Source organism: Colias croceus, chromosome 4 (genome assembly GCF_905220415.1).
Source record: "Colias croceus chromosome 4, ilColCroc2.1".
Taxonomy (NCBI): Eukaryota; Metazoa; Arthropoda; class Insecta; order Lepidoptera; family Pieridae; genus Colias; species Colias croceus.
In genome coordinates, this window is record NC_059540.1 from 6,892,678 (window position 1) to 7,016,602 (window position 123,925).

A 123,925-nucleotide genomic window follows, 5' to 3' on the forward strand; every position below is an offset into this window, starting at 1 on the left:
GACACAAAAATTAAACATAGAACCACTCATACTGTTTTATGGCTCCAAATACACAGTGCAGTTACATTGGCAAATATGTATCGATTGCACAAAAAGTAACCGGATTGCGTTATGTCGTGGGTTGAGTCCTCGGTCCTCACAGAGCGACGGCCGCGTGGGTCGCAGCAGATTATAGAGCGCCAACAGCCAATATCACCAGCTGACATACAAATGAGGTAGCAGTGTAGGCGGGAAAAAGAAACTCAAAGATACATTGCTCATTGACAAATAATTGAAAGTGAACATTGTTGGCTTTACAAACTGTACTGTTATTCTCATTGAATTTATAGAAGATTATTGTCGCTTAACAACCACAAGACCCAGTTGAAGGATGGTGACATTATGATTTTTAAAGAGCAAGTTGTTTACTGAGTTGTTTGTTTGCTCTTCTCTGTAGAATCTACTTACCGACATGGTGGTAAATAATTTTCATGTTTTTCATTACATATTTGTTTTTTTTTTTTTTTTTTTTAACAAGAAATATAATTTCATAATAATCGAAATGCATGTGTAATTATTAATTTTATTTACCTACAAATATATGATACAGTAAAATTTTAAAACAACTTTTCCAATTGCACCATTGGATTTCAATATAAAAAATTACTAGGTAGTTAGTTCCTTTTACTTTTGTTCAATTTTCTATTCTTGTTATGAATGAACGTATTTTTTAAATAACTTATATACATTATATATTGAAAAAAACCGACGTAAAAGTATTTCAATGATTATACCGCTACTTACATAACTCGCGTCATATTGTAGGACAGTACTTATCGCATGCCAATGACATCATGACGACCACGTACTGTTACCTAGACAGAAGAACGTGATTTAAATTTTAAAATATTTAGTGCCATAACAAATGCGCCATGCTGATTACCAAATTCACAGTTACTTTAATGTAGCCTGGGGAAAGTTAAAGACCAATAATTTTGAGAATCAAATATTCTGCGCGTGTTTAAAAAATAAGAATATTTTCTCAAAGAGAGAGTTATATTGAAAAGCTTTTGTTATCTTCTCATTACTACACTGTACATATTCAAACAACGTCCACAAATACGCTCTCCCAATTGTTTTAATGAGCTGTCGGCGAACAATCCAATCGGCTTCAGCATTTTGCAATTTTTCATGCTTAACGCATTGTTTCTTTCCCCACCAACCATGCAGGATTTCACTTACATGAGCAGGATTCAGACATATAGCGAACGGTGACACAGCGCTAAAAATAGAGGCCGTGCTCAGGGCCAGGCGATACGATGTAGCCGGTCCTATCCCGTCCACCCCCGTCCCTCAAACGAGTCCCCGGTCCTTCTGCGCCATCTTGTTTATCTGTGGAACGTTGTGGACTTAACGTTTTCTTAAATTGCGATCATTGTAAAAAAAATTAAGTATACAAAAAGCTCCGTAAATATCTTATATTTCTATCTGCACTCCGTGGCAAATTACAACCGGGAAAATCAATGTAGAAGTTATTAGACTTAGCCGAACTGAATATGGACGTCGCACGTAAAAGGTTAACCTAACCCCATAAAACGTGGAGCTATCTGAAATTTAAGACCTTATTCACAAAATTATATTTTTGTCGTGTTTCTTTTATCGTACCATTTTGAATGGTTTTTTACCGCAGAGGTAGAACCAATAATACCATCCAATTTAGATGATGAACTTTCTTGGAAATAATCTTTCCTGTTCCATGTGATTATTTTCATCTACATTATTTTGTAAAAGCAATTTTATTGTTATTTGAATTTAGTAAATAATCGGTTTATTTTCGTTGATATATATTATTAGATATGTTACTTGTTGTTGCTGCTGCTTGCTGTTGTGTCTTCAATCGATAATTTTTATGAAGGCAATATAAAATCATTATTTGTCAACAAATTGAAAGAAAGAAAGAAAGATCATTTATTTGACTCCACAATAATAACAAACACAATTGACACAGAATTCAATAATTAAAATTATTAAAGCAACACAACATGAAACAAAAAAATACAAGTACAATAAATGAAAGAGTAAAATAAAATAAAATGAAGCCGAAAAGTGGAGCCAATGCCAATAAAATGGATGCTAATACTTATCTACTATTAATTAACTACAATGCTTTTTTCGTTATTTTCTACCGTATAACTTATTGATCAAATTATTTATTTGTTCTAGTGCTAATCACGAGTTATCAATTTATAAGGACCATATCCTTATAAATTCACCGATGAATATTAGTTAAGTTAATGAAATACGTGAAAATTTTAATATTATGTCTGAAGTGTTTGCGGTATAGTCATAATGTGCAGAAAGAGAGCACGTAATATAGAGCCTTAGGCTTCAACTGACTATTACGTGCCGTAACTCTTTGTCCCAATTTAACATAAACATTGTAAAAATGTCCTGTCAGAGATCATTATCAAAGCTTAGAGAGAGCATTGGGTTTGTACGATATCTCCTGCGACTTGATTTAAACTATAATTAACTATAAGGTCCACAACACTTTTTATTATATTTTATTGTTTAAAAATTGATGTTTTTTTATCAATAGCACCAGGCTATGCATTTTAAGTTGAATGAAATAAAAACGTATTGTGTTGTAGCGTTTCATCTTTTCAGACTCTACCACACAATAAAACTCAACCAAGATAATTGCATCGAGATAAAAGAATGTCGCGCTGGTTTTTAATTATATTTGCGAATAATTAGAAGTATGTAACTAAATATTTAAGAGTAATTCTATTAAGGATTTTGCTGAGGTTAATAATAATTCATAGAATGTAGTAGTGATTTGCTCTCATTCCTTTTCGTAAAAGTTCTTAAACTCCGATTTTTTGTGTCTATAAATAATTTACTGTGTTAAACAATTAAACAAAACGGTCTAGGATTCTATAAATAACGTGTACTAAAACTGAAGACATAAGTAATTATTTTGAAAACATGAGAGTTATGAAACTTTAATGTGAAAATAAAATTTTATGTTCGAAAAGCTATCGGTTACGGGTTAATGTATCGATATCAAACTACAACCAATAGTTATATATTTATATGTAACTAAAACTAAAACGAACTTGTCTTCAAATATTACGTTCATAATATTAACGACTATTGGCTGCACAGGAAGATGATGTCATGGATTCAACTGGTTTTGCTTAATATTCGACGAGAGTTTTTCAGAACCGAATACATTATGCAGCGACTTTGTTATATGAACATATAGCTTTAAATATCGGCATTTTTTTAACTGATTACATTACGATTTTACGATAACTTTTTAACTTTTTGCATGATTTATTTCACATTCAGATATCTTTGCTTAAGGTTCTAAAAACCGGCTCTGGCGTGTCAGTAGGTGCACTCAAAGGTATCTTTGGTTTGTATAATATACGTATGTTATACGCGGGAAGCGAGTGCATTTCACATTCAATTTAATTCCACTGTCAGAACTCAGAACACATCGGCATCGAAGGCTGACTATTGTAAAGAACAAAGTAACATTCCTGGGCTTTAATTTCAATGAATGCATTCAATTCGTATCGCAACTCTGCAATTCTACCTCCAGCTAAATAAAACGTTATAATTATTTTATTTTTATCTTGCAACTTCATGAGAATATTCAGTTACCTAAGTGGCTGTGGTTCTTTGCTGCTGCAATTAAACATTTTATAATGCAATTTGTTTCTGCGTTATATTTTTGTAGGTGGTAGGTACGTTTTTAAAGTGAAACTTATTTATCGGGGTTGTAAAAAATTTAGTATAACATGTTTTCGTTACGCGTGACATTTTTCCGTTACGCGCCATCTTTTTCTTATCCCTACCTCGCGTGATTCCGACGCATCTCTCTACAGTTGCATATAGTTAATTATTTTTTGAAAAATAAGGTCATAAAGAAGTTTTACTTCTACCGTGTGTACACTAGTACACGCACATATTTTTTTTATACCTTACATATTTTTTTACATATTTTTTACATATTTTTTTTATACCTATATTTTCTGAACTATTTTAAAAATTAATAAAATGTTCTTTTGTTCTTACTTTTATCGATGGATAATGGACTTATAATGAACGTAGATTTGGAGAATTGTAATGGTCCTTTAGTATGCATATACAGTCCCCGTCAAAAAATCTATTGCATAACGTTAGTTTCAACAGATCTACAAACGGATACGGCACGGGGCCACTCTTTCTTGCCCACGCCTACAATGCTCACAGAACATTGCATGTTAGTGCTAAACTTTTAAACAAACTAACTATGGACATAAACTGATAAAGTTATTCCAATACAAATGGTATAGGTTTACAAGGGATGAAAGTTTACCACAATAATATCATGAAATTGAATTTAAATTTATATTTTTGTATATCCTGCGTACAAGTCAGACTTAGATATATAAATAGTTATTTCAGAGTTTAACGTCCATCAATCAATAATTTTGATTAATATTAAATAACTTGTAGATGATGCAACTTTGAATGTAATCGTGTATATTTGAGCTAGAATAGAAAGCAGAAAGTCGTAATTTTTTTCTTCAAATCTTCAATTCTTGGTCTGTTTTCAAAATAATACTCGAGCAAGACTTCAGTTTGTTCAACAAAAGAGGGTGCCAGAGGATTTAAATAATACAAATTCATCTTCGTGATTTTAAAACGATTACTTACTTAACACATGTATTTATTATATACTATAATCTATATATTAGGAGAAGGTGTTTGCTAAAAGCTATGATTGAATCACGAAGATTGTGTCATCCTGCGAGGCCTTTTGGTGATGTCATTCTTTCGCAGTCTTATTTAGTATAAATTTCGCATTTTAATTAATCGAAATACATGTTGTCTGATTAATGATCGAAATTAATTGAGTAAGCATTTTTTTACGTATGTTATTTATTCATATATCACACAGCTATATAAAAAGTCACTTGTCTTTAACAATTACCTATCACAAATAACTTCTAAGTGACAATTCATTTATTCGTGTTAAGGCTGAAATCGCAAGTAATTTCAAGGCTGTCACCCAAGAGACAAAGTAAATTCTGACATCATATTAAAAACAAAGATCGTGTAAAACCCACACGCAATGAGTATATCTACTTAAGTATTCACAACTAGATATATAACTACATTTTTGTGTTCATTGAAATCGAAATTCCATGTAGGTAGGTACCTAAACTATTTAAAAACCAAGTTATCATGGTTAAATTTCATAAGAACTAACAATGAGAAATACTCCTTCGATCTCGTATTAATAAAATGGAAGATTTATAAAAGTGAACAAAGGACAACTTCCAATCACGGCATCTATGATTAATTGATGTCGAGGCTTTAAAGGAAGTTTAATTAGTCAATTACTTAATCAGAGGTGCGTTACCAATCTTTAATTTGGTCTCAGCAATCTCTTTGAAATATGTAGAATAATAGGAAAAATATTTTAGTTGTCATACCAAAAATGAGTCTACCAAAAAAATGCCTATCTTTGAAAAATAATAAATACTTTGACTATAGGTACTAATTATATGATCTTATAATAGTATAATATGTTTACAGGTACCTATCGAAAAATATTACTCATCGGATGTTAATTCTCTTAAAATTTTTATAAAAAGTGCTAAGGATGATATAAAATAATAATTTGGAACTAATAGCTGTTTGATCGCTAGCAGTTTCTGGCATCGGGTTGGACCATTAGGCAAAAAACAAATCAAGACCTATTTTTTTAGAGGTACAAAATTTTTTGAGGCAAATAACGACGTTAAATTAACGATACTCAACAAAGTAAGAGCAAACATTGTGATACTTTTATAAAATATTATCAAATCACATATCACCTACATCTTATGCATGGGAATAACGCGCCAAGGTTTAACTAATTTACACGTTGTTTGCATTAAGTAGATAATTTTAAAATAGAATTCATTCCACTTTAATTGCAATTATTATAGAATAACAGCACCTACTGCTTTAATTCATGACATCAGCAACCTTGACGAAAGTCAGGAAAAAACATCCAGCCGTGGATCATTATGAGGTGGTTAAGTCATCTGAATTATAATTAAATTTATTATAAGTGTAAGAATATAACCAGGATGTTGTGCAAGAATATGAATACTTTGCATTATAGGTAAGTTACATCACTAGCTGTGGGCATCTTACCTGTTCTGTGGAAGATAATATTGTCATGCAACACGCAAACATTGACCGGACAACCTCGACATTGTTCCATTCAATAAACAGGCATAATGATGAAGACGATGGGTACATGCATCCGCCAATTCGGAAGATAGATAATTAGAAACAATAGTTTGCTTTTAAGAATAACGATCACAACTAGTGAACCTTCATTATTAATAATAACATACATAACAACATAGCTGTTTAACAATGAAAAGAAACAAATCAATCGTTAATTCGGGATACTTTCAAATTTTTCAAACATTGCACACTAGGGTGAAAATCCTAGTAATTACAAAAGATTTACTTTGGTAAGACTTATTTTAAGCGGCATTTGATATTCCTTTTCTTAAGATCATCTCAAAACATAAATAATAATAAAAAATCAAATAAAACGTGACCAATAAGTACTTAAAATTATATCTATCTCATGAAAAAATAATCATATTCAAGTACTTATGTATGACCACATTTAATATATTCCTTTAAGTATTAAAATGCAATTGCAAAACTGGTTGCTTATATCATTATAAAAATAATATCGTGAATATTCTTATGCAGATGACACATAATGTGAGCAACATCATGACCTTACTTAGAAACCAGTGGTCAAACAACATTAGACAACGATTCTGAATACGTGGATAATATGTGCTTTGAGGACGATGACATCACTGTCGCGCTGGTGCCCGCGGCGCTAATCTGTTGCCAAGAAGGTTACGCACGTTACAATCGTTATTGTTAACACATTATCGTTAAATTTTACATTGTACTGAAATAGCTACACTGATAAAAAAGCCATTTAGACTCAACTTGCACTTCTTTGATAGTTTCTAAAACACCTTGTAATACATAATAATTATTAACCTAATATACATGTTCAAAACTTTATAAATTTAATATTCGTCAGCTTTACATGTACTAAACTTGAAACGTAGACGCTCTCATTAATTTTCATGCAGCCTGCATCTAGCGGCTTCCTGTTACCTTCATCAGATCTCCTGACCATCATACAAAATTTGTATTAAATATTTTTATTATTCTTGTACAGAGACTGTTAATGTAATGTTTAGAAGTCAAATATCTGCTTGATCATTTTTGATTTTGCATCGAGAAGAAGAATCAGATTACGATCAATTTATTCCAATCATTAAAAATACCGACATAATATTGGAATTCCGAAAGGTCATTTTAAGATGCCAAGGTACAAATATGACAGATATCCTATTAATCTAGTCAAATTCAAATCTATTTGTGACAGAAAATTGTTCCCTGCTTACGTTTCTATATTATAATTTTAGGTTGATTTTCAATACGATGTACCTCATTTACAACAGTATGTCTGGCTACTTTGATGGGAAGTCGTGACCAATGTTCCAACTGTTGACAATTTGTCGACACATCAAAGGATCGTGGCACCAATGCGCCACTACCGTTCACACGATAGCCTCAATGACCCGTTGTGATTGACCGTCGCATCGGGCCCTTAATGTTCATAATAACAATAAATATAATATACATGTATGTATGTATTACTCAGACAGAAATATAATTTAAAATATTGTGTCTTTAGTTGTTTAACATATATCAGAACCTAATATCCTTCGCCTCAGCAAGGCGAAAGACGCGCCTCGTGATTGAAACTTATTTTAATTCATTCATTTTCCTATTTTCTGATTTAATTTAAATAATATTTTTTTCTGTTCTATCTTAAACAACTAAAGACATTATTATTACCTACATTAAACCACCCTAAACAGTGAATTTAGGATAATAGGTAGGTATGTAATTGTTTTAGCAAACCATTCCAAGTAAACGATGTATGTATCCTGACAGATCCTGTGTTATAAATTTCTAAGGATTTTTAAAGTGAAACTTTTATTACATCGTCTCAAACTTTTTGGTCTGTGTAGCGCATTTCGCGTGACGCACGATACGTACGATATTTATCGTACAAATACGATAATTTTTAGTTAAATGTCTATAGTGTGAAAAAAAGTTTCACTTTTACCGTGGTTTCATAAAACCACACAACATTTTTTTTTTTTCATTTTAAATGTATCTAAGAAGATACGCTTTATTGAATAGAGCGGTCAGAACAAATATTTTATCCAAAGGGATAGAGATCAAAATGTGACTAGTCATTATCTTGAGATGTTTGTTATTAATTATGTATCTTGTATCAACGGCAAGATAAAAGGTATCTCGATGAGATCCAATCTTAGAGTCGTTTTTTTTAACTCTGGAATAAGAATCCGAGGGTCCATGCACCTTCTTCATATTGCAAAAGTGTAGGTATTAATAAAAACAAAAATGTTATTATGTACCGCTACAAAGCTCTAAATTTCAATGTCATATAAACAGTTGTGCCTAAAAATAACAGTTGGGTGACGTTATGCTTACCTGCTACGTAGGTTAAGGACCTCTGTGCCTAAAAAATGTTATGGCACAAACAATACAATTACATTTATTACAAGGATAATTAACTTAAAGTGCGATTAATCCTATCATAAGTGCATTTAAAAAGATTGGTGTTGAATACACATATTATTGAAATTACTATCTAATAATTATATTGACAGTATCATTTTTCCGCTGTAACCTGTCTATCTTGTCATTTTTACAGTAGGTACCATATTTATGCGTCTTTATAAAATGTTCCTAATTTCATACAGATCTTACAGCGTCTGTAGTTACTGTGAGAATACATGCATAATAAATAATAACTCTTAATTAATTAACCTATTTCCTCAAACCAGAAATTACAGATATCCTTGAGATAGGAATCTCCGCTAAAAACGCCAGCTACAAATTTAATTTATTCCACGTGAAAAAAACAAATTAAAAGAATACAAAGTAACGCTATTATTGCGCAAGTAGGTTATCTTTGGTGACTTTAAATGGTCATTGTTCTTACAATTCATGGCTCTGTACAGTGTACAGTGTAGGGAGGTCACGATTCTTATTTGGCGGCAACTCTTACCAATCTACGTAATCCATTATAATAAATCTTGATTTATTATTTTAATACAGAAATTATACCTATTATTGACCATGAGGACCGAGAAAATAATTTTATAATCTGTAAAAAACAGTTTACGTTTATGTTTTTTAGTTTTACGTAATTTTTGCTCTTTGTTACAGTAACTGCGGGAATTGCTTAATTTTATATTTTGAGAGATAATAAATTTATATGACTGCAGTTTATCTATTAGTTTATCTATTAATGTGTATGGGATAATCCCATAACTCCTTCACCACCACCGAAAGAGATGGCACTAAAGCGGTGCTTACTTTATGTTTATTTCTGGGGACATTGTTGAATATTAATTTAACATAATTTATAATTTATATATAGGTACATCTTAACTAATAATCAATTGTGAGTGTAAGAATATCTGTGTAAATTATACCTAAGTACTTCGATGAAGTTATGTTTAAATTGAAATGATATTATTTCGTGCCTCGAAAAGACATCAACGACCCTATGCGTCCAGCATTTTATGGGGTCGTTGATATCTTTTATAAGCCGTGGAATAACTGTGGAAGTTTTTTTGGGAACATTCCTTTTATAATCCTCGATATTAATTTCTTAAACCTCTAAAATATTTTTATTACTACTTATTCAAAAAATAAAATACATATAACTATTAGAAACATTAGGAGTACTTTAATTAAAGTAAAAAGACGATTGACCTCCTTAATAATTGAACAATCAATTTAACTGTCATTAAATACTTGTTTGAATTGAATTAAGTTAAAGAATAACGAATAACAACTCGTTAAATGAATCGTCGAACATAACTGAATCATTTTAAGTCATATCTAAATAATTACGGCCATTACACACACACATCGCTTAGGCGACACATGAGCTCTCTTTTATTAACGACATTTTTTCCGAGGTGTTGAATTGGACGATAATTTAATAACTGTACGATCAAATAACAACCCATCTGTAAACAAAACTGGCCATATGATTACTTTACTTACAGGAAACAATAAAAGCGGATAAATATTTTTCATACTCATAAAACTGTATTTCTGAAGTAAAAACTGTGAGGTATATAATACCCACACTGAATTTTTCGCAAATAAGTATTTATGATCTTTTTGTTAAACTTTTTGTACGTAGTATCATCCTTTACACTCGACTATGTTTTTATGTCTAATAGCAATAAGGTATTGTAATTACGCAATATGAATATTTAGCCAGAGGTCAGAGTGCTCAGTGACCGTGGCGGAGAGGGTACAGAGGAGTAAAGAGGAGGGGGACAGATAAATGAAGCACTCTACAGCATATCTCATTGAGAGTACCATTTTCTACAATGATTCGCAGATTGATATATTATTAGTATCTATTATATTTATCAGTTACATTTAAGATTAGTACACAAATCTTAATATATATAAATCTCGTGTCACAATGTTTGTCCTCAATGGACTCCTAAACCACTTAACCGATTATAATAAAATTCGCACACCATGTGCAGTTCGATCCAACTTGAGAGATAGGATAGTTTAAACATGTAGGTACCACGGGCGAAGCCGGGGCGAACCACTAGTTTAAAATAAGAAAATGTAAGGAAATAAAAATACACTGAACTGCAATCTTGCAATCGAAGTTCTTGTAGAATATGTAATTACTTAGAAGCATCTTAGTTCCGTGTACGACTAGAATATTTAATTATTGCTCAAGTAAATTGCTAGATACGTATGAAAATGGACATTGTAACTTTTCGTTTTAAACGAATATAAGATGGCAAGAAGTATAATATAAATTTACCATATTGAAAAACAAACTGAAAACAGTTAAATTAAAATCTATCGCCGTGTTGTCTTAAAAAAGTTCTGACCAGTATAAGAATGAAAGTATAATAAAATGGCAATTCCCACCGGCCACCAGTACCAAAAGATGGAATCGTGACTTTCAAATGTCATTATTTCCAACGCCTGTAATAATACTAATTATAAAAGGTAGCCACAATTTAAGGTCTACCTAACCGCAGGGACCTATTACGGTTATGATATATTTATTATGCGAACGGTCTTGGCTTTCGTGGACGGCCAGGATATGGCTACTTCCGTTCCGGTGCCCGTGAGGTAACTACGAATGTAACGGTCATAGCCAGCTTGGCATATATCTGCAAATTAGCAGAAAAACTATGCTATCTATTGGTTCTACACAGATATACCAGAAGCAAAAGAAGCATTTAAGTCACCTTAAGCCATTTAACATGAAAACATAACTATAAATTGCCCTTATTTTGGCAATGTGGGCGAAAAGGAAGTAAGAGATGTTGCTTGTGTGTATTTATTGATTCAAATATTCAAATTAGCATTTGCAAACAAGCATACCTGTTTATAAAAAATAGCATAGCTAATAATATGCGGAGCCAAGCCGTTGCCCTCGATGTGATACACAGTAGCGAATAATAAACTGCACGCATCGATATAGGTTCATTAATGAATTATTATGGTAGGTATTCTATGCTCTAATGTATAGTTTAAAGATTTCCGTTTCAACTTTTAATTATATTAATAATTCAAAATGTAACATTGTTCTTCTCGTATGGTTATTAGTTAATACTTATTACTTTTTACATACCCATCTACATACCTATAACAATAATTATTGGAATATAACAAGTACCTACATATTAATGATATTTTTACTCGTTATTCACTATTACTATAGTGTCAATATATGTATAGTAACGAAAACAAAATAATCACGACACACTATTCAGACAAAATAATAATAATTATTGGATTTTCATAAGCTATTAAACTTTTAAAGTAGATTAATGAACAAACTATTTCTTTTTTAAGATTTTAGGCTCTGCTATAGGAAGCAATTAAAATTAATTAACATACCTACTTTACTACCAACTTAGTATATTAATAATTTTTTATTTAAATTCTATAATTATGTTCTACATCTTTCATATTGAACAGAGAGGGCCTTGAAACAACATCGTAACAAACAAAGTAGAGATAACTGTGAACACTACTGTTTTCAAATAAAAGTCCATTATATTTTTTTAAGTAGATGTTTATTTTCTCGTCGCAATACAAACTTTGACAACATAAAAAAATATTCTATATCGAATCTGTACTGAGAAAAAATGTGAACCATTAAGAGGGCTACATCGCAGAGCATTATAGAAAAATAAATTCCCTAGAGAATGCAGTGCAATTTGTCCGCAAGAGAAACGGGATCTCGGTGCTGCAGTTAAGGTCAATGTGTGCGTGAAATATTCCATAATACTATGATGATGGCTCTCTTCACAATTTTTTGCCATCGTTGTCTACATTGCAAGGACGACTGGTGCGGAGTGGTAACGTACGAGGTACTTTAAGTACAACAAATGCCTCATTATTTCTAACAAAGATAAAAATACTTTTTACAATTTACAACCACGAGAAAACTTTAAATACCTATATGGTCATGTTTATAGCTGCTCCTCTATCGTAAGAATTTTACATATAGGTATGTATATTTATCATTTATCTTGTGTAAATAAAGATATTTACTATTGATGTACTATCGATATAATAAAAATCTAAAAATTAAATAAATAGAAACAACACGTCTACATGGCACCCTATGAAGTATGATTATTGTAACAATCGATAAGTGAGCATTGTAGTTTTCGCTGATAAAAGATAAAGGGCCGAAAGGGATCATGGTCGTGAGCTCGAGCGCGGCGAAGTAGCACAGGAGGGGTGAGGTGTGGGGGGAGGCTCCGTGGATCCCGCGGATGTTCGGGTTCAATACCCGCAAACGTACCATCGCACAGCCTTTGCTGGGAATCGTATTCGTATAACGTATTTTACGCAGTAAATCACAAGTATAGAATTCTTACTTCAATCGGTAATAAATAAGATTACTTTTGTGAATATAACTTTATAGGTACTAAAACATATAGACAAAAAAAGTTTACAATACTATTCCTGCTTGTTACATTCAGTAAGTTCAAATAATGTACACACGGCAAGGTGGATACTATGATTACAAACTGCTATCGTGGATTAAACAATGGCCAATAAGGAATTTAAAAATTGTCCTATACCTAGTTAGGGACGTAGAAGTAAGACTAACTATTAGTACTAACTACTATTATTATCTATTCTGTGCTATTTGTACTAGGTAGTGAGTTCCTACATTCGAGTCAAATAAGACTTTATTATTTTTATATTGTTGGAAAATTTACATTAGTACTATAAGAAATACTCGTGATTCTTAAAATAATGAAATGTTATACCAGACAATAAAAATATTCAGTGTAGAAGACATGCTAACTCTATAAAATACATCTAGGTATTCATAATTTTGCACATATGTTTAAAAGTCCTAACTAGAAAATATTTTAATGTGTCTCAGTTATATTAGTCACAAAAATGTGAAATTTATGAAAGTCTGAAAATTTGGAGTTACCTAGATAATAATGTACCCAAGACTTTATTAAAGCGATCGCCGGTTGTTTATACAAGTGTAGGTAATATTCAACTGTTTTAATAAGATTTCGAAAAGCGTGAAATATTATGAACAAAGTTACAAAAACAGTTATTTGCTTACAATATATAACCCTTATTTCAATACAACTGGATATACGACAAAAGTTGCTTAATTTTATATAACCTTATTCACCTTATGATGTCTGGTGACCGTATAAAGTTAAAACAATGAGAATATAGCGTAACTACATAGGGTCAGTGTACCACTAGCTGACCAAGCGCCAATACATGACCGAAATTCAAATATACGCGCCAATTAAGAAAATACGGCAGCCCCAGATGATAGTTTATTGTTTTTTCTGTATAGCAACATCATCTATTAAAAGAAACAAACCTTGCTGCCATTGGTCAGAAATATTGACATTTTTTTAACACGAAGATGTCGCCCTGTAAGTAATCACATTTTTTACTAAGAGCTTTTTATCGGGAGTTGATTGGGAAATCTTAATTAATCTTGAATGAAATCGATTACTTTTTATATCTCTTGTTATAGGTATAATGTTGAACCATTCTGTTATAGACTTTCTGCTTCATTTTTGGCATGAACAGTTTTTCATGATTTTTAGCGGCCTGGTTATCTTTTGGAGCAACGAAAACAATTTTTCGCCTATTGTTGACCAGTATGGTCAGCTCTTGGTTCTTTATATTTTGCTAAGAAAGACTTGCTTTGTTTTGTGCTTATACCTAATTTCTTCCTAATTTAACAAACCATATAAGCCGTCTAAGTCCTATTCCAACACCAACAATGCATCTCGAATCAACATCAACTTCAGTCAGCCATTTCCTTGAACCTCCTTCGCCCAAATTTAATTACTAAAAAGCAACAGCAAATAAGCCCAGCTTTTGGCAAACACTGGCAAAACATATGGCCTTCTGATTCTCCGTTAAAAAAGAAGATGACTGAACGCTTGCCCTTTACTACAACTTCCAAGAAATGGCAAGAATACTGGGTGTCGAAGGAAAAAGAGAAAGAAGAAAAGATTGCATGGTACGTAGGTATAGTCATTAAGGATTAATAACAGTATTGTAAGAATGATTTATAACATTAATTAATGAAAAAAACTTCAATTTAAATACAGACTTTTTTTATTTATTAAACAAAACTAATGTTCGAAGAAGGACATTTTGTCAATTTTGAAAATGGTCAACTTTTAGAGTAATGATGGTCAGATATTGGTGATAAGTGGTCGGGTAATGGTATTTTTAGCAGAAGTAACTTTCAGAGTAGTTTTCATAAACCTTGAAAGGTTATCAAATTGCTACTAAGAATAATAATTGCAGTGAATATTCAATTATCTGTGTCCCAAAAATAACATTGAACGTATAACAAATAACCCGTTTTTTATATATAGCTAAATCAACTAGTGGTACATCCACCCTACTGTGCTTTACGCACTGATTTTGTCCAAAGGTTAATAGGAAAATAATTAATAGGTAATATATAATAATAAATATAACTTAGACAACGTATGTTTGAAGCGATACTATTGAATATTTACAAACACATTCCTCCATACACATCCTCGCACATTATATTTGGTATGAAAATATACAGTGTTTCAAATAGAAGACACAAAAGTTTTTATGAACCTCCATTGCGCAATAACCCTGCAAGCGGAGAAAAAGGCAGAAAGTTATATTGCAGATACCCAATATAAGTTTCCGTCATATTCGCAACTTACCGCTTACGGAGATAATGTCAAGTGTCGTTGACGTCCCACCTATTGTTGGGAAACCATTATTTTAAATATTATTTAGTATAGCCCGTGGGCGCCTAAGGTCAGCCTTGCACCCACACGTGCCATATAAGTATCACAGCTTAGCACTAAACAGCGAGTCACGACATTTTTGAAATGACATATCTAACAAAAATAGCATAGAAAAAATAACTCTTAATTTGATATCGATAGAGATTATATCTATCTGTAACGTTTTGTAGTCATAGATCATTTATCTTTTGCAAATACTTCTTGCAACATTCACCTTTACCTAATCCGGCATACGGATTTTAGAACGGCACTAGTGGGCGAGATGTAAGTGAAGGAAAATATGTAATCATTGATGAATTTCAGACTTTTTAAATCTTAACCAAAAATATATGCAAATTTTATAGCAATTGTTGTTTGGTCATTAAGTTACCAGAGTGTAATTATAAAAATTTGTCTGCCTTCTAATCTTAATATTAGGTACCTAAGTATGTTCAACTAGCCAAACATCAAAGTACAAAGTTTTAGACCCTTAGAATTAATAAATAATAGTTAACACCCTAGTTTAAACCATCGATATTCTTTTCTCATATTCAAATTAATTTAAACGCTTAGTCATAAATTAAAATTACCTCCGTTAAAATTTCTAGACAACCATAACACCAAATAAGTAAACCATAAATTCAAAAAAAGGATAATGGCTCCATTAAAATGTCTTTTAAACCCGAAATTGGATTCATAATATAATGTTGATTAGTGTTTATTTATAGCATTTCATATCCGTTTCTGGGACAAAAAAATACTTGCGTCAATACAATCTACATTGCTAATTCTACAGGGCAGGCGCCGGAAAATCGGAAGTCCGACACCAAAAACTTAACTTTCTCTTTCATAAAAAAGTACGAATACCTCCTTATTTTACTTACAGATAAGGTTAATGTTATAAGGTTAACTTACTTATCTTTACTTTAATAATACAAACTATATTTAATTTTTTAAATGGTTGCGTATAGAGATAATCTCGAGAAAAGAAATAAGCTATCTACCTGTCTGAATTGAAAAAAAATGTTTGTCTAGAAAAATCATTTATCGATACACTAGGTACATCTTAAAGTAGGATAGCATGAATAGAAAATTCATAAAATAGGAAGAAATACCTTTGAAGAGCAAACGAAACGGCCGCGGCGTATCACAGCTATTTCTTCATAGATGAAGAACTTAGCCAAACTTAGATGATTTCAATTTTTTTATTGCTTCACAAATCTGATTCTTTTTCACACTTAAATAAATAAAAACATTTTCATTATTTACTTCGAAAAAAAAATTTCTTATCTATATAGGTACTTTGCTAAATACAACGCTGCAAAAAATTATAAAGTGCTTACAAATTATTACTGTTGCAGATGACTTTCCAGTCCAATTCGAGATTCTGAATTAAAAGCAACCTTCTTCACCAGGTAGATTTCATTATCGATACCAAAAGATAAATTTGAACCTAAAAACATAAATCCAGGTCTAATAGTTGAAGTTTGTACTTAGTTATTATATAATAGTAGGTATATTTTTATCGTTGTCATGCTATTTTATTAGGTAAAAGGTAAACTACCTTTTTCCGAGTTTCTCTAAACTATGTCCTAAAAACATGCTAGTAAAGTAAGTTTTGGCAATAGATAGACAGAAATCATACAAAAAAAAATTAAATTGGAGGTAATTAACAATTTTTCATAAATTGTTAATTACCACAAGTTATGAAAAATTGTTAATTACCTCTTTTCACAGCACAAGTTTTTGCATAAATTAATGTTGAGAACATGGGCGTAGCCACGGTGGGGCAGGGTGGGGCGTTTGCCCCACTCTAGCTTTGACCTGGAAGGTAGGTAGATAACTAACCAAATCTAAAAATTGAAGTACCTACTAACTACTAAGCTTAATATCCGTAAGAAAATTCACACTCGATTCTCGAAAGTCGACAGGCGACACAGAAAATGCGACCTTTATAATTAGTATTATTTACCTCTAAATTGACTGACTATAACAACTAACAAGTGTCATACGCCCAGCGACCAAACGGCTGAAGATTTTTGGATCTATTTCGTGGTGTGGTAGGTGAACAACAAGGTGTTTTGAATAAGAATACCTAATTCGAATTACGAATTACACACGAAAAAATGCCTTCGCGAATGCGTTCGCAAATGCCTTTGCGAATGCCATCGCAAATGCCTTCGCGAATGCCTTCGCAAATGTCTTCGCAAATGCCTTCGCGAGTGCCTTCGCGAATGCCTTCGCGAATGCCTTCGCGAATTCCATCGCGAATGCCTTCACAAATGCCTTCGCAAATGCCTTCGCGAGTGCCTTCGCGAATGCCTTCGCGAATGCCTTCGCGAATTCCATCGCGAATGCCTTCACAAATTGCGGCGGTACGGCCGCCGGCATTTGAAGACCTGGATATAACTTTGGGTACATACTTGGTAGGTAGGTACATAAAGTTGCTAGTTACATATTATTTTTTATTGTTGCCCCACCTTGAGCCCATGGCTAGCTACGCCCATGATTGAGAAGGTTATTGTAAAATTAATATTGTAGTTATAGAGCTAGGTAGAGTTCGTTAAATTAAAAGTTCATACCAAAAGTTTTCAATCGACCGCCCCATTTTTATTGGCTCTTCGTTAACTTCTAAGTTCTATCTCGTGAATTCGTGATCATGTGAATCCCTGTGTCCTTTTGCGGGGTATGGGGCAGATGGATTTCATTACCTACATTTCATGAATCAATTTTCTTTAAGCAAGTAGGAATAGGTAGGTTCGCGTTTCTAGTCGTTTTATCAGAGTATTCTCCACAAGACTTCGAACCCATGCCGTAAGGTTTAACCATAATACATAATTTGGGATGAATCAACTTTATTGTGTTTTTATTTTTGTTTTAGAATGTTTATAACTGAGACTACTGAACATACTTACATAATGCATATATAAAGATAATTATGTTAGGAAACTGTTAATATTATAGTGTACGAAATATGGATTGTCAGTTTTAAGATTTTTTAAAGTCCTTTTCACCTAGATGATTCCTGTGACACTTCATTGTGTTCCGAATTACGTATTTTATGTTTAAAAAGCAAAAATAACAGGATTTTTTAAAGATCTGAGTAATTAGGAGTGACATAGCAATCAAATTTCTGACGCCAAAAAAATTGGCACCAAATTGTACAATTAGTACCTACCTACCCGAAAACCGTGCCCGGAAAAGCTTGTGATTCAGCCTGTGACGATTTGGTGACGATATTCGGAACTAAAACCGTCATCTTGAAAAAAACGTTGAAAAACGTCATTAATTAATGACAGATCGTTGAGTGTGTTGCCTAATGGTGTAATAATTTTTCCACTTTTGGTATACTACCTGATACTACCTAAAACAAAAAAATAATGTGTGCGTGTACTAGTGTACACACGTAAGAGCGTATTCATAAAGAAAGCTTGAAACTTATAATCGCTTATCGGCGCTTGTCAACGCTGGTTCGATGTCCGATAAGCGCTTATAAGTTTCAAGCTTTCTTTCTGAATACCCACGCCCTAAGAACTAAGAAGTGAAACTTCTTTATGACCTTTTTTTTTAAAAAAAAACGCGTGGTAGGGATAAGAAAAAGATAGCGCGTAACGGAAAAATGTCACGCGTAACGAAAAAATGTTACACTAAATTTTTTTCCAACCCCGATAAAGAAGTTTCACTTCAAAAAGATTTTTGCGTCGGCAAACCCTTCTTTACACCACCTGACAAGTCAGTATCATACAAACTTCCAAAAGCCAAAAGAAGAAAAAAGTATTACTATAAAGATAGCCATTGCAAAGAAAATTTATAATTCACAATTTTACACGCTGATATTAGTTGTAGTTTTTTTTTTCTCTAGTAAATGGGTTAATGACACTGGGGCTCGTTCCTAAAGTTTATCTGTACGGCATATGTATTTTCAATCTATGGTTAGCTCTATAATCTATATTTTTTGCACTTTACTCAAACATGGCGGGTGATGAAACTGACAGGTTGGTAAATAGTGAGAAGTTGGAAATATTTTTTCAGTTTTTGGGACTTAATTAAATTTATAAAATTTTGTACTCTTTTGTGTGGCTACCTTAATTTTTCGGCAATGATTTCATAAACGTGTAATGGTATTTAACTTTTTAGCGATCTCAAACCATCTAGCGTTGCTATAATAAGGGAAGTTTATGACAGTGAAAATGCTCACATTAAATTTGAATTGGAATTGGAAAGAGCACTGGAGGCTGGAGTCAGTATCATAGTTATTGAACCAGAAGCTCTAGGAGAAGACACAGCGCGATGGATCTATGTTGGGAACCTATTACATAAAGTGTCACTCTACAGTGGAATAGGCAGCATCGCATCAGGTACCTATCTGAATTATTAAGAAACTTGTAAAGACAAGTATTTGTTACTGTACCGTATTCTGGCCTTATATTAAAAGGATCGAATTTAAATCAATTTTATGTAAAATTTAATTGTTTAAATTTGTAAACAAAGGCATTGAAAACAATCAGTAAATCATATAAATTAAGAATTCTAAATATGTATACCTAAATAAATGAATTTGATACTCCACAATAGGATTTATCAAAAGATCTTTACGCTTGGGGTTTGGGCAATGCATGCTTGTGTTTGAATCATCGGGATAATATTATAATGAATATATAGATTTTAAAATCTGTTAAAATCTTCAATTTCTAAATGATGACATTTTATAGTAAGTAGGTATATATGTACTAGGTATAAAATTCTCGTGTTATGGTGTTCGAAGTTAAATTCCTCCGAAATGGCTTGACCAATTCTCATGAGTCTGAGATGCAAACAACATCTATATTACCCATACCCACAGGCAGACAATGTTTATTGGGATATCTAGTAGTAAATAAATTATGTAAACTTTGTATTTGTATTGTTGTAATTAAAGTAACATGATAAATCACTGTGTTAACAAAGAGAAATACACTTTGTTCTCAAATTATTTTAATACAGATTAACTAATGGTGTTACACATGAGATTAAATTACCAATATCCTTTATAGGCAGTGTTTTGTCTAAATGCTTGATGCTTTCCATCCTCATGAAGCTCCTTTGTTATACAGTTTCATTAATTATATCAAAATCATTTATTACAGGTTTAACTTGGAGTTCCTTAGCATGCACACCTTTTGGGATTATATCTGTACTTTGTGCTGGCTGTTACACTTTGTCTTGGCAATGGGATCCTTGTTGTAAGTATCAAGTGGAGAAAAATCGTCACCGCTTATCAACTTTACCAATGTTGAGTGACCTTACATCTGCTACCCCAGTAGTACTTGTACGCACAGATAATAAACAAAAAATTATACTACATAGCACAGTATCTATAGCTGCAGCTGCAATTTGTTTATGGAGACTATATAACACATTTAAATAAAAAATATTTTAATATTGTTAATTAAAGGCTTACATTAAGTTTATTTTAATTGTATGATAGGCAAATAATATGTCTCTAGTGTCATTGTCTCAATCTAGATAATATGTTGTAAAAACTGTATAATATTGTTATTTTTATGGATAAAATATATTATGTATTATGTAGATCTAGATTAATACTGTACAAAAATATATTTTGTTGAAATGTAAAATGCTTTTTAGTGAATTAAAGAGGTTGTTGATTCTTTTGTCATGTTATAGGGTTAGTTGCCAGCTGTAGTAGAACATGTTCTAATAAAAAAAAATTTAATTTATCACATTTTATTTTTTTAAGCCCCATTTATTTAAACTACTTTAACCCGTTTTATCATTACTCTGTATATTTTTAGTTTGTGTCATGTCAATGTTATTTAAACAAAGCAATAAAAATATATTACTTGACATCATCTCATGTTTTAATGGCTCTTTTAGCCATAATCCAGAAGTATAAGGATGGTATGGCATGTCTTAAAAATATTGCTAGTCTTGGCAAGAACTGGCTGACTATTGTTTCATTATCATTATTTATTATCATATCCACAGTCTTCAAAGCAACATATTCTGCCTCAAAACCATTAGCAGTACTTTTGTCCATAACTAAAAAAGAAAAAGAAATTAAGCTTAAATGCTCTCTAAATACTAGTACTAAATAAATTGCTCTTAACAAAACCAATTAAATTTGTTTGAATTACAAAATTCTTAAAAATTTCATCTGTGTTTTGCATTATATTATATTGGATTGAATGCCGGCAACATATTATGTTTAAGTTCTTTTTAAGAAAGACAATTTAATAAAATAAATTTCTCAGATCCTTAATCTGGTTAATTGAACAATATCACTTACCGCCATGTGCATCTCCACTTCCAGTAAGTGCATTTAAGGAAACTGCTGTTTTTACATAGCCTGGACTTAATATAGAAACATTAATATTGTGTTGGTGCATTTCAGCACGTAATGAATCACCAAATGCTTGCACTGCATGCTTGGATGCAGCATATGCTGAACGGTCTGGTATAGCAATGAGTCCTTGAACCGAACTCACAAACACAATGTGACCACTTTTTCTTTCCATCATTTTTGGTAATGCAGCTGAAATTAAAGTATCCACCTTATTCAAGTACCTATGTGAATATTATTAACTTTCCTCTTGCAACACAAGTAACATAACACATTTTTTTTTTATTGATTAAACAATAAGCAGATTGATGGATCATAAGAAATCTTACCTAATGTGAGTCCAACTGCACCAAAGTAATTAATGTCCATAATTTTATGATACACATCCATTTTTGTATAAATAACAGATCCCCTATGGGAAATACCACCATTATTTATCAATATGTCAATTCTTCCACAAACTTCATGAACTTTTCCTATGAAGGGTTCTAACTGAGCCATATCAGCCAAGTCTAATTCAATGACAACAGGTTCTTGCTTTGGACCTACCTGAAATTTAGACAGAGATATAATAGTCTTATTTAGCTAATAATAATATTCTGCTATATAAATTTATAAAGAATAGAAAAAATTCGATCACAAGGCGAGACTCGAACCCGCATCCTTCGCGCCATCCCGCGTGATCGAATTTTTTCTATTCTTTATAAATTTATATTTATAAAGCACTAGTGGTCCGCCCCGGCTTCGCCCATGGTACATATTTCGCAATAAAAGGTAGCCTATGTCCTTTCTCGGGTATCAAAATATCTCCATACCAAATTTCATGCAAATCGGTTCAGTAGTTTAGGCGTGATTAAGTAACAGACAGACGGAAGACAGAGTTACTTTCGCATTTATAATATTAAGTATGGATTTGAATGCCATAAAACCTAAAATATAAATTCAATATTCTGCTATTTCAGTTTTGATTTAAAATGATAATTCATTATAGTATATGAATATACGAAGTTCAAGTATTAATAATAAGTACAAAAGTTAAATACCAATTGGGGAGAGGTTTAGCAAAATTAAAGAAATTTGAATTGAAAATTCTAAGTATTACAAGAAATAAGGGTGTGAATCAATCATTACAAAATATATTCTTCTGTGCCTACCTTATCCATGCAAACAAAACTCATATTTGGCCTTAAAACTTAATAACAATGTAAAAAATTTATAATAAAATCAATAAATATAAACTTACAACTTTATTTGCAATTAAATCCTGTTTAACTCGTTCCAATTCTGATTTTCTCCTTGAAGCTAAAACTACTTTACAGCCATAATTATAAAATGAATGTGCAAGAGCCTCTCCAATGCCAGAGCTAGCTCCAGTTATAACAACAACCTGTAAGATATAATTTTCATAATAAGAAAAGATCAATAATGTTGAGTGACCAAATTAATTAATAAAAAGTACCTTGCCCTGTAATGCAGCTTGTCTTTTTTGTTCTGTAAATCTATTAAATAGACGAAACATGGCAAAACCAACCGACACCGGTATGCCTATGTATTGAATATACCAAGAAAAAGGTCCTGGCGACTTCATTTTATGTATCTATATATACCCAATGAAGTGTGTAGCGAAGGTCAAATGCGCACTTCGAACGTGTATAGAATAAGTAAATGCAATTATAGAGTAAAGTACCTTGTACTTTACACAACAGGACAATTTATATGTATTTACAGTTAATAATATTAAAATGCAGATTAATATTAGATAAAATTGTTAAAATTAGTATTCACAATCTAAGTTATTATATCAAACGTACAAAACAACATAAATTAAAACCGCAATTTGTATAATACAACAAAACAATTCATTAATTTATGCCATACATATGCAATAAAAAAACGAATAACGTTTACAGGCTTTGAAGCTTCGAAAGTTGGAAATCTCAGTTATACATCCTTCCTCTATGGTTGGAAACTTGGAACCATAGACTATATACTTATTAACGGAGACTTGGAACATCAATGAGTTGGGAATGTCATAATATTTGATAATTCATAGGTATGTCAAAATTTTATGTTATAGATCAAAAATGTTTGAAGAAAAAGTAAATTTTATTTATGTTTGTATTATTTTTAAAATAATATTGTAATTTTATTATAATAATTTACTGTTAAAGTGAAACTTTTATTACATCGTCCTAAACTTTTTGGTCTGTGTAGCGCATGTCGCGTGTATCGCGGCTGCCGAGTAGGTATACCTACTCGGCAGCCGACCGACACGCGACATGCGCTACACAAAGCAGTGTTCGGAACCGTTCGAACAGTTTCACTTTTACCGTGGTTTCATAAAACCACACAACATTTTTTTTTTTTATAAATAAAATATATTTCATGGTCTTATACCACAGGAGTCAATGAATAGTACAGCATTTTGGTAGGTGAATCTTATATTTTTTTTAGTATCATTCCTTTAACCCCTCTATCCCAGAAGCTTATATCTAATACCAAGAAGCTTATATCTAATACACTGGAGATTGCACTATGACCATTAACTTGTAACAAGAAAATATGACCTTGAATGACGTCAGTGTTGTTTTTTGTCTCTTTCTGTGGAGTGACCACGCTGGTTTGTATATTGAGGATTTTTCGAAATAGAAAAAACTAAAAATCATGGTCTATAAATTAATATAATAACGACATATATTTTTAACAGTATTTATATTATAATATTACTGGTCATACTTTATAGTTACATACAAATATATAGCATTAACATCCTTTGTAAATAGAGGAAAGTTGTGTTTTGCATCAGATGCTGTTTACCAAATTGTAAGCTACCCAGATCTTCTTTTTAAACGCATTGCTTCGACGGGTCAATTTCAAGCCAAAATCATCAAAGAAAAACTGTTTATAACAGCCTTGCACAAATTTCAGCTAACTTTGCAAAGATTATTTTTCAAAAGATATTTTTTTCTGTGTTGTAATCCTCAGTAATTTTACCCTTGATGGGCACATATATTTCTTCTTATTTTACTTTTTGGAAAGCTGAAATACGTAAAACAAAAAAATATGAGGTAAGTTAAAAAAGTATAAATTACAATGTAAAAACGAACAATCTTATAACTACATGTGAGTGCAATACCGATGTCGTGTGTTGTTTCATTACTAGTAAAAATCTTAAAATGGTGTTCTAAATTTTCTTTCTAACGTCTTTGGTTGAAATACACATACTGAAAATTATTTTTTGTGTGAATTTTTGAAGTAAAACTTCTTTATGCGAGATGAGAGTAAAATTTCAAGGTCGCGTCATGGTAATACCGTCAGCGTCAGACCGTCAGATCATGGAGTATGGCGACGATTTTAGTGTCTTTCACTTTGAATCTTGTCAACGAAGTTTCACTTCTGACACGTGTGACACACGCTCTTTTTTTAAATAAAAGCAAGTGCATTACATGCTTTTTATTTTGGACATTTAAAACAAACTCAAATTGGTTATTCAATTATTATACTTCTAATAAAAGCACTTTTGAATCGTCATAACATATTTTTAACATTTACCATACCACTGATTCGGAAAGCAGTACAAACAGCATTACAAAGTACTATCTGAACGTAGGTATAGGTATATTTTTTGTGTTAGTTTCTGTGTTTTATCAGAATGTACCTAATCAGCCAACTAAAGCACAATATGTACGTAGTATATATCTGTCAACTGTGACTAAAGGGTGTCCTAACAAGAACGCAAGATTTAAATTTGGCGCCATTCGAAGTGTCATTGTTTGACATATCAACAAGTGTAATTTTTTTTTAGTAGAAGATATAAGGTTAGTAAAAATGGAACGCTAAACGAAAGATCAACGCATTCTCATTGCAAAATTTGTTTTACCAAAATAGTGAAAGTTTTGCGGCTACAGTACGCAAATTGCGATCAAAGAAATTGCGATCAGTAAAAAGAGATTAATGGAAAAATTTGCTGAAACTGGGTCTGTTAGTAATGTAAAAACAACAACGCGCTTTCGACCGATCAACCGAAAATATCGCAGCAGTACGTGATGATATCGCTCAAACTCCATCCATCTCAATTCAACACCGAGCTCCAAAATTTGGTGCTTCCGAATCCACTATGCAGCGAATTTTGACGAAAGATTTGCGTCTTGCATGCTGGAGGGGATGTGGTTTCAACAAGACGGCGCCACATGTCATACAGCCAGAGAAACAATACAATTGCTGCATCAGTCATTTCTCGGTCGTGTTATTTCACGCTTTGGGGACCATAATTGGCCACCTAGATCATGCGATTTAGGGGTTTTTTTTAATTCGATGGTTTATGCAATTAAGCCGACGACGACTCAATCCTTAAAAGACGAAATTGGACGCTGTATTAATGAAATACCACAGCATTTATGTAAAACTGTCATTGAAAATTTCATTAAAAGATCGCGTATGTGCCAGCAAAGCCGCGGCGGCCATCTCCCTGATGTATTGTTCCAAACATAACCTCATCTTGTCTACTTTACGATATAATATAGTTTTCACAATTTTTTTTTAATATCTGCGTTTTATGTCAAATTTAAATCTTGCGTTCTTATTGGGACACCCTATAGTTCAAAAATCTTTGAAGTAAGAAAATTGAAATTCATTTCTTCACAGTTTTCTAAAGAAATGTTATTATTGTGTATATAATATAGAATCAGAACTTATTAAGAAACTCATATATCATTGCCAAATATATAAGTGATTATTTTGCTTATAATAATGTTTCTCGCGTGAATGGGCGGTCGTGGAATTGTCGCATATTTATTAGATAGTGGCAACTCAAATTAATAATTTATTTATATGGGCAACACTAAGCCACAATTCCTTGATTTATCATAAATGTTAGGATTATGTTTGGTTTGTCCTGGATATAAATAGTTTACATTATGTTTCAGTGAGTATAAATGAATATATAGCAAAAGAATATTAAATAATGTTAAACAATAAAGTTTTTCTCAATTATACTGGGAGTGTCATACAGATGCGCTGACCTTCGTTTTGATGCACAACGCACAACAAAGCATCAAATTGACGGCTGCCCTATTTTCACAACAATCTTTGGATAAAACTAAAATATTTGTGCCGTAAATCTCGGGCTTTAATAAATACTAATAATAGATGTGCAACTGTGTTAAGTGTTTATGTGGAAAGTTAAATAATAATGGAAACTGCGACTACGCAAACAACTCCAAATAGTGTGTGTTACATTACCACAGAACCTACTTTCTTTTTGACTTTTAGGATAATTGTAATCAACTTTGGAAAATAACATCAAATATTGTGATCAAGATGAATGAGAGGGATATTCCAAGTGTCCCTATTACAACTTTGGCAGGAGTAGCTAGTTTAACTGACTGTAAGTAATATGCATTCTATATAACATTACCTTGTACATATGTAACTTTGAAAAAAATCGAAGTGCTGTCTGAAAGGATATAATATAACTTATTGGTGATTATAAAATTTAATTAAAAATTAATTCTTGAAAAAAAAACTTTTACTTGACATCTAAGAAAATAAACAACATGAGATTTTTTAAAGAATTCATCTAACAAAAACTAGGTACACGAATAGAGTAGATTGTAGTAAATAATATGGTTACTTTGGGAAACTTAACAAATATAGTGAATTTAATTTAAAAAAATATGTATTATACCATCAATAAGACTTGATTGCATTTTTGTAACTCATTCACCGCATGTAAGATAATTAAGTAAAAATTAATAATCAAAGCTTAGTTCATTTAGGTAGAATAGGATAACTGTTCTAAACAGCTGACCATTGGCAAAATAGTGAGAGTTGTGTACTGAAATTAATAAATTAATTTAACAGAATAATGTGGGAATTTTAATAACTACTAATTTAGTTATTAAAAAAATTCTATGGTTTAAAGCTTTATGTGCTTTTAGGTTATATAGGTTCAATAAATTATAGATTTGGTGTTTATTGCTGAAAACTGACCCAAATAAGTTTTGTTTTAAATCAACTACAGAAGTTATTAGTCTGATTTATATAAACTTATTTCAAGAGAGAAATTTATAGGTATATAGGTACAATGAGAGAATAGAAGGGAGAAGAAGAGAGATAGAAGTAGAAATACACCCCGTTTTCCAATTACAGCACTAGAGCGCATTATGCGGCATAATGCTTAACGTTGAATGTTTCAACTACAGCAACGCTTCGCACAATCGAGCACTTTTAAAAGTAATGCGCATGAATTGATGCGTGCAATCGATTTATCATTAATTGTTGGAAAAAAATTTAAAGCTTTCGTTTCATTGTAGTTTTTTCGAAATAATCAAAGTTAATTCAAATTGTGTTAAAAAAATAAATATAAGTATGGATGAAGGTACAAACATTGAAAAAAATGATAGTGAAATAATCAAAATCCAAATTATACTTAAAGTAACCGTAAATAGTTTTCAACCAATTATTATGTATACCACTTTATTTACACATTAATGAGGTTATTTCTAACTCTATGAATATTTTTTTTTTCAACACTGAACTTAGCGCAACCTGCTGGTGCATTTCACGTTCCAATTAAGCATCAGCATAATTCGGCATTGTGCGGCACTGAGTCGCATTATGCTCTGTAATTGGAAAACAGGCACAAATACACACCAATTTTAAATTTCGAATTGTTAGACATTATGGAACAAATAAGGATTGATTAAGTTTAAAATAAATTTCTGTGATTTAAATGTAATTTTTCATAAATAATTTTATTTGTTACGGGTTGTATAAGAATCAATTTTTCATATTGCTTTTTTATTTAAATTGTTATGTTTAAATGAATCTAAAGATAAATGTTTTGATTTTTTTTTTTTTTTTTGATTTGAGAATATGTATAAATTTGGGAATGTCCATTGAAATTGTTTCCTTGCAGTGAAATACATTCATATTCTTATTCTGATAAGAAACATTATATACTAAATGCTCATTTATAATAATAATTAATTTATTGTATACATTTATAGTATATAGTACAATATAAAGTTTATTAATTTTTTACTTTAGTCCATAAAATTACTTATAAAAGATACTTGTAAAAGGATGACATGTTATTCCAGACGCTCTGTGGTTATTTGTTTTATTGTCTCATATTTAATGCTCGTAACATTAATGTAATAAATATTCATATTATTAATTTTATTTTTATAACTTCAGAAAGTCATGGGTAATATTTACTTTGTATAAAAATATTTTAACTCTTATGATTTAAAAAGGTGAACTGATTTTATAAAAATTACATTTCTAGATGCATATTATTTTTTATCCATTATTATTCTGCCATTGTTCTTTGTGGCTTTTGCTAGAATTACTAAATTTTTTGTCTGTAATAGTGGAACAGTGGAAATTTATGAGTTTAAAAAGGCTCACAGATAGAGTAAAAGAAATTAACGCAGGAAATCTCACAGCTTGTCACAGCCTGCTGTATTCATTTATAAATAAAATCATTGTTTACTTATATAAATTATAATAATATTAACATTATTACATGTATGTGCATTAGTATCCTTTGCTATTGGTGTTCAATACATTCTGAGGCAATATTTATCTGGTGTCCGGAGTTTAATTTTGATGAAAATATTTGGTGTAGATTAGAAAATTTATATAATTATATCCATTGATTAATTTTGTTTTCAGTGTTACCTGTGCTTCCCCTCCCTACACCTTTACCATCAACACTTAACAATAAATCCCAACTTTTTCATCCAAGAGTGGCCGAAGAAGCTGCAATATTACTTGCAACTAGAGATGATAATTTAGTATCATTATTGCTACAATCACTTATGCAAACTTCGGTTCAACATATGTAAGTAAATTTCTATATAATGTATTTCAAAATAATTAAAAAACAAAATATTATAACAAAATGCTTTAATTTTTGCAGAGACTTAAAAGATGAAACTATACCAAATGCTGTCAGTCCTGCTCCACAACAATCTACTCCTGAATTGCTAAAGGCAATCCTCAATGTAAATCCCAATGTGTTTGACCAACAGCCATCAAATCACTGGGGCAATCATTTAAATACATCAAAATTTAATGGAATGTCACCATCACCTACTTTTAATTATACATCACATTCTACTGTACATTCAAGCCCATCATCCCACGGCACGGCTGTCCATTCGGGACCCATCCCAAATCAGCAATTACTAGCTACTCCTTGCCAATCATCTCCACATGTAAACATTGGTTCTCCACCTTCACAAGCCCGACCAGGAAGTCAAGTGAATATAACTGCCCAGAATAACATTTCCCCGCCATGGAATAGTGCTAACCAGTCGAATACATACACAAGCCCTTTGGCCAATTCAGCAAACCCACAAAACGGCGGATTCTACAATAGTTTGCTGCAAGAAAATAGAAGTTTTGGAACTAATATTGGGGAAGACAAAGATCCACTGTCTATGTCACCAAGCAATATACCTGAACAGCAGCAACTTATGCAGAGTCAGGATAAAGTATTTGGGCAAGGTAATTTTCTCAATTTTCTTTCAATTTATTTAAAATTAAATCAAGTAACACACAATATAATATAGAACAGTTAAACAATCTAGTTATGTTTTTATTTTAAGTAAATTTAATTCTGTTTGAATATCTACAAATAGGAATTTTAAAAATTCTTGTATTTTGAGATGTATCATAAAATTCAATAAATCTTGGTTATAAATTATATGTTTGAACAATTCTCTAGAAGGCGGTGGGGTGATGACTGGTCAATCGCCGGCTCAAGCTAGCGTAGCGCCATCCCCACTGCGGCAGGAACCTCAAGTGCCTCAACCTTCAATGGGCGCTCCGTACGCGCCTCCACTGGCCACTGCACAAGAAAAAGACCAATCTAAAAGTGCAAGTGCTGTAAATAGTAGATATCCCGTTGTAAAAATTGGCCGACTCTCTGTAAGTTACTTTACATTTGCTGAATTGAGATTTGAAATGTAAATTTAAAAAATAAATCCAATTTTTATTTTATTTCATAGGAGGGGTTATTGAAAAAACACGAATTTACTGGCGACGAAAGAGTGCGAAAAAATAGTACAGTTGAATCGGATTCCGATGATAACATACCATTGAAGGCAAAATCGAAACAAAAGCAAAATATTTCAAAGCCTGTAGATAAAGAAAGAGAGGCAATCGACATGGCTAGAGAAAAAAATTGGGAAGCTGTGAAAAGGAAACATGAGGAAGCCAGTAAAAAGGAAGAAGAAGAAACATCTATAGGTTGTTCTTATTTTAAATTTAAAATTAATGTTCCAAATTCTAATGTATTTAAGACAAGTCTTCTAACAATTTTTATTTTTTCAGTACGACCTAAACTACGAAAAGTTGAAAGGAGATTAGTACCTGTATTAGAAATGCTATCTGTAGATGAACTTATGGAAACAAACACTTATCAGAGATTCAATAAACTCATAGATGCTGTTTTTGAAACTATTGATGATGATGTGATAATAACAGAAGAAATGGGTATGTATTAGATGTACATTTTTAAACTGAAACAATGGGTGTATATTTTTCCAATTGAAACATTTTCTTAAAACCATTTTACATTACTTCATTTAATTTCAGAGGGTCCAGATATTCCAGAAGAATTGTTATTACCACGTTACCAAATTCAGGAGTTATGCTCAGAAGCAGCAAAGCTCAAAAATCTTGGTGCTATGGAGGCCATTCCAGCAGACAGATTAGTTCGATTATTAAATATATTGGAGAAAAATATAAGAGCTGCTGAAAAAATGTCTTTAGTTGGTGATCCAGTGAGTTTTTATTTAGACTTATTCTATACATTTTGTTTTGGCTTATAGAAAATATAATATGTGTTACCATTATACACTACACACACAGTACACACATTCACACATCCATACCAAACATTCTTTAATGGGTAGGTACGTTTTCCTCTTTTTTGTATATATCATGTCCAAAAATATAAATGTATAAATTACCTAATTTTTTCCACTTTATCATTGTTATAATTAATGTAAAACTACTGTCACATTAATTGTCTTATTATTGGTATTCCTTTTTATTGGCGTATTGTTTTGTTTAAGTTAAATAAAAATATTGTAATACAAATAGCTGTAAGGAATCTATGTATGTAAAAATAAATAAATAAATATTGTTATTTTTAGGATGACAGTGAAGAAATGCGACAGATTTGGTTGGAATCCGCACTGGAAAGAGTAATGTGTGCATCTGATGCGTGTTTAACAGCTCTATATATAATGACATCCCCGAGTATGCCCAAGCGCATATATTTAGAAGATGTTATTGATAGAATAGTTATGTTTATAAAGTTTCAACTTAACAATACCATCTATTGTGTATATGATCCAGTGTACAGTATCCAGATAACTTCTAAGAAAAAAGGTAAGCTCTACTTCTTATAATTTGGATAAAAAAAATGTATATTTTAAAAACAGATTTTTTTTTGTGATTTGAACATAAAAGAGGCTCTACCATAACATCCATCATCACATTACACACAGGTTTAGAAATGAATAAATAAAATATTAAAATTAATATTTACTTACCATGCCAAATCCTAATCATCCAACTCTTATATTTTATTGGTGGAGCTATTGAAAAAGACAAAAATTATATATTTTTTTAATTAATTAAATAATTAACGAGCTGTATAACAAAAATGAACCATCAAACGTTACCAGTGGACGGTCGCAAGCGTCGCGGCGGCGGTGCGTCCCACGCGAAGCAGCGCAGCGGCAACTCGAACCGTGCGGTGCGCGAGCTGTACACGCACGCGCACGAGTGCGTCACGTTGCTCGGCGAACTGTTCGCGGCGCACCACCTCACGGATACAACGGTGTTGCACGCCTCTACGGTTGCCGTGTCGCCGTTCTTCGTCGAGAATATTAGCGAGCTGCAACTGTCCGCGCTCAAACTGGTTACTACGGTAAGTGGGTGGTAGTGGATGTGGGACGTGTGGACATTTCAAATTATCTGTGCTAGGAAAAAACTAATAGTTTAATATTTATTAATATTTTAGTTAGTTCTAAGAAATTAAAGACTTTTTAACGGATTTTAAACGCGATTTATTCATTCTATTATTTTCCCGACGTTTCGAACACTTTACAGCGAGCGTGGTCACGGGGAGACTCCCCGTTCTTCCTCCCCACGCTCGCTGTAAAGTGTTCGAAACGTCGGGAAAATAATAGAATGAATAAATCGCGTTTAAAATCCGTTAAAAAGTCTTTAATTTCTAAATGTATAATACTCGCGTAAAATCAAACCCTAGAAAATACTAGTTCTAAGAAAGTTTATTTCAAGAAGGAAAAGATTATGAGGAAATAAAAATATATTTCATTTATGCAAAAGTGATTATCTTGAACCTTTTTAGCTATATAACAAATAAGATGAAAGTTAAAAATTTAGTTATACACTATTTATGTATTCATTTTGACGTGATAACGTCTTTAAAATTGTTTTAGTCGGGTGACATGTTCAGAAACTTGTGTCACACCAAAACCTCACGAGCGCGATCGCAGGTATGACGAGAGAGAGACGGACCGATCTCCCGTCTCATATCATCATAAGACGTTATCACGTAAACATCTCGATCGTTAACCTACTTTACAAACAACCAATTTTTTTTTTAAACAAATTAATCATAATGATATATTGTGACAAATTTACTATGCAGATAGACATATTTTCAACACATAAGTGTGTTTCGGTTCTAATAAGAATTTAACTGTTTGTTCAGATATTCACTAAATACGAGCAACACCGGCGGTTGCTATTGGAGGATATATTGGCGTCGATAGCGCGGATACCGAGTTCCAAACACAACTTGCGATCATTCCAACTGAGCTCGGACCAACACATTCAAATGCTCACAGCGCTTGTGTTGCAACTCGTCCAATGTGTCGTTACACTGCCAGAGACTTTGTGCAAGTCACAAGATAAGGATAAAGAAGTAGAATCAGAGAGTAAAAAGGTAAGGAAAGGAAAATTTCATGTATAATTTACCATTTATGCTGTTAATAAATTCTTAATCAAACTTAATTTTACATCATTTTTACATAAATTTAGATGTTGTACAAAGCAAAATTGCCAATAATCAGAGTTGAGTTTAGATGTGTGAATTGTATTTTTTTAAGAATGGCCAAATTAATTCTTTCTCTATTTCAGCATGTTGACAAGGACCTCTTAATAATATCCAGATATGAGGCAGCTATAAGCGTGGGCGGAACATTCCTGACATCATTTTTAAATAAGTGCCGAAGTCGCACGGAAGAAGTAGATTTTAGGCCCCTGTTTGAAAATTTTGTTCATGATTTACTTACGACAGTTAACAAACCAGAATGGCCCGCCACCGAATTATTACTGAGTTTACTTGGAACAATGCTTGTGAGTATATTATGATTTATTTTGATTTTTACCTGTAAAAATAATTGGATAAATTTGTTAAAGTAACAGCTGTATTAACACATTGCTTACATTTTAATGCTGGCTAGATTTTTTGAGTTGTTTGTTGTCATGATCTATGAAGCAAGCGAATCAAGCTATAAGCGAATCAACCCACACAAAAAAAAACAGCTTTGAAAAAATTTAAATAAAAAAAATACATGATTATTTTTTGTTTCTTAGGTTAAATATATGTCTGACAAATCGATGGAAATGCCAGTTCGCGTGGCTTCATTAGAGTATTTGGGTTTGGTTGCGTCGCGACTCAGGCGAGACAGTGTGCATTCGCGCGCCAAGCTGTCTACTATGGACGCAGTTGTTAGGGATATTCGCGCTGAGGAGGAGAAGGATGGATCGCAGGGACATGTGAGTTTAATCCCTATGAAATTTCGATTTAAATAAATGTTGCTTACACAAAAGGGGGTAAATTAATTATTATACCAAACATAAAAAAAAAAATTTCCCATTTGCATTTGTAAATTTACTTTATTACAGCTAGCAAGGGATTAGAAATTTGTTTTGGTCTTTGTAGAAATTTCTTGTCAAAATTCATTCAGTTTTCCTTTAAAATAAACATACCTTAAACTTTTAGACCCCTTCCTCTGGATTAGATGAAGATGAGCAAAGAACAGAATTTTTACAAAGGGTTTTACTCGATTATTTAGCCATCAACGGACAGAAAGATCAAGCGTGGAATTGCGCACGTCATTTTTATATTACTCAGTGGTACAGAGATATGGTTGTACAACCTAAAGCGTCACCTACTAAAAAGCCTAAACATAAATCGAAAAAACGGTACAAGGATGAAACTAGTGACGAGGACTCGGACGACGACGAAGAAATCGTTAAAGAATCTAAGAAGAACACTTCAACTGCTGTACTATCTGCAGAAAAATTTAAAACGATAGAACGGCGGAAAGCTTTTTTCTTAGAAAAAATAAGACCATTTCGCTATCAAGGTGGAACTCAAGTGCAAGTGATGCAATCATACATAGATTATAGTGGGGCAGAGCTAATATCTCAGTACTTAGCGTCCAAGAGATCTTTTTCACAAAGTTTTGATAAATATTTGAGAAAGATTTTAGTTATATTGTGCGAGAACACGATAGCGATTCGAACAAAAGCAATGAAGTGCTTGACAATGATAGTTGAAGCGGACCCATCAGTTCTGGCGAGGCCGGACATGCAGATTGGTGTCAATCGCTCCTTTCTCGACCAATCGACTGCAGTGCGGGAGGCGGCCGTGGACCTTGTCGGCAAGTTTGTTCTCAGTCGGCCTGATCTTATTGACAAGTATTACGGCATGCTTTCGAACAGAATATTGGTAAGTAAACACTATTTAAATTAAAAATGACAAAGTATCAGTGCAATATTGTGTAAAACTTTGTAAACTTTTTAGGATACGGGTGTTTCTGTAAGAAAAAGAGTGATAAAAATCTTAAAAGATATATGTATAGAATGTCCTGAATTTCCCAAGATACCCGAAATATGTGTAAAAATGATTAGACGAGTTAACGATGAGGAGGGTATCCGGAAATTGGTTATGGAAGTGTTTCAAAACATGTGGTTTACGCCGTGCCCGAACACAGCGCGACCTGGTACACTCGATATGACGACAGCCACAGCTGATCCTTTGACGAGGAAAGTTCTTAACATCACCGATGTTGTTATATCATCGAGAGATATGGGATTGGAATGGTTTCAACAGTTATTGACAAGTGTAAGTATTCAAATGTTAATAGCTAATTAGCAATGTTTGTGTTTTAGAAACAAATCAGTTATTTTTGTTGTGTGTTTTTCTGTTACGTTGTATATAATATTTATACCTTATATGTTATTAATAAATAAATATATTTTCAGTTATTTAAACCTAAAGAAGACAAGGATGATTCGACCAAGATAATTTACCAGCCGCCTAAATCGTTATTGGTATCGTGTCAACAGATTGTTGATTGCCTTATTGAACATTTATTACAGTTAGAAGAAACTAGCACTGAGGGTAGGTAGAGAAAACTTTTTCCTAAATTGATGTGTATAATATGTATGGTATTATATATATATTTTTTTTATTTGTAGGAAATGGTTCATCCCAGCGTATTTTAGCGTGCCTTTCCACATTACATTTGTTCGCAAAAATAAGGCCTCAGTTGCTGGTCAATCACGCATTGACGCTGCAGCCTTACTTAAGCTTAAAATGTCAGGTAAAATATTTTTATATTTATAACGCCCGTGTAGAATAAAATGATAAATAATCACTTAATATTTTCGAAATCATGATTGATACATCGATCGCGCTTAATGCGTAAAGATTGCGAGATTTATGCAATAATTGTTAAATACTTACCATTTTATGAAGAAAAAAAATATATCGAAAACACCCTGAAATTATTTTTTTATAACATACAAATAATATTTTTAAATTGCAGAATCAGTATGAACAACAAATAATGTCAACCGTGGCATCCACTTTGGAACTAGTTGTCCCTTTAATGGAGCATCCCAGTGAAGTGTTTCTAGCTCAGTTAGAAGAAGACGCTGTTAAACTGATATTGCAGCGCGGCCAACTTGTTATAGCATCGTGTATAGCCTGCCTCGCTGCCATTGTTAACAATCTTACGCACAATTATAAACTTATAAGAGACGTCTTTAACCAGTATCACAGTGAGTTAATTTGTTTTGTTATTACGAACTTTAACATAGTTGAATTTATTGCTTCTATATGCAGTTTATTAAACAGGCATTTAAAATGGAGTAGAACTTTGTAATAAAGTATTTTCTTGTTAAGGTATTTTACTACAATGGAAACAAGGCTGGCAACGCAATCCTGAAGTGACGCGATCGCTGCACTCACGACCACATTTTAGAAGAGCTTTATTCATTGTTGGACTTTTACTTAGATATTTTGACTTTACCGACGGTAAAGTAATTGATGGATTGCAGGTAAAGTTGATTTACCAATTTGTAAAAGGCGAAATGAAATGTTTAAGTACAAATAATAATATTTAAATAACGTATTAATTATTTACAGAGTGACATCAAGGAACAAGTGTATAACACGCTGATGTTTTTCGTTAATTTAGAAGACGAGGATTTTGTATCTCACACATTAAAAGCACTCGGTTCAGTGTGCGTCAGGCATTACGAATTTATGCTTCGGCCTGAGTTGAAGGAGTTTTATCATCACCTTTTAACGTCAGATCTTGCGCCTATTGAGATGAAAGCGGATGTGCTTAGAAATATCGAAATGTACTTACAGGAAGAGGAGCAAAGAATGATAAGACAAGATAGAGAATGTGAGTTTTATATTTTATTAGTTTGAAGTTAATTTTACGCAATAAGATTGAGTTGAAGCATACCAAATGCTTTGATTCTATATTACGTCATAAATTGTAGCCTTTCGGTAACAAAAATTGTCTGCATGCAACTGATTATAACTGATAATAATTATTGCCCCTATAAATAAAACTTACCTTTATATTCAGGGTCAAAAAGATCGAAAATGGAAAATCTTAAGGAAATGGGTGATGTGTCATCTGGAATGGCATCAACTGTGATTCAGTTATACCTCAAAGAGATCTTGGGTTCGTTCCTGCACTTGAGCACTACGGTGCGATCGAGCGCTATGAAGGTTGTGCAGTTGGTGCTTGCGCAGGGTCTAGTGCATCCAGTACAGGTAATGTACAATAATGTGATAAATTTATATTAAAGTTTTTGTTATGAACATCTTGTTAGTAAGAAGCAACATTCTGAATAAGTAGAGGTTTGATAAAAATGACTATTCATGAGGACTTGTAAAAATTTACTTGAATAAAAATGCTTTAAGTGAATATTTTGCTTCAGTTATTTAAATTCAAAATAACACTTGTCTCCATAGATTTGCGGACGGAAAAAATTCTCATTGACACTTTCATGCAAAGTTTATATACCTAAATAAAATATAATTAATATAAACCTTTCTTTCAGATTGTTCCATATTTAATATGTATGAGCACGGATACAGAAATTACGGTGTCACATACAGCTGATAAAAATCTGCAAGAAATTGACAAGAAATATCCTGGCTTCATTCACATGAAAGCTCAACTAGGAATTAAACTTTCCTATCAATTGCAGAAAATTTTACAGTCTGATAACAAAGGAGTTATTCGAGGATTCAGGTAAGATAGCTTCATATTTGTATTTAAAAATTTAAATTTGAGTTACGCCAAATTGCTATCAACTTCTTCACAAAATTAGAAATTCCGTGATATGATTTTCTTTTCCTTTTTTAGGAAAAAAGAGCAAGACGATTTACCCTCATCTTTAAATGGATTTTTATATTCATTATTACGGAATACGAGGCCGCAGAGAAGAGCGCTTGTATTGTCATTATTAAAACAATTCGACGACGCTTCGGTAATTATATTGTTTTCTTTCACTTCTATGTGAAAATGTATTAAATATTTGAAAAATATTATAATGTATAATTTTTATATTTACAGACTGCGCCGTTGGATCAGATGCTCTTTTTGGCTGACAACCTGAGCTACTTTCCATATCAAGTTCAAGATGAACCTTTGTTTATCATACACCATATTGATATTATTATTTCTACGTCGGGATCCAATTTATTACAGCTTTTTCGTGAGGTATGAAAACTTATTTTTTTATGAATAAAATAATACTTCGATATTACTAGTCGGCTTCGCCATCTTAAGCAAAAAACAATCAATCATGAGGCGGGAGATAAACCCACAACTTTTCGCTGTAGCGTTACGATGCCTGAAGGATTGGCATCGTCATCCCCAATCGAATTACTTGTCCTTTTTCGTTTTAATGTGTCTTACTCCATGCTATCTATTGAAACCTGCGCGCTTTGATCGACCTTTTTGTAGTCTTTAAACTTACTTAGAAACATTCTAAGGTATAAAACTACAAACAAATTTTTTACAACATCTCGTTTAGCCAGAGTGTTGGAATTTTCTCTATTTAACCATTATATCCAAGGGTATGAGGCTCTATTTAACCATTATATCCAAGGCTTGTGAGGTACTGCTAATTAAAAAAAAAAACTAAAATTTAATCTTAAATGTATCAGGGCTTAATAAAAACGAACGTGGAGGAGAAGGAGCCGCTCGACGAGGAGGAGGACGAGGAAGAGGCGGAGGCGCTGCTGGCGCGCGTGCCGGCCGACGCGCGGCCGCTGCGCGACGCCATGCGCCAGGCGCGCGGCTGCCTGCTGCTGCTCGTGCTCAAGCAGCACCTCAAGCAGCTGTACGGGCTCACTGACGCGTGAGTACTGCGGGATGGGGCATTTTACAAAAACCTCTGAAGACCTTTTTTAGTTTTATTTTTGAATTTTAACTTTTTTTTTTTAGTTTGGTCTAGATATTTTTATTTTTATTTTTTTTGTCGTACAGGATTAAGGATTTTAGGCCACATCTTAGCTTTCCATCATGCAAAATTGTGGTCAAGCACTTCCCTATCTAGTATATAAAAAAAAATGTGTATTTTATTGTTTTTAATGATCAATAGATTGTTATAGAGACTTGTGCTTTGCCTCACAAAATATCAGTGCAAAATGTATAGCTCTAATACAAATATATACCAAATTCTTAAAAAGGAATATCTGTTGTGATTTTTAACGATGACGATGTTTAAAAATTTAGACGTGTGTTAATTCAGTAAAAAAATTTCGCCATACAGATTGCACTTAAAATATAATATTGTACTTGTGTTGTAGGAAAATAAACCAGTACTCCCCGTCGGAGAACGTGAAGGTGTACGAGAAGGCGATATCGCGGCGGCACGCGCCGCAGTTCGAGCCCAAGGCGACGATGGCGCAGCTGCAGGAGGGCGACGTGGACGACGACCTGGACGAGCGGGGCCGGCGGCGACTCGTCGACGACTATCTAGAGGTACGTGTTGGGATTTGTTTCACTGTTTTATATAGAATTGAAAAAGGCTACCTTTTTTGCCATTAATACTTTCTTCTTCTTTATTAATAACTAGAGGTCCGCCCCGGCTTCGCCCGTGGTACATATTTCGCAATAAAAGGTAGCCTATGTCCTTTCTCGGGTATCAAAATATCTCCATACCAAATTTCATGCAAATTGGTTCAGTAGTTTAGGCGTGATTGAGTAACAGACAGACAGACAGACAGAGTTACTTTCGCATTTATAATATTAGTATGGATTTAATTTAAAGGATATGGAAAATTTTGCCCCGGCATGGCAAAAAGGTGCTGATTCGAATCCCGCTTGGTGATAGAATCATTTTTATTATTTTAAAATTTTGCATTTAGAAAGCTTTTGAATACTGTTGAAATAAATATGAAAGTTACCAGATATGTATATTTTAGCTAATATTCTTGTGAAATAAAATATGTACTTATGTAATTAGTATGCAACTACTGATACATTTCAAGACAAAGTGTTTTGCACATGGCAATGTGATTTTTGTGTTACTTTTGTTCTGGAAATGCATATGTTATGTTGTATCATGCCTATCACGAAGTCTCCTCGCAGTTTTATGACTAGAAAAGTATGTTTCATCAAAAATGCTAAATTGTGTGTTTCCATTTCAGTTTAAGCAGTTGATGTTGAAGTTTGACCCGGAGGAAGAGGAGGACGAGGAGGCGAGCGCGGCGCCGGCGGCGGCGGGCGGTGCGGGGGCGGCGGGCGCGGGCGCGGGGGGAGCGGGGGGCGCGGGCAGCAGCAAGAGCGCGCCGCCGCCCGCCGCGCCGCCGCCCGCCACCTAGTGACAGTGCGCGCCCTCACAGTGAGAGGACACTATACCCCTGGGTACGCACTGATATACATTCTGCTCGCTGCGGCCCCGCGCGCCCCCCCGACTGTGCTAATGTTACGTTTGTGTTGTGAAGTGAAGTGGCGGACGTGTCTCACTCGGAACGCGTGCACGATTCGGAACGTTGTCGATAACGGAGTGTCGAACGTTTTTATGATTCATCGGTGCGAACCCACAGTTATGTTGTATTTATTTCGAAGGCCCGCGACCAAGTGCGCGCGATTTATGGGCGCGGCCCCCGTGTTCGATCCGTTTGCAATATTGTAATCTCTTAGTGAATCACCAGCGATGTTGTTTGTCATGAATTGTTAGAACTTTTTTACACGACGACGTTGAATATTTAGCGACGATCGCAGACGGATTGAATATGGGGGCCGGCTGTCACTTGAAATGTAACGTCGCTAGTTTTGTAATGCAGCCAATCTCAACGCAACCCAAGCTTTCGATTTCATTTATGAAAGTGATTCGAAGCTTTACGTTAAAACGAAACATTAGAGTGATGATAAATTGTAAATGCATTCGCTGCGGTACATGATGAGCGACGATGTAAGATTCCGTTTTGTAACGAAAGTCTTGTGTGTAGATAATTTCTATGAAGAATAAATTATATTATGTAACATTTCCGAATGAGCGTCGCGAGCCGCGACGGACACTAACGTGTAGGTCAATTTGTTGTCGTGCGTCGCCGCGACCGGTACAAGGAATAGAGTGCATAATTTTTATACGTATCGGCGTCTATGTAATATAGATATAAAAGATTTATGTTGAATATGGAGGATACTGCAATATGCTGCATTTCGATAAATAAGAGAACATTAAAGTTACACGGATAGATTTTTATTTTTATTTAATTTTTTTCTATTTATTGCCCTTGTTATTTATTACCTTGGTCGAAGAACAAATGCTAAAGTATGAAAATATAAATTGATACATTATTACATTTTATTTCTTAATTAATATTTATATCACAACTTAAACCAATTATTACTGTATTAATTCAGTTGTTTCCATTATAAATGTTCCACAATACAAATATTATCACAAAATTAGTTTTAGTACATATGTTTTTAGTATAATTACAGTATTATTTTGTTAATTTATTTGACATAATTATTGCCGCCTATTAACCGGAGTTCATTTTAGCCTGCCTTTCTTCAGATATCGCAAACTTATTACAAAGGAAAAATATGAGAGATTCTGATGTCGGTTTTATCTTTCCTTCTGCGACGAGACGCTTGATGTTGCGAATTTGTTTCTTGTGAGGGTACTCTTTAGTTTTTTGTTCCTCCTGAAATTAATCAAAATAATATGATGAGCTCTTATAATATTTGGTATAAGAGAAAATATGAGTACACATAATTCTTAAAAACCATGAAATACACACATTTGCATTAAATTATAATTGATAAAGTCCGTTAAATTATAGTTGCATATATGAGCCAGATGCAACTCATAAGCTACAATTTTGATAATTGAAGAATTACGAAATTTCATTTAACAACTAAAAGAGAGACTACCTCATACATCAAAAATATTGCAATTAACCATTGAAAACACTACATATGTTTTCGTATTATCTGATAAAAATACCATAATATTGTACCTAATATTCCGTGATTGTAATTATATTGTGATAGACTTCCATAATATGAGAACTAATGAAGTAGAACGTACCTTACGTTACCCAATAATATTGTTTTTTTTATCATAAAAAAACAACATTTTTTCTGGATGATAAAACTAACTTGACTGGAATAATTTCAATGGTTAATCATGGAAAACACTATATAACATATACCTCGTCTTCCTTAACGGGTTGTCCCTCGTGGTTGGCTTCATCCCACATGACGGGGTGCCAGGATCTGCGCACGGCCTTCTCGGGCGGGACGAGCGGCTGCGGCGGTCTCAGCGGCAGCGAGTGCACGTCCACGTAGCTTACGTCGTCGTACGATATAGCCTCTCCGCTCATTGTCTGTGGACAATAGTATCACATGAGTGCTGTTACACATAAAAGTTGACTATCGTAACTTTTTAACTAACTAATCCTACTAATATTATAAATGCGAAAGTTTGTGTTTGTGTGTGTGTTTGTTACTCTTTCACCCAAATACTACTGAACCGATAACAATGAAATTTAGCACACATATAGAGGGTAACTTGGATTAACACATAGGATAGGTTTTATCCCGGAGATCCCATGGGAACGGGAACTATGAAATGAAATGAAATAAGTTTATTATGGACACATAAAAAAAGATACAATTTAGTTAAGAAAAAAGGAACATAAAAGATATAAGTACGTATGCCATAATTAGGCCAACCACTCAGTGTGTTATCACTGATTTTCAGTGGCCGCCTTAGGATGTCTCGTTGACAGTAGATGTATTTCCGTTCAGACCTAAGATCATTAAGTAACTTACTTACTTAATGATCCAAGGTTCAGACTAAGGTATCCAACAATATGCAAGTAAAAATATAATTGAATCGATATTTATACTTTATAAATACATAATATAATAAGTAAATGAATAATATATATATATTGTGTAATATTAAATTAAATTTGTGCACATAAAATTCAATATACATAAATAAAAGTCAGCAATATAATATATTCAGATATTGATACATACACATTTATATTTATATGAAATTTGTAAAAGTGTGTGTATTTTGACAAAAAGAAAATTAATCAATAAAGGACAGTTTGATGGGGTTAAAATTTCTGATTGCGCTTTTGAATGTCAAGAAGATAAGACTTCAGTTTGTTTTTAAAAGAGAATACGCTTTGTTGGGAACGAATAGGCGGCGGTAGGTCGTTCCAGCATTTTGAAGCTTGATATCTAAAACTCCCCCTAAATGCGGATGTTCTGTGAAGAGGTATTTCTAATAAAGAAGTTGCGTGACGAGTCTGGTAGGCTGTATTATGATCCGCCAGCCATTTCAGTTTGTCGTACAAATACACAGGCACTCTGTACTTTAAAACATTAAATAGAAGCGTGGCCAGATGCACGTGGGTACGGTACTCCATTTTTAGAGAATTGTTATTCGACAAAAATGCGATACTATGCGAGTTTTCCTTTGAAAACGTGGGCGAAGCCGCGGGCGGAAATCTAGTTATAATATAAGTAAATCAAGTGGTACACATAAAACTAACTATATTAATTTTCTAATTAGTATTATCACAGTATTACAATATTATTTCCTACAGTAAGGAAACGCCTTTGATGTCGCGCGATAAAATAAAGCTACAAACGGAAAATCAGCTTGATAGTAGTCACTTGCAAAAATGGGCGATGTATCCTGAACTAGTAGATTTACATCCGTAAACGGAACAGTTTTTGCGCGCCATAATAGAATATGTAAGTACCTATGTATAATAAAATTATTACACAAAAAATACGACTGCGTCGTCCTTTCGCGATAGTTAATGCAAACTCAGCGTGATTGCATTAAGCGGCCCGCGTCGCCCGACCCCCCGCCAGTTCCCCTCCGTTTCTCTGCACAAGTACATTCGTCGCCATACTGTAGGAAATATGGTAATACTGTGGTATTATCATAAATGCGAAAGTAACTCTGTCTGTCTTGTATCTTCTTCAAGCCTCAACCATTGAACCGATTTGGTGAAATTTGGTACTAAGAAAATGATAGATTTTATCCCGGAAAAACGGGAAAGAGATCTATACGGGATTTTCTTTGACATCGCGGGCGGATAGGTAGCTAGTTATAAATTTCACACAGATTATATTATGACCATGGTGGGATTATATTATATTTTGTGACAATAATACATATATTGGGAGGGTTATTTAAAAGTACAGAAGTTTAATCCTCTATATTTTTTAGTCAAAATCTCGAAAAAAAAACGATCCCTTGTAAGGGACGCTTTGTTGTCAGTCAAGACCAAGTCAAGACTCTTTTTCTCAATGACGCGTAAACGTATCAAGCTGAAATTTAAATTTTATCCTTGCTATCTCTGTTAGCTACCACAATCGAGAGTTTCATACACGAAATTATTCGGTGTCTCATCAAAATAAAGCTACAAACGGAAAATCAGCTTGATAGTAGTCACTTGCAAAAATGGGCGATGTATCCTGAACTATCAAACTTATAAGCCAACACAGTCAAAAGATACAGCCGTTTATGCTGGAGATTTTCGCTAATTTCGACATTCTCCATGGAAATGAAAAGCTATAGTGTACTTACTTCCAGTGAATTTTGGTGGGAAACAACGTCTACTATAAGTCAATGCACGAGTCCGACTCGCACTTGGCCAGTTTTTTTATTAACTCAGCCCCCGACAGACACAATAGAAAATCCTTTGAAAATCTATTGTGTCGTTGCCCGCACAGAGCAAGTAATATAGCATTGCCCGATCGGGCCGCTCGGGCCTCAATGGGTTATTGTAGATTTATATCGGTACATTTTATATATTTTAACAAATTTAACATAATCGTATGCTTTGTAGAGATTCTTGAACACAAATTGTTAGAAAGTAAACTCTTAAAAGTGTGAAGTCATTTTTAAAAATTATTTAATGCTAATCTTAGATGCTAATATTTGAAGCTTGATGCTAATATTTTCTTTTTAAAATGTTATGATATAAACAACATGTGTGAGACAACTTTTTCACAATAAACATACATATTAACTTTTTCGTTTATATTATTAGTAGTTTTAAATTGAGAAATATTTTTGAATTTCCGTTACATTTTACACTAAAATAAATATTCTTTCCCTTTATTGCATTTATTGATGAAGCAGCTGATCCATCATAAAAACATTCTCTACGGCCATTTTACGGCCTGAACATAGCGCAAGCGTTTTCCAGAAATATTTAACTTTTCATTCCTCTTCCATTAACTTTTCAGTCAAGAAATATTATATAGAACTTTGTATATAAAGAAGGTTTATTATGCTGTATTTTGCTAAATAATTTCGTTAGGCGTGTTTTATGTTTATGTTGCGTCATTTAAATGCTCAATCGTTAATATCAACGATATGAAGACATCAAACAACCTTTTAAACTTTTTTTCTTTAAATTGCCTGTTGCTCCAGGACGTCTTTGAAACAGATGAACCTGTTTAATTGATACTTACTGGATGATGTCGATTAAAGGACGCTTTATGCTACCCACAATTTTGTATGTTTGTAAAATTTAAAGAGTTGTTTTAACTAGTACCCATGGACCTAAAAATATCCATGCTAGTACCAACCTACCCCGTTTTATGAACCGGGGTAAACTGCTGTGATGTCGATTTAATAAATAATTTCGAACCCTTCTACGCCTTTCAGATCATTTATTTCGAATTGATTACCATTATTTAATTTATTGGCATCGAATACAGATATATTTTAATACCGAACGGTATTAACGATGCATAATATGTTCGAACACCGTTAAACATTCTAGGCTTTACTGAGAGGCCAACGCTTGATGGTACAAAAATAAACACAGCCATGCTGTAAGAAACAACTACGCAATTTAATTGAATTGGATATTTGGCACAGATACAAGAAATCATTTTTCGACATCGTCACTTGAACGATTTCTTATAACTATTTTAAATTGGATCATTTCGTAAATATCAATCAATACTTAGATACCTACTTATTATAAATGAATCTAAAGTAGGTAGGTAGGTAAGTTGTTTATTAACATTTCTAAAGCTGAATTATTTGCGTAATTTAAAATTGGGTTGTAAGTAAATAATTGGTACCTACCTCAAATCTATAGGTACCTAATAGATAAACAAACAATTTTTTAGAATATATACAAAAATCAAAAACAAAAAGTTTTCTTACAGACTCAAAATACGATTGAAACTTGTTTAATTGGTAAAAAGGTATTAACGGCGTTAAAAAAAAGCTCTATTTAACGCTCTACGTTGTAAAGGTATACAATTCACATACAAAATACACCACTATTAAATTATAGATTAAGGATTAATATTCTTTGTGTTTTATTACGAGTGGAACTTATCATTTTTTAAACCTCTACGATCTTACAGGATTTGTTTCTGATCCTACGAAGTCTCTAACGGCTAAACTAAAACTAAACATTTACATATTATGTAGTCAGAGTCATCAGAGTAACATGTATATTTTTGAATTGAATATAACTACCTAGTTAAGTAGTTAGCACCTAATTAAATGATTTTTTATAGTTGTTATACTTACCTATATTTTTTCTTTACATTAGTAATTACCTACTACTTTTACGAAACTTCTTTTTCTTTCTAAATAAATTATTTTTATATGATATGATCACTATTTATAAGATACTTTTGTTAAACAAGATAATTCTGCCTATTGACTTATTTTGCTCGTTTGACTAAATAATCATAACAAGTGAAAAGTGCGCACTTTATCTTTCAGTTTTATTTAACACAAATATGCCATAAATATTTCTTACTTAAGTATATTGTTTATAATAATGCAATTCAATATTTACTCACAATTTCAGTCTTCAATTTAAAATTAGGTACACCACACAACTTTTCTTAATGCCTCTTTCAACAAACAATTCCACGTACGAATCTGGTTGATGTATTAATAGCTTCCAATATCACCGCTTATTTGAGTTAACAAAAGAGTGAATTGACGCATGTACGAATTACTACTGATGTTAATTACTTTCTTTCGGAGAGCCTCCGACGCGATGCCGGTCGTGTCTTTGTGACGTTGAATTTGGACAATTACCAGTAAAAATAAGATCACCACAACAGTACTGATATCTGGGACGCTGACCGGATTTCATGCCAACCAGTTCAACAGCTTAGATTCCCTGCCGTCCGAGATCCTATTATTACAAATTATTATCGATTTATTATTTTAATCCTTAGTTATATTAAATTTCATACGTAAAAAGCTTATTTTAATTCAATGAATCAAGAATAGGTAACTACCAGTATAGATTTCTATTTTTGCGAAGTTTTATCTATTAGAGTAAAAAAGTTGTTATCACGATAGAAGATACAATGCAGATTCAAGTCTTAAGGTAAAAGGTATAGGTATAAGAACAAACTTCACATTTTATTATTTAAAAAACAACTTTTATTCTTAATATTTTTTCTATAACTAGTCAACAATCATTGGATATGTATACCTTATTAACAAGGCATCTACCAAATAAACAAATTGGCTAAATACATAATAAAATTTGTAAAAATATTAGCCAGTACTAATTTAGATTTATAATCTACTATCTTAATGTTGTATGTAACAGACAATTTTTATATTTAATCAGTAACACAACACAACTTATTGTAAAGCGTCATGCTCTATTTAACTCTGTTGCTCAACAAACTATCAAAGCTACGCTCCTGCGACGAGTTCATCAAATGAATTTTCATGTTCAGATCTCGAAAGCATATATTCGGGTAAAGTGACTCCTAAAGCTGAACTATACCGTGGCATCGTGTCTGCCCAAAATGCGCCTTTGGAATCAGCTCCTGCAAATTCTTCAGGAGGGGCGATTTTAGTGCCGTCGCTTTCAATTTTTTCATCAGTTTCAGGACTTCTTTTTATTTTCTGATTATTGTTTAAATTTTTAACTTCTGTCGTCTGAGCAACAGGATTTGTAGCAGCGGTGACTAAGGCAGCTTGTGAGGCCTTTTTCCGTTTTACTTTTTTGTTGTTGCTAGGTTCAGCTGTGTAAGCTGCTGATTTCTGTTTTGGTGGCGTACTTGTTGTTATAGTTTTGCTTTCGGCACCTTCATTGCCGCTATCGAGAGTTGTAGGTTTTGAAGTAAATTCTTTAACTTCTTGATATGCTAAATGACTTTGTTTTGGCGCTGATTCAGAAACAAACATACATTCTTCGTGCTTTTGACCAGATTTATCTAGGCATTGAAAGCATGTCATACCATTTTTATGAACTTTTTTACATGCCGATCTATCTTTCTTTTTAAATTCTGCTAAAACATTTTCTACGTCTTTTTTTGGCTCATTGTCCGTATAAAATCCGGGAAGAGCTTTTTTATAATCATATGGTTTCGCTTCTTTACTCTCAGCAGAAGATTCTTCACTTGATGCTCGCAACGCTGCACTGGGTTTAGGGTTTGAGGTGTGTACATAATATGATTTATATTTTTCTCCTGAATTATCGCTCTCGCTTGGCTGACCTTCCTTTAATTTCGCAAACTTTTGTGGGGCCGTTTCTTCTTGTGATTCTTTATATTTTTCTGCCTTATTTGGTTGATCAGCTTTTTCGCTCGAGTCCTCTTTTTCATCAGGTTCATCATTGCTGTCAAATTTTCGCTCTTTGGAATACGCATATTTATTATTTTTCGGCTCAGCTTCATATGAACACGATTCATAATTTCCACCTGTTTTTGGATCTTTACAAGTCATACATTTCATACCATCCCTTTTGACTTCCTTACAATTTCCAGGATTCTGTCTGATTTCAGCAGCTTGTTTTTCAGAAAGCTCCTTTATCCTATCGTATTCTTTATGGTCATACCCAGAATCATATTTGTAAGGATACTCATACTTGTCATCAGAATCTTTCTTTTCTTTATAAGGACTACTATACAGGCTTCCTCCAAAAGCTTTTGGTATTGAAATATACTCCGCCCTATAACCATAAGGATCATCATCCTCTTCGTCGTTTCTCTTTTTCCCACTATCTCGGCTTCGTCCCCTTGTATAGCGTCGAATACGAGCTGGTCCTGCAATATAAGGATTTGACTTGTAGTTCTGATTACTTTGAAATTGTTCAACTGCATCTTCTCTACGGTAATGTAGAGGATGACTAACTTCAGCATTAACTAATGGCTGAAAATAAGCTGCAACCGTAGGATTCTTTTTTAATGCCTCCAAAATTTCCACTCCATCCTCATTCTCTTCAGGTTTAAACACTTTATAATTTGCATCATGTACAGTTTGAATATTATATCTTAAAGGGCGAACGTTTTGTTGTGAATTTGAATTTGTTAGTCTTTGGTGTGATTCTGACTCTGATTTTCTATTAGCTTGATGGGGAAAGCTTTGACTGGCAATAGGGATAAAACCAAAATTTTGCGCATCAAAAATGTTCTCCCTGGGAGCTGTTTGACTTTGCAAAGAATCTATAGAGCTACTGACTATTGTATCAAATAATTTTGGATATTGACTCTTATCTGCTTTTAGCATTGCTGCGGCGATAGGATTTGATGCAAGAGATATGATTCCTGTAATTTTAAAAATTACATACATAATTTTAATTAAGACCGGCTAATTAGTAGCCTCAAAATATATAATGTTATGTACTAACCAGAATTTTCGTCATTGAAAATATTTTCAAAGTCCAGTCCTGGTACAAATCCGCTTCGCTGCTCATCATATGAAAGCACTTCCCCGCAAGCGATAATCACTATAAACTGCAACAGATTAATAATAATAATATAAAAACTATATTTATGTAATTTAAAGTAAACACTGTTTTAATTTATGTATATCAGCAAAACATCGTACCAGACATTTTAATTTGAACATTTTTAATGGGTTTAAACCCAAAAAGAGTCCCACTAAATTTATTTATCTCTATGTGGAGTTGTATTTCTGTATTAAGTTGAGATAAAAGTAGCGTCATATTATTACAATGACAAGGTTTTATAGGCGTTATTATTGCGAAGGTGAAAGATCGGTGCAACAGAGCGCGCGCACCACTCAAGCGTGTCTCTTCGGACAATGTCCGCTTACTCCATCCGCCGATCAACTGCTGGGGTCAATATTTGCAATAGGCCTCTATCACTTTTGAAGCAATGGTCGCAGAAAAAGTTAATAGGAATTTATGTGGTATTGGAAATTTACAAAAAAAATTTGCAATTGTTACCTATATCTACTTATCTTCTAAGTATATATAAAAATGAATCGCTATTTCCCTTGATCAATGCATACGCGTGAACGGGTGGAGCGAATTCGATAATTCTTTTTTTTATAATATTCCTTGAAGAACGAGGATGGTTCTTATGAAGAGAAAACGTAACCATGTACCTACGTGTACCACGGGCGAAACCGGGGCAGACCGCTAGTTTGTTTATACATATATTAAAATGACAAAATTTTAAAAAATATATATTAACAAATTATTTTTTAGGAACTCATCTCTTTATCATTATCTCGCCTATTGCTATTTCTTAATTTTGGTAAGAGCCAAGCAAAACATCCCGTTTCGTTTCTTTCAAGTCCATCTTATTCTTAATTAACTAAATTATTTAGGCATTTATATTAATCGAACGGTAGTATTACTAGTCGGAGCAGTACCTAGGTACCTATATAATATATTGAAACGCTTTGTTACCTCAGAACTTTTGACTGGGTGACCCTGCCATGTAAATTTGGTTTGTGAAAATTTGAAGGCGGTTTTGGTTAATTCATTAAATACGATTAATGTTTCGTCTTAGGTATAAATTTTATTATGACTGTGTTTGAGTGAAACGAGTTTATTCGTTTTGTAGTATTTACTGGTCCTCAGCTTCTCGTTATAAAAGCAGAATACGAAACCTCGTGCTTTTTATATCTGTTTTATTTGTAAAGTAACACCTTCTTAGAAATAAAAATATCAAAATCAAAATGTGCCAAGCCTAAGCTACAAATTTGATAAATAAACATTGAAAGGGTTTGAAATTTTCAATTCTATTACATAAATTAAAATTATTCTTCTTTCTTCGTCAAACGTATACTTTTATAATACGTAAAAGAGGCAGAAGGGGTTACAATAAATACAAAACATTTTATTTTAATACTTTAATATTAAAACAAATAAATACACATAACAAATATCAATTATATTGGAAAACAATATTCAAGATCTCTTATAAAGTTGAACATTAAATAGTATATTGCCGTAGTAAAAAAAAAACATTTTTCAGCTTATGATAATATGGATGCTATTCGAGACAATAGTCATAAATATAAATGGAATGCAATAGTAGAAACATTTACAGGCCAAACACAAATAATTATACTTTTAGCTTTTCCAGGAGCCGTTGTCCCGCTGGATCATTTTTCAGTACAGACAGAATTGTCTTCTGCAACAAAAATAATTTACTTAACAAAATTTGATATTTGAATACATAACACAAATAATTTTAAGTTAAAATTTAGAAACACAAAGGGGATGCTATCAATTTTTGTAACATCACTGACCTATATTAAACCCAATTGTGTGTTTTGTCATGTGTTTTTCACGAAGTATTTTATTGCTCGTGTTGACGAAATACATTGCTATTCTAATTTATTTGGCAAATTGACATCAGTGACGCTACAATTAAATTTTAACTCAGATTTGCTAAATTTAAATCAAGGCGACGATACATTCTTTCTTTGTCGTGTCATTGTCTCTACAATGACTATAATGGTTTCGATAAAATTAGCTTCTTTAGTTTTTCCCAATTTACACAGAACGCAATTATTAATCGCTCAGACGCAAGATTTATAACGGACGATTCCGGGAAGTGAAATATAATTTTCGTCTACAAAAATATGTTTGAGCCAAGCCGTGTGCAAAAGATAGTAATTTGGGGGCAAGTTACGCAAATAGAACTCACCGAATACTTAGTATTGGAATCTTGCAACTTCTGCGACAACATCCACAGGTTTGACGCCAAGCCCGACATGGCCGGCTGCGTCAAGTCCGCTCGTCTCACGATCCTCCAAAACAATTCGAGCGCCAAATTGTACTGTTTCTTCGTTTCCTTCGCGTCTGCGAGCGCTTTCAATACGACAAGTAACTCTTGGCATATGTTTGTCGCATGATTATCCAGATATTTAATGAATTCTTCGTCCGAACCATACAGCTCGTCATTTGATATAACTAAAAAATTGTTCTGAAGATTATTAGGAGAATTATTTTGCACGTATAAAGGCTTTAAATTTTACAACTCGGTTTATTCTATATTTAATTGATCATGACCAAAATGCTACGTAAGATCAATTAATTCGTAATTTGAAATTCTAAATGTATGAATTTTTAAAAACGACGTTCAGGCCTATTAAATAATACATAAGTGATAAGATGCAAATTAATAGGTAGATTTTATAGTCATATAAATAATATAAACCTGAATCTATGTGATACGCGTACTGCTCCTGCGTCATTTCACTAAGCAAGTCTAAAACACGCAGTAGCGTCGTGTAATATAAAGCGTCTGTTTTCCGCCATTGTATTTTCTCCATCGTTTTTATGAAGCCGCTCAAAATATATGCTTTGCTATTACTGTCTACGTTGTCCTGAAAAATATTATTAGGTAATATACCTTTCAATTAAAATTTGTTTGTTTTTAATTTGTTTGTTTTTAAAATTTATTTGTTTGCTAATTACTAACAAAGTAACAAAGCATAGGCAACATATTCATTAATGAATACATCTCTCGTTCCGTTAGAAAAAGTATATTTGGTACTTACTGGCAGTACTAAGAGCGTTGATAGGAAATTACTTATTAATCCCAAAACTCGGTCATGCGTGGGTTTCTTCTGACCGTCCTCTTGGATGTATTGCGGTATGTCCGGTATTAAACCAACCAGGGCTTTTAAATTCGCTTCAGCTAAAAGAAAGTATTAATATTGAGAACCATATAGAAATGAGAACCAAATTATATAATATGTATCCATACATATTCCTGTTTAGTTTTTTATTTTAAAATTAATTGTTTGATTACTTCTACTCCCAGTCTTAGCAAGTGAATTTTCAAAAATATACATTTTTATTTCTTTTTAAAAATAAAGGAATGTTTCCTTTTAGCTAATTATACACCAATATTTTAAGTACTTTCCCTCCCATAGAAAATTTCCAACACTCGTACACAGTTAATTATACAGATAATAAATACAGTAAATAGGTACATAATATTATGTATAATAAACAATGTACAAAAAAAAATATTTTACTTGATCTATGAATTGTGCTAAATAATGTAATTTTTAATATTTTTTTCCCTCAACTGTGCTGTGTGCATACAATTAATTGGTTGGCATTTTACCGCAACATGTAATTAAATTTGTGTATAACCAGTCAAAATTGTCAGCTGTGGTGTGCACCTTATTAAATAAATAAAATGTAGGGGTAGCGCACCAACCCTGTCCGATGCAGTTGTTGAGCAGCGCCACCTGCCCCGAGAGCAGGTAGAGCGTGGCCTTGCTGAGCGCGCAGTGCAGCGACGGCACCGTGATGAAGCAGTACGCGGCGCACGCGCGCTGCAGCCAGCGCCCGCGCCACTCGTGCGCAAGCGTCGACAGCGTGTTCACCGCCTTGCCACATGCATTGTTATGTCTCCTCTACACTACTCGCGAAGTTGAACGAGGTTATACGAATAGAATAATGTAGAGAGGCAGTTCGGCTTACTTCGTCCAACTTTTTGTACCACCGCGGACTTCGGCCGAGTACTTCGCCGAGGAACTTCGCGAGTAGTGTAGAGGAGGCATTAGAGCTAGCGCGCAAGAGCAAATGGGCTAATAAGAAAGTGCGCGCACGTAGCGACGCAACTTAAACAACAACGACCTACAGAGTTGATGGGAGAGACAAAATAGTTGCCGAGACAAAAGTTGCTCTTGCGCGCTAGCTCTTTATGTTTACCATTGACGTACTTTATACAACGAGACTCCCAATCGTATGTTCAAATATTGTTAAAAATGCCCGAGCATTATGAAACATTTTAGAATAACAGTAGTCTATTCAAAAAATCCGTCCATGCAACGTTGTCTTTTGGTACATCGAATTACATATACGATACAAATAGCACCTTAATACATTGAAATTAGCGCCTTAGTTCGAGGTAGTAACGTTCAAAGTATATTGCATAGCTACATAGAACTCTGTCTAATTAGCTATGCAATATACTGAACATCAATAGATGCGTAGAATTTTGCAGTCAGGCAGAGTATTGCTTTGGACAATTTTTAAGCGTGATTATTGTGAGTCTCGTTGTTTATTATACACTAGCTGTGCCGCGCGGTTTCATCCGCGTGGCTCCACTCCTGTTGGTCTTAGCGTGATAATAATATATAGCCTATATTTTTTTTTATTTTTTTTTTATTGTACAATAGGGGAGCGCTTGGCCACAATCTCGCCTGATGGTAAGCTGAGATGTGGCCTAAGATGGAGCGCGCTTCCCTAAAATGTACCTGTTCACTCTCCTCTTGAAGACCTCCAAATTGTACTCGTCGGGGAACACAGATTCAGGAAGCATGTTCCAGTCCCTAGCAGTTCGAATAAAGAATGACGATCCGAACCGCTTTGTCCGGGTACATGTAACGTCAACCATGTGGCGATGCCTAGAATCTGTGCGCCTCGACGAACGATGGAAAAATGGGGATGGCGGTATTAGGTCGTGCAATTCCGCAGCGCACTCTCCAAAGTGTATCCGGTAAAAAACCGATAAACTTGCCACTTTGCGACGGTGGGCGAGGCTCTGGAGTTTTTTGCCTACTAGCTCATATATTACTCATGGTATACTCATAATGTAACTTTCGAATGGTGAAAGAATTTTTAAAATCGGTCCAGTAGTTTATGAGCCTATTCATTACAATCAAACAAACAAAGTTTTCCTCTTTATAATATTAGTGTAGATAAATTACTTTTTCTCTTTTTATTTAGAAAATATGTGCGTACTTTGTACCACCTACCACACATTTATATAACGCAACGCCAAATATTTTATTTATTCCATGTAATTTATTATGCAAATATGTACTTCATTTAAAACTGTACTTTTATAATGAATAGTAAATTGAAGATATATGACATGCAAGGAACTATTTCAATAATTGTTGTTTAAAAGGAGTTATTTCATACTTTAGTTACAGATTGTATATTTTTTACTAGCTGTGCCCCGCGGTTTTACCCGCATTGCTTCGCTCCTGTTGGCCCTAGCGTGATGATACAAATGATGATGAGACGCGCCTCAAAATACAATTTCTACGATAGTCGTATTTTTCAAACCACATTTGACAAATAATGATCATAAACAAATCGGACCACAGATTAAAACACTCACATGAACAAGGCGCGGCTCTGCATATGATTGGTCTTAATTTAAATAAATAGGTAATTTTCTCGGTAACGTTTGCATAGAAGGATGTAAGAGCCAGGCGAATTGAATTAAACTTATAGATACTCAAAATGAATTTCTATTAAAATCATATATTTAAAATGACATATTTTGATGATTTGACACATAAAGATCATAGACAAACCGGACCACAGATTAAAATACTCACATGTACAAGTGCCACAAGAACAGTGTCAAGTTTGATGAACGCGGCCCTGCATTCCACGTAGAAGTTCAGTTGTTGCTCCAGATCGTCGTGGTGCGACGCTTGGATGAATTTATTTATCAATTCTGCACACGCCTTGCTCTCGTCTTCTACACTCACTGCACTAGAGATACATTTTATTTGAAATTAATAAAATTATTAATAGTATTTTCTTGTGTTTCATTTTACGCGAGTATTATAATTTATAAATTAAAGATTTTAACGGATTTTAAGTACCTAAGTAATAATAGCTTGTTAATGAATTAACTTCCTTTTTTTCGCTTAAATTTACTCTTAAAAAAAGATTGGACCTTTTCAATAATCAAAATTGCTCATACTCTTTTATAATATGTAATTAATATTTAATATCAATGTCATTTACAACTTATTCTTAAAATACGTACTTGATGGAGTCATGTAGAATTCGGCTGAGACGCATCAAACTCGATATTACAATAGGATCATCTATTTGCACCGATTTATATCTATCGAAAAATATCGACAGCACCGTCTTCGCCATCATCGTTCGAGCACTTGAAGTTTGAACCAACTCGACGAGGGGCATGAACGCATCCTGCATTTAAAATAACTGACTTTTTATTTAACTATCCAAGAGAAGTACGTAGTAATGTTAATATAATCTTTGTCTTTGTTATCAAGGTTGTAATCGTTAAAAAGTATGTGTAGGTTTATTAATATTAAAAATTGAAACATAAAAAGAAAGGAAATCAAGAAAGGACCTTCTATAATTTTTTTTTTAATAAACTTTTTATCTCTTCAGCGTAGTCTACAAGAAACTATGATGAATTTATGTGTAATATAGTAATTCAATTACCATCAAGAAGAGTTCCTCAACATCAGGAATGTGCCTCAGCATTCTTTTGACTACAGCTTGAATCTGTACGGAGTAGTCGTCCGCCGGCTGCCCGCATTTGATCATGTATCGAATTGTACCCCGCAATATTATGTTTATATGTTGTGTCTGCAAGATAGCAATAAAACAGTACATAAAGTATAATAAATACAACGCTTATTTTATCTCCTATATCACCACCTAGTTTAATTTCGCTACTAAATTTAACGTTTTTTCCAAAGACATATTATGTTGTCTTTTCAACAATTTGCCTCCTACATCATACGAATAATATTGAAAATACCAAGGAAATATTTTATTTTTTCATAAGTCACACATTCCTCCTCTAGTCGCCTAGAGCCACAATATGTATTTTAGTTGCGAATTAGAATATCTATGAAAAAAGCCAGAAAATCCAAGTAACCTCAAAACCTCAAAAAGTTATACATAATATTATGTGACTTACAGACAACTGTAAGCATGCAAATTGTATCCACGGTTCCAACACTTGCAGGAAGTTAGCCGTGCCCTTCATGCTACTGGCTAGTTTCCACCAGTTCTGGCTCAACACCTCCGAAGACAATTGGCGATAACTTTCCGCGTGACACAAATGCTCCCCGAGAGACGCTAATATTTGATGTGACATCACTGCAATATAAACATTGTAATAAATTCGTCATTCATTAAAAAAAAATATTACGAAATCTTACAATCTAGATCTTCCCTTACCCATTCCATCAACATTTTTACGAATTAGGTCTAGAATTGTTGTAGATTTATTAATGATGCTAGTTGAATCAAAAGCTGATGTGATACAACACAGCAGAAGTTCACTGTAAAATAATAATAATTGTATTGAGAAAGATGAAAATAAACTAAGTTTATTTTAATTCAAGCAGTGGTTACCTATTTTCAATTTGATCACACTTCTGCAATAGATCATCCAAAAGAGCTTGTTTATTAGTAGTTTGGTTTAGAGACCCCAAAAGTAACCAATCCACTGCAGGCACATACAAGTTTAAATATTGATCTGCAGTCAATAGTTGTGTGCCATACTTTTTCAGCATTGAACTGTGAAAAATCTAAAAGAAATCCATTAGCAAGTTATAAATGAATTATATGATAATATGTAGTTATGAAGTACCTAGGGAATAAATAATATATAAATTACCTGCTGATATTCATCAATAAATTCTTTTAAATTTTCATAAAAATATTGCTCACTATCTTTGCCCAATAATTTTGATGCTATATTGCATAAATAGACCCGTATATATATAGCAACTAGTGGGTTACCCATTCCCCGTATCATTTTAGTTAATCGAATAATAGTTGCTTTTATTTCATCCTTGGAAATAAATACGTAGCATTGTAACAACGCCATTTCCATATATAAACGAGGCAAGAGTTCTCTTATCGATGCCATCTTAAACAGCCAATTTTGACATGTCTCCTTTGCTATTTCAGGAACGGAATTTGAATCTATGTCCATAAATTTTACATCTAAATTTCTGTGAAGTAAAGAAATATAGATCATGATCAGTCTAATTTTATGTAACAACTGCGGGACACACAACGTAATGCTACAAGATTTAGAATAAATACATAAATTAACCACACAAATTTCACTCACCCAAAACTTTTTTTTTTCAAACGATCATATACTAATGAGCCAAAATTGTCCAATACATCACTTATTAAAACAAATTTGCTGGGATAGAATTGCATTACAGTTACATCAGAAAGTAATTTTGAGCACTGAATTGCAATTTTGAATGCTTTAACTCTTTGCTCTGAATCCCAAGCCTGAAAGAAAACACCTTAATTTGAAGGAAAAATAAGCATTTAATTATATTTCTAATTATAATGTTCAAATTTCAGTGATATACCTTTTTTATTTCATCATCTAACATGTGGACTTTAGTAATAAACTCTTGCTGACTTAAACCCATGGTTTTTCGAACTGAACCCTCATCAAAATCATCAAGTTGCTCTAATCTATGTTTCACTTTTTCATTCAAATTAGAAACCTGCCTTATTAAAGCTGAAAAAGTACTAACTTAAAACAAAAAAAAAAAAAAAAAAAACGAAAAAAGATTAATAAGATGCTAAATTTAATATGAACATTAATTAAAAATATGTTCAATTGTATACATACTTTTCTCTCCACCTGGTAGAAAGCTGCTGACAATTGTAAGCTTTTCTCCTGTGGTATATTTGTTTAAAATAAATGTACGTTTCATACTCCATGCTTTGGAATAATTTGTAGATGTATCAATGTTTAATTCTACAGGTAAAGATTCCTAAGACACAAATTAAAGATTGATTGCACAAATATCTCTATAGTAAAAATAAATCAAGATGTTAAGCCACAATTGCATTTATAGAATTATACATAAATAATTAAAGCTATTTGTTCATTTATCAAAATAGGAAGATTTGCTAAACAAACCCACAGATAAAACATTCCCACTGAAATTATTGCTGGATGACATTTGACCAGAAACTAATCAAAATCAACAAACCTCTTCATTATTCATCCGTTCAAAACGTTTTAGTGGATCCAATTCTTCAAATGGTGAACTCCATTTTTGAAGACTTTCTATAAAAGATTTTTTCGAACTGGGCATCTGGAGAAAAATATGTAAACATATTACTAAAACTATACTGTAAGTGTAAAAATATAATATTTTAAAGAATAGTGCAGTAGCAGTAACATTGGAAATGCACTTTTCCCATTATATTTGTCGCGTTCAACCTCTTTGCAATGGAGTTGAGAAATAAAAAAGCTATCTATTTAGTTCTACCTACCAATATCTCTGTTCATGTGAATAAACCCCTGTTTTTTTAATAGTTATAAATGGGCATTGGTTTAATGTAGGTAAATTGCAAAGGATATGATGTGTCTTTTTAACTAAGATTCACATGAATATATATTATGTATTTTAAGATATACCGATCCAAACCCCAATTTTATAATGAATGGGTGGTTAAAAAACATTTTTAGGCAGACAATAAAATGAAATTCAGTTTGATCACAATACAAGTGTAGATTAAAATATTTAGTTTTTTGCCTTGCTAAGCAAATCTTATAAGATGTTTAATGTCCGATACTTACAGTTTTTACGATATCCATTTTTAAAGGGTGTGTGGATACTTCTAAGCAGGGATATTCATAATCTTTAAGCTTTTGTTTTTTTGCGGTGGTCCTACAAAGAAAGAAATTACTGAGGTAAAATATTTGCACCTCTTGTAAGTAAAAAATGTTTTTTGTATGTTATTTTAATTAGAAAATTAAAATTCCGTTACCAACCAGGGATAATAAGTAGGCATGTTGGTTTATCAGGGACAAGAAATGCTAATTCTCAAATAAAGAGTATGCACGTAATCTTCAATAGATTAGTGAATATATTCTTTCACCGTTTAAATCCTTAATTATTATAATAATATTGATGTTTACAATATTCTGAAAAATATTAAACACATCTTCCACACAAATCTTCTACCCACTTAGAAAATAAACAATTTGATGTCTGTCAATGTCATTGTCAGACGTTAGCATTGGACGCAAATTGGACGTTAGTGTCAAATTATGTACATATATAATATGGTACTCATGTCTTCTGTGGTGTCAAACTGTCAAAGCTCATATTCGAAAACCCGGGGTAAAACCCAAGATAAGCTAGCGAAAACCCAATGAAAACAAAGTGAAAACCACATTGAGACTATACCCGGGCAAATGCCCACACTAAACTACATTAAAATAATTATAATTTATAACAAAACTAGCATTCCGCCAGCAGCTAGTCAATGAAAAACTCGCTTATTTCCAGTTCCCGCGGGATTTCCATTAAAAATGTAGAGCTTGTACATGTTTGTCTATGAGCTGAAATTTTATTTAATGTGGTATTTAGTAAAATTTCATAGTTTAAAACATTGGTTTAAAATGAGTTTTTGCCACGTTTTTTTTACTTTCCATACTTTTAAATTAATTTCCAGTAATGTTAAAAATGTATGGTTTTTTGTAGTTTAAGAATTAACTCTCTTCCCTATTCCCTATCTACAATAAAACAAAAATAAGCGAGGAGAGAAAACAATGATAGAGTTTGTTGAGGTCTTTGTTGAAAAATATATTGTAGGCTTAATCATAATATTTATGAGAAATATTTAAATAACACCGACACAAAATAATCATTATTTTGCTGTATTAAACTTAAAATTATATTGCGGTGGTCTATCCACTATTTTATTCCTGGACACGAAGAATATTTCTTTCTGGTTCTGTAATTTAAAGCGTCCGCCCCCAACTGGTTGATCCGTCCAATCAGACGAATATCTTAAATTGCTCTTTTCAATAATTTTCTGCAATTTTTCAATTAAAGCTATTTGTTCATCTTCTTTCATTTCATTTATCAAAATAGGAAGATTTGCTAAACAAACCCACAGATAAAACATTCCCACTGAAAAAAATGTAATAAAAAATACATAATTTTAAGCTATGATTATAAAAACTAGCGGTACCGCGGCCGCGGCGCGGCGGTAGCGCACAGCGGTACCGCTGTAAATAAATTAAGTAACTAGTTACCAGCTATCTATATTTTAATAATAACAAAATATAAACTTACATATAAAAAAAGTATCAGTTCTGTGGTAGTTAACAGGCCCAAAAAGAATAATGAGAACCTCTTTCTTTGTAGACGGTTGAAAACTTACCTAGAGTGAATCCTACAATAACGCTTATTCCAATAAGAAGACCAAGGTCCATTGTATTCTGCTTAAGTACCAATAGTCCAGTTATCATAAAGAAAGTCAATACAAATAATCGTAGCAATTCCAGCAAAATAAAAGGAAACATCAAAATATTAATAAGCTGAAAAAAAAGTAAATATCACAAATTTGAAAATATGTGGGTAGTTTAGTAATTATACAGGGTTACTTGTAAAACACCAGCAACCGCGCAGGATAAGAGTAACAACATTTGTTCTACGACTATTGGCATAACGCAATAAATTATTTTTAAATGATTTTTTAAGCTTTTATTGTACTCTCCTAACATTTGTAAGTCTATGTTCTATTCATTATCGAAAGGACGACGGGACGCACCCAATTCCCCCTCTCGTGCTTCTTGTTTACGTAATTTTTGGGATGCGCGTAGAGTTTATAATAATATTCAAACAGAAAATTTAATGAATATTTATTTTTGTATGAAAATAAAATCTAACAAATTATCAAAAGTCGTAGAACAAATGTTGTTACTTATGATGTTAGCTATCTTGTCCTGCGAGGTTGCTGGTGTTTTACAAGTAACCCTGTATAAGTACTATATTATATGTTATTGATTTTGACCACTTCACCTCAAATTCGCAACAAGCACGGTAGGTATCCTAATTCCTAGAGTTTGTGAATGCACACCACAGTTTTATTTACACATTATTCAATTTAAAAAATATAGTAAAGCATTTAATAAGACTGTTAAACATAAATTTAATTAAAACTTTGCTCATTTACTGAAAGTACGAGTGTCAGACAGGGATCTAACCAAAACCCTTGCACAACATGCCTATTGCCTATGCCAAAAAAGATCCATGGAAAGATATATTATGCTACCTATCACAGAACACTAGTACTCCTAGCGGAGCTACCTATATTACTTGCTCTGTGCTATGCTGAGCACGCGCATTGCTGTTCTTCAGCAAATCACAGGATAACAAAATTCTACTAATACCTATTGTAAATGCGATTTTTTTTATTTTTGTTTGTTGGGTCATCTTATTAAATAATCATCAAGAAAATACTTAATTAATTTTTATACCAGTCCATAGGTATATTAGTCTGATAATAACAGACTAATGTACATAAACGTAAGCGAAATTTTCAAATGGATAAGACCATTATACATACCTTATATGCCCCGTAAATATAAAAAACACATCCGAAAATATAAAAGGAAAGTGTAGTTATAACATAACTAATGTATTTATCAAGATCTGTAACACAACAATAAAATAATATTACCTTATCTGTAACACAACAATAAAATAATATTAATATGATATTCTAGACCTGCCCTATCATATAAATTATGAACAAAAAGCCCGCGTTATTATTTATTTTGTTAATGAGGAAGTTACTGAAGGTTAAAAATATGTCAATTAACAGGATTGAAATAATAGAGATCTTAGATATGCTGGTGATGTCGTAGAGTTGTGTTTATGCTATGAACCAACTATGAACTACCTATGAATATATTTTTATTTAAAATAAAGATAAATAAATCATCATCTAAACATGACTAGATTTACAAATTAATGAAATGAATCTAGTGCACAGTTTAAGTATTAGTTACTACATTTAGTGTGCAATGGGTTAAAATATGCGATTTATTGATTAATTATTTATTTAAAAAAAATGAACAAAAAGGAAAATTCAAAAAGCGTGAAATAACAGCACCAACCTTCCAAAAAGTATGATATTAAATCAGTAACATACGTAAGACTAACATCATCAATCCACGGAACTAAAAATTGTTTTATTTTATCAATATTCTCGGCAGCAAGACTTAAAACTGCTATATTCACAACAGCTTGAACCTTGAAAAAAATGGGTAACCATGACAAATTTTAAATATTATAATACCTCATATAAAAAAATAAACTAACTACATATAACTACTTAAGTATATAAAAATAACTAACAATTGAAAAAATTGCTATTATAATTCCCCCTAAACGAAGAGAAAAGTAAAAGCAACAACTATATACAAATGCCATTTTGCTGAAAATATATTTTAATGTTTCACGAAATATAGAAAAAGATAATTAATAGTTAGAATAAATGAGGCTCTAAAAACGAGCGTCTTTTGTGTATGGGCATTGGTATCTATTTACATAGTAACATACAGAGCGCTACCAATTACATACCTACTAAAATAATCGATTATATAATTATCTAGGGTTAGGTGAAGTAGTTATATTTTTGTGAATACAGAGATAACTATACATATACCTACTCCCTCTACGTATTTTTGTTTGAAACTAATTTATTTATTTTACACTTAATTAATTGTACAAATATGAAACCTTAGAATTAATTACATCTAAAAACAGAGTACAATTCACTTGGCGGCCTTATCACTAAGTAGTGATCTCTACCAGGCAACCACGGTAAAAGGTAACAAGCAAAGAGGTCACCCAGGTTTAATTTTAGGTCAGGTTTAATTTTAGGAGTTAGATTATAAGTCTGTATTAGTGCGGAACCGCAAGACTGAATTTAAAACAAATGGTATAATGTGGGCAGTGGGTATAACAAAAGGATATTGTGGGGAATTACAACGCTTCTTCTACGTTCAACGTCCTCCTTCTGACGAACATGAAACAATGAAACAATGAAACAATAGTAGCAAAGGGAAAAGTCAATGGAATTTTTTTTTTTTTTTTTTTTTTTTTTTATAAATAAAGTTATTTATTTATATTTATATTTGAATTTTTTATTATAATTCTTGTCTCAATTATTTATTAATTATATAAAGTAGGTACCTAATAGTAGGAATGGTGCAGAACCCATAATTCATATAAAAATGTAGGTGTTTAATGAGGGTTGCGTGATATAAGTATTGATTTTAACATTATTTTGTTCTTAACACAAAACACGCAAACAAAACTTTATATTATTATCCATTACATCGAAAAATCAAATGAATAATCTAAACATTAGCATGAACGTGTCGTGCAAACGTTGCGTTTATAAGCCGCCTAAGTAAACCACCAGTAAGCACAATTTATTATATGTATTATTACTTGCTCTGTGGTAGCCACCGCCTAAAAAACTGCGTAAAGTGCAATAGTTCCCGTTCTTTTGGGATTTCCGGGATAAAACCTAACCTATATTACTCGTGGATAATGTAGCTTTCGAATGGTGAAAGAATTTTTAAAATCGGTTCAGGAGTTTACGAGCCTATTCATTACAATCAAACAAACAAACAAACTAAGTTTTCCTCTTTATAATATTAGTGTAGATAAAAATATAAATACATAGAACTGAGTTTATTTGGCATCTCCAATGATGCATAAAAATTTATAACTAGTTACGTACCTACCTACTTTATAAAATATTTTGGAGTTTATTATTATTTAGTTATTATAATTTTATTACTTAGTTAATATAATGTGAAAGTTTGAATGTTTGTTTGTTACTCCGTAAGTCGTAACGCAGAAACCGATGCTTGACCTATACTATATCTATACATAATATTATAAAGCTGAAGAGTTCGTTTGTTTGTTTGTTTGAACACACTGTTCGATTTCTTTCGGTGTTAGATACCCCATTCATCGAGGAAGGCTAGATAATAATAACAAAACAAACTTATTAGCTAGTAGGTGACATTACAAATTAACTTAACAATTATTTATGTACTTACAAACTATGTAACTTAACAACCTACATGTATATGGGATTGCCGCTCAACATTTTACAGTTAAAGTACAGGCTTTCACTGTACCTAGAGCTGATTTTCAGTGAAACGATACATACCTAATTACAAAAAATTATGTTAACATACTTATGTTAACATTCAATTTCTAAATAAATAAATCTTAATTATACTACATGTTATAAAAGCAAAATAAATATATAAAAGCGTGTGATAACAATATAAATATTGAAGCCAAAACCAGACGCGTAAGTGCGTAGGTATACAATGTGCAACAAAATATTTAAACGTTTTTCTGTAACTTGGATTAATCCGAAAATTCTACGGGAACGGGAACCATGCGGGTTTTTCTTTAACTACACAGATGATGCTGCGGACAGCGGGCGAAAAGCTAGTATATTATAATTTATATCTATACGTAAAATAAAATCATAGGAAAGTTAAAACAGTACATTGAATATTTTTTTAAAGAATACATGGGGCGTGATTTACAATAGATACCGAAGCCAAAAATATAGTTTTTAGAATTTTTGTCTGTTTGTCTGTATGTATGTCCGGGCTAATCTCAAAAATTACTGCATGGATATTTACTTAAAATTTGGTACAGAGATAGCTTGAGATCTTAAAAAAGACATAGGATAGGTTTTATCCATTGAGATAATATTAATATGGAGACGATACCGCCTACATCACTTATGTTCCACTCAACATACGTCATGTGGCGTAACTGCACTCAGTCGCTTGCTCGCTCATTGGCGCGAACGTCACGCTCATTTTTTATTTGTTTTAAAGTGAAACGCATCAAATATGCCTACGTGTGTGTTACGATATTGCACAAATAATACAAAGAATACGGAAAAGTGCAAAGGAATAACTTTTCATCAGTAAGTAACTAGATAATAATTTTTAAAACTTAGTTAGAGCAAAATTTTTGGCGGGCGACATTTTGTCATAGATTAAAAATTTAAGATATGACATTGGGCATGAACTAAGTGTTGTTAGTAATATTTGCTGGCGTATATTTTTATACTATAAAATAATAATTTTACATAATTAGAAAAGCATAGACTGGTTGTTAATTGAAAAAAGGTGAAATCATGAAATATGAAAATCAATTACTCAATCACCAATTTTTTTTTGTTAATTGATTTTAATCAAGTTTTTAATTGATATTGTATAAGCTACTGACTTGAACGTATAATTGAATTATTATTTATTTATCTGCACTAATATTATAAAGAGGAAAACTTTGTTTGTTTGTTTGATTGTAATTAATAGGCTCATAAACTACTGGACCGATTTTGATGAAAGGAGAATGCCCATTTTTGGTACTGATTTTTCTCATGCATCAAGACAACAATACTATTAAAAAAAATCTCGGCAATTTAGAGGCCTTCTTACCATCGGAAAATATATTTTGAACAGGGAATGTTTTGTAAAATCTAATAAGACATGTAATTGTTTAGATCCGTTATTATAGATTTAGTGTCCATTACCGGTTACCACGGTAACCAAGCGGTAACTTATTACATTTACTATATTGTTTTCATTGAATCACAAAAAAAATCAATTAACATAAAATCACTCTTTAAGGTATTGTTTATACACTGTAGGTTGTTTAAACAAAGATAGTGAAGTAAAATAATATAAATATGTATATATATAAAAAATATATTATTATGACATAGCTTGGTAGGTAACCAGTTATTTCTTATTTGTTTCTTTCTTCGAATATGTAGTGAAAAAATGATTCAAACAACAACAACAACAACAACATGTAAACCGAATAAAAACTCAATTGGCATTTTTTAAGTAGGTATATATTTAGGTTTTCTTGAAATCCGTCCCGGAAGATTTCTGGTGCCTACCTACACTAGCCGATGAACAGATAGACTTTGTCTGAAAGCATAAGCTCTACGCATAGATTAAATATGTTAATCGAAAAATAACCTTTGGACGATAAAATGTTACCTAAATCACACATAAACCTAACTAAATCGGGGTTATTTAAGTTTTGAGGTTATTTCACATTTTTCTCAATATCTTGAAAACCCCTGTTTTTATCACAAAAAAATCAATTGGTAAAAATCTTTTGAATATCGAAGAACCCTCCAAAACCACTCTGGCATTGACGCAACACTGTACTGTGGTCCATACTTTCATGGGCATTCTCCTTTGGCACAGACAATCTTAAGACCCTGAGAAAGAACATAGGCTACTTTTTATTGCGAAATATGTGCCACGGGCGAAGCCGGGGCGGACCGCTAGTTCAGAGATAAATAATTAATATTTTTTCTATTCAAGGTTTCCATGTCTGGGCCGTGAAGAAAGGGAAAAATATTTTTTTTTCTAAAAAAGGCTCAATTTGTAAGGAATAAAACTTCCCATAGCCCTGACTGAACCTAAAACACGAAAAAAATTAAATTATTCCATATGACGTCACTATTTACATCATCCTATATTATATGCCAGATATTGTTAGCCCCGCGTAGTAAAGTCAGTTTATACCTAAAATAAATATTAAGTAAGTACAAAGAAAATTTCAAGTCAACGTGCATGTAAGGAGTGGCACCCAATAAAATAGACAGAATGAAACAAAGTGTCGCCTCTATAGCGGTGAGTCAGTGACATCGCATAATCTATGACTGTCTAGCCGTCATTCGCGCGCCCCGCGCCGCCGCGCTTGGCGCACAGATTTTGTTCGTGGTGTCTGCTCCATATTAATATTATCTCAATGGTTTTATCCTGGAAATCTCACGGCAACGGGAATTGGCAACGGGAGTTGGCGAAGACGCTGGCGAACAAGCTAGTATACAAGAAGATACCTTTAAAATGTTAATGAGATCACATAGAGTCTACCTCATAATCATTTATCAGGCTTTTTAAGTTGACACAAAAACTATTATTAGAAAAATGTTTTATTATGTAAAAATCGTATACCATTATTATTTGCATTCAACATATTTTAATACATCGTCTGTTTAGTATTGGTTGACTATAATATCAGTACCCTAAGCAGCATTTTGAATAATCTAGGCGTGAGTGGTCGCATGGTCGTATGTCTCTATGCCTCTGTATGCCTCTACTCTATGATTGTCACTTTTCAGTTTTCTATGTCATTTGCGCTTTTCCAATTTCCATTTTCATCTCACTTGTCACTTGGCGTAATACGCAATTTTATATTTACAAAATAAACCCGAATTTGATGTCTGATGAGTGTTTTATAAAATATTTAAAAGAATAATATGAAATATCTGTTAAAGCTAATTGAATTTAACGCCTAAAAAGAAGTTTATTCTTACAAATCATGGATGAAGGAAGAGAAAATATGAATTGTTATATTACAGAACTACCGGATGAAATAATTGCTGTTATATTAAATTACAGTTCATGCAATGATATTATCTCATTTGGATTGACGTGTAAACGTTTTTATAACATAACTTTTCATGACCAATATCTTTGGAAAAGCAAATGTATCGATGCGTAAGTAACAAGACGTATCTTCTAGATAACAAAATGGTGTTACACTTCAAAATATGATCTTGTACGCTTATTACACACATAAACAATCTAATTTACAGGCTTCCACCGCCTATTTTCAAAACGGTCGAAAAACAATCTGATGGTAATTGGTTAAATGAACTCAAAAAATTTAACAAAATAAATAAAGATGTCATATCAGAACTACTGTCGATGTCACCGAAATTTTACTGGTAAGTAGATACATCTTTTCTTTGTATTTAATATTTTTTACATCAACAATTACATCACCTATCATTATTTACTAAAAATTTTAGGAGGATGAATCAATTGTCCATAGAAGATGTTAAGGAATTCTTCAAAATTGCCACAAATGATCAACTGAGTTATTTTTACACAATACATATTCTGCAAGATATAGTTCGGAAAGCGATTAAGTATCTGGAACAATATGTTTGTGAGAGGTAAATAGCTATCAATTGTATAAAATTGTTTTTTTTTCACATGATTATTTATTGGTATTTTAACCTTTTAACCGCCTAATATTTTCGGGCCCATTTCGCCAAAGTCCAAAAATTTAGTTAAGTATTGCACATCCCTCTTTCTTTTAGGTATTTAATTTTCGATTCACTGTGCTGGGCGCTAGGGACACGCCAACTGTTCTGAAGTCGGGCGGTTAAAAGGTTAAAGACCAAGTAGGATAACCAGACTTTTGATTAGAAAGAAAGAAAAGATTGTGGACTGTTTCTTTTTTCTAAGCAGGATAAGATATATTGCAAAATAAATTAGAAACAATTATTTACAATAAAGCAATTGATATTTGAGCATTCTAACATAACCAAAATTCAGTAATATTATTTCTTTTCGCTGCTTAATTTATACAATTTCAAATTTACAGGCCATACACTTTAACCGATATGCATTATGCAAAGGGTACTCTTCGTTTTCTATTCCACACATACCTCACCATTAAATGGGTGAAGTTACAAATGGCACAAGAGCTCATGCCGGAGATTGTAATAAATTTCTTTGTCCAGTGGATTGATCCAGCCAATCTTTACTTGGACGAAAATGTCAATGATGCCGTCAGTATTTATCTATTAAACTTTTAAATATTGCTTATTATTTTTTAACTTTTATAAGAATTGCAAAATGATTTTTACAGTAAAATTCAATCATACTGGGGAAAGTCATAAACATAGTTGATAGTATGTTATTTTTTTGGGGAACCAACAACAGAGTATCTTTAATTATAAACCAGTGCTTTCAAAAAATTTTGAAATGAAAGATCCAATGTTTTATATCATTCCGACACCTATTTATGTATAAATCTAACAATTTTCCTTTCATTTCCTTCATTAATTCTGATAAGATATTGATATTTTTATCTCTTTACAAAGTTTTAATATGTGTTATAAATAATATGTTTTTACAGCTGAATGATATTGTTGAAAATGTAAAAGATTCGATTCGCGAGGCGCGTGCCCGCAAGCCTCCACCTCCAGGGTGGAAGAAAGTTACAGATAGAGAAGTACTTACAGCCATGTCTCGGGTGCTGTTTGGTCAAAAACGCATTGCAATCACTCCAGCTGCTGACCTTGATACCTTAAATATTGTCAAGGTGATTAAACTCTTTGTATGAAATAATAAAAATAAAAAAATTCCTGCATAAAATTTATGAGAAGAAAATATGTATATTAACAAATAACTTCTTGTAGATTGTAACTTTATTCGAATTTTTTTATAACAGGTCCTCAAAACAAAATGTGGCAATGCTATTGTAATGGCGGCTATATATCAGGCAGTGGCAAGGAAATGTGGAGTAAAATTAGAGCTGATTGCATTTCCGAATCACCTCTTCTTAGAGTGGCTGGATGATACAGATCCTCACAATGTTCTTCTGTTCACTATTTCGCTTGAAACTGGAGAGCTGCAACCAAAACGCCGATGCCCATTTTCAAGCAGTACCCAGAGATCAAATTATTCATATTGCCCTGACTCATTGCTGCAATATGTATATTCATCATATTTAATCACCATGGGAGCCATTCGGAATTGGTATAAAGCTCGTAATTGTTCTCATTTGTTTCAAAGAATCTAATGAGTACTTAATCAATAAAATTATTATTACAGGAACACGCAGAATGCATTGCATTTATTAAACTTCTTGGGAACAAGCCAAAACCATCAAAATCCTTATAAGAATTTCTTTACTTATTTAATTGAACATCAAGGCCTAAGTTCTTATTATACAACTTTGGACATAAAATATGTAAGTAGAATAGGAATAGATAAATTATTAAAAATATTTGTCTTGAAAATATTAACATTATTGTGATGTTTTTTTTCTTGTAGCTGGATCCCATCTATCGTCAAGTCATCATTTCTTTATCTACATTAAATAAACCCGTAGAATCAGCAAACCACAATGTAAGTCAATAAAATTATCTTACATTATCAATTATCTAAAGGCCACAAAAATATTTTTAATTTCCTTATTAATAATTGTGATCATCACTTTTTCTTTCAGTTTGTTTTCAAGAAACACGATAACAATGTGCTGTTTGCAGTAGGAATGATATGTTATCATAAAAAGTATGATTATATATGCATTATCCGCGGATGGGATTTGACCGGAGATCACGTACATATACCCGTCGATGATTTGTACTTCGGTCGTAAACAACCCTTTTACCGCGTCACCGCCGCAGACCAATCCGAGAGATATGTCGCACAAGGTAAGAAAATAAATTATGTAGTATCATTTAAAATTTAGTATGCATTAGTACTAACTACTAACACATTTTTTTTTCGGGAGTATAAGATGGAATGATCAATTAGATAGATTTATAATTATTATAGATTCAAAATTTAGGGGAACAGACAAGAATTAAGACCAGTTTTTTTCGAACTTGTTGGATATTTTTATAAGTGGATAATTTTTTTGCATACGTCTTTGGAACGACGACGAAAAAAAAATACTCATGTGTATCGATTTTTAAACAATAAATTATACCCATTTGAGGGGTTTTGTCTATTATACGACTAGAGCTACTGCAAATTAAAAATATTCTAACATGTTTTAAACTGAGTTTCTTTCTACTGTGAATCTTTGAAAATTATACATTGTATGAAAGAAAAAATAAGTGATTTTCCTGCGACCGAAGATGCCAGAGCCATCTGCCATAGCAACAAGTGATAACTGCGTTAAAAACAACCGACTTCAAACTAATAAAATTTTTATGGGACCAATTCGACACCATCCCACATCGAACAAAAAAAGAATCACGTAAATCGGTTCAGAAACCTCGGAGTAATCGGTGTACATACATAAAAAAAAACATACTGGCCGAATTGATAACCTCCTCCTTTTTTTGAAGTCGGTTAAAAACGAAGTGGTTCACAACTACCGTAGAGCGAGTGTAGTGTTGGGTCTGTTGGTATCTGTGGACTAAAGCAATGTTCAACGGTATAGATAAACAGAGTTTTACGTGCGAAGACAAACAAGACCATAGAGCCTTATACTATGCCATTTGCCTCATTTATTGGCGATGATTATTCATTTATGCACGACAACGCTCGACAGCACACAGCGCGCGAGGTGCAGAATTACCTTCATGAGGTCGCCATTACCCAAATGAACTGTCCAGCACGTTCTCCAGACATGAACCCTATAGACCAGGTTTGGGACTATCTCGAAAGAAGAGTAAGAACGAGTACGTACGAGTAACCCTTCTCCCAGGAAGGTCGAAGAGCTCAAATTTGGCCTTTGTCGAAGAGTGGGAGAATTTGCATCAAGAAATGAATGATGACATTATTGGAGGCGTGGAATGACGCATTCAGGATCTCATAAGAACCCGTGGACGGTGGAAGCCATGCGCACCATTAATGTTTGTTGATGGCATGGAAAAAAACAGCATTCAATTTGTTAAGCCTAATTTCGAAAAATCTGTTAATTTTTTCCTTGAATTAAAGCAATTTCAATTTGAAATGGTGCTTGTTGGCACCATAAATTGGATATTGATAATCTGTGGTACACACAGCGTCATCTGGCAACACTATATTTCGGGAAGACATCTTTGATTTTACATTGGTCTTATACACGGCATTCTATACAATCCTTTTCTGTTAATTACTATTTACAATTGTTACATGAAATAAAATATACATTGAGATTAATTGCTTTCTATTATACAACCCGACATACATAACAGATTGGCGACGAGGACGGAGGAAGTGGAAATTCAATACTAATAATCAAGTGAAGAACATCGTGCGTACGTCGACCCATGTGCTCCTAACACCTTTTCCTTTGTTCCAAGGGTTCCACGTCCCGTGATGATAACCCGCTTCACAACCTCCTTTTTCCTTTACAATAATATACAATACATTACAAGTACGCAAAATGGAACAGCAATTGGGGCAAGTATTATCTCAAATGTTAGAAACTATTCGAGGAATTCAAGTACAACAAGCGCAATTACAACAACAATTACAAAATACGGATAAATCGGTGAGTGGAATTACATTACAACCATACGACGAAAACAATGAAAGTTTCGCATCGTATTTACAAAGGTTAGAAAATTACATTAATTTAAAAGGAGTCACAAATGATAAAACAAAATCACAGATTTTTCTGAACTGCATTGGTCCTAAATACTACCAAGTTTTACAAAATATTACAGCACCTGATTCTCCGAAAACTAAATCATATTATGACCTGATACAATTATTGAAAAACCATATCGCACCTGAACCCGGTGAAGTAGCCCAACAGCACAAATTTTGTTTAAGACAACAATACGAATGTGAAAGTATTTCGAATTATGTTGCTGGTTTAAAAGAACTAGGGGGAAAATGTAACTTTAAATGTGCGAGCTGTCAACACAGCACATTTGAAACTCATCTGCGAGTACAATTCATACGAGGTCTCCGGAGTACAGAAATAAAAGAAAGATTACTACAAGAAAGCTCATCTACAAAGGTTGATGATTTAATTTATATTGCAATGGCGATTGAGACATCAAAAGCTGAAACAAAAGAAATGTGTTCTGGCCAAGTAAACATTAACAAAATTTCAACAAAATCAAATCATTTCAAAATTAAAACAAACATACAGCAACCTACAAAAATAAATACATACAAAAGAAAAAATATAAATAAATCATACAATTCATATCACAAGAAGAAGAGAGAAATAAAATGTTTTCGCTGTGGCATAGAAAACCATACAGCAAGACAATGCCGTTTGAAAGATAAACTATTTTGCAAGAAATGTAAGATAAAGGGACATATACAATCGGTATGTTTCAAAGATCAAAAACAACTTGACTTAGTACAGGATCAATTCACCGAGGAAGATGAAATATATGAAATACATAAGATATTTAACAATAACATACACAGTGATAAATTTAACATAACCTTATTATTAAATGGAAAAATACATACTTTGGAACTGGATACAGGCGCTGCAGTTACTACATGCTCAACAAATTTTTATGAGAAATATTTTAGTAATCTGAAACTTAAAAATACATCAGTAAAGTTAAGAACATACACAGGAGAAATAATACACCCATTAGGAACTTGTAATTTAAATATTCAGTATAAGAACACAGTTATTGAAGGAAGAATCTTTGTAATTGACCGCGAAGTAGACACCGTAGTTGGAAGAGAATGGCTTAGAAAATTGAACTTAAATTTTGAATTAAATACAATATACAAAGAAGAACAAGACATAACAGAGAAAGAATTCAAATATAAATTACAAACATTATTAGAAGAATATAAAGAGTTATTTACAGAAGAAATAGGTGAAATTAAAGATTATCAAGCAGCATTTAAATTGAAAGAAGGTTCAGTTCCAGTTTACTTAAAGCCACGCCCAGTACCATTTGCATTGAAAAATCAAGTAGAGGCAGAAATTGACAGATTAGAAAAAGAAGGCATATTAGAAAAGGTTACATACTCACAGTGGGGTACACCAATTGTCCCCGTGTTGAAACATAATGGAAAGGTACGACTATGTGCCGACTACAGAGCTACATTAAATAAAAACCTAGAGAATGACAATTATCCAATTCCCCGAGTTGAAGAGATATTTTCAAAGCTCAGCGTGATGGGTTTTGGGCAGGAAAAAGCAAAGATTGTTAAATAAACTTAAGATTCTTTATTAGACGATGCGCGTAGTACGAAGGGTAAAGACGGAAGAGAGAAATTATAAGATGACACATAGGTATTTGACATACACATTTGTTTATACAAACTCTTTTCACCAACACTGGCCCTTAAACAAATGTGTAGGTACATAATTATTGTACAACATTAAACAAGTTTAGTTTTACAATTTAAGAATTTAACAAATTTATTGTAAACCTAAACACGTTACAAACTTATAATGCTTTTCTTTAGTAAGTGGTTTTGTTAAAATATCGGCAGTCATTTCAGAAGTACACAAATAATTCAGATTAACAATATTATCTTTTACAACTTCTCTTATAAAATGATGCCGCACATCTATATGTTTCGTACGAGCATGATACATAGGATTCTTACACAATTTTTGTGCTGATTGGTTATCATTAAAAATCGTAACAGAACAATGCCTACCTAACAATTCATACAACAGAGTTCTTATGAATAACGCTTCTTTACAAGAATCTGATAGAGCCATATATTCTGCTTCTGTGCTAGAAAGAGCGACTGTTCGCTGTTTTCTACTTTCCCACGATACAGAACAGTTCCCAATTTGAAACACAAACCCAGTGTACGACCTACGATCGACCTCACACGAAGCCCAGTCAGCATCAATATACCCATTGATGTCTAGACCACTTCTACTAAAAACAAGTTTGTAGTTTACAGTACCCTTTAAATACCGTAGCACGCGTTTCGCGGCCTTCCAATGACGCTGATCATAACAATCATTATACTGGCTCAGCATGCTTACCGCGTGCGCGATGTCTGGCCTGGAGCTAACTGAAATATAATTTAAACAACCAATTAAATTTCTATATTCCAAATTCTCCTCCTTTTTATCAGCCTTTACAAGTTTCAATCCCGATTCCATTGGAGTTTGAGCTGGCTTACAGTCAGTCATATGAAAACGGTCTAAAACATTCTTTATGTAACTAGACTGATCAAGATAGATATTATCTTGGTTTCTTGTGATGCGCATACCAAGTATATGGCTGGCTGGCCCTAAATCCTTCATTTCGAATTCTTGCATGAGTTTCTTCTTTATTTCAACTTTCATTTGTGAATTTCTGGTTGAAAATAATAATATATCGTCCACATACAACCCAATGATGACTAATTCTTCACCATTTGATTTAAAATACACGCAGGGCTCTGAGGACAGTCTTCTGAAACAAAGTTTTGTAACCAACACATGGTTAATCTTTTCATACCAAGACTTCGAAGCTTGCTTTAGGCCATAAATTGCTTTATGCAATTTATATACTTTATGCTCACAGCCTTTTACTTTATAACCTTCCGGTTGTTCCATGAAAACTTTTTCTTGCAAATCTCCATTTAGAAAAGCAGTTCTTACATCCAAATGATCGATATCCATCTGCTTTTCAGCTGCTAAAGCCAATAATATGCGAATAGTGGAATATCGAACCACTGGAGAAAAAGTTTCCTCGTAATCAATTCCATAGCGCTGTGTAAAACCTTTAGCTACCAATCTGGCTTTATACTGCTTTAGATTTCCATCAAGATCTTTCTTTTTCTTAAAAGCCCACTTGCACTTAATCGGTTTTTGATCTTTAGGTGGATCAGTTAATGTCCAACATTTATTTTTAATAAATGATTGATACTCATCAGCCATTGCTTTCTTCCAGTGAACAGCTTCAGCCCCTCCTAGAGCTTCTTGAACTGTCTCTGGTTCATCTCCAATGCAGGTCAGCATTGCAGTACACGCACTGTCATATTCCGATGTATCCATCGCATCTTCAAGTGTCGATTCACCTGGAATGTAAGTGACATCGGAAGGATCAACAGAACTACTGCTGTCAGAGTCATCTAACTCAAAAATACACTGTCTTCTGGGATTAGTTACAATCTCATTTTCTTCCCCTTTTTCTGGTGATAGTGAATTTTCAGACTGTGCCACTTCAACATGAGAATCATTTGAGTTTAAATTCTCAGTCTGTAAATTATTTATCATCATGAAAAAATCACCATTTTCACATTTTTCAGTGTTTTTTGTATAGAATTTGTTTTCAAAGAAAGCAACATCCCTTGATTTAATAATTTTGCTGAGATTCTCTGGATCAATCAATCTATAACCCTTACTATTTTCACAATATCCTACAAAAATGTAAGGTTTACATTTTGAATCTAATTTCTTACGATTCTGTGTCAAGGCATAAACCACACAACCAAATATACGTAAATGGCTAAGATTCACCTTCTCATTAGTCCATTTTTCCTCTGGCGTGCTACCGTAGACTGCTTTTGTAGGGGACCGGTTCTTCAAATAAACAGCGGTATTGACCGCTTCTGCCCAGAACTGCCCATCTAAGCCTGCGTCTCGTAACATGCTACGAGCCTTCTCGACGATTGTCCTGTTGGCCCGCTCAGCAACACCGTTCTGCTGAGGCGAGTGCGGTATGGTAGTCTGGTGAATGATGCCGTTATCCTTCAAATATTCCTGGAATATAGAATTGACATATTCGCCTCCATTATCCGTCCTCAACAATTTTATTTTTCTATTGGTTTGGTTCTCCACCATTGCCTTGAAATGTTTGAAGTTATCGAAAACTTCACTCTTATTTTTCAGAAAATAAATCCATGTTTTCCTACTACAATCATCAATAAACGTGAGGAAGTAACTAGCACCACCGAAAGATTTCACTGGCATAGGCCCGCATAAATCACTGTGTACAACACCTAACAGTTCATTTGACCTACTTTGTGCCTTCTTAGGAAAAGGTAATTTGCTAAGCTTCCCCTTAACACAAGCTTCACATTGACTGAACTGTGATTTATCATAAGTAATACCACTAGCCATACCTTTCATTAACAAATGCATACTCCTCATATTGAGATGTCCTAGTCTCCTGTGCCATGTCTCCTGCGTAACAGAGTTAGCAGCCGCCTGGAAACTCAGCTCAGTTTCTTTCTTACAGCTCTCAGATGCTTTCTTCTGCACTAAATCTTGAGCTTCTGTATTTACCTTGGTAGTCGCAGATTCTACACTATTCCCTGAAAACATAGAACAGCCACCACATCCTACCACACACAGATCACGCTCTCTAACAGATTCTGCAGTTTCTAATTGATAAACACCATTTTTATGTACAGCTGTAGCTGCTAGCTTTTTACCATAGAATATATTACAACATTTTTCATTAAAAATAACTCTAAAACCCTTCCTAGTTAACGCACTGACTGACAACAAGTTTGTAGCTAAATTCGGTACATGATAAACTTCACTGATTGTTTTGATGCCTAATTTCAAATTTACTTTTACATCACCACGACCAGCAGTAAATAGTTTTTCACCATTAGCCACCTTGACTTCAGACACATAACCAGGAACAAAGTTATTTAGTATATTCCTGTCATGACACATATGACTACTCGCACCAGAGTCTATTAACCATATATCATTCTGCACACAAGCTGATAATGCTGTCAATAGTAACTGGTTTGTTGAGCTCTCCGCCTTAACTGTCTTAACTAGTTTCACAGATTTACAGTTCCTCGAGAAGTGACCAAGCTTCTTGCACTTAAAGCATTTGATTTTCTTACGTGCCGCCACCAACGCTGTTGAACTCGTGTCACCTTTTTCATCACGTCGATGCTTCTCCTGCATGAGCTTCACTTTGACCACTTCACTCGACAACTTGATATTAGAATTTTCAAGTGCCATTATGAGTGGATCAAAGTCTTGAGACAAGCCACTCAGTAAGAGAACTGCAACGAAATCGTCTTCCAGAGGTGAACCAATATCGTTCAGCTGTTGACTTAGGTCGCTAATCTTCGCAACGTAAGCTTCCATGCTTTCACATTCGCATAATTTTGTTGCAAACAAAAGACGAAGCAAACTCAGTCTCCTTGACAACCCCTTGTCTTCGTACGCCTTTTGCAAATTAATCCATGCATCCCGCGCCGTCTCTGCGTTCCTTACATGCGTAAAAACCGAGGGCTTTACTGACAAACAGATCTTAGCAAGAGCTTTCTGAGATCTCTTCATATGAGCCGCATCTTTGACATCTTCAGTTTTATCTTCCGAAACGACGTCCCATAAGTCCTCGTGAATGAGTAGCATTTTCAGTTGGAACTTCCAATTACTGTAGTTTTCTATGCCGCTCAACTTCTCCACAGGAGTTAAAGTCGAAACCGATGTCGATGTCGCCATTTTTACATGTATGGACGGGCGTTTTAGTTTATTTATAAAATTACTTTTATTCTGCCAAAACTCAAAAATAATTATATACAGAGCAAAGATAACGTCCTGGGCCCATAACCTGATGGGTTTTGGGCAGGAAAAAGCAAAGATTGTTAAATAAACTTAAGATTCTTTATTAGACGATGCGCGTAGTACGAAGGGTAAAGACGGAAGAGAGAAATTATAAGATGACACATAGGTATTTGACATACACATTTGTTTATACAAACTCTTTTCACCAACACAGCGGTGGTAAATATTTTTGTACATTGGACATTAACCAAGCGTATTTACATATGAAGACAAATGATGATACAGCAGAGATGCAAGCCATAAGTACATGTAAGGGCACATACAAAGTAAGAAGACTGATGTTCGGTGTGAAAATAGCACCAAATGTTTGGCAAAGATACATGGATCAGACACTACAAGGATTAGACGGTACAGCTTGTTTTTTCGATGATATCGCTTTACAAGGACATTCATACATACAATTACTACAAAGAATCCGAAAGGTATTTAATAAACTTAAAGAATGTGGATTACATCTAAACAGGAAGAAGTGTCAATTTTTTCAAAAATCAGTTACATATTTGGGACATAAAATAAATGAAAAAGGATTACACCCTACAGAAGAAAAGATAAATGATATAAAGAATAGCCCACGTCCCACAGATGTTACATCTCTACGTACTTTCTTAGGAATGATAAATTATTATCAACAATTTATATCTAATTTGGCATCTAAACTAAATCCTTTATACAAGCTATTACAGAAAGATACAAAATTTATATGGAATAAAGAATGTGAACAAGCATTTCAAGAGTTGAAAAATGAACTATGTGGAGAAAGAGTACTTATACCATTCCATGAGAACTTACCTGTCACATTAGCTACAGACGCATCTCCTACAGGATATGGAGCTGTTTTATCACACATTATGCCGGATAAAAACTGAACGACCTATAGCATTTGCATCAAGATCTTTAACTAAAGCAGAAAAAGGTTACAGTCAGTTGGATAAAGAAGCAGCAGCTCTAGTATGGGGATTAAAGAAATTTTTTCAATATTGTTACGGCAGGAAGATATTACTCATTGTAGATAATCAACCATTAGCTAGAATTTTACACCCAGAGAAAGTTACACCAGCTACAACAGCCATACGACTAGTACATTATGCAAACTTTTTAGCAGGATTTGACTATGAGATACGATTAAGGAAGACTACAGAACATGCGAATGCCGACTATTTTTCAAGAATACAATATACAGATACAACTGATAGGAATGAGACAATGACAGACGATGAAGCGTTTTACCTAAATCAAATTGCAGAAATGCCAGTTTCATTAAAGGAAATAAGAGAAGCTACAGCCACTGACCCTGAGTTACAAAAATTATACATAGAGATACAGTCAGGAAGAGAAGATACAGGAAGACTATACGAATATTCGTTACAAAACAATTGCATATTTTATGGCATAAGAATTGTAATACCTAAAAAAATTACAACCTCAAATATTAAAAGAACTACATACAGCTCACACCGGTATTGTGAAGATGAAGGCGTTAGCCAGAAGCTACGTCTGGTGGAAGAATATAGACATGGATATAGAGAACATGGTAAAGCAATGTAAAACATGCTGTTTAATGAAGAACAACCCTACTAAAGTACCTATACACATCTGGGAATATCCGAAAGAACCATGGAGTAGAATTCATATTGATTACGCAGGACCATTCATGAATCAATATTTTCTTATTGTGGTAGATGCCTACACAAAATGGTTAGAGGTAATACCTACTACTTCTATCACAGCTACAGCTACTATTAATATTTTAAAGAAAATCTATACTACGTTTGGCTTACCAGTTACCCAAGTATCTGATAATGGAAGACAATTTAGATCAGAGGAAATGTTAAGATTTTTAAAGGAAAATGGAATTCAAGCAAAGTTTACAGCACCATTTCACCCATCTACAAATGGTCAAGCAGAAAGATATGTACAAACGGTTAAAAATAAACTTAAAGCAATGATGAACGAAGAAGGATCTGTACAAGATAAGTTACAAAGATTTTTAATGATGTATAGAAAAACACCTAATAGCTCTACAGGGCAGAGTCCAGGAGAAATGATGTTTAAAAGAATATATAGAACAAGAATAGATTTAGTGAAAAGAAAACAAGAAGTTAGAGATTGCAACAATGAAGAATTAAAGGTAAACAAAGAGTTTAAACCAGGGGATAGAGTACAAATAAGGATGTATGATAGTAACAAATGGAAATTTGGAAGAATATTAGAGAGGAAAGGAAAATTACATTACGAGGTGGAAGTAGATGGAAAGATACATCACAGACATATTGATCAGATAATAAAGACATCTTGTTTGAGTGAGAACTTTAATACACCAGATACTTACCGACCAACGTACCTGCAAGAGAATTCACCTACACCAGCTTCACCTGAAAAAGAATGCATACAACCTAGCCCTACAGTAATATTACATACAAGTCCTACTCGAAGAAGATCATCTACACAGCCAGTAGAAAGTCCAGGAAATTACCAACCAGAAAACCTTGTACCAGAAACAATTCCAGATACACATGAACCTACACCGTCCAGAATTGAAATCCGTCGTAGTACTAGGATGAGAAGACCTCCAAACAGATTGAACCTTTGAATTTATAACGAGGGAGAGTGTTGGCACCATAAATTGGATATTGATAATCTGTGGTACACACAGCGTCATCTGGCAACACTATATTTCGGGAAGACATCTTTGATTTTACATTGGTCTTATACACGGCATTCTATACAATCCTTTTCTGTTAATTACTATTTACAATTGTTACATGAAATAAAATATACATTGAGATTAATTGCTTTCTATTATACAACCCGACATACATAACAGTGCTTTTTAAGAAACTCATATCCAGTTTTAACAAAAGAAAACAAACAAAACCAAAATATAAAAATTCAACTTATTGCCTGTTCCCCTAATTTTGCAGACGTGTGTCGTATACACTATTGAGTATTGACTTAAAAAAATCGTTAGTGTTACGATTTTTACTTTTTATTAAAATTTTGACTTACTTACGTATTTCAGAGAACCTTATAGAATTGACACATCCAAGTCGTCTATACCATTTGGAAGACCAAATATCGAAGGAATTCAGCCATTTTGATGGATTTGCATACGTACTAAATAACGAAAAGAAAATTGAGTATCCTACCGAAGCACCCATCATTGAAATGTATAGAAGTCGTTCACTAATAAGGCATTAAGAAACTAACAAACTGATAGAAAATAATCTACAAACGATACAGAATTCATGAAATGATTTTTATTCTTCAGAGAAGCCATAATATTAAATGGATCTCTCCTTTTTTTCTAGTACGTCATATTACCTATATATAAGAATTAGTTGCAAAATGCAAATGTAATGGTAGTAATATAATATGTACAAGTATTTTAATCAATATTTAATCATTTACAAATGATTTTGGTGTATCCGATTCAATTAGATTGATTAAGAAATAGTTGTGAGATAAATGTTTTTACTTTTTACTACATATTTCTGTGGGATCTTATAATATGATGGCATAAAAATACTAGATGTTTTGTCTACTCTGCAAACTGGCTTTGATAGTTGTTTTTTAATTAAATATCTTACAATATAAATTATTTATACATTTTTTTGTACATACTATGGAGATATTCGTATTTAATATATTTTATCTAAAGGGTTTCTTTTTTATTTTGAGGATCATGTTGAATATTTTATTTTGCATTTTATTTTTATTTTATATAATTATCTATGATAATACGATAGATATAAGATTAATATATAAAATGAATGTATTTTTTGTGTAATTTAATGGTGTCTGAATGTTTACTTTAAAGAAAAAAAAATCATATTAATTTTAAATTTATTTATGTATGTGCCTAGTGTCCCTGTAAATTAATGTACCTTCCTATGTGATATTATTAAGTTATGTTATAAAATAAATGTTGACATATTTAAAATAAAAATAAATGTTTTATTGTGACAGTGCTTATATGTTTTCAGCATAATATGTTTAAAGTTCCAATTATTACTATTACCGTCTACCGTGACAATATTATGTATATGCGTATAAATTGTATGACGTAACTGGACGTAACCTTGAGCAATCGTTATTTTAATATCTTCAATAATATTACAATCGTAATAATTCTATCTATACAACTATCTGTATGTTTGTTCTTGCTAATATCTGGAACGACTGGACTATTTTTGACGGGACTTCTACTGATGGTCGGGGCTGATAGCTGATAAAATAAGGAGTAATTAAGGCTGCGTTTATAATTCCACAAAGATCGCGGGAACACCTAATGCTTATCCACAGCTACTCGCACTTGGCCAGTTTTTTTATTTGTAAAACAACCTGTTTGTACGGATCTAAAAATCCGAATAATGGTGTAGTTATACAATATAGTTTTATACTATACTAGCTGAGCCCCGCGGTTTCACCCACATTGCTCCGCTCCTGCTGGTCTTAGGATGATGATATTTAGCCTATAGCCTTCCTCGATAAATGGGCTATCTAACACCGAATTAATTTTTCAAATCGATCAATTAGTTCATGAGATTAGCGCGTTCAAACAAACAAACAATTCAGCTTTATGATCTATACTAATAAGTAAAATTATATCACGCTAAGAGTAAAGACGATTAGAACAATGCGGGAGAAACCGCGCGGCACAGCTAGTATTAGTATAGATGTGGTTACACTATAGATCGATTTTGGCAATTTAATTATTACGGTGGTTTTACCAAAATATAGGTAATAGGATAGAAGTTAAAGTTGAAGAAAATTTAAATCAAGTCATTTGTGGAATGGTTTATTCAAATCTATGAATAGTGATAAAGAAAATACATATATAAACGCATCTACTAATTATTTAAAGTATTTCATTTACATTTCTGTGTGTGTGTTTAATGTAACTTATACATTCTTCCAACAACGAGACTACATGTTAACATAGCATTTCAGCATACAATATCATATTATAATAAAAAACTAAATTGCAGGACGATAAGTAAATTGAGGAAGTTATAAAATAGGCAGGTATACACACGTACATACCTATAAGATATGAATTATTTTTGTAAAACAAATGGTAAATATTTATTTTAGGTATTGTAACATTTTTTTTAATTATTTTTCTTAACATTATAATATAGCTGATTATCACACATCATATAACATTTATATAAGAGGTAGATTATCATAAATTATTTTTATATAAAATACTGTGATTTTTGTGCTTTACAATATAAAAGCTTTTATTTGTGATACAAAAATAATAATACTCTAATTAATAACTTAATATCACACTTTAAAGTAATGGTATGTATCATATACATAATATATTAATATTTAATAACAATGATAATATTATAATAAAATATGCTTGACATTATATGTCATTATAAATTTGCCTAAATATTTGACTAAAAATCTTGCTAAAAATATATAAAAATTCTTATAGTTTAACAGATCGGTGAACAAATGTTTGAGGAACCTCCTCTTTATCTAAATGTTTCATATAGGCTAAGAAACATGTCCATATAAGGCTGCATACACTTATAAATGGTACTCTATTAGCGGGAGGAATAAGCCAAAAATTCATTACAGCTACTGCAGGCCACACAGAAGCACCAACCTGAAACAACAAAATATGAGTTAGATTTATTATGATGCCAACCAAATATTTTACATACCCAAAAAATTTTACTTTCTTGAAAATCCTAAACATTTTCAATTGCAGTGAAACAAAAATTAAAAAGTTAATTCAGCACTCATTTAAAAATCAGTATCCATCAGTGCTTTAGAAATTTAATAATAATGTGCCTATATCAGGGACATATCTTATTACATGACTGAACTATTATATTATGTAGGTAGTACATAGAAAGATGTTTTTTATCAATTTACCTTGTATGTTGGCCAAAACTTTGCTTTAACCTCATCCACTGCTTCATCAAACGTTTTAGATTCCAATAAGCTCATTCCAAAATAGAAACTACACATTGCAAATGGTGTGTAAGTTACAGTTTCACATAATGTCTGAAAAGTGAACCATTTATTATGTAAGAGTAGTATAAAATTTACTTAAGATTAGGTACTGTTTTTTGCAAGTATGGAACTTCAATAATGCTATCAATTTAAGTAAATTGGGATTGAACAATTCTGTTATAGCTCTGGTTCCAAGCAATATGTAACAAAAAGGCAAAATCTTGCCTGCAATAAATAATGTGTTAACAATGAGGTTTAAAGAATGTTGTACCCACCTTAATCAATGCAGCTTTTAAAGTATTTGCTGGCCATATAATACTTGCTATTGTCAGCCAACTATAAAGTGTTGGAGCTACATAACAAGATCCATAGAGTCCAAATCGTGCACATCGCCACCAATCGTATGAATTATCATCTAAAAAAGAAACCATTTAATTTAAATGAACACAAATGAAGTGTGTTCTTTAAAATAATTTCTACTAACTTACTGAAACTTTTGCCTTCGAACGTTTGCTGTATGAAACTTGATATTGGCCAAATAACTCCATATGAAGCCATTCCTCTGGTCAAAGGATGTCTAAGGATACTTGAAAATTTACTTAGGTAACTCATTTTGTCAATTGACTACTACTGGTTATAAATCTATTTTTGTCAAGGATAAGAATGGCGCATTTCATTATTCTCTTGAAGTTCTGCCAAATTCACGAGTTATTTTCATAAATTCTAATTCTTATATCGACGTATTGGATAATTCAGTGGAGAGAACGTATAATATTATGTCACGTACCAGAAACTCAGTGGACAATGGTTAAACAATATGTATTGTTTTGAAGAGAAAATAATAAATATAAAATAATAATTGAGAAGAATCTTTCGATGTGTTAGTAGTAAAACCGACTTTATCTGAAATAGTTTAAGAATTAAATCACAAAATGAAAATTAAAAAAAATATGTACTATGAATAGAACGGTCTATTCATGGTTAGAAATTAGAATACGGATTACGGACTTTGACATACCTATCACATACCTACTATTGATAATACTGTCAACCAAAGAATACTTAAAGGGGTGACAGACGTACGAGTAAGTACGCGAACTTGTGGCTCGACGACCTTTTTCGCTCGTGTGTCACCCCAAGTACGCGTACTTAAAAACCGTCGAGTAAGTTCGTTGACGATCCAACATGTTTGAAATTTTACTCGAAGCCCGCCTTGGCTCGCACGTCTGTCACCGCCGCGAGCCGCGAGCCGCGAGCCGCGAGCCGCGAGCCGCGAGCCTAGCCTGTCTAGATATAATAGGTGTTACTAAGTGCAAAAGTTCATCATATAATGGCTCAGGCATCCTTAAATTATTACGCAAGTCTTCCTTCTACATCGTAGCTCCTTCACCAAAGTTACGTGGGATAAACGCTCTCTTTTTTAAGCCAGTTTTTCACCCACTTTTTCTGATTTCGTTTTCTCTTTTAGTTTTATTTTATGAAAATAATTTAATATAACTAATATGAATGAATATAATATAATTTAATATTGGCGAAGGTATCTTTGAATCACGCCAAGGAAGTTTCACTCCAGACGCGTGGGCTCGGCGCACACGCTCTTTTTTTGTAAAGTACCCTCAAAATATAATAGTAAAAAAGAAAATATCCTTCAATTTTTAAACATTTATTTTGTTAGAATGCTATTTACTTAAAAATAAGTGCTGGTTATTAAATTAAAAATGTCTATATTAATTAATTCCTGAATAACATAAAATTCCCTCTGTTGATGACATAGAGACATTCGATATCGGTGACACGCGAGAAGCTACTGACCAAGCTCTACGTGTGTCACCGACGTCGAGCCGAGTAAGTACGCGAACTTAAAAACCGCGACTTTAAAGTTCGTACGTCTATCAGCCCTTTTAGACTCAAAAAGAGCTGTCAACTGTGTTATCAATTTTCATTTGACAAATAGATAACGTCATCTTGACAGAATCCACAGATTTCAACGTACAAGTGATTGGTTCAAAACTGTAGCTATTTAAAGTCTCCTCTATAACACGTCTGCGGCTGTTATCTCCAGATACATCAGCAGCCGTGGAGTCGTGTACAATGGTCGTGTAGCATAGAGCAAGTAATATGTCGTGTAGACGGGGTGATTTCGGCATGTATGGTAGTGCCTAGTGGTGGTAGGTATTGGTAAGGTAAGTCAATTTTTAACCCTAAGCATCACAGGCCACAGAACAACTATTAAGTAGCCTACTCACGATTCAATTTCAGTAACAATCTGCTGACACAATCTGCAGTGAGCTGACAGATTGTGTCGTGAATAGTATAGTTGAGGGCACGTTGGGGGCGTAACCCAACATGTTGCGTATTGGATCGGCGCGGAAGCAACCCGACAAATTGTCTCAGCAGATTGTGTGCGTGTTGAAACGTGATTATTGTGATTGTTCCAATCTCGGCTCCGGGCTCAATCGCGCTGCCGCGTTAATCGCAAAATGGCGGTTTTGAGATAAACGCGGGAAAGACATTTTTACATATTTGAGGAAGATGTTTATATTTTATAGCCGTTTATACTTTATAGCCCTTGAAATCTATCAATAAAATTGGAAAAAAATACAAGCTTTACAAAGATAATTATCTTATATTTCATAAATTAGTACATATATCCATTAATAATGCGTATTATTGCGTTGAGGTTTAGCATCAGGCCAGGCATCAACGTGACGTGCACACGTTGTGGCAAGCAATCGCGGAATGAAATTGTGTCATCAGATTGAGGGTTGGATGAATCGTGAGTAGAGAACGCTCAATCGCGACTGCAACAAATTGTTTCAGCAGATTGTTGGTTGTGTTGAACCGTGAGTAGGGCCTTTAATTCCGTGAAATGCCAAATGCTCAGGCCAAATGGGTCCGGTGATTAGTGTTGCCGCTCGATAGTCCACTATCGATAGTCTATCGATTAACTATCGATAGTTGGGGAAAAGCAATAGTATCGATAGCACTATCGATACTATCGATAGTGTCGATACTATCGATAGTATCGATAGTCCTATAAGCGTAAATACTATCGACACATAGCAATACCATCGATAGTATCGATACTATCGAAGCTCAATATCGAACGAACTATCGATACTATCGATAGTGTCGATACTATCGAAGCTCAATATCGAACGAACTATCGATACTATCGATAGTGTCGATACTATCGATAATATCGTCCCATCGATAGTGACCTTTTTCTCGATAGTATTGCTTTATCAATAATATTATAGTGGATGACAGAGAACTAGATGTTTGGTTATAATACTTTTCAAGTTATCTATTGGCGCTTTGTACAATCCATTTTTTTTAGTTCGTTAATTCGTAATCCAATAAGCCACGTACATTTGTGCATAGTTAGTGTCTTCTAATTTAAATTGACACATTATACCAAGAAATCGTGAACAATACTATTGCACAATTTACTATTATCGATAGCTCAAAACTATCGATAGTATCAGTACTATCGATAGTATCGATTGTAGTTGCAATATTCAGTAGCAATAGTATCGATACTATCGACAGTATCGATAGTATAGCAACTATTGGCAATCAATACTATCGATTTTATCGATACTATTGCAGTTCATCAATAGTATTCCATGATTAACGCTATCGATAGTATCGATAGTATCGATAATATCGATACTATCGATAGTGCTATCGATATTCTGACTTATTTTCAAGGTCAACTATCGATAGTCAAACTATCGATAGTTCGGCAACACTACCGGTGATCTTTCATTCAATAAAATTGTCATATCAGCTGTCAAATGGTCAAAACTAGATGTAAATACCTACCTAAGTACTTTTTCGATTATAAATTATACATAAAATAAACTATAATTTATAAATATAAAAACATTAAGCATTTAAGAAATTCGGTTAAGCAATACCATAGGGTTACGGTGATACAGTATAAAGAATAATACCTATTCAAGATATTTCAAGTAATAACCACCAGCTCAGAAAGCTTACTCACATAAAATAAAAATCTAAAAGCTCTATGTTAGATCTATACATATTTCCCCTTTTTTTTCTAAACAATAAAAAAATACTTATTATGTGTGTATTAAATTGATGTAAGTTTAAGGTATTTGAATTAGAATGTAGTGAGTTCATGTGAAAAGTGAAATAAAAATTAAGGTTGATAAATTATTTTGTAATATAATTGAAATGTCGAGCAATTCTCTATTATTTTCTATAAATAATGAAGGTAAAGTGTACGCTCTGTCAACCAATGGCTCTTGTTGGAGGGAATTTATGTATCTTGGTCTGGAGTTCAAAACATTATCAGCTGTACCCCACTTCCTATGGGCAGTCGGAGGTGATCGCCAAATTTACTTACATGTTCATGGATTGGAAATACCAATTAGAGTGAAAGAAGAATCTTATGAAAATGAACGTTGGCTACCTCTGGAAGGATTTAGTGGTAGGATGTTACCTACAGACCGTTATCACTTTTCGTCTCAGGATGGTACCAAAGACAGATCTATTGACTGTATTAGATTGCCATCTATGGCTTGGCAATGGGAAGGTGATTGGCAACTTGAGCTAACCTTAGATGGTCAACCATTAGACCATGATGGATGGAGTTATGCAGTTGATTTCCCAGCTCAGTTTGGACCAGTCAAACAGTGGAAATCTTGTGTAAGAAGAAGGAAATGGATAAGGTATAGAAAGTTCAGTGCTATGAATTCTTGGTGTGCCATTGCACCTCTTCATAAAGATCCAACCCAAGAACCTTTTATTGATGTGAGTATTGGAGGTAATCATATACCATATTCTTCTCCAGGGTCTTTATCTGTCTGGGCTATCACTGCTCAGGGAAGGGTTATGTACAGATCTGGAGTAAGTACTACTTCACCTGAAGGATTAAAGTGGATAAATGTAAGCATTCCTCCAAACTGTGATATAAAGCAAATTTCAGTTGGTCCAACAGGTTTAGTTTGGGCATTGCTTTGGTCTGGAAGAGCCATTATACGAAAAGGTATTACTAAAGATTCACCAAGTGGAGAAGCGTGGTTGGAAGTCAAGTCTCCCAATGAAGCAAAATTATCTGTTATATCAGTTGGCCATAATGTTGTGTGGGCTGTGAGTTCAGATACAAGGGTTTGGTTCAGAAAAGGTATAGATGGCAATGCTGCAGGCACTTCTGAATCAGCTGCTATGGGAAGTGGATGGCTAGAGGTGAATGGTAATATGGTTCATATTTCAGTTGGTATAAATGATCAAGTATTTGCTATAGGAGGTTCAAACAAAAGTATATATTGGAGAAGTGGTATTACACCAGCTGAACTTACAGGCAAGAGATGGAGAATGGTTCAAGCTAATATGCAAGTCAGTCGAACATCCAGCTCAGCAAGCATTATCTCATCTGCATCAAATCAAAAACATCAAAGTTTAAATTTACTTAATGAAAATACAACTGAGCTTAAATCTAATATTAACTTAAAAAATTCTTGGGAAGAATCACACTCTGCTCCCATAGAGAACACTCTGCCCCTTAAACCTTCAAAAGAATTAAAGCAAAAAGCAAGCATGAATGTAGAGAATATAGATTTGACTGGTAAAAGCTATGAAACAACATTGAAAAATCCTAGAGCTTGGAGCCCTGTTCGTAGTGTGGGTTCTGTGGTTGGAATGGAGGCTCAACCTGATAGTGATAGCAGTGTATTTGATCTGGATTCTGGCATGTATTTTGATGAAGAAGTGAGTCAAACAGCATGGGGTACATGTGACACAGCATGGAGCTTTGTTGACGCAGGAGCTTGTCTTGTGGATGCCATACAACCACCTCACTGGTTTACTGATTCACAAAATGTGCACAATACAGACATAGTAGCCAGATGGAGATTTCAAATATTAGATGATTTAAAAGCAAGAAATACTTTAAACATTGATCTCACCAAGTTTGGTGTAGCTATTGAAGAAAAGGGTTGGACTCGTAGTTGTGAGGCAAGATTAGTTAATATAAATAACTCTAGTGAAGACTGCATAATTTCACTTTACTGGCATTCTTTAGAAAATACAGGAACACTATCAGTATTTCAACCCGATGGTACAATAAAATTTATCTTCAATTTGGGAGAGGTTACTAGTATTACTACATCATCTGAACCAGGCAACCCTAGAATATCAATTACCATCCCTACACAAAATACACAAATTTTAAAAATACAGTTTATCTCCGAAATGGAGCAAGAAGAATGGCTGAATGTGTTGGTTGATATCACATCACAAATACATGGGGTGTCCGGAAGACCTTCAGTCTGTTCAATCTGGGTTGTTACTAATTCAGGAGATGTTCTCAACTGGGATCCGGCGCCAGCACAATTGATGGCTGAAAAGAGTGGTAGTTACACTAAAGAGTTTCAGGTGTTCGGGAAAGACATACAAAAGGGATTTATGACAACTCTGCACAACAACTTTCCATCAGGCAGTACTCTTAAAATATCTGGCTGTTTGTTTGATGATATAAGCCGGTTTCATATAAATTTACAAGGACCAGAAATTCAAAAACAAAGGCATAAAATTGAAAGTGAAGTTACGGAAATACCATTTCACTTTAATATGCGATTTGATGAGGGTGTAGTTGTGTGCAATACAAAGAAATCTGGACAGTGGGGGGTGGAAGAACGTTATCAATTGCCATTAAAACCAGGCCAAGAATTTACCATAAAAATGATTTGTGATGATGCTGGATTTACTGTCATTGTAAACGAGGCAAATTTCTGTTCTTTCAAACATAGACTAAGTTCGGAAACTATAACATCAGTATTAGTAATGGGAGGTTTGAAATTGTACACTATGGAGTATTCTTCTACAAGTGTTATAATTGGACCTGATGAGATGTTTTGGCAATTAATGGGCGGCTTTTTACGAAAGGTTGAATGTTGTTCAAATACTGTGGTATGGGGCATATCCCATGATCATAGAGCTTGGGTTTATACCGGTGGTTGGGGTGGAGGAACATTAAAAGGTAAGCAGTTAAAAAAACAAAACAAAATTATTTATTTATTTTACATTAGTTACTTAATATGGTATGGGAACTTCACAAATACAACTTCAGAGGCCATCCTCCTAAGGGAACGTATGTTACGATCCACCCCTCCCTCCTTCAAGTTTTTACGTAGTAGTGACAAAATGATTTTCAATCATTTAACAAAAGAAAATCATTTGTAAAAAGTTATAAAAAGAACAATTATTTTATGTTTAATATTATTAATATTCATGTCACACGTCTTCAATGAACTTATTCCCAGCGTCAATCCACTCAGATACATCATTGATCACGGGAGCAGTAGTATCAAGAGTTTCGTCAGGCTTGGTCATTTCCTCTTTATCGACGGTTTCGATATCTAACCACTTCACGCTTTCTCCCATATCACACAAAACTTCGAGTGGTCTCTTATAGAGAACGCTTTATGCAGCGAAATAGACTGGTACTTAATAAAAATCTAAGTCAACCCCCCCCCCCCTTTTCTCTCGTGACTGATCGTAGTATTTTGAAGACCTCCCCTAAACGGGTTACGTTGTATGGGTAGTTTCCCTAAGTTGTATTTATTAATTTACGTAAATAAGTTTTTTTATAGCATGTACTGTGTAGTACTGCCTACCTATTTTTATGTTGAATGGGATGAATTATTATGATTGATTTTTTATAGGTCTTGGCAGTAATGAGGGTATACACTCTATGACAGACACTCAAACATATTGCGTTTATGAAAATCAAAGATGGAATCCCTTAACTGGATACACTTCAACTGGTTTACCAACTGATAGATACATGTGGAGTGACATAACAGGAAAGCATAAGCGGACCCGCGAGCACACTAAATTACTCAGCAGACATTGGCACTGGGTACTTATTTCATTACATAGAATTCCACTTATCTGATAGCTCCTTTTATCTGACTCAGCAGTTAATTTTATCAATTACCTTATTTTGAATGTTTTAGGTATCAACAGTAAATAAACATTAAACATTTATTATCATAAATAATTATTTATGTTTGAATTATTATTATTCAATTTCCAGATATCGGAGTGGATGATAGATTATAGCACTCCCGGCGGTGTTGATAGTGACGGATGGCAATACGCGACAGACTTCCCAGCGCCTTACCATGGCAAGAAAATATTCACAGATTGTGTACGACGGCGGCGTTGGTACAGAAAAGCTCAAATTCACACAGAGGGACCCTGGGTTCGCGCGGGTTCTACAGCTCTACTTGATATATCATTATGGGTAAAAAAAAATCAAATATCACGGTTCCTTTATGCATAGAAGTCTTACATGAATATGTTAAATATCCAATTAAAGGCACAAACTAAATTATATTTAATTTTTAGGCCAATGACAAAGAAATATCTGTATGGGCTGTCACATTGGGTGGAGACGCCATTTATAGAACCGGTGTTACCGCAGCAACTCCTGCTGTAAGTTAGCCAACTCAAGGATACCAACTTTATGTTGATTTAGTGATTTAGATTGTGCTGCATTACAAAATAATATATTTGTTATACCTTGAAATAATTGCAGGGACTCCATTGGGAACACGTAAATAGTCCTCAATCCCTCATAGCGATAAGCACATGCAACAATATAATATGGGCTGTCGGGAGAAAAGGAGAGCTTTATTACAGAGAAGGTGTGACCAAAGAAAAACCAGGAGGTGCAAATTGGAGGCTCATCGAGGCGCCTAAGTGTAATTATCCTTATGGCCAACATAAGAACGGCATTGGCGCTAAGCTGGTTTCTTTAACCATGTCTTCAGCCTGGGTCCTCCTCGCTAATGGGATCCTGGCTGTAAGAACTGATATTTCACCAATGCAACAAGGTGGCACGCATTGGAAATATCTAACAGGTGATTTTAAACGACTTTTTGTCCAACGATTTTTTTTTTGACAAGACAAGCTACTCGGCATACTCGAAAAGGCATAATATATGAAAGTGCCAATGTCCACCTGCATTTTTTAAAATAAAAACAAGATCCCTGTGATGTAAACAAACCTATTATCTCAATTTACATTGGCATTTCGTTTAAAATGTGTTGTTAATAGCAACGTTTTCTGATTACAGATTGTGATATAACATACAAGCACGTGTCGTGTATGGGGCAGGAGGTGTGGGCGGTGCGAGCGGACGGCACGCTGCACCGGCGGCTCGGCGTCACCGCAGAAAACGTGGCTGGTATCGCTTGGCAGCAAATATTAAACATTCCTTTAGTTTATGTATCTGTGAGAGGCTGATTTTAATTTCCTTATTTGCTCATATAGATATTATAATAATATATAAATATGTTAAGTGTATTCTAAATTCTTTATTTAGCTTTCGCGGTTTTTTTCGCACAAGCAATAACAATAATTATAGTAGGTACTTAATATTTATTAAGAGAAAGCTATTTACTTTTTTCCGTAGTTTTATTTTCAGAACTGTGTTTGTCTTATTCGTATTGTAATAATTATTGTGAAATAGTGATATATTTAACTAGCTGCTCCGCGCGGTTTCACCCCCGTGGCTCCACTCCTTTTGGTCGTAGCGTAATGATATATAGCCGACCTTCCTCAATAAATGGGCTATCTAACACCGAAAGAATTTTTCAAATCGGACCAGTAGGTAGTTCCCGAGATTAGCGCGTTCAAACAAACAAACAAACTCTTCAGCTTTATAATATTAGTATAGATTATTTATTAAATAATATATTCTTGATATTTTTAAACTGTTTGTTTCTCCTACGCTTATACATTCTTATAATCTTCTTTTTCCCTTATGTTAAATTTTTGATTTTATTTGCTTTTAAAATAAAATTCACCGGTAACGTTTTAAAAATAAGTATTTTTTTCCTTCTCACGTTAAAAGTTAATAAGATGCAATACGATGTCATATCACACACGCTAGTCGCAACCTATTTGATCTAAATTTATAAAATTGTATTTCTTGTCGAGGCTTGCTACACTTTTTTTATTATATTTATGTCTGTATTATAATTTAAAAAGACTGTACAAGGTATTTCGTTATGTCTTCTGATGATGGAATTTGTTTCTATGGTTTTGTACTACTAAGTTTTTACGAATGATTTGTTACAAAGACAAAGATCTCTAGTCACGTATTAATTAGTTCTTGTATTCCATGTCATATTTTTATAGATTTATTAGACGAATTGTATACTAAACTTGCAAGTCGCTAGTGCGCTTAAATGTTTTATGGGTGCATTGTAAGAAAAATGAGTATCGAATATATTATGTATATCCAAAAATTGTCTTTTATTTGGTGTTATTCCTTTAATACGAAAAAAGGCTTACGGAGTTTTTTTTCGTTTTGATTTTTTTATAAGAAAGTAAAAAAAAATCGTTTTATAGAACGATGTTTGTGTTTAATTATTTTCATTTATTTCATAAGTATTAAACAATATACCTACATACATATGAATTTATAACGACCTTGTCTTGAAGTCGGTTAAAAATTAGAAGCTTTTATCGCCGGACGACCTATTTTTTCCGACACCTATTACAAATGTCGTTTGTATACAAACATTTAAAATAGACACAAAATCCTTACTTATTAAGTTTGTTTGAGACATTTAATCCCTAGTATATTTGACTCTAACGATCGACGCAATATAAGTAGGGTGAAATTTTTACACATTTTCGTCTGTTCGATTAACTCGGTAGGTAATCGAACATCCGGTGATGTGAAAAGCAAATTTTCGAAAACCTTTTAATACATGGTTTAAGCTATTGCATAGCTTCTATCGCGGGCCTTGAGCGCGGGGACCAATCCAGAAATTCCGTAACGAAAATAAACCTCACGCTCCCCACTCCGACGGGCACGGAGTAGTGGCTTGAAGGCATGCTATGCAATAGCTTTACCACGGCAGTCCCCGAGTGCCATACGTCTTTTTTTTTCATAATTATTATCGTTTGTATCCTTTGAGTAAAATTTTTAAACTACATTTCTGCTACAGGCTACTTCCCACATTACCTATCAATGTACAAATTCAGCGTCAAACATTTACTTTCCAATTATAATAATAATTAATCAGTGGTGTTGTCTTGCTTTGTTGATCCGACTTTAATTCAGCCGAGTAAGGTTGGATTTATTTTCTTGTATGTAATCCAACTATATTATATCTTATTTAGGCTATAAGTTTGTTTTTTTCCACTTGATTTTGGATAAACACATTCAATAACATATTTTTAATAAATCCAATCGGCGCATTGAGTTTCAATGAAAGAGCGTGAATAAACTCAAAACTGTGGCTAAATTCTCTTCAATTTATTTCCTAGCAAACAGAAATAAATGTTTTAGACCAGTTTTAAGTTCAACCTAATTACGACACGTAGTAAAGGCGCAATTCGTTTTCGTCAAAAAAATTATCTTCGATTAGAAATATAATAAAAGCTCTAGTGCGCTCTTATTTGCTGAGATTTTTGGCGTTAAATTGATATCTAGTTGCTATTGCTGATTGAAGGTTGCGATTTGCGAAACATACATAGGTACTCAGATAAAGGAACTGCTATGGACTAGGGGTCCTTCTAATACTTATGTATGTATATTATACTACTAGCTGCGCCCCGTGGTTTCACCCACTTGCGTGAATGAGTTTTTCCTTTTAATCCTAATGTTTCTTTGTAAATATTGGTATAATCTATACTAATATTATAAAGCTGAAGAGTTTGTTTGTTTGAACGCGCTAATCTCAGCAACTACTGGTCCGAAAAATTATTTTGGTGTTAGATAGCCCATTTATCGAAGAAGGCTATAGGCTATATTATATCATCACGCTAAAACCAACAGGAGCGGAGCAATACGGGTGAAACCGCGGGACACAGCTAGTATTTAATAAAACATGTCCAATGGAAAGATGTATATTAAAAAACAATTTTTTGGCCATTCTTTAATGTGTGAATCTAAACACAACAATTGTCGAACTTTTTGCATACAGTGAAGTTTTTACAACATATAATCTAATTCATAACGAATAAAATGATTATTTGGATCGTTTTGTATTCGCGGATATCCAGCTACAAGGGCATCTTGACCACCAATATACAAGGTGTTGTAAATCTTCCAGTACACATCGCGGACTTTCCTTGCCGGATGGAACAAACCCTGAAAATAATTATTTCAATAAGTCACCAACATTTCATAATATTAAGTCATAAAATTTAAATTTAGGAAAATTTTAATCCTTTTGTCAATATTTCTCCTAATTATTGACAGCATTATTCTATTTACAATTTTAATGATGAAGCCTAAAAATTCTTTCATACAATATTTTTTCACAAACAAACCTGTAGCGCATATTGCAGTATCTTAATAGGGCCCAAAGCGACTCGCATGCCTTCAACCGCGTCCATGAAGGCTTGTACAAGATGTGGCGACGTCTCAAAGATATTCGGCCACACGTGATTCAGCAAATGTATGAGAGCGTCTTCGCAACCAAACCCGTACACTCCCAGCGCCATGTGCTTAATCGCAGCACAGGCTGTTTGACGATGGACAAGATCTCTGGAATAATTGGAACATTTATTATTGAAGTGAAACTTTTTTATCGGGGTTGGAAAAAAAATTAGTGTAACATTTTTCCGTTACGCGTGACATTTTTCCGTAACGCGCCATCTTTTTCTTAACCCTACCACGCGTGATTCGACGTATTTCTGTAAAGTTGCATAAAGTGAATTATTTTTTGAAAAATAAGGTCATAAAGAAGTTTCACTTCTTACGTGAGTACACTAGTACACGCACATTTTTTTTTCTTCGCATTATCGCTATAGTGTATAAATATGCATTAACGCGTTTTTCGCATGATAGAAACAAAAAAACTTATTGCATAAGAGAGTTTTTCTTAAAGGTAACATTTTTATTTTTTACCTGTCCATTGGGTAATATTTTTTTACCTGTCCATTAAAGCGTCCTCCAACAGTGGGCATACAGCATAAATGTAATCTTTTCCCATCTCCCCAATGTATTCAAACAAGAAGGACAACGACTTGAGCACACCATTTTGTACATTCAACTCTGGTACTCTGTACTCATTCATTAAAGCTGGCAATACTGTGAACGGTGAACATGTTTCCGCTACAATAGCGATGGCGACTGTTGTACACACCCTGAAATTATTATATCATTATGCATTGTGTGGCAAAGCTATGTAACGTATAAAGAAATAAAGATTATAATAGAATATAATTTTCACACTAAAAAAGACGTTTTTATTTTAAATTTCAAATCAATTTCTGAAATGCGACTCAAAACTGTCCTACTTATGTATATGCTGACAGTAAAGCAAATTTCACTCTATGAATTGTTATCATTGCCTTACCTATTCTGTCTCTCCTGAACTTTCAAATTGTTGAGTAAAGTTGCCAAAACGTCATGCGGACCGATAGCCTTAGCGATATAACCGAATGTGTTCACCGTCGCTCGTCTGATCGCTTTCTTGTGCGCTTTCAACAATTCCAGAAGCTCAAAACATATCCTCATCCATTCTCTAGCGGAAACGAATTCCGGTCCTCTATCGGCGATACGACCGACTAGATCAATGCAGTTCTCTTGTACCTTTTCATGCCTGTAAAAATAAAGTTTATTGAATACGACATATATTTTATTGAATGACACTAAAATACCTAATATTCTTTAGATACATGACAAATTTTTGAATATACTATAAAAACAGTCCCAGTAAATTAAAAACAATGTAAATAATAAACTCAACTCACCTATTTTTTAATATAGGCGTCAGTCTCGGAAGTAAATCTTTGATGGGTGGCGTCATTTTTGTCATTCCGATAACATTCACGATAGCTTTCAATGCGCCAAGTATAGATCCCAATACTTCGGGATACTCTTCTCCTAGGTATTCATACAACACCACACCAAGATGGCCCATCAATTTTTCCTAAAAAAATTAAAAAAGTTATAATATATTTCAACTCAAAGAAATTTAAGTGTTAATTTTGTCGGGTTTAGAAGGAAAACTCACTTCCTGGCACGTTTTCATTACAACTGCAATTCTGGATATAAGATCCGCGGCCTGTTGCCGCACCTTCGCCGACTTATTGTTCATTCTCCACAAAATGATACCACAGATCTGTGGTAGATATGGCTTCACTCGTTTTCCTAACTGATTTACTATTGTACCAAACCCATTCAGCATTACCACATCCTAAAACATATAAATATCGAATCATTAGCAACCTATTTAAGTAAAAATTAAGAACAGAAAAGACAATATTTGGTTGATAGGTTATTCATATATATTACCTCAGTCGTCTGTTCTTGAAATGCGTAAAGTATACCGTCAATAAGAGCTTCTTCGAGTTTTGAGTCAATATCTGCTGCTCCAAGGTTGGCAAGAATCTTTTCAATGGACTCCATCACCATCTTTCTGTATTGTTCATTGTCGTCTTTCAAGTCATCTACAATCCTGTTAATGATTTCTGATGCACCAACCTTAAATAGATTGCTTATTGTTTAATATAAGCGCACAAAAATATATATGTTATATATTATATTACTAAGCTAAAGTAAAGCAAAGAGTGTATTTCTGTTTGAAAAGCGATTTATCAAGGAAAACAAAAGGCGGTATAACATGGCATTTCGACTAATAAGAGCCGAGTATGTAATGGGATAAAAAGGAAAAGAGAAAAATATTTTTGAGAAAAGATATATTCAATGGGTCAGCTAGTAATGATAAACTATACTCACTTTATTCGCAATTTCTACAGTCGTATCAACCAGTTGGCGATAGTTACGTCGGTCGAGAGCCATTCGATGATTCCAAAAGTGTTTGAAGAAGTGTGGTAAAATTTCATCCATAATATATTGTGGTTCCACACCATCGGTACCGCAACATTGTTTTACGACCTATAATCATAATAGAATTCAGTGAGACAATTGCCGTAAGACAACAAAGACAAAATTTGAAAGTCAATACCCACCTTTAATACAATTTTCTTCATTTCCTCATCGGGCGACTGGAACTCACGGATAAGGATAAGCATCACTTCTCGAGTATAATAGTTCGCGTATTCAGCGTCCATAAGTGGGATGAGATAACCGATGGCCTTCAAGAAAGCAGCTAGACCTTTACCACGATGCGTCCTGATACCCTTCCACAGGGGTTTGAGCACGGAGTCGAAGGACTCGATACCGTACGGCGTCGCCGCTTCCGCCAACGCGGCACTCGCCAGAGCTGTGATTGTTCTCACTTTCTGTTGTTCATCTACTAAACCTATAATTAAAAAATATATATTAGTGGCTGCCCCAGCAGTTTATCGTATTAAAAAAAACATGCTGACTTGGTGGTGCCATTCCCGAGTTTTACGCTTACCAGTACATATAAATATAAAAATGAATCGCCATTTTTATTATATTGATAGACTTGTTCTTTTCAATGCTTTTCTTTTCAAATGTAGTGACAAATAATAAATGAGATATGAATTAATTAAAATAATCTTGTCATGACATACCATGTTCAATAATCTCCACCAGTGACTTGAGATGTGGTAAAATAGCACAGCCCATGAGAATAGCAATTTGTTGTACAATCTTTATTCCTGTGTGCCTAGCTTGCCAAGACTTCTTTGATCTACACACAGCCTTCAAGAAGGGCAGGAGTGACGGGATACCTAAAGACATGAAACAAATAAATATATTTATATATTTTAATCATTTATAGAAGCAAGAATTAATAAGTCTATTTACCCAATGCAGATGCGACAACAGCAAACGCCCTAGCCGTCGTATTTCTCACGTATTCATCAATGTTGTCAATATCAGGTCTCATTGTAGAAATCATAGTAGCAAGCCCAGCTGCTTTTGCTAAGTTCGATATAATCTCACGTCCCTCAACTCGAGCATAGTAGTCTTCATCAATCAAAAGCGGCTCTATGACCACCAAAATCTGTAATGAACCAATATTTTAGTACCCTCTAAAAATTAAAGAATTTGATCTACCAAGTAATAAGTATGCTGCTCGTATATGACAAAAATATGTTTAGAAAACTTACTTTGTGTACATAGGGTCTCACTAAATCATCTAACTTGTAAAGGATACGATCAATGACTTTTACAAGTAAATGTCTCTCTTGATCTTCAAGTGTGGGACTCATAAGAAGTGGTAGAATTTGGTTAAAAAGCGGACCTGCGCCAAAGTCACGAGCTTTGTCTGTAATTTGCCGAAGTGCCGCCTTGCACATCGGAGGAGTTCCGTTCTGTAATTAGAAAAGCAAAAAAACTTTTATTAGCTAACACATCACCAAAAAACGCGTTATAGTTTGTTAAGTTTTTGATGAATACCATTATATTACACGTTTTTATATTACATTGATTAGTATATTTGTAATTACTGTTAATTTCATGTTTGGATAGAACAAAATATATTCATATGCATAAACAATCACTCACTTTTATCTTGAGCAGGAGCTTCATGATCTTGCGTTCCTTGAGCTCCTCGGGCGAGAGCGTGTCCTCGTCGACGTCAATGAGCAGCTTGTCGAAGTACTGCGCGTCTTCGGGTTTCATGAAGGGCAGCTGCTGGGAGCCCTTGGGCTGCGGGTCCAGCAGCCGAGCCGCCGCCGCCGCGGAGCCCCCCACTTCCTCCGTCTGCATGAAAAAGCCGATTGGGGTACCAGCCAATGGGGTAGGCGTGGCGGTCAGCTTACGAGCCGGCGTCCGTATCGGGACGTAACCTGGGCAACAATTCGACAAGTAAGAACGGACGCCGCGGAAACGATACGCATCGATAGATTACGCAGTACAGCGACTGTATTTTTTTTAAAGCGCAACGCGTAGCGTTTCCGACGGCACTACACTTTGACATCATTCATCTGAAAGAAAAATTTCTTATTTAATATCGATTTGCAAGTTCGAATTCGAAAGCACATGTATGCAATGAACACCATGTATGTGTATCCATGTGACGATCGAAGGCGTAAAAGCCTTGTACCCTGAAACTAAATTTTGTATTAATTACTCGACTGTTGTACAGAGAGTTTGAAACTTAAAAAACTCAACCTAAGAAAAGCTTCACCCAAATAGATATGCACTTACCGGCTGGAGGTGGCAAAACCTTGTACCCAGGTGGGAACATGGCATCGAGTTCTTCATCTGTATAGGGCCGATTTCGTTCATCTATTTCTTTCTCCCATCGATATGCTTGCAATTGTTCTGGAGTCATTGCAGCAATGTGGCCTGGTGTTGGTGTCGCCATGGCCATCGCTTTGACTCCGACTGGGGTAGACTAAGAAGGTAATAGAATATAATTAGAAAATAAATACAATGATATGACACTATCAAAAATATAGTACATATTTTGATCAAACAGGAATATCTTAAAAACACAATCAAAGAATATATTTTTACAAAATACTTACACCGCCTGGAGTAAACACAGGTGTATGCGGTGTGGGCGTGGCATGAGAGGGCGTAGCATGTGACGGCGTAGCGTGAGACGGCGTAGCGTGAGAAGGGGTGGGCGTAGCGGCAGCCGGCGTAGCGCCTGGTGTTTCATCCCAACGAGAACGACGTTTTGTAGCTGGTGTGGGAGTCTCTTGAATTGTGTCCACACCAACACCTCGATCTGTTCTCGGCGTTTCAGCCCAACCGCTGCTATGTCCAGGTGTTTCTGTTAAACAATTAAAACATCAAAATTAATATTGATAAAATTCCTATAATAACACTTCTAGCGAATTCAATTTGCTACATATATATAACATGTTGTTAAGGTCCAAAAAAATATATATATTTTATTTTATTAAAAAATTATTATGATAAATGAAAAAAAAATTATTTATAATGCTTATTTAAAAGTTATTAACATAAATTAAATTTATATTTTATATGTTGGTTGAATACACTGAAAAAATTACATGATCAAAAAGAAATATAATAATTGTTAATATTTGCGTGAAATTATTCGTAACTAAAACTATAAGCACATTCTCACACAATTCACGCAAACACCCACCTCTATCAGTCTTGGGCGTCTCGTCCCAGCGGTTCCTGCGCGACGCGTGGTGCGCGGGCGTCTCGCGGCCCGGCGTGGCGTGGCCGGGCGTGGCGTGGCCCGGCGTGGCGTCCCACACGCGGGCGGAGGGCGTCGCGCCCGGCGTCTCGCCGCCGCGCCCACCCGCGCCTGGTGTCTCTTCCCAGGCGCCTCTCTAAATTAGTATCATTTTTTAAAGACAGTAATAATTGATGGGACCACCTAGTTAGTTTAGAAGAATCTGTGATAGGAGGACCCGCTCTTCCTTAACTAAAGTAGAACATGAAAATCATTGCGATCAATCATGAGCTATGAGACATTAAAAATGATTTCCTACATCAGGTGAGAAAGGGAAGAAATCAACTGCTGCAGGTGTTGCCACGGCACAATGATGATAGATTTTTTTCTAAACTTGTCAATTCCTACATTTTAATCATTGTTAGCTACTTTGTTTTCAGAAGAAGTATTCTAAATTTATAAATTACCTACTGACAATGAAGAGACAGGAACAACAAACTGAAAATTGAGAACAGGGATAGAAAACAGATAGTTGTGTAGATTTTTTCTAAGCTTCTCATTGATTGACTTGCCAAATATGATACAACTAAATGATGGACTAAGTATGACTAGATGTTTCTATTATTCCTTTAAGAATTACAATACAGTAGTTACATGAGTTTAGATTTTAGACTTTTGAAAGCGGATCATCAAAGATGTACCTCATTTTCCCATGATGGAGTAGCTTGAGAGCTTGGTGTAGCTGCAACTACAGGTTTCTTGACAGTTGGTGTTTCTTCTGAGCTTTGATCCCAGCGCCCTTTACGCTTAGCAGCTGGTTTAGCAGCTTCTCCATTTGATTGAGCAACTGGCTTTAAGGTGCCCTCACGTGCCCTCTCTAGAAGTTTCTTTCGTAACTAAAAAACCAAAGAATTTCTAATTTATTAAACCTTACATGTAATGTAAATCACAAATGGTATATTTTTTGAGTTTTATTTTCAATAAACATTTAAAGTCATTGTGGTATTTTATACTTGAAGATTTTATAGTATACAATAATATAAAAAATTCCCTGTGAATCTTTAATTTTCCCACATTTATATTATTAAAAATTTCCACATTTTACTTTTTTTTGTATCTATAGAAATTTATTAATATATTTATAACTTACTTCTGTTTCTTCTGCTCGAAGATACTGCTCTTTCATAATTTCTGTATAAGTTCTGGATCCAACATCTGGTGTCTTGCCACCTAATAAATTAACAAATATTTTATTAAAATTAAGTAAGGAAAAAATAATAATAAAAAAATGGTATTCTTCTTACCCTCAGCGAAAGGGTCAACTCTCTCAGGAGATATGATCATCCTACGCCTCTTCTGACGGTATTCATCTTCTCTATCTGCAATAGTTGGCCGTCTTTTATCAGCAAATGGATCATAGTCCTTATCACTCTGAAAATGAGTTATGTTATTATAATTTAATTGGCAATAAATGCTTCAAAATAATTTTACAATCTGAGTAAGAATATACATTTTAATGATCTTGTTTTTCATATTTATTTTATTTACTCTTAAACTGTTTATAAGGCATAAATAAGTGTTTAAAATGGAGAAATCATGGCTACCTGTGCAATATCATTTAATAATGATGCGGGGGCAGTATAGCCTGGCCGTTTTTGGGTAACTGGTACATTCTCTACATCTTCATCCTCATTTTCATCATTGGCAGCAATTGAGGTCACATAACCATCATATCTGGATTTGCCACCTGGAGCTGAGTTATCATATATATCACTGTCATAGTATGTCTCAGCTAGTGATACACCTTTGCCAGATCCATTTTCAGGCAATTCATTTTTCTTTGCTTGTATTTCACGAATCTGAGCCTCAATAGCTGTAAGAGATAAGGAAAAAAAACATATTTTATTCTACAAAACAGTAACTTAATTATGTTTGTTATATACCTATCTATTACTATTTTCAGCTAATAATATCTAGGCAACTGATATATTTTATTCAGGGCTATTGACTAAAATAACCTTATTATTTTTCAATATATATATTTATATCTTCCCGCAATTGGAAACATAGTTGTGTTACTTTAACCAATATCAGATAAGTTTATAATTAAATTTAAACATTCTTTATTTATTATTTGCAGATACAATAAAAAATTACAATAAAGATTTAATACGAAAATGGCTGGCGGGTGGGGTTGGAAAGGCAATAATAGAAGGTTACCTTCGTGTGTTCTCGGTATTTTGTCCATTTTACCTTCATATATTCATACTCTAAGCTAAATTTCTTGATAATTGTGTTTCATATGCATAAAGTAGTGTTATTCTTCTTTGATATCCTTAAAAATACACAAATTGAATGCATACGCAACAAACCAAGCGGACTACCATAGATGATAGACATGGATAGACACGCCATAGACTATAGACACCACAGACCACAATAGAATATCTATTATGGTGCGTACAGACCGGCCCAACGAACGCCCTACGATGGGTGGATGGCACAGGTGGATGGATATATTATAATATTATAACGTTCGTCCGCGGTGTGCTGGAGAAAAAAGTTGGCACAGCCGCTCACATGAACGCACCGTGCACATAGGAACGCGCCCACTGCGCGAGCACGAAAGTTGCTCGGACTCGTGCTCGGAGGCATGCATGCTTGCTACCAAGAAGCTTATATCTAATACACTGGAGATTGCACTATGACCATTGACTTGTCACAAGAAAATATAACCTTGAATGACGTCAGTGTTGTTTTTTGTCTCTTTCTGTGGGTGACCACACTGGTTTCTATATTCAGGATTTTTCGAAATACAAAAAACTAAAAATCATGGTCTATAAATAATAACGACATATATTTTTAACAGTATTAATTATATTATAATATTACTGGCCATACTTTATAGGTACATACAATTTTAATTGGTATAGAATGATAGTTTTAAATAACTCTTGGCTACAAAGCCTGGATATGAACCGATATATAGCATTAACATCCTTTGTAAATAGAGGAAAGTTGTGTTTTGCATCAGATGCTGTTTACCAAATTGTAAGCTACTCAGATCTTCTTTTTAAACGCGTTGCTTCGACGGGTCAATTTCAAGCCAAAATCATCAAAGAAAAACTGTTTATAATAAACGCCTTGCACAAATTTCAGCTAACTTTACAAAGTTTATTTTTCAAAAGGTATTTTTTTTCTGGGTCGTAATCCTCAGTAATTTTACCCTTGATGGGCACATATATTTCTTTTTATTTTACTTTTTGGAAAGCTGAAATACCTAAAACAAAAAATATGAGGTAAGTTAAAAAAGTATAAATTTCAATGTAAAAACGAACAATCTTATAACTACATGTGAGTGCAATACCGATGTCGAGTGTTGTTTCATTACTAGTAAAAATCTTGAAAATGGTGTTCTAAATTTCATCATAATATTGTTATTACAATATATTCTCTTCACTATCCATAAAAACTCGTCATCATGGTTACCTTACTTGTTAATTTTGTTTATTGAAAACTTTTTTAAAAATGATAAAGTATTAGGAAAATAACAAATTTAACATGACTGCTTTCTAAAATAATGCAAAATTTTACAATTTTTGCCATTGAAATGATTCTAAACAGGTAAATGCAGGAGTATTGAGGAATATTGTAAATAACGTAAATATACACTTGCCTGTGAAATTCTATGCCAGAATTTGGTGTCCAAACACTTCTGCAATTTTTCTCAATGCAATACATTATTTATATTCGGAAAATATTTATTAAATACGCAACAATATTAACTTAAATATTCGAAGCGACGCAATTTTTTTGACACTTATGCCATATTGTCAAAGTGAGAGTTGCTACAATTTTATTATGGTAACTACCCATAATCAGGGAGTATCACTTTTTAATAATTGGTCCAGATACTTATTTTATTTAGCATAAATAATAATTGTCTCATCCAACAATGCTTCTGAATGACGTTGTTGGCAATTTATCAACAAACTCATGTACAAAAACTAACCTTTTGCACAGAATATTACGGCATACATAGTAGCCTTGGGAAAACTTCGTATTAACAGTGGCAATACCAAGTTAGGTGCGAAAGTGATAAAACACAACAATTTTCTTGTTACACGTCAAATGTTCATACCGAAATCTCCAGTGTATAAGATATAAGCTTCTTGCTTGCTACCAAAATTTTGACATTTTCGCAGATAATATAGACTTTATATTTTATTCGTTACGATCTTGGTTACGATTATTATCTCGATGGCAATTCTTCCTATTAATCCAATTAAATATATTTGTAATCTGTCTACTTCTATAAATTTTCTTATTGTTGAACTAGCTTTCCGCCCGCATCTTCGCCCGCGTTTTCAAAGAAAAACTATGCGGTAGTTCCCGTTCCGCTGGGATTTCCGGGATAAAACCTATCCTATGTGTTAATCCAAGTTACCCTCTATATGTGTGCTAAATTTCATCGTAATCGGTTCAGTAGATAGTATTTGCGTGAAAGAGTAACAAACACACACGCATCCAAACAAACTTTCGCATAATTATAATATTGTAGTAGGATAGGTAGGATAGAATATAAGTAGGACTTCGACTTCATATTTTTTGTCATTTATTTATTCACCACATACAAGTCTATTTGCCATGTAACAAAATTATGTTTTTACATTTATTTATAACATTAAATAGCTTGTTTTAATAATGTTTTGTTTTATTTTTCACAAATATTAACATCATTATCTTAGTCTTATAATATACACAGTAGTGTTATGAAAAACTTCATAATAAGATAATGTAGAGCTAATGAGCTAAGTGTAGAGCTTTAATGTACTTCGATAAAATCACGATAAAATTTATTAATATGACTCTATGTTGTTTATGGTATACTAGAGACTATTCAAAATTCTATTCTTTATGTTCTCTCTGATCGCGGCTGCGCTAGGTACGTCTGTGTTTAGATTAGCAAATATTTCAGATTTTTTTATTCAATATCAATATTTTATTATAATTTTGTCTTCAGGAAGAAGAATATCTGATCCTGGCGTGTCAAGGATAAACGTTTTGGTTGATTAGCTACAGTACATACGGTAAATATTGATACATTTCATACACACAAGTTCCACGTCAAATGTGTTGGAGGTGACACGTATTATCACGATTTGGATTGCCGATCCTGTATGAATTTATTTTAACTAAAATACTCATGATTTATGTTTATAAACATTAAAAAGGTATGATTGATGGTCGTATGTCTTTTATGTTTAAATCTTTGTTACTAAAATTCACAATAAATTATAATACTTATTTAATATACATTAATTCCATAATCCATGTTTGAGGCAAACGTTTCCCTAAAATTAGTCCTAAAAAACTAAATAAATACTTATGAATAACAACTCTTTTAAACACCTTTCACGTTTAATGTTAAAATTTTTTAATAACAGGGCTATGTTGGTACATGTGTTACATATTAACTGGTGTTCCTTACATTCTAAAGCCATTAAGTATTGTTTCAATTTCGTTCTAATAAGATTTCTTTTTATGTCACATTAATATTAAACTTTATAATATGATATCACAAGATTTTGCATGCAATTTATCTAAAAAAATTAGAGGTGCATAAGAGTACATTTTTTTATTTTAAAACTATGTATCAAACTTACATACTTTTCCATAATCTATATACCTATATAAAAATGAAACCCATTTTCCTTGGTCATAGCATCACGCGTGAATGGATGAACAGATTAATTCTTTTTTTATTATATTCCTTGAAGTACGAGGAAGGTTCTTATGTAGAGAAAACGTAAATATGTACCACGGGCGAAGCCGGACGGACCGCTAGTTAATAATAAAATTCATTTATTTCCTCCCACAATCAATACTGAATAAATCACAAAATATAAACATTAGTTTTACATTCTTAGCGTAGTTCATAATTTCATGTAAACTTATTAAAAATATATCTATGTGGATTATATAGGAACCTGATTGAGTTTAGAAATTGAAGATGGATGTGAAAAGTACTTAGAATTTGTATTTGCGCATAATTATTATAGTTTTATTAAAGAAAAATACTTCAATTTTGGATGTAGTAATATTTTTAAGTACACTCTTATGGCCTATTCAAATCAGAGAGTTGTCTGCTACCAACATGGGTATCAGTACACATCGGGATACTGATACCTACAGCTATAGCAGATACCACTCCGGGTTGAACAGGCCTTTAATCAGTTACAAATGTCAAAATAACTACTCTTAATGTGAATACATAAATCTCAATTCTCAAGGCAAATTGGGAGTGCACTGTTTACATGGAGGTTTGTCATCACACTATCCAAATGAAATTGCACTATAAAAAAATTTGGTGTACTTAAAATTTACATGATTACCAAAATGATTAGCATTTTAAATTGAATACTGTCATAAAGTAATACTTATAATACCTATAAATTTTTGTTTCAAACACCCTTCCATTGTGTAAAAGTTGTGAATAAGTCACCCTCATATAGAAAACTAGCTTCCGCCCACGACTTTGTACGTGCATCCCCGTTTTTCCCCTCCGTTATGACATCTACCTGCATGCCAAATTTCAGCCCGATACGTCCAGTGGTTTGGGCTGTGCGATGATAGATCACTATATCAGTCACCTTTGAGTTTTATATATAATATATAGAAAATATGTACCTATGTAGTTAGAAGTCCTTAAAGATATTGTTATCTTAATTCTTAATAGAAGGTGAATTTTTTTAATTCGCCTACTTTTATTTGTCATGACCTTCAATAGTATTAACAAATAAAATTTCAATGTAAATTAATGAAACACTGAAAGAAATAATAACTATAAAATCGTTTATACAACACCTGTTTAAACAAGTTACAGGCCTTTTCAATTGTATAATTAAATTTACATTTTAATTGAAATTGCCTTTTAGTACTGTAACGACTTGGCGCGGACAAGGACTGCTGGAGGGGACGAAAATGATGCATCAGCAATCCATGATGGTTGGAGATATGATACCCGTACACTCTGAAATACCTGTGCATAATAATGATGACATGAACAATGTGGCGTTTGAAAACAACAGTTCCTACGCCTATGATGATCTTTTTCCTGCCTTGCCTCACTCACAGCCACCTGTACAACGCAACATTCAACAAGTTTCCAATAAACTGCGTGTTGGCTCTTCTCTGCACACTCAGGTATGAAATATTATATGTATTACATTAAATTTGTTATATGTTATAGTTATATTAGCAAAGAGAGCTATATGATGTTATTTCATTATTAGGTGTTCCATGTACCTTATGAAGAAAGAAAATTGGATAATGCCAATACTTTCGGAGAAGGCGAATCTTTAAGGACCTGTCAAGCCATCACCAAAGATACTGGAGCTCATATTGAGATATCTACTAGCAAGGATGGAAGCCTTACATTCTTAATTACTGGAAAACATAGTGCTGTACTTGATGCAAGACGTCTTATTTTAACTCATTTTCAACAACAGGTAATTTTTTTACATGAAGTCATATTTTGGTACTCAAGAGAAATATCTGAATAACACAATCCAATTTTACAGGCAAGCAAGCAAATCAATATTCCAAAAGAGCATTACCGCTGGATCCTAGGAAAACAAGGGCAAAGAATGAAGAATTTAGAGAAATCTACTGCTACTAAAATTAGTGTACCTAGCATTGCGGACAACAGTGAGATTATCACCATCACTGGTACTAAGGAGGGGATTGAAAAGGCAGAACATGAGATTAGAGTTCTCTCTGAAGAACAGGTAAATTTTAATTAAAAAATATATATATGATGCTATCATGAAGTTAATAATATAAAAATAGGTATATATTGTTCTTAAATTAATAACCTAATTAAAATTTGTTGTGTTGCCTAAATGTCTAAATATATATTATGTATATCTAAAACGGACGGGAACTTATTGTACACTTATAATAAATGAAAAATGAAATACAAAATCAATTATAATAAATAAAAAATGTATTTTTAGTCGCGGAAAGCATTGGAACGTGTTACCATACCGAAGATCTACCATCCATTCATCCATGGGCCACATGGGAAACGTGCGGAGCAAATTACCGAGGAAACGGGAGCGCGCATTCACATCCCGCCCGCGTCCACGCAGAGCGACGAAATCGTTATCGCAGGGGAGAAGAATGGCGTATTGGCCGCTAAAGCACAAGTTGAGCAGATTTATGAAGAGATGGTAATATTTCTTTTTATAAACACATATTATTATATAAAATGTATTTTTATTATTACAGAGACTTGTCTTATGATGAATTAATTATAATCATGATTACTTGCTATTTTAGTCTAAGAAATGCTCCACGGTACGAGTGGAAGTACCAAAATCGCAACATAAGTATGTGGTTGGTGCCCGCGGATTAACTATTCAGGAAATATTGAAAGAAACTGGTGTATCTGTAGAAATGCCACCTCCTGATTCTCCTACAGGAACAATTACCCTCCATGGACCACATAATAAGATTGGATTAGGTAAATTAATTTATTCATTGTTTCTTTTAATTTAATATTGCAATATATAATTAATAAAATAAAATTAAATAAAGGATTTGAATATTTTAGAAATTCATTTTAACATTATCCTTTAATATTGTAAGATGACATTATTTCGATAATTGTTTTTTAGCGCTATCTAAGGTTTGTGAAAAGGCCAATTCTGTAAAAACCGCAACCGTAGATGCACCAACTTGGATTCATAAGTACATAATTGGCAAAAATGGCTCCAACATTAAGAAGATTACCCAAGATTTCTCAAAGGTAAAAACTAGCTAATGACCAACTTGTTTCTTTTGTATGAAGTGTGATCGTACTGAATTTATTTTAATAAATGAATTGTTCATTAGGTGCATGTTGATATAACACATTCAGAAGACAAAGTTAAAATTGATGGACCCCCAGAAGAAGTGGAACGTGCCCAAGTGGAATTGGATGAGTTTGTCAAAAATTTACTTGCAACACTTACTTATGTAGAGTTGTCCGTTGATCCTAAGTTCTTTAAGCATATTATTGGCAAGAGTGGATCAAACAGTAAGTTGAGAATTATTTTGGTTGAAATATGTATATTCCCTATATTGTATGGTTTCTAATCATATGTTTACTTTTAGTTAACAGACTGAAGGAAGAGACTGGTGTAGTTATTAATATTATTGAAAATGAAGGAACCAATGTGATTCGCATAGAAGGTAGCCATCAAGGAGTAGCTGATGCAGAAAGGGAATTAAGAGATATGGTAATGAAATTGGAAAACGAAAGGACAAAAGAGGTCTATGTTGATCATAGGTACATTAAATCCTTGATTGGGGTGAAAGGTGAAAAGATAAGAGAAATTCGCGAAAAGTTTGAACGAGTACTTATATCACTCCCAGACCAGGGACAGAAGAGGAGTCCTATTAAATTAAGAGGACCACAGGAAGATATTGAAAAATGTGAGAAATTCTTACATAAATTAATGAAAGAAATTGCAGAATCTTCATATGTACAAGAAGTGCCTATTTTCAAGCAGTTCCATAAGTTTATCATTGGAAAGGGTGGTGCAAATCTAAGAAAAATTCGGGATGAAACCCAGACTGTTATTGATCTGCCTGCTGAGGGTGATGATAGTGATGTAATTACTGTTCGAGGTAAACGGGAGAATGTCGAAGATGCTGTGAAGAGGATACAACAAATTCACAATGAAAAAGCCAATATTGTAACTGAAGAAGTAACTATTGCTCCTAAATACTACAATTCCTTAATTGGTGCTGGTGGAAAACTTATCCATTCCATTATGGAGGAATGTGGCGGCGTACTTATTAAATTCCCTCCAGCTGATAGCGATAGTGACAAAGTAATAATCAGGGGCCCTATTGAAGATGTTGAAAAAGCTAAACAACAACTATTAGCACATGCTTCACAACGAGAACTAACTTCGCACACGGCCACTGTACGAGCGAAGCCCGAACACCATAAATTCCTTATTGGAAAGAATGGTGCTAACATCAAAAAAATTCGAGAGCAAACTGGCGCCCGAATCGTTTTCCCCACAGAAAAAGATGAAGATAAGGAAGCCATTTTCATAATTGGTAAATACTTGTACAATTATTAAGTTTGGTAACCAAATTTGTTACTATAACAATAATTGTTACCCCAATATATTTTTTACTTTGATAAAATTACAATAATAACTTCATACCTAGTACATAATTATATTAATTGATAACTTTTAGTCTCATGTTGCTATCTACTCACTATCACAATCCATTGATTTTTAAATAAACGTAAAAAAGGTTATCACTATATCTTGCACTTGTACAAAATGTTGTCGTAATCATATTGTATTTGAATGTGTTAAAAATGGTGTATTGTATTTTCTAGATATGTATAATATCATTAAAATACAACGTCACTGAGTATTGTTAGTTCTTTGTGCCCTATATTATGATTTGAGATTATACAATAAAATATGTGACTAGGTCGCGAAGATCAAGTGGAGGCAGCGCGCAAGCAGTTGGAAACAGCAGTTTCAGACATTAGCAATGTGTCGGAAGGCGAGATGTCTGTGGACCCGCGCCACCACCGGCACTTCGTGGCGCGACGCGGGGAGGTGCTGCGCCGCATCGCCGACGAGTGCGGCGGCGTGCAGATATCCTTCCCTCGCCAGGGAGTGGCCAGCGACCGGGTTGTACTCAAGGGCCCTAAGGAATGTATTGAAGCGGCCAAGATCCGAATCAACGAAATTATTGAAGATTTGGAAGCAAAGGTTTGTATTCTTATTAAACTTTTAAACTTTATCAAATTTACATTTTGTTAAAAGATAATTGAAAAAAATATACATAATATTAAGTACTCAGAAGTGATCTTTTCTATCAATAAATATTATATGACACAAAAGAAAAACTCATTGATCTGATTATAAAAACAAACATTTTCATTTTGACAGGTTACAATTGAGTGCATTATACCACAAAAACATCATAGAACAGTAATGGGCGCGTCTGGTGCTAAAGTAAAGGACATAACTGCGGAATTTGATGTGCAAATTAAGTTCCCAGACCGAGACCCAACTAAGGGTGCTGACATTCCAGTGAGAAATGATGAGAGCTCTGAACCTGGGCCTAATGATATTATTAAAATAACAGGTCGCCCCAAAAACTGTGAAGATGCTAAAAAAGCTCTGCTTGATCAGGTAAGATTCATAAATAAAAATTAGTCTGCATTCAGTGACTTATTTTGAAATTCACTGTTTTCATACAAAAAAAGGAATATTTATATACAAACTAGGTTTCCGCCCGCGCAGTCAAAGAAAAACCCGCATAATACCCGTTCCCGTGGGATTTCCGGGATTGCGACATTTTCCCGGGATAAAAAGTAGCCTATGTCCTTTCTCGGGTATCAAAATATCTCCATACCACATTTCATGAAAATTGGTTCAGTAGTTTAGTCGTGATTGAGTAACAGACAGACAGACAGACAGAGTTACTTTCGCATTTATAATATTAGTTTGGATATAAACTGAGGAAAATTTTGTAGGTTCCAATTACCATTGATGTTGAAGTGCCAAATGACTTGCATAGACTGCTGGCTGGTCAAAAGAGGAGAGACTTGATGCAGACCTATGATGTACATATCTTGATGCCGCCTAATGATGAAGTTACTGATATTGTCAAGGTACATATAATTTTTTTTGATCAAATATTTATAAAATATTGAAGTACCTTAATTGTAGAAAATATATCATCACTTGTTATTAACAGGTGACTGGCACCCCAACTAATGTTGAAAGAGCCAAACAAGCTCTTACTGAGAAAATTGTGGAAATGGAACAAGAGAAAGAAGACCGATTACTCAGGTATAACTCTCGAAAATTCTGTGTGTTTGTAGTAAAATAAATATTTAGGACAATGTAAAATTTAATTCCCTTTTTTTATAGATCATTTGAGTTGAAATTCGAAGTTGACCCTGAATACCATCCTCTTGTTATTGGTAAGGGTGGATCAGTGATTTCAAGGATTCGTGCTGATTTTGGAGTACAAATTAACTTGCCAAAGCGCGGAGAACCCGACGCGAACATTATTACCATACAGGGATATGAAGATAAGGCTATACAAGCTAAAGAAGCCATTATGGCTATTGTGCATCAATTGGTTAGTTTGGTTTTATTTCATTTTACAATGTTAATAAGTGTTTATTATTACTGCATATATAAAGTAACTTCAAAACAAAATAACTCTCTTTTTTGTTTATATTACAATTTTAAAACCATGCAATCTAATATTAATACATACTTTTTTTAATAATTTTATAGGATAACCAATATAGAGAGGAGGTAGAAATTGACCCTCGCGTTCACAGACGACTTATTGGTCTCAAAGGCAAAAATATTCGTCGTATTATGGATGATTTCAAAGTTGACATTCGTTTCCCGAAGCAGGGCGATGACAATATCGTCATTATAGCTGGAGAAGAGAACAATGTTCTCGATGCTAAAGATCATCTATTGATATTAGCAGAGGAATATGTAAGTAGATTTTTTTAAATTCATATGTCGTTAAAATACTTAAATTCTATGAATTGCATGCTGGATATATTTCACAATTTTTGTTAAAAAAATTAAGTGTTGTTTCAGTAGTGGAATTCTGCCCGATGTAGGCATTATTATTTAATTGTTTTCCATCCTGATCAATCGCAGGCGCACTCAGCGGGTGCTAGTTCGTTAAATTCACACGCATCGTAACCGTCGTTAATCGCATACATGAAATAATATTCCAGTTGCAAGACGTAGTGGAGCGCTACCAGCGGCCGGCGGCGCCGTCGCTCGCGGACTTCGGCGAGGTGCTGAGCGGCGAGAGCGCGAGCAACGCGCCGCCGTCCACCGGCTTCGTGGTGAAGGGCGGGCCGTGGGAGCAGCGCGCGCCCGACACGGCGTCCACGCACGAGTTCCCCACCATGCCGGGCGGCCCGCGCGCCGCCAACCCGCCCGCCAGCGCGCCGCCCGCCTGGGGCCCGCGCCGCTAACCGGCCGACACCCCGCCGCTACCGTAGCCCCGCCGCAGCAGTGCGGTCCACGTGTCTCGGGGGAATTCAGATGAGATACGGCGGTATTGTACCCGTTTCAGTTTAATATACTCCTTCAAGGTCATATCTTCACGTAGAATGGACGGAAAAACAACTTACTCTTCTAGAAATTAGAATATGTATGTCATAATATAATTATTGCTTTCATTTTGTCTTTGTTAGAAGGCCTTGATATCATATTTAAATATATTATGTTTTTTAATTCTATTTCCGCATGAATTCTCTTTTTTATTTCTCGTATTTTTTTTTGTGTAACATACTAGTTTTCCTCACTTTTTATTATTGGGTCTACTGTTGATAGACAAACATAATATTCGCTTAAAGGTAGGGTTACGGTTGCGAATGCAAACATCGACGTTACATTGTCGAGATCACGATGGGCCTTATGTCTTCCCGCCCACACGAGCTCTGTACACACGTTAACCACTCTGGAGAAACCATCACTTTTTATGGTCTCTGTTTTACAAAAATGACTTCAATTTCATCGAATAATCAACGTAAGGCTGACGTGTGTAAATAGCTTGAATACGCTATGGTCTTTTGATCAAGCCTAACATACAATATATAACATACAATTTTATAAACTCACTTTATTGCGAAACTGTAATTATTAACTTTAAATGATAATAATGATCGTAATTACCTGTTATCTTTATTTACGTTCCATAATAAGTTTTTCTCAATATTATTACGCCTTGTTCTGTGTTCAATAAAATGTCACTATTTCAGCACGATTCAAATCTACAACATGATGTATAATAGATTGTTTACTGTGCCGAATTACGCCATACCCCGTTGTATTTTGTTTTATGTTTAGTTAAAATATAGATGTAATTTATGATTTTATAATATATGCCATTATTTGAGATGTTTATCATGATGGTTTGATTGATGCATATGCATAATAAATATTTTAATATATTATGGAAATATATGATAATGTTATATTTAATAATAATATCATGAATAAATAATGTTAATGTGGTTAAATATCAAAATTATAAATCATGATTCGAATTATATTTGCTTGTATTCAAGGAATCCTGGATAATTGTATTCACGACCCATGACTTCAAATTTTTATGAATTAATTTTAATGTGATGTGGAATATTCATAATATATTTAACCACGTTACGTACACGATATTTGTCATGTACTTATTGGACGAAATAAATGTAATGGAATAGATTTACATATATCATGTTTTTTTATGTTTTTAGAGCATTGCCTAATACAATGGATTGATAAATCATAAGACAAGAATTAATATTTTTACAAAGTAATTTGTACATAGATAATTGTGTTTGAAATATTAATAAAAACTTTTACATAAATTTGGTTCGAGTTTATCATTTCTTATCACACCCTTTTGTGCCCACAGAGAAAGTAGTTCTGCGGTCAAGGTAAAAAAAAACAATGTTTTTCCAAAACAATTCCAAGAAGCTTCATTCCTTCCTTCATCCCTTTCACACCAACTTGCCAAGTTAGGTGTGAAAGGGACAAAAAAACAACCAGACGTCATTCAAGGTCATACCTTCCCGTGACAAGTCAACGTTCATAGTGCAATCTCCAGTGTATTAGATATAAGCTTCTTGGGTGATTCACTGTGATTCACAAATGAGACACCATCGACTACAGGATGTTTTTAGGCCGGCCGCAAAGTGTAAGAATATTTCTGTCAGAAAATTTTGGACGCCCGTCGACACCACACCGCACACGTTTAGTTCGCGGTGGGCCGGCAGCATAGTAAGTTATAGTCTTGGGTTTACAAAAAGTAACAAAAATAATTAGTAACCGATTACTTATTATTTTTTTGAAGTGAAACTTTTTTATCGGGGTTGGAAAAAAATTTGTAACATTTTTTCGTTACGCGTGACATTTTTCCGTTACGCGCCATCTTGTTCTTATCCCTACCACGCGTGATTCGACGTACTTCTATAAGGTTGAATGAAGAATATAGTAAATTATTTTTTTGAAAAATAAGGTCTTAAAGAAGTTTCACTTCTTACGTGTGTACACGCACACATTATTTTTTATTTACGTTATCGTTCTACTATAAGTTAGTAAATAAAAATAAAATGAAACGTCTTTACTGGGTTTATCCACTCAGTTGCAGAAGATTGCATGACAGCCAATTTCACATGAAACATGGAATACCTAAATTTCATGATCAATTATTTTTCGTTTGTCAATTTCCATAATCAAATCTTCCATTTCTGCACTATCTGTCAACTGTGATTTCTGTCATCTTGTCTTGCCGTGCAAAGTAAACGCGTGCATCCTCCATGGCGTCCGTTCAATATGGTTCAATACACGTTCAATATCTGATGGAAATTTCTGAAAGATGTTCGGGGTCTACACAAAATGTATAAAGGCACCCCCTTCCGAATTTCTCATCAAAAAAATTCTGACGGCCGATCGTTTGCATCCGGCACTCATCAGAAGCGGACGTCAGACACGTCAGAATTCTGATCTAAGAGCATTAAAAATATTCGATGCGATCGACATGCGGGGGCCTTAACTACAACAAAAAACATGAAAAGAGCGCGTCCGGCGGGCGTCAGAAATTTTCTGACAGAAAAATTCTTACAATGTTTAGCCGCAAGTTAGCCGCCCTAAAAGTATTTAGCATCTGAAATTCAGAAGTCAGGATGGTTTGAGTCACGAGTCCGGAGTCGATAAAATTTTGTAATTATGCGCATTATTCCACAGAGCAAGTAATTGCATGAATAATTGTACTAGTCTTGCTAGTTTCCTCTTTCTACGCTTGCAATGTACACAGAGCAAGTATGGCAATGTATAGACCAGTTATAATAATGTTCTCTGTGATATAGACTATCACTTGCTCTGTGTAGAGTGAGACTCATAGGACCTTGCATAGGACCGTAGTAGATCTGTGCATAGGACCATAGGTGTCAACTGCAAGAAGCTTTTATCTAATACACTGGAGATTGCACTATGAACGTTGACTTGTCACGGGAAGGTATGACCTTGAATGACGCCTGGGTGTTCCTTCATCCCTTTCACACCAACTTGCCAAGTTAGGTGTGAAAGGGACAAAAACAACCAGGCGTCATTCAAGGTCATACCTTCCCGTGACTTGTCAACGTTCATAGTGCAATCTCCAGTGTCTGTGAGTTAGTTTATGCTTCTTGGGTGTCAATTTCAAATTTGACGTTCAATGTTTAATGTCATCATTCCGATTGTATGTGATGATTTGTGAAATGTGAACGTGAACCCATTATTTTAGAAACTATGTTCATAATTTAATTGGGAGAATTGAATCAGAAAAAAAAAATATTAATTTTACTTTTGTACGAAGAATTGTAAGAAATTTTATGAGAAAGCATCAATTAATATTAGACAGAGTACATACAATATTCATAATATTTATTTTGATATTTTAAAAACAGACAACAGTCCATAGAAATAGACAATAAATATATTATTAAGTTCGATAAAATATGTACTAGTTATGGCAGAAGAAAATAAAAAAGTGTAAGTAACTTTTATAGATTTAGTCTGCTCACACACTAAAATTAACCAAAAATACTATATTGTCTAAAACATATTCATTTTAATTTTAGACAAACACTTTATACTTTATATATATTAAGCTCCTTGTTTAAATTTATATTAGTTATAATATATTTTATGAACAAGTATAGTGTTTATGACATTACACTAGGTATATTCCTTTTTATTAAAGGTATTTAACTATACCGTTCCCGACTTCTGATGATGCACAATTGGCTTATGAAGTATTGAATGTAGATAAGGAATTAAAAGGTGTAGAACGAAATATTTCTACTGATAAAGCCAATCTCATTGTGTAAGTATAACCTTTATTTTGTAAACAAGTAATAAAATAGTTAACTATGTAAAAGGTATGAATATTGTGATACTTACAGATATATTTCTTAATATTTACAGAAATTTTGAAAGCAGTGACTTTAAAAGATTACGGGTAACAGTGAATGGATTTCTACAAAATGTAATTTTAGTGACAAAAACTATGGGAATGTTCAATGGTAACTAATATATACAGACAAGATGCCAGAACATACACCAGCACCAACACCTGCAAGATCATTGTATGGCTTTTTTATGTATTTGTTTAGTAAAACATTTTTGACAGTATATTGTCTATGGGCTATAATTCCAGATCAATATTTATATCATTTAAATATTTACTACTTCCCCCAAAAATATTGGTCAACAGCAGTTCCAATTCAATGTCTGGTAGCATTGACATTATTTGCTTTCATTATCTATCCTAGTGCTAATTTAATATTGACATGCCCAATTGACAGTAAAAGCACTATTTGTGATAAATTTAGCAGTACTCATTGTAACAATAATAAAAACCGTGAGTGTAAACCAACCTTTTGTATATGTACAAATGAAAAAAAATGTATGAAAAATCATTACTCTGCTTCGCCTCAAGAGTACGAAGAAAATACTGTAAATCAATTGCATGATATTGATATGCGATATGTGTGTAAAAAGTTATATCTATTTGATTCAAAATAAAACTTTGTTATAATTTACGTTTGTTATTATTATGTTTCCCAAAGATAAAAAGCGCACTGCAGTGAATAAAGATACAGAAAAACTAGTAATTAATTATAACAAAAGGCTAACATAACTGCGTTTAGAACAACTGACTTCAAACTTGCACTTGCAAAAATGCCCATAAAATAAAAACTACTGGGCCTATCTGATTAAATTTTTATGGGACCAATTCGACACCATCCCGCATCGATCAAAAGAATCACGTAAATCGGTTCAGAAACCTCGGAGTAATCGGTGTACATACATAAAAAAAAACATACCGGCCGAATTGATAACCTCCTCCTTTTTTTGAAGTCGGTTCAAAATGAAATAAGATATGTTTGAGGATATAATAATAATAATTATTATTATCCTCCTAATGTTATAAATGCGAAAGTTTGTATATTTGTTTGTTACTTACTCCTTGACGCAAAAACTGCTGAACCATTTTCATGAAATTTTGGCATACACATAGATGGTAACTCGGATTACCACTTATGATAGTTTTTATCCGAAAATCCCACTGCGGGTTTGCCTTTGCCTACGCGGGCGAAAAGCTAGTATTCCATTAAAATTGTACCTATTGTTAATTTTTATGTTTTATGGAACCCCATATACCTACCTACGTTCGCCACTGCCGAGTCGGGACACGGACCTCCTATCTTAGTTTAGCTTCTCAAGAGTTTCTCCTCCTCCTAGTTAAGATTAGTTATGATCACAGTGCAGTGCTATAAGATATCTACATATTGCCTAGGTACATCATTTTTTTTTAATGAAACTTCTGCGCGTAGATTATACACTACTTCTGCGCGTTGCGTTGAGAGTAAAATTTTAAGCTCGCGTCATGGCGATACCGTCACTTCATGGAGAATGGCGACGATTTTGGTATAGGTATTTGATTCTAGCCAAAGGAGTTTCACTTCTGACATGTGTTCTTGGCACACGCTCTTTTTTTTCTACCTACATACCTTATACAAGTAGGTAGGTACATTGTAGGTACCTTATATTTATTTAAAATACTTGAACCTAATCAATACGATCATAACAAAAAATAAGGGTGCAATTATTGTTATAGGTTCAAATTTTAAATTGGATTTATTTACTTACCGTTATTTAAATCGGAGATCAAGTACGATTCTTTTTCTCTGGATATTTTTTTTCTGTTGAGAGACGAATCCTTGGCTTAATAATTATTAATAGAATTAATAGAAAAGTAGAATCCAATTGGATTCTACAAATATTAGGAACATACACAAGTTTCTAAAAATATTATTTACTAGTGGTCCGCCGCGCCGCGACTTCATCCGTGGACCGTGGTACACACATCGGGTACACGGCTGGGTCCACATTTGTAGCATCTTGACGTATCACGATCAGTCGTATCGTATCGAGTATTTGTATCATAAATATGGACGCTCATTTGTCCATGTCGTATTATAAAGGCGTATCTTGAAAAAAAACGCGTCCATACTTATCAACTGCTGTATCATGTCAGTGTATCATTATAACACTTTCGTTATCCCAGCTCATCTTTAATGTTTACTCCTCTTTCAAAAACCACGAAATGGCGGGAACACAGGCAATGATCGCGTATCAATTGCATTCACGTCCAAACTTGAGCGATACGATGTGTATCCTCTTTGATGATAGCGGAAAAACCGACACACGATAGTTCGCGGTGTATCACGTATATCGTATCGTAATACAGTATCAAAATACGTCCATACCACCGATCGTGATACGCGTATCAGATACGAGGTGTATCATGATACACGGTTAGTGCGGATCGGGCCGTATCAGATACGGCGTGTATCATCAACGGGTATTATCTTGCGTCCAAACTAGCGATCATGATACGCGCCGAGGCCACGCAACGGAGATACGATACACCGAAATGCTACAAATGTGGACCCGGCCTAATATTATAGTCCCAGGGATTTGTACACACCGCGGATATATCCAACGCTGAAGAATATTTTAAATTGGTCCAGTAGTTTTTGAGATTATCGCATTCATAAAAACTCAGCTTAATCTCATAAATATATATTATATGTATAAAGTTCCCGTGTCAATGTTAGTTACCATACTCCATATTCCTCCAAAACGACTGGCCCGATTCTCATAAAATTTTGTAGGCCTATTGGTAGATCTGAGAATAGACCAACATCTATTTTTCATACCCCTAAATTGTGAGAGCAAGGCAGAATAACGTTTGCCGGGACAGCTAGTGTGATTATCGTCTCTTTTTTTTTATTGTTTTAGTTATCATACCTACTCCTCCGAAATAAGAGGACCGATTCTCATGAAATTTCGTGTGTGTATAGGTTTGACTAGATCAATAGATTAAGAAGGTACTTACCTATGTATACAAGATTTGTCGTCACAGTAAGAAAACTTAGATACATTATTATTATTGAATCGAGATAAATAAGATCATGAAGAAAGATAATTATTATAACTCTTACCGCAATAACATTATCAGCTTTCTAGCTGTTGTAGGTACTCTTCTGAGTAGACACAAGAGCGCGGAGACTGGAGAGCTAGTTCTGGTAATAATATGTTTGTAACTCGGTCATAAAAAATATTAAACTATTTTAATGACATTTTAGAAATAAATTAGGCAGAATTTAATTGTATATGCTTAATCTCATAGACTATTGATAAAGTGAAGTCCCATGT

General features: G+C 33.6%; 14 protein-coding genes across 17 annotated transcripts; 7 read left to right on the forward strand and 7 right to left on the reverse strand.

The window, feature by feature from the left end:
• The first annotated feature begins 19,364 nt into the window (after positions 1 to 19,364).
• LOC123691180 (transmembrane protein 11 homolog, mitochondrial) lies at positions 19,365 to 21,187 on the forward strand. The gene is made up of 3 exons (XM_045635462.1): positions 19,365 to 19,462; positions 19,605 to 19,825; positions 20,594 to 21,187. The coding sequence occupies exons 1-3, from the start codon at positions 19,440 to 19,442 to the stop codon at positions 20,872 to 20,874; spliced, it is 525 nt and encodes a 174-aa protein (XP_045491418.1). The 5' UTR covers positions 19,365 to 19,439; the 3' UTR covers positions 20,875 to 21,187.
• Positions 20,354 to 23,739, reverse strand: LOC123691179 (dehydrogenase/reductase SDR family protein 7-like). Of its 2 annotated transcripts, XM_045635461.1 has the most exons (6): positions 23,270 to 23,739; positions 23,054 to 23,197; positions 22,140 to 22,359; positions 21,757 to 22,002; positions 21,311 to 21,509; positions 20,354 to 20,833 (listed from the first exon to the last, which is right to left on the reverse strand). In XM_045635461.1, the coding sequence occupies exons 1-5, from the start codon at positions 23,396 to 23,398 to the stop codon at positions 21,322 to 21,324; spliced, it is 927 nt and encodes a 308-aa protein (XP_045491417.1). In that variant the 5' UTR covers positions 23,399 to 23,739; the 3' UTR covers positions 20,354 to 20,833; positions 21,311 to 21,321. The 2 variants fall into 2 exon arrangements, with proteins under 2 accessions (XP_045491417.1, XP_045491416.1); XM_045635460.1 differs by having other exon boundaries at positions 20,354 to 21,509; positions 23,270 to 23,738.
• A 2,906-nt stretch (positions 23,740 to 26,645) lies between these two features.
• Positions 26,646 to 41,910, forward strand: LOC123690856 (nipped-B-like protein A). Of its 2 annotated transcripts, XM_045634940.1 has the most exons (27): positions 26,646 to 26,734; positions 27,082 to 27,196; positions 29,491 to 29,659; positions 29,738 to 30,327; positions 30,530 to 30,750; positions 30,831 to 31,071; positions 31,156 to 31,317; positions 31,420 to 31,607; positions 31,983 to 32,220; positions 32,520 to 32,764; positions 33,575 to 33,808; positions 34,003 to 34,221; positions 34,462 to 34,644; positions 34,871 to 35,602; positions 35,678 to 35,998; positions 36,139 to 36,277; positions 36,355 to 36,479; positions 36,705 to 36,939; positions 37,064 to 37,218; positions 37,307 to 37,571; positions 37,761 to 37,951; positions 38,242 to 38,435; positions 38,550 to 38,673; positions 38,760 to 38,906; positions 39,356 to 39,549; positions 40,001 to 40,175; positions 40,844 to 41,910. In XM_045634940.1, the coding sequence occupies exons 2-27, from the start codon at positions 27,130 to 27,132 to the stop codon at positions 41,015 to 41,017; spliced, it is 5,928 nt and encodes a 1,975-aa protein (XP_045490896.1). In that variant the 5' UTR covers positions 26,646 to 26,734; positions 27,082 to 27,129; the 3' UTR covers positions 41,018 to 41,910. The 2 variants fall into 2 exon arrangements, with proteins under 2 accessions (XP_045490896.1, XP_045490897.1); XM_045634941.1 differs by having other exon boundaries at positions 26,659 to 27,196; positions 30,548 to 30,750.
• On the reverse strand, positions 41,880 to 47,729 carry LOC123690858. The gene is made up of 3 exons (XM_045634944.1): positions 47,523 to 47,729; positions 42,863 to 43,036; positions 41,880 to 42,352 (listed from the first exon to the last, which is right to left on the reverse strand). The coding sequence occupies exons 2-3, from the start codon at positions 43,031 to 43,033 to the stop codon at positions 42,188 to 42,190; spliced, it is 336 nt and encodes a 111-aa protein (XP_045490900.1). The 5' UTR covers positions 43,034 to 43,036; positions 47,523 to 47,729; the 3' UTR covers positions 41,880 to 42,187.
• A 424-nt stretch (positions 47,730 to 48,153) lies between these two features.
• LOC123690857 lies at positions 48,154 to 50,763 on the reverse strand. Its single transcript, XM_045634943.1, has 3 exons — positions 50,524 to 50,763; positions 50,324 to 50,429; positions 48,154 to 50,240 (listed from the first exon to the last, which is right to left on the reverse strand). The coding sequence occupies exons 1-3, from the start codon at positions 50,542 to 50,544 to the stop codon at positions 48,382 to 48,384; spliced, it is 1,986 nt and encodes a 661-aa protein (XP_045490899.1). The 5' UTR covers positions 50,545 to 50,763; the 3' UTR covers positions 48,154 to 48,381.
• Positions 50,764 to 51,783: 1,020 nt separating this feature from the next.
• LOC123691277 (VPS35 endosomal protein-sorting factor-like) lies at positions 51,784 to 60,670 on the reverse strand. Of its 2 annotated transcripts, none has more exons than XM_045635591.1 (18): positions 60,471 to 60,670; positions 60,276 to 60,366; positions 59,683 to 59,787; positions 59,316 to 59,460; positions 59,047 to 59,201; positions 58,791 to 58,963; positions 58,329 to 58,668; positions 58,064 to 58,239; positions 57,887 to 57,990; positions 57,624 to 57,805; positions 57,140 to 57,286; positions 56,709 to 56,878; positions 56,269 to 56,428; positions 54,129 to 54,300; positions 53,458 to 53,597; positions 53,115 to 53,283; positions 52,602 to 52,867; positions 51,784 to 52,082 (listed from the first exon to the last, which is right to left on the reverse strand). In XM_045635591.1, exons 1-18 carry the CDS (start codon positions 60,488 to 60,490, stop codon positions 52,014 to 52,016), a joined length of 2,784 nt encoding a protein of 927 aa, XP_045491547.1. In that variant the 5' UTR covers positions 60,491 to 60,670; the 3' UTR covers positions 51,784 to 52,013. The 2 variants fall into 2 exon arrangements, with proteins under 2 accessions (XP_045491547.1, XP_045491545.1); XM_045635589.1 differs by having other exon boundaries at positions 59,047 to 59,216.
• A 670-nt stretch (positions 60,671 to 61,340) lies between these two features.
• Positions 61,341 to 64,021, reverse strand: LOC123690995. Its single transcript, XM_045635157.1, has 5 exons — positions 63,853 to 64,021; positions 63,612 to 63,747; positions 63,059 to 63,144; positions 61,871 to 62,027; positions 61,341 to 61,617 (listed from the first exon to the last, which is right to left on the reverse strand). The coding sequence occupies exons 1-5, from the start codon at positions 63,925 to 63,927 to the stop codon at positions 61,352 to 61,354; spliced, it is 720 nt and encodes a 239-aa protein (XP_045491113.1). The 5' UTR covers positions 63,928 to 64,021; the 3' UTR covers positions 61,341 to 61,351.
• Positions 64,022 to 68,714: 4,693 nt separating this feature from the next.
• LOC123691370 lies at positions 68,715 to 84,594 on the forward strand. The gene is made up of 10 exons (XM_045635721.1): positions 68,715 to 69,071; positions 69,170 to 69,301; positions 69,386 to 69,532; positions 69,967 to 70,153; positions 70,504 to 70,689; positions 70,819 to 71,126; positions 71,202 to 71,340; positions 71,424 to 71,498; positions 71,599 to 71,806; positions 82,586 to 84,594. The coding sequence occupies exons 1-10, from the start codon at positions 68,893 to 68,895 to the stop codon at positions 82,762 to 82,764; spliced, it is 1,740 nt and encodes a 579-aa protein (XP_045491677.1). The 5' UTR covers positions 68,715 to 68,892; the 3' UTR covers positions 82,765 to 84,594.
• LOC123691371 lies at positions 73,066 to 82,351 on the forward strand. Its single transcript, XM_045635722.1, has 2 exons — positions 73,066 to 74,792; positions 80,741 to 82,351. The coding sequence occupies exons 1-2, from the start codon at positions 73,474 to 73,476 to the stop codon at positions 80,754 to 80,756; spliced, it is 1,335 nt and encodes a 444-aa protein (XP_045491678.1). The 5' UTR covers positions 73,066 to 73,473; the 3' UTR covers positions 80,757 to 82,351.
• LOC123691372 (mpv17-like protein) lies at positions 84,349 to 86,549 on the reverse strand. Its single transcript, XM_045635723.1, has 5 exons — positions 86,330 to 86,549; positions 86,031 to 86,234; positions 85,818 to 85,957; positions 85,462 to 85,593; positions 84,349 to 85,189 (listed from the first exon to the last, which is right to left on the reverse strand). Exons 2-5 carry the CDS (start codon positions 86,152 to 86,154, stop codon positions 85,010 to 85,012), a joined length of 576 nt encoding a protein of 191 aa, XP_045491679.1. The 5' UTR covers positions 86,155 to 86,234; positions 86,330 to 86,549; the 3' UTR covers positions 84,349 to 85,009.
• Positions 86,550 to 89,327: 2,778 nt separating this feature from the next.
• On the forward strand, positions 89,328 to 95,149 carry LOC123691206 (tectonin beta-propeller repeat-containing protein). The gene is made up of 6 exons (XM_045635500.1): positions 89,328 to 92,551; positions 93,237 to 93,433; positions 93,611 to 93,820; positions 93,925 to 94,011; positions 94,115 to 94,439; positions 94,655 to 95,149. The coding sequence occupies exons 1-6, from the start codon at positions 89,746 to 89,748 to the stop codon at positions 94,822 to 94,824; spliced, it is 3,795 nt and encodes a 1,264-aa protein (XP_045491456.1). The 5' UTR covers positions 89,328 to 89,745; the 3' UTR covers positions 94,825 to 95,149.
• Positions 95,150 to 97,427: 2,278 nt separating this feature from the next.
• LOC123691185 (splicing factor 3B subunit 1) lies at positions 97,428 to 105,972 on the reverse strand. Its single transcript, XM_045635470.1, has 21 exons — positions 105,804 to 105,972; positions 105,188 to 105,456; positions 104,888 to 105,014; positions 104,734 to 104,813; positions 104,285 to 104,479; positions 103,548 to 103,740; positions 102,955 to 103,205; positions 102,632 to 102,821; positions 101,987 to 102,270; positions 101,590 to 101,793; positions 101,285 to 101,483; positions 101,050 to 101,208; positions 100,519 to 100,811; positions 100,286 to 100,444; positions 99,842 to 100,030; positions 99,561 to 99,743; positions 99,298 to 99,476; positions 98,901 to 99,146; positions 98,476 to 98,688; positions 97,870 to 98,086; positions 97,428 to 97,687 (listed from the first exon to the last, which is right to left on the reverse strand). Exons 1-21 carry the CDS (start codon positions 105,829 to 105,831, stop codon positions 97,529 to 97,531), a joined length of 4,017 nt encoding a protein of 1,338 aa, XP_045491426.1. The 5' UTR covers positions 105,832 to 105,972; the 3' UTR covers positions 97,428 to 97,528.
• A 2,512-nt stretch (positions 105,973 to 108,484) lies between these two features.
• On the forward strand, positions 108,485 to 118,026 carry LOC123691186 (vigilin). The gene is made up of 17 exons (XM_045635471.1): positions 108,485 to 108,528; positions 108,607 to 108,673; positions 110,522 to 110,789; positions 110,879 to 111,094; positions 111,167 to 111,373; positions 111,602 to 111,817; positions 111,927 to 112,110; positions 112,265 to 112,395; positions 112,482 to 112,665; positions 112,743 to 113,699; positions 114,090 to 114,376; positions 114,557 to 114,802; positions 115,147 to 115,284; positions 115,371 to 115,465; positions 115,547 to 115,760; positions 115,922 to 116,134; positions 116,386 to 118,026. Exons 3-17 carry the CDS (start codon positions 110,568 to 110,570, stop codon positions 116,629 to 116,631), a joined length of 3,756 nt encoding a protein of 1,251 aa, XP_045491427.1. The 5' UTR covers positions 108,485 to 108,528; positions 108,607 to 108,673; positions 110,522 to 110,567; the 3' UTR covers positions 116,632 to 118,026.
• Positions 118,027 to 119,930: 1,904 nt separating this feature from the next.
• On the forward strand, positions 119,931 to 121,242 carry LOC123691187 (phosphatidylinositol N-acetylglucosaminyltransferase subunit P). Its single transcript, XM_045635472.1, has 3 exons — positions 119,931 to 120,190; positions 120,402 to 120,524; positions 120,626 to 121,242. The coding sequence occupies exon 3, from the start codon at positions 120,746 to 120,748 to the stop codon at positions 121,223 to 121,225; it is 480 nt and encodes a 159-aa protein (XP_045491428.1). The 5' UTR covers positions 119,931 to 120,190; positions 120,402 to 120,524; positions 120,626 to 120,745; the 3' UTR covers positions 121,226 to 121,242.
• Positions 121,243 to 123,925: the final 2,683 nt, after the last annotated feature.

Bases quoted from the DNA above. Each gene is read 5' to 3' on its own strand.
- LOC123691180 (XM_045635462.1), top strand. From the start codon at position 19,440: ATGGCGGGTGATGAAACTGACAG. The intron at 19,463-19,604 runs GTTGGTAAATAG...TTAACTTTTTAG, and splicing joins GCGGGTGATGAAACTGACAG to CGATCTCAAACCATCTAGCG. The intron at 19,826-20,593 runs GTACCTATCTGA...CATTTATTACAG, and splicing joins AATAGGCAGCATCGCATCAG to GTTTAACTTGGAGTTCCTTA.
- LOC123690856 (XM_045634940.1), top strand. From the start codon at position 27,130: ATGAATGAGAGGGATATTCCAAGTGTCCCTATTACAACTTTGGCAGGA. The intron at 30,751-30,830 runs GTAAGTTACTTT...TTTATTTCATAG, and splicing joins TAAAAATTGGCCGACTCTCT to GAGGGGTTATTGAAAAAACA. The intron at 32,221-32,519 runs GTAAGCTCTACT...AAACGTTACCAG, and splicing joins GATAACTTCTAAGAAAAAAG to TGGACGGTCGCAAGCGTCGC.
- LOC123690858 (XM_045634944.1), bottom strand. From the start codon at position 43,033: ATGAGCGGAGAGGCTATATCGTACGACGACGTAAGCTACGTGGACGTG. The intron at 42,353-42,862 runs GTATATGTTATA...GATTAATTTCAG, and splicing joins AACCCGTTAAGGAAGACGAG to GAGGAACAAAAAACTAAAGA.
- LOC123691206 (XM_045635500.1), top strand. From the start codon at position 89,746: ATGTCGAGCAATTCTCTATTATTTTCTATAAATAATGAAGGTAAAGTG. The intron at 92,552-93,236 runs GTAAGCAGTTAA...GATTTTTTATAG, and splicing joins GGGTGGAGGAACATTAAAAG to GTCTTGGCAGTAATGAGGGT. The intron at 94,440-94,654 runs GTGATTTTAAAC...TTCTGATTACAG, and splicing joins GCATTGGAAATATCTAACAG to ATTGTGATATAACATACAAG.
- LOC123690857 (XM_045634943.1), bottom strand. From the start codon at position 50,544: ATGTTCAAATTAAAATGTCTG. The intron at 50,430-50,523 runs GTACGATGTTTT...AATCTGTTGCAG, and splicing joins TGTTCAAATTAAAATGTCTG to TTTATAGTGATTATCGCTTG. The intron at 50,241-50,323 runs GTTAGTACATAA...TTAAAATTACAG, and splicing joins TTTCAATGACGAAAATTCTG to GAATCATATCTCTTGCATCA.
- LOC123691179 (XM_045635461.1), bottom strand. From the start codon at position 23,398: ATGAAGTCGCCAGGACCTTTTTCTTGGTATATTCAATACATAGGCATA. The intron at 22,360-23,053 runs GTAAGTTTATAT...TCTAAATTTCAG, and splicing joins ATTTAATTGCAAATAAAGTT to GTAGGTCCAAAGCAAGAACC. The intron at 22,003-22,139 runs GTAAGATTTCTT...CTTTAATTTCAG, and splicing joins TGCAGTTGGACTCACATTAG to CTGCATTACCAAAAATGATG.
- LOC123691371 (XM_045635722.1), top strand. From the start codon at position 73,474: ATGGAACAGCAATTGGGGCAAGTATTATCTCAAATGTTAGAAACTATT.
- LOC123690995 (XM_045635157.1), bottom strand. From the start codon at position 63,927: ATGGCATTTGTATATAGTTGTTGCTTTTACTTTTCTCTTCGTTTAGGG. The intron at 63,748-63,852 runs GTTAGTTATTTT...ATTTTTTTCAAG, and splicing joins TAATAGCAATTTTTTCAATT to GTTCAAGCTGTTGTGAATAT. The intron at 61,618-61,870 runs GTAAGTTTTCAA...CATTTTTTTCAG, and splicing joins TATTGTAGGATTCACTCTAG to TGGGAATGTTTTATCTGTGG.
- LOC123691187 (XM_045635472.1), top strand. From the start codon at position 120,746: ATGCCAGAACATACACCAGCACCAACACCTGCAAGATCATTGTATGGC.
- LOC123691185 (XM_045635470.1), bottom strand. From the start codon at position 105,831: ATGGACAAAATACCGAGAACACACGAAG. The intron at 103,741-104,284 runs GTACATCTTTGA...ATACTAATTTAG, and splicing joins CTCCATCATGGGAAAATGAG to AGAGGCGCCTGGGAAGAGAC. The intron at 101,209-101,284 runs GTAAATAGACTT...TCATGTCTTTAG, and splicing joins TGTTGTCGCATCTGCATTGG to GTATCCCGTCACTCCTGCCC.
- LOC123691372 (XM_045635723.1), bottom strand. From the start codon at position 86,154: ATGAGTTACCTAAGTAAATTTTCAAGTATCCTTAGACATCCTTTGACC. The intron at 85,958-86,030 runs GTAAGTTAGTAG...TTTCTTTTTTAG, and splicing joins GTTCGAAGGCAAAAGTTTCA to ATGATAATTCATACGATTGG. The intron at 85,594-85,817 runs GTGGGTACAACA...TTCACTTTTCAG, and splicing joins TAAAAGCTGCATTGATTAAG to ACATTATGTGAAACTGTAAC.
- LOC123691277 (XM_045635589.1), bottom strand. From the start codon at position 60,490: ATGCCTACTTATTATCCCTG. The intron at 57,991-58,063 runs GTAACCACTGCT...ATTATTTTACAG, and splicing joins TGTGATCAAATTGAAAATAG to TGAACTTCTGCTGTGTTGTA. The intron at 54,301-56,268 runs GTGAGTATTTTA...GCATGTGGCAAG, and splicing joins TTCTTGTGGCACTTGTACAT to GCGGTGAACACGCTGTCGAC.
- LOC123691186 (XM_045635471.1), top strand. From the start codon at position 110,568: ATGATGCATCAGCAATCCATGATGGTTGGAGATATGATACCCGTACAC. The intron at 112,111-112,264 runs GTAAATTAATTT...ATTGTTTTTTAG, and splicing joins ACATAATAAGATTGGATTAG to CGCTATCTAAGGTTTGTGAA. The intron at 114,377-114,556 runs GTTTGTATTCTT...TCATTTTGACAG, and splicing joins TTGAAGATTTGGAAGCAAAG to GTTACAATTGAGTGCATTAT.
- LOC123691370 (XM_045635721.1), top strand. From the start codon at position 68,893: ATGGATGAAGGAAGAGAAAATATGAATTGTTATATTACAGAACTACCG. The intron at 69,072-69,169 runs GTAAGTAACAAG...TCTAATTTACAG, and splicing joins AAAAGCAAATGTATCGATGC to GCTTCCACCGCCTATTTTCA. The intron at 70,690-70,818 runs GTGATTAAACTC...TTTTTATAACAG, and splicing joins ATACCTTAAATATTGTCAAG to GTCCTCAAAACAAAATGTGG.